The sequence below is a fragment of the Mus caroli genome, unplaced genomic scaffold (assembly GCF_978045245.1).
Source record: "Mus caroli unplaced genomic scaffold, Mus_caroli_1 scaffold_4, whole genome shotgun sequence".
Taxonomy (NCBI): Eukaryota; Metazoa; Chordata; class Mammalia; order Rodentia; family Muridae; genus Mus; species Mus caroli.
In genome coordinates, this window is record NW_028227259.1 from 92277706 (window position 1) to 92421884 (window position 144179).

Here is a 144179-nt window from a genome sequence, read left to right on the forward strand (position 1 = left end):
CCAAAGATATGATGGAAACTCTCATTCCATGCTTTTATTTGATTTAAAAAAAAAAATGTTACATGTTAGATAGGCTTGACCCGCCTCTGTGACTGGAGCAGTCTCAGGTAGGCAGGTCTCTGTGAGTTTAAGTTCAGCCTGATCTCGGTGAACACCAGGTCAGCAGCCTGGCCTGCATGGTGAGACCTGTCTCAAAACAAACATCGTTTTGTCAAAACGATGACAAGTAGATAGTAACTAGTCAAGCTTGTTAGACCATGCTGTAGAGGATTTACTTAGGTTTCTAATTTTAACCTTTACAAAATCTCTATGAATAATTTTACACAAGAGGACAAATAACTTAGGCAGGTCTAATAAGATCAACGGGTCAAGGAAATACCAGAAACTGAAAGCTACTAGTTAATTTTCTAAGGGTGTTTAAAGTTAGCTTCCTTTTCAAATATTCCTTGTTTTAAAAACCTGAAGACTGGCATTAAAGAACTCCCGTGATGATTTCTAGTAGCAATTCAGCGATTTACAGAGAATAAGAAATATATTTTCTTTCTGAAAAGTTTCACTTTCTTTACGGAGTTAAGACTTAGAGAAGATGGAAGCAAGTGTCCAAAACGTCCTGACAGTAATTTCTATTTGAACCCATAGGAGTTTGCAATTCAAAACTATCCTATCTCAAAGTGCAATCCACCCCAGAGGAGTCAGCAGTGCATCTAGCCTGTAAATACCACCTCTTGGAATCCAAGGCAGGAATTTCAAAGCCAGCTTAGCCTGGGTTTCAAGTGAGCCCACCTACCCCCTCCATTAAAACAAAAAACTGGGAATTTTCTTTTTTGGGGGGTTGGGGAGGAATTACTTTGGGCACGTACCAGATTCAAATATTTGAAATAAAATACGGGTGGCCAATTTACTAACAAAAGACAAACACTACGAAAGGGAAAACTATCAACCTGTAATCCGCAAGTGTCCTATAAAGTTTCAATTAGCTGGTTTAACCCACCCACACACACCTGCCGTTCTGGAAATCTGGGGAACAAAGTAAGAGCAAACACAACGGTTTCTAAATCGACCTCATGAACGTGGAACAAAAACCGGTGGGAAGACTATTGTCTCCTCTAGTTTATCCTATTTAAAGTTCTTGAATCAAAACCGTGAGCCAACCCGTTGAAGGTCTAGTGTGTAAACAGCAAACCGTAGTTTTATACTTAGGGGATGGGGGTGGGGGGTCCTTTAAAAAAAAAAAAAAAAAAAAAACGAGCATTGGCCTTTTCCGCCCAGATCTTTGCGCCTTTCTCTCCGGTGACCCGCGAAGTTGGCGGTTACACACAGACAACGCCGCTCGGTTCAAGCACCTGACCGGCAGGGTCCAGCAGGGTAGCGGAGGACCAGGCCGGGCTCACTCTGGGCCCTGTGATCCGGAGGGATCGGCGCGCCGGAGCCCAGCGGAAGGTGCGGGGAGGACGAGCAGGACGCTGCCCCCTAGGGGCGCCGAGCCGCGGCGGGGGGCGGCGAGCGGGGCGGGGCGGAGGCCGGAGGCGGTGCTGGGCAGGCCGCGCCGTCGGGGCGGGGCGGTCCTCAGCTGGCCGGGCCCCGGCGGGGCGGGCGGAACGCGGAGCCCAGGCGGCGGCGAACGGCGGACGGCGGCGGCGCGGGCACAGCGGGGCATCCGATCCTCGCCGTGAGCCTCGGGCCTGGCGAGGCGGCTGCACCGCGAAGCCGCGAGCGAGATGGCAGAGTCGCCGGAGCCCGGCGCGGCTGCTGAAAGTTGCGGCGAAGAGCAGGAGAGGGGCGGGGAGCGGCGCCCCTCGGAGCCGCTGGAGCCGCGTGGTGCTGCTGCCCGCGGCGCGGACCGGGAGGACGAGGCGGGGCCCTCGGAGCCGGACTCACCGGTGGCCGCCCCCTTCTTCCTCCTCTACCCGGGCGATGGAGGCGCGGGCTTCACAGCGCGCCCGCCACCGCAACGCGCCTGGAGGACCCCGCCGTCGCCCGGCTCCCCGCTGCCCTTCCTGCTGCTGAGCTACCCGAGCGGCGGCAGCGGCGGCGGAGGCAAGCACCGTGAGTGTTGGGCACGGGGACGGGGACGGGGACGGGGACGGGGACGGGGTGGCCGGCCGAGCAAGACGGACTCAGTGGAGCTCCGCCTCTCGCCGGGTTTCGGAGCCGCGCGGGCCGGGGGTGGGGTCCGCGCGCGGGGGCGGAGGCGGCAGCGTGCCCCTCGGTGGTGTCCGCCCCTCGGTCGCCCCAGGCCGCAGCCCCGCCAGCTCGCTCCCCCTCGGCTTCCACGTGCTGGGGCCGCGGCGTCCCCTGGCGCCGGTCGGCGGCGCGGCGCACTGGCGCCCTTCCCGGAGGAACCGCGGAGCTGGCGTCCCGGACCGGCTGACGCGCCCCCACCGGATCCCAGCCGCGGTGGCCAAGTAGGTGTGGCTGCCGCGCCGCCGCCCTGCGGCCTCGACCGAGCCAGGGGGATTTCTATGAGCGTTCCCCCAAACCCATAAGGGAAAGCGGTGACCCTCACCCCCCCACCCCACCCAAGTAAGAAAAGAAATGGTCCCGAGGTACACGAGAGGAAGGAAAGGGAAAGTGTGGCTTGGGAAGGGCACCTCCCAGTGTTGTGTCTTTTGTCAGAAAGACGCTTCCACGCCTTAAAGCCTTAGCCACACTCTACCCCCCCCCAAAAAAAAAATCAGCGAACCCCCATTGGTGCTGTTTTAGGCAACAAATGTTTATTGCTGTTGGCCTTGAGTGGGTCTGTGAGTGTATGTAATGACAGGACTTTAAAAAGACAAGACCTTAGTTAAAATTATGAAAAGACCTCTGACAACTCAAAGGATGCTGTAAATGCCAAATACCGTGCTTTAGGTAGGAATTCTGAAAAGGGAGGGAAAGTTGCCCGGGGGGGGGGTAAGTGAGGCTCCCCTCCCTCCTTATTTTTAAAGCTCCCTGATGCAGATCTTGGTTTGACAGCTCTCTGCTGCCAAGAAACTGACTTGGCTTTTTCTGCCTCCCTATCCAACCCTGTGGAAAAGATAAACATTTGTTGAATGTCTCCTGTGTGCGTGCACCACGATTACCAACGCTATCAAGTCTCTGTGAGCAAAACAGACAACCTCCTTTTCAGCTGAGGAAGCCGAAGATTAGACTAATTACATGATTTGTTTTCAGTAACAGTTTTATGAAGCAAGCATGACCCAGATTCCTTGTCTTCCATGACTGAGCTCTTTAATCAAACATCCGAGGTCCAAACTGATCAGATGGTGTGTGTCAGGTTAGAAGGAAGGAAGTTCGGGATTCAGCTAGGGAAAGGCCAGTGTTAGCTCTCTTCTTACCTAAAACGTGGTCTTAGACAGACCTGTTTGCGTCTTGTAAAAATAACATTTTCTCTGAGTTGTGTGCTCTAATCTCCAGATAGGAGAGTTCTGATAGGCGTTCTTTTGTGCAGCAGAGGTAAAGATAAGCAAATTCTCCACGCTGAATACTTTTCATTTCAAAGGAATCGCCTCTTTTGTTCCTTTTCTATTTCTATGAATTCTTATTATAACCACATCACTACAGAAGGAAGAAAGTGCTTTTTAAACAACAGTTCTCCGTTCAATAACTGTACATGATTGACATAGATTTTTTTTTTCATCTGTTGGCTAGTATCAAGTGTAGGGACTACTTGAATCCCACTTAATTTGTTTGATTTTTTTTTTCTGCTCAGTAAAGATTGGCTTTATTTACATTTAAGTATTATTAGAAATTTGTAGCTAAGTGTGATCACAATAGAGAGGAAAGATTCAAATCCCTGGGGCTGAACCTTGCCCGTGCCACGCACTCAGTCACCACAATCCTGAGTGTGCTTTTATACTGTGGCCGTACAGTACTAGCAAGTCTGTGGAATGACTTGTTAGCACAGAAACATCTTAGGATCAACTTACTTTGTAATAGTCCAAGGTACAAAACATGATTCTTTCCTCCGCTGCTTTTACAGACTAGTTATTGACAGTGCAGTCTAGCAAAAATATACTGGCTACATCCTTTTGTGGGGAATGGGGAGAGGTGGGAGACAGTGCCTCACTATGTAGATCTGTAGCAGTAGCTGTCCTGGAACTCTCTGACCTGGAGCTCACAGAGATCCATCCACCTGCCTCTGCCTGGAACACACTGGGATTAAAATCGTGCACCATTCTTTTTAAAAGATTTAGTTGTATTTTCATTGCAGGGGTGGGGGGTGGGGGATGAGTGCCAGCACCTTCAGAAGCCAGAGAGGCATTGGATCCCTCTGGAGCTACAGACAGCTTCGAGCTGCTTAATGTGGGTGCTGGGAACTAAACTCTGGTCTTCTGGAACATCACTACACTCTTAGCCAGTCAGCCAGATCTCCAGCCCATCACTGAATACATTATTCAGACTTCAAATTAAGTTAAAGTATTTCTTTTGAGTTTTATTTTTACATGATTTTGTTGTTACCTTAGAACCCATGTAAATGTCAAAAAATATGCATAAAAATACTCCCTTGTTGCCCTGCACAGTCAGTATTAACTCTGCTTACTGTAATGTGTAAAGTTCTGGATCACTGGAGCTCTCCTGACTGCAGGGTTTTAAAAGTCTCCTTATTCTTTTTGTAATATATTATTTATTTATTTATTTCTGTTTTGTGTGCATTGGTGTTCTGTCTGCATATATATCTGTGTGAGGGTGTCAGATCTCTGGAACTCCCACTGCAGACAGTTGTGAGCTGCCACGTGGGTGCTGGGAATTGAACCCAGGTCCTTTGGAAGAACCACCATTATTCTTATCTGCTGAGCCATCTCTCCAGCCCCTGCTTTTCATTTTCATTTCTATTACCAGGACAGCACATGAAGTCAGACTCAACCCTGAGTGACTGTGTGGTAGCTGAGCTCAGCTTAGAACCCTTTCTCCTTTTTTTTTTTTTTTTTTTTAGACTCGGTCTTGCCAGACAGTCCAGATTAGCCTTGAACTTGAAGTTGTCATCTGACCTTAGCCTCTAGGATGCTGGGATTTGTAAGTGTGTGTAACCATGCCCTCAGAACCCAATTTTAACTTCCCGATGCATGTACCAAACATGTGTAACATGTACTAACCTTAACACTGTGTTGGGATAGTATGGCTTTGTTTTTACAATTGTGACTGTTCTTCCATGCCTGCTTTCTTGAGGCAGGCTCTCATTTAGCTAGCGGTGGTCTCAGCTTTTCTGTGTGACCAAGAATGATGTAGCTCTCCTGATCTCTTGTTTGTCTCTCCTCAGTGGGATTACAGGCATGCCCCACTACCTTTGTCTTGTGGCTGTTTTTTGTTTTTGTTTTTTAACATAGCTTGAATTGGGAAACTTTGATGTTAAACGACAGTGTAAGTACAAAAAAAAAAAAAAAAAAAAAAAATCCAAACAGGAGGTAACCTAGCCTAAAGTTTTGTAGGGTTTGTAGTAACATATGGCATAAGAATGCTTATAAAGAGTTGAGAGAAGGCTTCTGATAGGCCATAATGGATTCTCGTATCTTTCCAAATATTTCCTGCTAGTCTGTTTGGTTTTTATACCCCAATTCTTTGTTTCCTCTTGAGACAGGATGTCACTGTGCAGCTCTGGCTAGCCTAGAGCTCACAAAGATCTGCCTGCCTCTGCCTCCTGAGTGCTGGGATTAAAGGCGTGCGCAACCATGTCTGGTTATGCTCTTGATCTTACAGTTTTATTTTCTCGACTGTACTTTTGAAAGTTGATTGTATAAAAATTACAGCTAGCACACAGATCTGCTGCCATTGCTCCCATGTTTTATGATGAAAGCATTCAACATGCAAAGCACCTTTCTGTTCTGTGGGCCCCACTACCCACACCCCACCATGGCCAATGTCACATGACACCACACTTTTGAAGTGGGTGAACTTTCAGGACTTTTTCAAACAGTCATATGCATCTAAATTCATATTTCTGGTATCTTTTCTCTCTCTTGGAAAATGAGCTTCTGTGACTTCTGATCAGCTGTTTTGCAGTTGACTTTGAGTGCCTTCCTCCTTCTGTTAAAACATTACAGATCCTGTGAGTCGTCAGCACAAGGGTGTAAACTAACTTTGGAGGAGGCATGGTGAGTTTTAATTATCAACTTCTCACGGTCTAGAGTCACCTGGGAAAGGAGTCTCGGTGAAGGACTATGTCAAGTTGGCACGTGGGCATGCCTGGGAGGTGTTACCTTTATTACACTTTAGAGGCAGGAGGGCCTTCTCATTGTTCAGGGCCAGGATCTTGCACTTTGAAAGTCTTGAGAACATTCAGAACACAGAAGGCCTGTGTTAACTGTGTGTGTGACTAATTGCTTCAGATTTCTCCCTTGACCCACAGTGATAGACTCTCACCCTTTCTCCCCGGATGTCGCTTTTGTCATGGTATTTTACCCTAGCAAAAGGGAACAAGTAGTCCAGCGTGTGTATCTGTGTGTAAGTGGCTGTGCATGTAGAGGCTAGGGGACAGCTTTACCGTGTTCTTTCCTTCCATTGTGAGTTGCAAGGGTTGAACTCAGGTCATCAGGCTTGTTTTTACCTGCTGGACCATCTTGCAGGCCTAGTTGTTTTATTGTTGTTGTTTGGTTAGTTGATTGGTTGATCTATTAACTTGATTACATAGTTCTTCAGCAACAACTTTGTAAATGGCAAGGTTGTGTAACAAAGTCAGAAGGCTGAACATTGTTTCTGTTTGTAATAATTCTTTTTTTCTGTAGACTAGGCTGGCCTCGAACTCAGGGATCTGCCTTCCTCTGCCTCCAGAGTGCTGGGACTAAAGGTGAGCGCCACACCTTTAAGATGAAGCCAAACAAAGAACCCATATCTCATTTGTTATTCTCTTCCAGTAAGATCAGTACACAAAGTGCCTCTCACTCCAAGAGAAAGCGCTCTCACCCTGTATTTGTGTGTGCTTATTTGAGACTGAAAAGGAGCTGGAAGAGGGATGGGGTGGGGGAAGAATCTCAAAAGATACACTATGAGTACCCTTTTCAAAGAACACCCAATCAGGACCATGGTTGGCTCCTGGATTCCTGGATGGTGCTTGTCTTAGGTTTTACTGCTGTGAACAGACACCAGGACCAAGGTAACTCTTATAAAGGACAACATTGAATTGGGGCTGACTTACAGGTTCATGGGTTCAGTCCATTATTATCGAGGTAGAAACATGGCAGCATCCAGACAGCCATGGTGCAGGAAAATATTCTACATCTTCGTTTAAAGAGTTCTACATCTTCATCTAAAGGCTGCTAGCAGAAGTCTGACTTCCCGGTAGGACAAGGGTATTAAAGCCCATGCCCACAAGGCCATACCTCTCAGCTGTGCCACTCCCTGGATCAACCATATACAAACCATCACTGTGCTGATGATAGACATGGGGAGTAACTTGATTCTCTTGAATGCACTTGCAAATCCAAAGTGTGTGCAGGGAACCTTTAGACTTACAAATATGTCCCAGAATGGGTGTTGAGGCACAGCAAACCAGTTTTATGTTTAGGGTTTTGTGTATGTGTGTGTGTGTGTGTGTGTGTGTGTGTGTGTGTGTGTGTTTGTGTGTGTACAGATTTTATACATAGAGTAGTTTATCTTCCATGAATATGTTATTGCTCCTTCTCTTTTTAAAAAGATTTTTTCATTTTTATATTATATATATGGGTATCCTACCTGCATTTATGTCTAAACCATGTGCATGAGTAGAACCCAAAGAGTCCAGAAAAGAACATCGGATCCTCTGCAACTGGAGTTCCAGACACTTGTGAGCTGCCATGTGGGTGCTGAGAATCGAGCCTGGGTCCTCTGCAGGAGCAGCCAGCACCATCTCTCTAGCCCCATTTCTTGTTTTTTAATCGTTCATAGTCATTTAAAAATATACCTTACTAGGAGCTGAGTATAAATTGTCTGAAATTCAAACCGCCTATATCCTTTTCTACATTTTGAAAGGTAGAAATACTTTATCTTGTAGATACAGAACTGTCTGCCTAAACTAGGGTTTTTAGAGGAACAGTCAGATCATCAGAACATGCCCATTTTTTGGAAACAGGTTGATTTGTTTAATTTTTTTAGTAAGGGTCTCCTCTAGCCCAGGCTGGCTTGAAATTGACCCATTCCTGCCTATACCTCTTAAACGCTGAGGTTGGCTATAGGCATATACTACCACGCCTGGCTGAGACTTTTTAAAAGAATGGCTTCTTCATAATACATTGTAGATTAATGTCCTGGTAGCAATACTGGGATTCATTGTTCCGTTCGTTTTCAACTGTGTTAACAAAGCAAAACCATTTTCTTAGTACATTATATACCATCTAGTCACATGGCATATAACATATAAATGCACCCATACCAAAGAGGGAAAATGTGTCCACTAGAGAACTGGGGTCCACCCCTAGGAAAGCCAGCGTGCAGGTGGCCCTTTCCACACACAGCTGAGATGACTCGGGATATCCTGAGCTTTGGAGGTGTGGGTGGCTAAATCAAGTCCCTGTTTCTTTCCTTCCACTGTTTCCTTTATTTTCACTTTCCACTTCCTACTCACCCTCTGGATACAGCAAAGTCTCCACAGTTATCCAAGCTATAGCACTCTGTCCTCCCAGACAGTCCCTCCCCCTCTCTCCTGCCTCCCTCCCCTTTCCTTCCCCTACTCTTTCCTTAGCACCTACCAGTGTGGGACAGTTAATTGGGACATGTGATTGACAGCAACAGTTTCAGGGTTTTGTTGATGTTGTTTCTTTTGTTTTGTTTTTTCAAGAAAGGGTTTCTCTGTGTAGTCCTGGCTGTCCTGGAACTCACTCTGTAAACCAGGCTGACCTCAAACTCAGAAATCCGCCTGCCTCTGCCTCCCAAGTACTGGGATTAAAGGCATGTGCCACCACAACCCAGCTAACACATAGGGAAAAGTAAGGAAAATTTCTCAAATTAGGAGAGATTACAAGACAGGAATACCCATGTGCATTTTTTTACTCGTTGCATTTATTTGTTTGTGTGTTTGTTGTGTATGAGGATGTGTGTGTGTATGTATATATGTATGGGTCAGGGGTATCTCACAATATAGCTCTGAGCTCCTAAACTCACAGAGATCCTCCTGCCTCTGCTGGGATTAAAGGCATAAGTCACCACAACCAGGCCTAAAATCTCATTTTAATGAATTTTACATTCAGTGTAACAATACCATGTTACAAATAGTATACTGTTACCCAAACACTATTAATATTAAAATTTCTCCCAATAATGCTAAGTAGGTTGTGTGCAGACCTTCAAATTTGTTTTGGGAAGTCAGTACATTGTAACTGTAAACATCCAATAATTGGTTTGAATTGCAATGGGCCCAGGGTAGAGCTCAGGGCTGGAGCTTATACTGAGCATGCACGGGGTCCTGGATTCAGTCACTGCACAGAAAGAAACAAAAGCAATGTTTGAGAGGAAATACTTTGAGAGTTACAAAGCAGTCCAGAAACGGTAGCCATATGGTTGTGGCGTGCTTGTAAGACGGGGGCTTGCTGTGCTTCCGAGTCCCCCTGCCTCGCATCCCTCGCAGCCGTTACAGGTGTGCACCACACTATTTTTGAATAGTTGTGAAAAGGCGCATAGTCTTTCTCAACTTCCCAGGGCTGCTGGCCAGAGGGGATTTCTGGCTCGAATCTTGTTTGGTACCAGGTGGACCGGACACTCAGCATCTGTTGGAACGATTGGGGATGGGGCAGAGGTGGGATAGTTTAGCGGGGATTCTTTCACGTGCACAAGAAGAGAGAGACAGGTGGGGCGAGCAGCGTGGGAAAGCAGAAGTCGTTCATCAGCATGTGATTCTTTAACTGTAGAATCTGTTTAGGGACTCTCCGCAGACGCCTCTCCTTCTGCTGTCATTTATAGTGTGATACTTGGTAAATTCTGACCCGCCACTCTTCTCTCCTCACAACTTGAAAAGCATCACAGTACACACACAACTCTCTCCACATCTCCTCTTAGCTTTCTTCTGAGTCACTGTCACTCTTGTAAACATCCATCCTTACAAGTCTGACGTCATGAGAAGAGAGTCGTGTTTGTGTTCTGGGCATTCTCAGAAACAGAATCACTTACTGTAACAGTCAGAGCTGACCCTGTCTCCGCTTGCTCTGTGCCAAGGGCTGCACCGGCACTTTATAGGTCATTTTAGCTAATGCTGAAGTAGCTAAGGGTGTTTCCCATTTGTTAGTGAAGAATGGACAAAAGGCGGAGGTAGGTGGATCTCTGAGTTCAAGGCCACCCTGTTCTACATAGTTCCAGGCCAGCCAAGGCTGAAAAGTGAGACCATCTTAAAAGAGAGGGAAGGGGAGGAGTGAACAACAGACAACAGTTAAATGGGTAAGGCTGCTGTACTGGCTATTTTTGTGTCAACTTGACACAGCTGGAGTTATCACAGAGAAAGGAGCTTCAGTTGAGGAAATGCCTCCATGAGATCCAACTGTAAGGCATTTTCTCAATTAGTGATCAAGGGGGAAAGGCCCCTTGTGGGTGGGACCATCCCTGGGCTGGTAGTCTTGGGTTCTATAAGAGAGTAGGCTGAGCAAGCCAGAGGAGGCAAGCCAGTAAAGAACATCCCTCCATGGCCTCTGCATCAGCTCCTGCTCCCTGACCTGTTTGAGTTCCAGTCCTGACTTCCTTTGGTGATGAACAGCAGCATGGAAGTGTAAGCCGAATAAACCCTTTCCTCCCCAACTTGCTTCTTGGTCATGATGTTTGTGCAGGAATAGAAACCCTGACTAAGACAGCTGCTCAGTTTCTGTGTTAGCCACAGGACTCCCTGGGAACCTTCTGCTTCCAGAGATGGCTTGCTCCACCAAGAACCTTCTTCCCTCCTGCATCTGGAGTCTCGGCCTAGACTGGGCCTGTCTTTTCAGGCAACAGCCCTTTAGAGTTCCTTCTCAGCTCATTAAAATCATATTCTGCTAAGAATGAATGAATGAGTGAATGAATGAAACCTGTAAGTCATAAATTTAATAGTATATATAGCTTATCAGATACATATACATACATACATATACATACACACAATACTGACTAGTCCATATGTGACTGGGTCCTTGGAACTTTTTGAACACCTATGGTTGTTTCTTGTGTTGTCCTTGTTTTTCTTCAACATTTCCAGTAGTTAACACACTGTACTTACCCTGGACGTGTTAATGCCGAACTCATATCTATGGAAAAAGTACTATGGGAAGCTGTGATAGAAAGGGTCATAAGAGAAGACCATCTAGCTGGGCGTGGTGGCGCACGCCTTTAATCCCAGCACTTGGGAGGCAGAGGCAGGCGGATTTCTGAGTTCGAGGCCAGCCTGGTCTACAAAGTGAGTTCCAGGACAGCCAGGGCTACACAGAGAAACCCTGTCTCGAAAAATCAAAAAAAAAAAAAAGAGAGAAGACCATCTTAGGACACATAGCAAGACCCCTTCAAAAAGGAAGGGTGGGAGGGAAAAGCCAGATAGAATCAAGGCAGACTTTCTCCATGTATCCTTGATGCCCTAGAACTGGCTGTATAGACCAGGCAGGCCTCAAATTCAGAGAGCCACCTCCCTCTGCCCCCTGAGTGCTGGAATCAAAGGCGTGTGCCACCACTGCCCAGCTACAATTTTTTTATTTTTTATTTTTTGGGGGGTGGGGGTTTCGAGACAGGGTTTCTTTGTGTAGCTCTGTCTGCCCTGGAACTCACTTTATAGATCAGGCTGGCCTCGAACTCAGAAATCCACCTGCCTCTGCCTCCCAAGTGCTGGGATTAAAGGCATGTGCTACCATGCCCAGCTTACAATTTTGTTTCTTAAGACATACCTTTAGTTTGGTTCTGTAGAACTGAAAAAATTTGAAGGTTGAAGATTTAAACAGTGGAAAATCTCTTTTTGTGTATTGAGAGTGCTTTAGCGTTACATTTCTATACCAATAAGCATCTATTGAGACTGGTACATGGTAGGTACTATTTTGAGCAACATCTATAAATGCAAAACACATGAATTTCTTCTCATGGGGCTGTGTTCTCTGCGAAGCTGGTAATTTAGTTTCATTTTACAGCTGAGCAAATCAAGGTGAAGGGAGGATAAATTTCCCACAGACACTTAGTAGCTAGTTGCTGATAGCACTGTGTGTGTAAGCCCTTGCTTGCTGCCACTGAGCCGTGAAGCCAGTTCTACATCCCAAGATAGAAGCCATTTCTGGTCTTAAGCTGGTTAATTTTAATAAGTAACAATGAGACATTGCAGTCCTCTGGTGGTATTCGCTTCTGACAAAATAATGATAACTCAGCTTCCTGGGCCTAATCATTTTATAATTGCTTATTGTCATCTTTGGTTAATATCTGCAAACTGACAATGAGCTTAACAAGCATATTGTAAACCTCAGATTGAAGAAATCTGACAACTGCAGAGAAACCTAGTAGATTTTGGTTATGGGAAGAAAGATATTGGGAGGGGGGCTGTGACATAATCATAGTTTTGTACAGTAGTAAAGTGATGACAACTAGTTCAAGATACCCTTTCGTGCCAGCAGTCGATAGTGAAATAGGAAAATATTTTTCTTAATTTGTGAAACTGTAAGCCCAGAAAGAAGCACTAGGAAAGAGAATTTTATGAGCATCTGCAAATTGATTTAATTGCACAAGTTGATGATTTTTAAGACACCCTTATGTGCAGATTAGGAATGAACTAAAAACAGGAGACAACTTTGTTAAGTAAAGGAGGGATGAGAGGTGGAGCTCTCTGTACACGACTCACAGGCACAGAGCCCCACGTTCATCCCCAGCAGAGCATAAAGCAGCTGTGGTATTGCAGACCTGGAATCTTAGAACTTGTCAGGAGCCTCCAGAGGATAACTTCTGAACATTCTCAGTTACATAGTGTGTTCATGCCACCTTGAAATACAGGAAACCCTGCCTCCAGAACAAGATGAGAGGGGAAGCCTGGGATGTAGTTTAAAGGTGAAGTGCTTGCTACTCAAGCAGCAGGAGCCAGGTTTGGTCCCCAGAATCAGTGTGGAAAAGCTGGGTGTTGTAACACATGCTGTAAGCACTGCAGAGAGATGGGTGGATCCCTGGGGCTCTGTCTAGCCAGCCTAGCCTGTTTGGTGAGCTTCAAGCCAAAGGAGAGACCCTGTTTCAAACAAGGTGAATGGCACCTTGGGAACAACATTTGAGATTGACCTTGGGCCCCTGTACAGACCTCATGTTGTTGAGCTGTGGAGCTGAGTCTGCAGAGAACTTGCCTTACAAATCAAAGGACCTGTATTCAATCATCAGGGCCCTATGTAAACCAGCTGGACCTGGCAGGGAGGCCTGAGACTTGTTGGCCAGCCAGCCTAGCTTAATTGGTAAACTCCAGGCCAATGAGAGACCCTCCACATGAAGGAGTGTGTAACACACACACACAGAGTAAAAGTGCTTGCTCAGCCTGCTCTCTTATAGAACCCAAGACTACCAGCCCAGAGATGGTCCCACCCACAAGGGGCCTTTCCCCCTTGATCACTAATTGAGAAAGTGCCTTACAGCTGGATCTCATGGAGGCACTTCCCCAACTGAAGCTCCTTTCCCTGTGATAACTCCAGCTTGTGTCAAGTTGACACATAAAACCAGCCAGTACAATTGACCCCTTGTCAACTTGACACACCAACACATCACTATTAAGCCTTAACCCTTACTTTCTTATTCATCCCCAAGATCTCAATAACTTTAAAAGTCCCACAGTCTTTACATATTAAAAGTTCAATCCCTTTAAAATACCCAATATCTTTTAAAAGTCAAAGTCTTTATACAATTAAAAGTCTCTTAACTGTGGGCTCCACTAAAATACTCTCTTCCTTCAAGAGGGAAAAATATCAGGGCACAGTCACAATCAAAAGCAAAAATCAAACTCCAACTGTCCAATGTCTGGGATCCAACTCACGATCTTCTGGGCTTTTCCAAGGGCTTGGGTCACTTCTCCAGCCATGTGCTTTGTAGCACACACATTGTCTTCTAGGCTCCAGCTGCCTCTTCTCCACTGCTGCTGCTGTTTTTGGTGATCATCTCATGGTACTGGCATCTCCAAAACACTGCTGTCTTCCGCTGTAACTAACAGCCTCTCATAGGCTCTCTTCATGGTGCCAAGCCTTCCTTTGCATGACCCCTTCTGTCCTGGGCAGGCAATTGCAACTAAGGCTGTACCTTCACCAATGGCCTTCCATGGCCTCTCACAGTGCTAAGCCTCAGTTGCTCTGCATGACCTCTGCATCCCTTTAAAACCAGTACCAACTGGGTGACTCTTACACATTACTAAGTCCTGCTGCAGCACTAAGTAAAACCTTGGTTATCTCTGAAACACAGCCTCTGTGCTCTCAGAAAACACTTCCCAGAACATGTCACCTCAATGATGCTGGTCTCTTCTTAATCACCACTAGTTTCTTAGCTCCAGCTAACCAGCATCAATAGTCCCAGTAATGCAAAGTTTTCACTTTAGTAGTTCTAGTATCTTGTTAATCACAGCTGATTCTTCAGCCCCAGCTAACCAGAACCACAGAATCTTCCCAATCAAAATAGCAATGGCCCTGAAAAGTCTTTAATCTTCCCTCTGAAATTTCACAAGCCAGGCCTCCATCTTCTGCACTGTTCTCAACTGTTGCGGCCCGCCCGCGGTCCACAACACGAACGGTTCACTGAGAATGGCAGTTCCCTGCAAAGAGAGGTAACTAGATAGGGCGGAAGAGACAATGGAGTCAAGACAAAACTCTGATCAAGACTCAATTTAATATTTCCAGACACTCAGTTTATAAAGGAGGGGGGAGGGAACCCAATTTCCCGCCAAGTAACTCAGGGTCCAGTAGCAGGACGAACACGTGTGTGCCTCCAGGCAGCAGAGTCAGGTTCCAGCAGTGGGCGTGGCAGGACGAATGAGCCGGTAGCTCCACCCTAGAGCAGGCAGGTTCCGGGCTGGGGGAAGGGAGACCACATTTCCCCCCATTAGATAACAAAAATAAAAATAAAAAAGGGGTGGCCTGTGGCAGAAAGATTATCTATGTTCAATAGTTCTGCCTAAGTTCCTAGGGCTAAAGAAAAAACCTATTTCCGTGGGATTTCTTAACTATTCTAATGGTAAACTGTATCTGGCTGAGACTGTAGGCTCTGACTTTATAATGCTAATTAGTGCTGAATAGGTAGCTACCTGTTTGCCTTTTAAGTAGGGCATTGGAACCCTGGCTGAGTTTAGCTAAACAATTTTAGAATAACACTGAACTGATAATTAACCACAATTTTGGGTGACAGGCAGGGGAAACAGTGAGAAGCGATTAAGACTGGCTGGCTCCTAGTACAAGGCCAATTGGCTTTTTTATTTTTTGGGTGGGAGGCAGTGAAGGGCCTGCTCTTACGACAGCAAGGTCTCCAATCTCTCTCCCCCCTGTTAATTAAGTTTAAATAGGCAATGCTTAACAGAGGTGATCAAAAGATTTTCTCATCCGTAGATGAGTGGGCCTTAACCTTGACTTGGGTGGACATTAACCTGATCCTCCCGTGAGTATTGTAACAACTCACATCTGTGGCTCTTGGTATCTTTTGGGGAGGGGAGGCAGAGCCGTAAGTATTTTGGTTTTTATCTGGAGTCAGATACCAACCTCTTTTTAAATCAGGTGTGTCACACAGGGAACTCAGAAACGGTCAAATTGGACCTTCCCTCCGCAGTGATCTCCTGCGCCAAGCGGTACCCATACCGTATTCATATGATTATGAATCAGTATCGCAATTCTGAGTTATTGCGAGGCCTCTATGTGAGACTTGTCAACCTCAGATTTAGCAAGGCCTAGACAAGAATTATGTCACTATTAACACCATTAATTTTGGTTAAAATAGGAGCTAAAAGTCTTTTCTCTTCATCTCTGTTATTCCCAGTAGCCTGAGGAACTAAGGACACCTTGCAGTAACAGCAAGGGTGAAAAGCCAGAGGCCAGCTAAGGGACTAAACCTATATCTATCAAAATAAGAACTAATCTTTGTAAATATATATGAAATTTCTACTTCCCTAGCTCTCCTGGTAAATCTAAATCCTATCTTAGACTGAAAGGCCACATGCTGAGATTAGCAGAACCACCTGTTTGCTCTTAGGGGCTGGGCGGAGAACCGGAGAATGTAGATTGACCTGCTTGAGAGAAGGAAGAATACTAAACAGTTAGAGTGTAGTAATGTAAATTTTCTGTTTGGAGAAGTCAAGGTACTTTATTTAGATGCAAATTGTAAAGCTAAAGTTTATCTCCGGCCTTTTGTAGGGGAATTGGCTCAGAGGAAACAGTGTTTTTTGAGAGCTTCCACTCCCAGCTCAAGAGGAAGTTTTAGTCCTCAAGGTGAATACTTACGAGGAGAGACAGAATCTGTGTTTACCTGACGAATTAATCTCTCTGGTAGCCACCGTGCTTCATCTTCATCTCGTGAAAAAACACAAACCGACCCTCTTCCCCAAATTAGGACTGGATCTGGACCCTTCCATTTATTAGTCAAGGGGTCCTTCCATTTTGCCAATGCATAAGAATTAGAAGTAACTGGGTGCCAGTGGCGTTCCGCTGCAGACTGACCTTTAATGTCAGTTTGCAAAAAGTTTAGGACAAATAAGGTAAAGGCAAGATGAGCCTTTGGTGACTTTGGAGAATATGCTCTGAATTAACTTTGCTAGGTAATTTAGAATATAGGAATCTCTAATAATTGAACTGAATATTAGACCAGTCTAAGATTGAGTTAGAATGGCTGGTCACACTGAAGAAGAGTGAAAAATCATTATGACTCTATTAAATGACTAATTTTACTAAGTCTGAATATACAGTCTCTGATGTACTATTGCCATAAAGTTAAAAGGCTAGAAGCTAGTCTAAACTGGAAAAATGAAAAGCAAGGATGGATCTAAAACATGAATTTAATCTTTTAGTCCTTTTAATCAGGACACTGAGTTAACTTACCTGTCAGCTCAGCACACGAATTACCAATATGCTTCTGTAGAGTTCTGTGGAGAGAACCTGTCTTTCCCTTTTCTAATAAGGTAGCTGTTTTAGGATCAATTTATAAGCCAATAAGTAGATCCTTTTAAGATACTAAAAAGCATTTATTAAATTTGACATTTTAATCTCAAATTTTGAAAATAAAGGTATGTTTTAAATAGTGTGCATGGAAATGCACTAAATAGTATATATGGGGATACAATTTTTCTCTTTTGTCTTTTAAGAGGTTAAAGTTTAAAATTTTACAATATCTAACCTTTTGAATTAATAACTTTTTGGACAAAACATTTTAAATATTTGGCTGTAAAGGGGCAGTGACTAATTGCACTTTCAATCATTTTTCTTAAGGAACAGTTGTAACTAGAAAGCTTGAAAAGTTATTAAGAGTCACACGTGCATAATTTATTTATTTATTAACTAAAAATATGTATAAGCAATTGTAAATTTGAGAATTAATAGTATCTGAGGGACGAACAATTTTAAGTAATTATGAGCTCAGAGATATAGCATTGACTATCAATATAAATTAAGGTTTGATTGTTCAGCATTTTAAAACACCATCTACAGCACACAACCAGATTATTTGTGCTGGAATAGGGGTAACTGTGTGTCTTAAGACTCTGCTCCACAGCAGCTAGTTGGGCCCACGTGGGCCAAACGATTGGCTGGGAGGATGAGAAAAATGACTTTACAATAATGTTTTTTCTGGCCAAAGAATTGTCTTGGGCACAACCAATTTTCAATTACCAATTAACAACAATTATAAAAGCTTTCTTTATTTCCTGCAAAACCCCTTGCAGCAAACCAAAACACCAAATAACAAAAGGATACTGTCTCTGAATCTTTTGGGTGAGAGCAAGGATTTAAGGTAAACTTCCCTTGAGAAGCATTAGTTAATAAAATATTTTCCACTTAGGAAACAATATATACTGAAAGATTAAAACTTTTGGCTTCTTGTAAAGAAGCAGAAACAATAAACATTTTTCTTACATAATGTAAAGCTATATTAGCCATACATAGAGGCAAAATTTTCTAGTGATTACCAGTTTACTAGAAGCAAAAATCTTTGAATTTAAGCATTATTTTAAACATCTGAATAGATCTGTAACACTGTTAAAAAGAAATTTTCTTGAACACAGGGAAAAACTTTTTTAGGCTTTGTTTGCAAAACAAAAGAAAAGGCCACAAGCCGCTCTGGGACTGCCCAGAGCCCTGTATTGACTCAAAGGTAAAATACTTTTTAATCTGAGCATTAATCTTAAATTTGCAATCAAACTGCAAGCTGCAGTCAATGGAACAATGGCAGTTTTAACCATAATTTTTAAGTTTTTGTGCAAGGTTAGGATAATATCTACAACTTTGGGAAAGCAAAACCTATGTTTAAAACAATTTATCACTGTTAAAATCAATATTAGAAGCATTACTATCATATTACGAAGTTTGGATACCAATTAATACCTATGAATACCTATTAAAGCAAGCTTTAACGCTTTAATAAAGAGGCATTGCTTTATATCTTATCTTAAATTTTACTATTTAGGATAGGAACCACATTAATCATTATCTAAACTAGAAATATCTTAAGAGACTCAGCCTCTAGGGCTGCCTTAGGCCACGTGTCGGAAGGACTCTAAACTTGAGTTATCAAATTTAACATTAACCATCTGTAGCAATGTAACAATTATTAATTTTAACCAACAACTTATGAGCTGAATGCGAAAACATGCAGAACACATTTTTAATAAAGAACCAAATGAAGCAGTTAATTTTAGACCAATCAGAGAATATTAATCTTTGTAGCTACAATCATAGAATAAAAAAGCACTTTACCATTGTCAAACACATTAATTATGAACCATTTATCAGATTTGAAACTAAGAGGCTGTGTACTCGCTGCTTTTTCTTAAAACGAACATTTTTTCCATCAGGGGCCTTCCTGCCACGTGTCTGGTTTTTGGCTGAAACACGTGGCAGCTCTCGGCCTTGCAGATAAAGATTTTTTATACCATTTTTATTATCCAACATAAAACATAGAACATTCATTCATACAGACTGGACACGAACATACATGAATTGAACACGAGAACAGATTGGTGCACCAGACATAAACAAGACACAAAATGGGGCAGAGTACTCCTGCTATTTGGGACAATTTCCTCCCTCATGATGCAGTTTTTATAACTGGGGCAATCCGCCTGTATTAATTTCCTTTTAATAAACCCTTTCCTTTCTCACACCTAACAATGTAGCTTTTTTCTAGCCACGGCCTACCGCCTGTGCCTAGCTCCTCTTAAGCTTCACTGCTGAACCTAAGTGAACCAGCGCTCGGGCTTAACGCTGTCTCAGCTTAGCCCATACCTTCTCCGGTATGAATTTCCTTTATCCTTAAGCAACTCCTGAAAACTAAACACAACGGCCTAATCATGATTTTGAACCCTTCTTTCCTCCACCTAAGCAGTTTTTTCTAAAAAAAACTGCGGCACACCGCCTGTCTCCGTATCTAGTTCCGATTTACGAACTGCTGACCCAAGTAGAACCAGTGTTGGGTTAGCACTGCTTCAAACTTGCTTCGTATCCTACTGCATCCCCGCAACACTTTCAAAACTGAAATTTTTTTTTTTGGGCTAGCGCTAGCATGTGTACCTGTCCGTTGCTCCGATGCTCCTCCTCCGATACGAAGATTCTTTCCTTTCTTGTGGAGCTCCACACAGCAATCGTTTCTCTTAGCATCTCTCTGCCATTCTTCAGGTCCCAGTTCTGGCGCCAACTGTTGCGGCCCGCCCGCGGTCCACAACACGAACGGTTCACTGAGAATGGCAGTTCCCTGCAAAGAGAGGTAACTAGATAGGGCGGAAGAGACAATGGAGTCAAGACAAAACTCTGATCAAGACTCAATTTAATATTTCCAGACACTCAGTTTATAAAGGAGGGGGGAGGGAACCCAATTTCCCGCCAAGTAACTCAGGGTCCAGTAGCAGGACGAACACGTGTGTGCCTCCAGGCAGCAGAGTCAGGTTCCAGCAGTGGGCGTGGCAGGACGAATGAGCCGGTAGCTCCACCCTAGAGCAGGCAGGTTCCGGGCTGGGGGAAGGGAGACCACACTCAACATTATCTTCCAAGCTCCTATACAACATCCCACAGAGCTCTGAACACCGAATGGATCTTCTGGCCTAAAGTTCCAAAGTCCTTCGACAGTCCTCCCCAAAACATGGTCAGGTTGTCACAGGAATACCCCACTATGCTGGTACCAATTTGTCTTAGTCAGGGTTTCTATTCCTGCATAAACATCATGACCAAGAAGCAAGTTGGGGAGGAAAGGGTTTATTCAGCTTACACTTTCCATATTGCTGTTGATCACCAAAGGAGGTCAGGACTGGAACTCAAGCAGGTCAGGAAGCAGGAGCTGATACTGAGGCCATGGAGGGATGTTACTTACTGGCTTGCTTCCCCTGGCTTGCTCAGCTTGCTTGCTTGCATTTTTTTTGGGGGGGGGGGAATTTTCGAGACAGGGTTTCTGTGTAACCAACCCTGGCTATCCTGGAACTCACTCTGTAAACCAGGCTGGCCGGAACTCAGAAAACCATCTGCCTCTGCCTCCCAAGTGCTGGGATTAAAGGCGTGCGCCACCACTGCCTGGTCAGCTTGCTTTCTTATAGAACCCAAGACTACCAACCCAGGGATGGTCCCACCCACAAGGGCCTCTCTCCCTTGATCACAAATTGAGAAAGATGCCTTACAGCTGGATCTCATGGAGGCACTTCCCCAACTGAAGCTCCTTTCCCTGTGATAACTCCAGCTTGTATTGGAATTGAAACACAAAACCAGCCAGTACACACACAGAAAACAAAGACAAACATTTGAAAGAAAAGGCTGAGAACTGTTACTATTGCAGTTAAATTAGAAACCAAAGACAGTCCAGGAGAGATAGAAAGTGGGTAGCCCCTTGTAAGTCTTGGTCTTCCCTTTCTCCAGCTGAGCAATAGTTTTACAGATACTAGTTAATTCTTTGCAGAATTAAAATTGTGCAGTGAAATAGTTCTTTCTGTTTGTTCTGCTTTTTGGGTGTTTTGTTGTTGTAGTAGTTTTATTTTGTTGTCGTTGTTTGAGAACTGGCTTCTCTGTGCATCCCTGGCTGTCCCCAGATACACTCTGTATACCAAACTGGCCTCACACTCACAGGGAGCCACCTACCTCTGCCTCCCAGTGCTGGGATTAAAGGTGTGCGCCATGGCCACCACCACTTGGCCCATGAAGTACTTATTTAAAATATGTCACAATGTATCATTTTACAAGATGACTCCCCCTTCTTTTACCTGTCTCCTGCTTCTGCATGTATCATTTGTTCTTAATTTAGACATCCCCCTGAGTAAAGGGGAAGGAATGAGGTGGGTTCCAGCTCTCCCCAGTTGAGGCTTCAGGTCATGGTGCCTGAGGGATTTGCATTAGCCCTTGCCACTACACAACAGGAAAACTGTACCCTGGGTTCTCTCTTTCTCAGAAAAATGCCGTTCGTGAAAAACCTGGGCTCAGTGTGTAAGTTGAGAGACTGAAGTGGCCAGTGGAAAGAAATGGTTTGGGAGACTTTAGGGTGTGAACTGAAAAAAATTATTTTTAAAAAGTCTCTTCAGATAAGGGAATTGAAGCTCCTGTTGAGGATCTTTCCAAGAGCCTTGTCTGAGTACCTGAAGATGAAGAATGTCAAAGAAAATACAGCTTCGGGTGGGGTGGGATAGGGTGGGGTGGGAGCACCTAGACAGAGCTGTGTGGAGGAGCAAACCAGCCCCCTGGCCTTTATGTGTTCCTGGGCCAGCTCCTTGTGTGTATGAGGAGATACCAGTGTCTGCTTTGCAGGATGCTCAGAAGAGCTCCCTGTGGCATTTGTTAAGTCCCTAACAGAAAACAGAAATTCAGTGAGTGACATCATTCTGTTGAGTAATTTTCCATCCTGCACAACAGGGGCATTAGCCCCTAACAAGTCAGTATCTGTCTTGTAATAGCCACATCTGAGTGTGAACCACAATCCACTGTAAGAGAAATGTAACTTCCAACTGAGATGTGCATCATGCTTGCTCAGAGTCACTCTGTAGAAAGGCCAAGAAGTGTGAGCAGGCTGTGGTGTCCGGCGATCCACCCCTCCGTCCGCCCTGATCATGGACAGATAGTCCAAATGAGAAAAAAATAGTTCAACAGAGCTTGTAATTACTGTATACATGAGAATAAGGTAATTTTTTCTTTATATTTTGCAGTGATGGGGACTGAACTTAGTACCTTGTACACACTAGAGGCAATCACTATGTTCTAAATACATTCAAAAGTCAAGATTTGTACGTTTTATGGATGGCTTAATGTTTTCTTTTTATGTAAAGCTAATATATTTGTAAATATTAAGTAGTACTTTGTAATGTTTAGAGGTTTTTTATTAGCTTAATTGCATTGCTTCTGAACAATGCGCAATTGTGATGACTCAGTGCTGCTTATCTGATCATCTGATCCGTGTGTTTATCTGATGGGTGTGTGCCACTCATGCTGAGGTAAGGGTGCTCTTACCCAACTGCCCTGCCACAGACTGATGGATGAGGCAGGGCTCCCTCTCTCTTGTGTCCTCTAGGTGAACAGAACAGGCTTCGGAGGGACCAGAAGGGATCTTAGTCAAGCCTCTTGCTCAGTCGTCTAAGCATTCCTATTGTTCAGGCATGATGCTATACCAGTCGGATCTCCTCTTGGGCTTAGTAAAGGCTGCTTGGTGAAAAGATAGCATGCCATGGTTTGTGAACAGTCTGTATTTGTCCCTTAGCCATGATTTCTCATTAGGGGTTCACTCATCTGAGATCAAATGTAGTCTGAAAACATTAAGTTAAAAATTGCAGAAATAACCAATTTATTACTTTTAAACCTCACGCCATCCGAAACAGTGTTGTGAAACTTTGTGCGCCTGAGCTCAGGGCCTGGATCTCTGTTTAACGGACCCACACTGTAGGTGCTAACCTCCCATCATTATCATTGGGAAGCTCTCATTATGCTGTCATCTGACACTATGTCATAATCCCTCCATAACCCACCTCCGCAGGAACTGCCATCATTATCTCCTATCATTGCAAGAAGAGATGTGAGCTCAGAGACATAAGGTGTGTAAGTGTGCACACACACACATGAGCATGTGGAGGCCACAGGAGATGTTGTTCCATGGAGTGGCCCACCTTGGTATTTGAGACAGTTAATCACTGGCCTGGGGTTCACCAGTTAAGCTAAACTGACTGCCCAGCCAGCCCCAGGAATTGGCTTGTCTCGGTCTCCTTACAGCTGGGCCTGCGCGCAGCTGTTTTACTTGGGCCCTGAGGACTAAATCCAGCTCCCGGTGCTCCCAAGACAAGAACTTTATTGGCTGACTCATCCCTGCAGCACAAGATGTCTGAGGGGCTGGGAGTGTGGTTCCGTTTGTAGAGTGCTTTCCTGGCATTTGCACAAAGCCTGGTCTCCATCACCTGCACAAGGTAAACCAGGTGTAGTGGCAAAACCCATCATTTTAGCACTTGGGAGGTATGGGCAAGACCGAAATCCGAAATTTAAGGTCATCCTCAGCTCTGTAGGAAGTTCAAGGCCAGCCTGTGCTGTATAATACATAAAGCCCTGTCTCGAAGAAAACGGGCAAAGAAAGTTATTTTACAAGCCACATCTAACCCTTATTATGATGTAATGATTCTATTTTATAATTAGTTATTGATCTCCTTGGTGTTTGTTTTTGAGACTGGATTTCTCTGTGTAGCCCTGGATGTCATGGAACTTACTCTGTAGATCAGGCTGGCCTCAAGTCCACCTGTCTGCCTGGAATTAAAGGCTTGCCCAACAGATATTGATCTCTTACTGTGCCTAATGTATACATTAAACTCTGTACAGTATAAAACAACTATCCTTAGTTTCAGAGATCTACTGAAAAACATGGAATGTATTCCCTGCAAATAGTGGGAGACTCTGTGTTGGATCCTGGATCTAGAACATTCAAATTTATTTATGTTTGTGCTGTGTGATTTCAACAATCATTGACCTGGAACCTTCTCTTCTCCTCCTCCCTCTCCCACTACCTATCACCCTTTTTGAGGCAGAGTCTCATGTAGCCTAGGATGGGTTGGTGCTCTCAAACATGCTGTGTAGCTGAGTCCCTGATATAGGCAAGTGCCACTCACCATACCTGGGTGTGTGTCTGTCTGTCTGTCTGTCTGTCTCTCTCTGTCAGGGTTAAATTTCATGAGGTATATTTCTCCTTTAAACTGAAACCCTTAAATAGGAACAAAACAAAAAACAATTTCTTTTGGTCACTAAAACATTTTAAAATTACTGTTCTTCTTGCCACAGAAGAGAGCTACTTCTGGCATTGTGTGATGAGGACATAAATATTATCACACGATGGACTGCACACTCGTGCGTACATACTAGTTAAGAGAATTTAATGGTGTATCTTCAGGACATTCCAGTATAAAGTTTTTTTAAAATACAACATGGTTTTAACTTCTCTTTAGAAATACATTTTAGCTGGGTGTGGTGGTGCACGCCTTTAATCCCAGCACTTGGGAGGCAGAGGCAGGTGGATTTCTGAGTTTGAGGACAGCCAGGGCTACACAGAGAAACCCTGCTCGAAAAAAAAAAAAAAAAAAAAAAAACAAGCAAACAAAAATACATTCTGTGTTATGGCAGAGACTTGGTTAATACATCTCTATGAGAAGGGAAGGCGTTGCCATTGATCAGGAAGGAACTCACTTCTTTAGTTTAAGGTGGTGGCTGTGTGGCTGTGTGGTTGTGTGGTTGTTTTTCCAGTCCTGTCCTAAAAGGTTTGTCCTTTGTATTTTGAAAACTCAAATTATAAATGCTTTAATAGACTGCTCCAGCTCTTTTTCCATCTTTTCTTAAAATGTCATCCTCTGCATAGCAAATTTCAATAGCTGAGTTTATAACTATACAAGTGAATTGTGTGCTTAGCAAATGATTCTAGCTGCTTTTTGTGCCACAGTCTTGTTCAGCTAGTCCATCCCAGAGTGTAGAGAATTGATGAGGATCTGTGCATTGTGTTAGGTCTGCTCATAGTTTGACTAGCACAGTCTGAAAGTGGGTTGTGCAGGATAAGAGAGAGCAGCCTAATTGCTCCTCCTGCATCAGCAGCATCTATAAAGCATCCTGGGAATTGCTTGCCCGATGCTCCGAGCAGCTGGTCACATGAGCCTGGATTTTCAGTTCAGTTCATTAGTCAGCCATTTTGGTCAACACCCTGCTTACTGCACACAACCAATCCTGTTAGAGCTCAGCATCCCGGCTCATCCGAGCAGATCCTCTAGTGATTTCTGCTGGTCAAAAATTTTTAAGATAAATTGAAAATATAGCTTGATTTTTTTTCACTTATATTTTTTGTTTTGTATTTTTTTCTGCACAAAGAAGGAGGATTTTTTTTTTCACTTATTCATGCTGAGACCAATTTTTGAAAGCCAGCTAAGGCAGCATTGGGCGTATAGGATTTAAGCCTATAGATAGCCCGGCTAGAATAAAGGAAAAGGAAGATAAAAGGAGAGCACGCTGGTAGAGGACTGCACCGTCTAGTCTTGCTAACCTTTAGGAATTGCTGCTAAGAAAAGAGAGTATAGAATTGTTTGTTTTGAGCAGTTTGTTCTACAAGGTATTTTTTGTTGTTTTTCTTTGTTGTTTTTTTTCCTTTTTCTTTTTTAATCTCTCCCATCCCTAAAAGCTTTATTTAAAAGCTTGGGATTCGGGGATTTTTTTGGTGCAAAGGTCTTATTTATTTGTGTGTGTGTGTGTGTGTGTGTGTGTGTGTTGTGGTCGCAGCTGACTCATCATGTCTGCCCTGACGCCTCCGACTGATATGCCAACCCCCACCACTGACAAGATCACACAGGCTGCCATGGAGACCATCTACCTTTGCAAATTCCGAGTGTCTATGGATGGAGAATGGCTCTGCCTTCGAGAGCTGGATGACATCTCCCTTACACCCGACCCAGAGCCTACCCATGAAGGTATGGTCAGATGCCAGCGGCCAGTGCCTAGTCTCAGCAGCGTCGTCCTCATTGTTACAGGGACTGGGAGGGTCAGAGGTGGGAAGACCTCTTGGTTTTTATTGTTGTCTCTTGCCTCAGCTTCCCCGGCCCCCCACCCCGTGTCTCTGCTTACTGGGAAAAGATTCTTCCCTACCCCTGAGGTCTCAAGACGCTTATGTTCTGTTAGTTCTTTGTCTCAAAGCCCTTCAAAGGGAACATCTGAGGTCATTTAAACATCAGTTCCTAACAGATAGGGAAAGAGCGGGCAATTGGGTTCCTCCTTTTAAATGCTGTAGAAATCACAGTGATTCCTAATAGTAAATTAGGAAAACACAACTGTAGTTATGGGATATAACAAACACAGTGGAAAAGATAGAGGAGGGTCCTGTCAACTGGGCATTGTTAAACAGGCTACGACACCCAGAAAATATTTGAAAAAGTTACTTTTTAAATAGTATTAAGTGGAAAAGCAATTTTAAATTCAGTGCTTCAGGAATATGGACTGTTAAGAACGCGTGTCTTATAGAGGTTAAGCATAAGTATGGTTACTCCTGTGCATGAAATCTATGAGCCACTGTTTTTGTAAATGTACACTACGTATATGTGTATATACTTAGGTACTGTGTTTACAGTTGCAAGTAATCTCTGTGACCGCTTGACTTTTTCTAAAAACACATCCCAAGCTGTAAGGTGGTTTTAGCTTACACTCCTCACATTCCCTTTGCCAAGCTGCAGATGTGATGGCTTTGCAGAGCATGTTTATTCTCCTTCAAGAAACACAGATAAAAACACAAGCATTCAAGGAGCAGTTCTTTATGAACATCTTCAGGACAAGTGGATTGTACAGAGCAGGTGGAAGTTAGGAGAAGTGACTCCATGCTGTGACCTTGTGTGCAATCCTGTCCTGACTCCGATTAACTCAACGTTCTCCTTCCGAGTCAGAGTTAGCCCTGAGAAGGTTTTAGAGAGCATTACAGTTGCCTAACAAAAGCAGGCATTTTGTATGTTTCTTACAAGCGCTTTACTAGTTTTAAGGATGTTTGGCATCTGTCACCGATTTCTGTCTGTTGAACAGCAGCTTCCTTTAGCTCGGTTCAGGATGTACACAAGGGTTGGAGGCCATCAGCTGAAAATCTGTACAATGCCAGTACTGTTTACACAGCCTCCAAAGTGCTAGCAATCTTTGGAGAAGAAAATTACAGTTTGAAGAGCCTACCAAGAAGCCTTTTAGCTAGTGCCCTTGGCATAATTTGTTTAAAAGAGAATCCCCATTCATTTTGGAAGGTATACAGTGAAATATGACCTTAGTTTTAAAATCTAGTTTTTCAGTTTCCTAAAGATAATCTTTAATACTTTTAGTACTTTGCACATAAGCTTGCCTCCTGCATAACAGTTCTGTGGTGAGCACAGGTTTGCTGTTGGTGCATGAAAACATTTGTAATAATACTGTTTGAGTTCTTCATTGAGAAGTATGCTACTGCAGACTGTTAATGGCACACCCCTTGACCTAGGGAGTCCTAACGGTATGGTGGGTATTTGCTTTAATTTAGGTGAGAGAAAGTTATTTCACATGAAAAAAAAATTTTTTTTTTAAGTACAAGGCCAGTGAAACGGAGTATAATGTTGTAGAAAACCAGGAGGTAGTCCATGGGAGGTTTGTCTCCTTGTTCCATGGACTGTGTCTAAACAGCCATTTGGACCCAAGAAATGTCTGCTTTAATTCTAAAACCCTTGACACCTATGAGATTTAACTCTGTGGTCAGTGATTATATGAGTAACTAAGAAACTGGAGCTCCTGAGGCCTAGACTGTGACCTAGCTGAGTTATACAGAAAAGGTCTGACCATTCAAATCCTAGAGACCCTTCAGTTTCACAAAGAAAAATGAGCACAGTTGTTCTCTTGAGATGCTGTGCTCTCCAAGTCTTATTTTCTGAACCAGTTCTATACTTCACCATGAGGCTGCCATAAAGAAAGGCCTTTCCAGCCACTGCAGTGCTTAGAGAATAAACGCTCGGATTCCCTGTCTCTGTGCTTGTGGGCGTTCAGTATGATCCCCCCATTCTTATATGTTGCTCGCCTTAAAAACCAGCAGCTAATCTAGTGGTCAGAGCAGAGGACTAGGTCTACTGGAGAGGAGAGGGAAGGGCCAGGGGATGAATGCTTCTGCTGCACAGTATAAGGCTTGAGCTCGGGACATTACTAGATGGTCACCGCATGGATGTGGAGCAGAGCTTTGGGAATGGTGCATTCTGAGCTGTCCCTTGCCAGGGAAGAGCAGGTGGTAAGAAGGCTGCAGGACTGTGTGTGGCCCAGCAGGGTGGGGTCCTGGAAGGGATAACACTTGGTGTGAGGCACCTGGGCTTCACTCATGGGAAGCCGCTGAGCCCCTAAACCTAGGCACAGATGAACTTAATGCAGAGTAGCAACCTTGTGGGTGGATCAGGAAAACCCCAGCCATGACTATGAAAATGGTAACAATTCCAGTCTAAAGTAACAAGGATGAGCACAGGGAAGGAAGAGCCACCTGAGACTGGAGGTTCCCTGATGACAGAGCCGCCTCTGGGGCTGGGGGATGAAGAGGACACAGTACCTTGGGTGACTGCCAAGTGTTTATCTTCAGGGCCCAAGTTCCTTCCACCAGTAAAGAATGCAAAAGTAATACAGTGTAAAACAAGGTTTGCTCTCCATGCTCATGGACTGTGGCTAACAAAGGAAGCATTATCATGTCATCTGGTTAACCTTCCAGCCAGCCCCACAGAACCAGGGCTCAAGGTGACTCTGCCAGTTCTTAGTCTGTCATGTAATAATCCTCCTGCCTCTGCCTCTCAAGAGTCTTGACTGTAGATGTGTGCTGATTTAGAAACCTACCACACTGCCATTGACCTGAACTGTCAAGAATGGTCTTGTTTGTTTGTTTGTTTGTTTGTTTGTTTACTTTTTTACATTTCTAGAAGCATAGTAGAAGTTTAAAATTAGGACTGGAGAAGATGGCTCAGCAGTTAACAGTGCTGGGTATTCTTCCAGAGGACCCAGTTCAATTCCCAGTACCCAGATAGCTCTCATGCCTGTTTCTTTTTTTCTTCTTCTTTTTTTTTTTTTTTTTTGGTTTTTCATCATGCCTGTTTCTAACTTCAGTTCCAGTGCTTCTGTATATCACACAGACATACATGCAGGCCAAACACATAAAAATAAATTATATTTTAAAAAGTTGAAAGTAAAGGACTTTTAAAACTACCCCACTTTACATGCCATGGGTTTGGAAACTTGACCAGGGCAGCGAGGGAAAAAAAGAAGGACAGACACAGACACATGTACACAGAGGGTGTGTGCTTTGACCGAGCGGCAGCAACTACTGCAGCAGCCTGGAACCTTAGCTTGTAACTGTGTACAGCACAGAAGAGAGGTTGCAGCCTCCATGGGAGGTGTCTGCAGATGAGCAGCCAGGCTGTAAACAGCCAGGGGGAGGAACTGCAGTTGCCAGTCAATCATTTATAAACACAGTACTCACAGACAAAGGCCTTCCCAGTCCTGAGCTGTGCCCACATCAGCACCCGCTGGCTCAGGACGTCCTAGGCCCCTCCATGAAGCGTGGGTATTCAGACCGTGCCTTGGGCTTCTCTGGAATGGAAGCAAAACACTTTGATGTAGTAATTTAGAAATTGTGAGGTGAAGTGATGCGCTTTACAGTTACTGTGCCCCTTTGCATCTGGGTATCTTGGAGCAGCATTCTTGAAACAAGTTTGTGTATTTGCTCCAGAGTCAGGAAAACAAGAAACAAAGCTGTTTTCAGAAACTCCAGTAAGTGGCACACATGGAGGACAGGCTAAGTTATTGCCATTATATGTCTAAGTGTTAACAACTTGGCTGTGGTTGGGACTCCATTTATTTTCAGGTTACCCCTGATTATTATTGGTTACCTAACTAGAAACGTATGTTTAAAAATCTTTTGGTGTCTAAAAAGAGAATCTTTAAACAGTGAAGTCCTGAGCTTTTGTGCTTTAATCTGTTATTGGATTAAATTAATTTTAAGTTAGAAGCCTGAAGTAGTGTTCTATTTTAAGAGAGAAAATAATATACTTAGGTTTTCTAAAATAAATAAGATATTTATTGCCTTTACTCTGTAAAATGTTGATTTTCTTTTTAGATAGATATGTGATCTGAATGAAATCTCTAAATTGTCCTTAAACTAAATATCTAGCTCTTTAAGCTCATGTTCCTTTTCTTCCACATTCATACCCTCCTTTATTATATTGGGGATGTTTGTACGGTTTGAGGAACTTTTTAAATTTCTCTGCTTAGAGCTGCAGAGATGCCCCAGTGGGTTAATGCTCTCTGCACAAGCATGAGGGCTGGGCTCAGATGCCAGCACCCACATAAGAAGGGTGTGGACACAAAGTCCCAGCAGGGAGACCAACAGCAGAGAAGGCTCCTACTGGGATTGCAGGGTTATTGATTAAAGCACCCTCTCAAACACAGATAGAAGAAACTTGCCATGATGGAATTGTTTACTCACTCATTTACGTAAACGTTTTGAGGCAGGGTCTCACTGTGCAGCCCTGGATGGCTCAGGAGGACTTACGTCTTCAGGACATGTTGAGAAATGAGCCTCTGCTCCTTTGACTTAGGGTTTGTGTACAGAGCCGTGTGCGATGTCAGCACATGCAGAGGCTGACTGACCCTGCAGAACCAGGGGTCCCTCTAGCAGGTACCTTGGCCTTGCTGGCCAGATGTGCAACATCTGTACTGGCGAGTGGAGAGAGGCTGTAGGACTCTATGACTGCAGACCAGCAGTGTATGTTTTTGTCTGTTAGTTTGTCATTAGTCCTGGGAATCCCTCGAGGCAAAGCTTAGTCCTTGGGACTAAATGTCTCCTTGCTCTCCCAGACCTCATACTCAGAGTGAAGGTGGAGATGCATTGAAGCTATCTGTGGCTCCTGGGAAGCAAGTGTGAGCTGCTGGGTTGTCAAAGGACAGTCTGTTTTCTTAGACACTGTTATGTGGGATTCAAAACCAGACAGTACTCACCACTGATGACATTTCCCAGAAGATAGGATAGATGCAGGCTTGGAATAGGTGCTTCTGCCAGTGGGAATATATTACTGAGCTGATCGTCTCAAGGTGACAGAGAAGGGTTTGTCATCCAGGGACTGTTAGACAGGTGCCAAGATCTCCCTTTTGGCATTAAGTACTTCTGTTTTGTTTTGTTTAAGATAGGGTTTCTCTGTATAGCCTTGGCTATCCTGAAACTCACTCTTATAAACCAGGCTGGCCTCAAACTGAGAGAGACCTGCCTGCCTCTCCCAACGCCCTCCCCACCGCCCCCCCCCCCCCCCCCCCAGTGCTGGGCAACAACATGGTGACATTAGGAACTTCTGCTCCTAATGCTCCCGCTATGTAAGCATAGCCCCAACTTACATGTTTCTAATGAAAACAGTACATATCCCAGTGCATATTTTACAGGAGGAGCACCAGGAGGTCAGAAGAAGGCATCAGATCCTCTAGAACTGTATGTATTTATAAGTTGTTGTGAGCCACCATATAGGTTCTGGGAACTGAACCTGGGTCCTCTGCAAGAATAGCCAGCGTAAATCGAAGGTCTAAGAAAATAGTTCCAGCAACCATACCAGACATGTACCTTAAGAAATAATCATCAATATAGGCAAAGAGTATTTCAAAGATTCATTTATGTGTTTATGTGTTTGAATCCCACATAACAGTATCTAAGAAAACAGACTGTCCTGAGTAACTTTATGTGCACTCTGTGTGTACAGGAAGCCATGGAGGGCAAAAGAGAGTGTCACATCTCTTGGAGCTACGTTTCAGGTAGCTGTGAGAGGCCATGTGGCTGCTAGGAACCAGACCTGGGTCTTTTGCAAGAGCAGCAAGTGCTCTGAACTACTTAGCCATCTTTACAGCCCCCAGGCAAAACATTTACATCATTCATATATATGTATATGTATATATGTATGTATATATATATATACATACACACACATATATATATGTAATTTTTTTCTGCCTTGTGCTAGTATATATGTATATATATATATACATACACACACACACACATATATATATGTAATTTTTTTCTGCCTTGTGCTAGCAGAATCTCAAAAGAGACACTTAATATAGTGTAGAGAAAAACAGTGTAAATGTATAAGAGCATCTATATAACAAGCAATAAATACTGTTCTAAAAGAATATTTAGTAGCATAATGCTCAGAGTATAATTTGTAGCTTCACACTTTTTTATAGTATAGAATATATTCTAGTACATTAGTATAATTCTGTTCTTACTATGTTAGTTTATAAATTAGCCTTTATTGTCATTGTGTATATATAGGAAAGTGCAGGGTATTTAGAGAGGAAAACATGTTCCGAGTGTGTTGATTACACATTTCAGCATCCACTGAGGTATCAGACCAGCTCTGCTGTAGAAAGGAGGGACCACTGCTTGTAAATTAAATCATTCTCCCTACCAAGCAGCTTTAAGGAACCTTCTGGGGAGTAGACCCCATTCTAGTCTTAAAAGAAGGCCTAGAGTATTCTAATCAACTGCCACAGAGCTGGTACCCTAAAGCAACAGAAGTTTATTCTGAAAGCTGACACTTAAGATTGCTCCTTTCAAGAGGCTTGGGAGAGTCCTTCCTTGCTGCAGCAGTACCTGCTCTGGCTGACAGCATCCCTGGACTCTGAGGTTCATCACCTGAATGCCTGCTTCCCTGTTGACACTGCTTCTTTTCCCTCTTAGTACCTTCTGTTACAAGGATATAAATGGTAGCATTTTCCGAGGAAATCACAGAGTCCCTCATTTAATCCCAGCTCTAGAAACTACTTCCAGATAAAATAGCATTTATAAGTTCTAGAGAATACAACATGAATATCTTTTGGGAGCCTTTTGTTTTAACTTATCACAAAGTATCAGTGAACAGTAAAATCTTAAAATAATATGAATATGTTCAATTTCTTGATAAAATGATTAAATTTATAATCACCAGATAAATATGAAAAATTACACATTTGGAAACTGAAATTACAGACTTCTAAGGATTCCTTAATCAAAGAAGTCACAAGCAGAATATCTCAAGCTGAATGAACATGAAGGCACCTTTCAGAATTAGAAATGTATAGGCTTAAATTCTTATATTTGCAAAGATGCAAGTCCCCAAAAAATGTTTTTACCTAAGCATTCTCAAAAAGTAGCAAGAAAATTTGGTGTAGTTGCCCACCTGTGACTTCCACGCTGACTTTGAAAGAGCTTGCGTATGTGCCATAGACACCTATGCGTCATCACCACAGATTTTAATACAATGATACACACGAATGTGCAAGAGAAAATTGTGGAATTGATTGTCTCTGGCCAGTGAAGCTGCAAGTGGCTCCCATGCTTTTCCTACCTCTTTACACTGCACTTAGGCAGCAAGTTGGCCTCCAAGCCAGAATCACTTTTCCCACCTTTTCACAAGGGTACTTTTTATTATTTAAATTATTTAACATCCTGATCACAGACAGCTTCCCCTCCCTCTTCTCCTCCTCCCCTCCCCTCCCACCTCTCTCCTCCCCTCTCCCACCCACTTCTCTTCCCATGAAAAGGGGAGGCCTCCCATAGCTATTAGCTACCAGCCTTGGCATATCAAGTTGCAGAAAGACTAGGTGCATGTTTGGAAAAGGGATCCAAAGGCAGGCACTATAGTCAGAGACAGCCCCTGTCCTTAGTCCCATATGAAGACCCAGCTGTACAACTGCTACATATGTGCAGAGGGCCCAGGTCTGCCCCATGCGTGCTCTCTGATTGCCAGTTCAGTCTCTGAGCCCCTGTAGGCCCAGGTTAATTGATTCTGTAGGTTTTCTTATGCATCTTTGACTCCTTTGGCTCACAAATCACTCTTTTAAAAGGTCTTTTTTATTATTTTTAAATATATTTTAAATAAATATATTCATGGGTGTGTGTGCATGTGAGTGCAGTTGCTCACAAAGTTCAGAAGACGGTGTCAAATCTATAGCTGGAGATATGGCAGCTTCGAGCCTCCTTACATGAGGCCTGGGGCCAGAACTCAATTCCTCCGCAAGAGCAATACCTGCTCTTCACCTCCAAGCCACCTGTCTAACCTCCAGAAAGTGATTCTTCCTCCCACAAAATATTCTGAAAACTTGGACACTCGTGCATCCATTCATCTCACTTGTACCCCAGTACTTCCTGTGGGAGGAGACTTGTGTGAACACAAGCAGGGACTGTAGCCCCAAAGCACAAGCTTGGCTCTTGATCCATTTTCAGATACCTTTTTTTGGGGGGTGGGGGTGGTTTTCAAGACCGGGTTTCTCTGGATTACCCTGGCTGTCCTGGAACTCACTCTGTAGACCAGGCTGGCCTCGAACTCAGAAATCTGCCTGCCTCTGCCTCCCAAGTGCTGGGATTAAAGGCGTGCGCCACCACCACCCGGCCCCAGATACCTTTTTAATTCTTGTTTTATGCATGTGAGTGTCTTGCCTATATGTATGTCTGTACATCTACCTTATGGCTGTAGTGCACACAGAGACCAGAAGAGGACATAAGATCTCCTAGAACTAGGATTATAGACACTTGTAGGCCACCATGTGGGCGCTGGGGTTAAGCCCAGAACCATAAAGTCATTTCTCCATCCTCACAGTTCCAGGATTTTTGTCCACGTTCTGTTAAAAGTCACAATGACATGCTTATTGGTTGCTGTGCCTGTGAGCATATATCAGTGCCGTTCTGTGTGGGAAGCACCCAGTGGCCAGGGTGTGTACACCAAGATGGACTCAGCACAGCCTTAACTTTGGGAGGAGGAAAAGGGGTGGTAGCATCTTTCATGTAGCTCAAGTGCCTCAAAGTTGCTCCTCCTTTCTTTCCATGCCAAGTGCTAGGATTATAGAAGGAGCCAGTCTGCATCCTGAGTCTACTGCCTTCCTGGGTGATCTGAAAATAACCCCCGGGGGCTGGAAGATGGCTCCGTGGATGAGGTGCTTGCATTGGGAACCTAGGACCAGTTTGTGTCTCCAGATTTTGTGTTCAGTCTGGGTGCGATGGTAGGCATCTGATGCCAGCACTGGCAGAGGAGAGATGGGAGGATGGATGGATAGATGGAGCTCTCTGGCAGTCATTCTAATGTAAACAGGGGGCTCTGGGTTCGGGCGAGTCAGTGTCTCAGAAAAGAAGGAGAAGAGAAAATAATAGAGGACATCGCCCTCTGTCCTTCACACACACACACACACACACACACACACACACACACACACGCGCGCGCACACACACGCACGCGCGTACGAACACACACCTTTGGCAGTCAGCCCCGGTATCGGCTGGTCTTGGATTTATATTGTCAGGTTCTCAGAGTAGTGATCAGTGTACACAAGGCAGCTGTGTGAACTCCATGCCAGAAAGCCGGGGCAAAGTGCTCTGGACAAAGTTCATCTTTTCTTGTTCTGCCAGGAGAGCAGTGTGGCAGGTCACCCTCCTAGGTAAGTTTTTTATTATCCTAGCCTCTGGGGTTCTATAAAATCCTAAGTCTGGATGAGAAATGTCAGTGGCTTTTACTTGTATCCCAGTCCCAAAGCTCTGAGGATTGCTGGAGGAGAGCTGGCCCCTGTAGCCCCGCTGCAGGTGGGAAGATTGGTTCTGGGTCTCTCTGAAAGGCTTCTTGTCCTTCCGGCGGGTGCTCCTGCATTGCTGTCTACTCTGGTGGCTCTTTGCAGAGTCTAAGCGGTTTGCTCTCTGCTGACAGACCTTCTGTGTTAATCTTTAATGTGGGCTTTAAAAATGGACTGGTTTTGTTTAGTTGGTTGTTCTGTTTTGTGACAGTGCCTGGCCATGTTCTCCTGCCTCCACCTACCAAGTGCTAGGGATTATAGGTGTGTTTGTGTACCATGGTGCCTGCTTCCCTTGTGTGTTTGAAAACATTAATTTCATATGTGTGTGCGTATCTGTCTGTCTTTTTGTGTGTCTGTGTGAATGTATGTAATGTGTCAGGGGTATGCACAAGAGACAGAGAGATCAGCGCTGTCCGAGCAGGAGGTAGAGACATTGAGGCGGGGGTGGGGTGGGGTGTGGCAGCAGGCTTGTTACTCGGATGTTAGGACCTGAACTCTAGCCTTTATGATTGCTCTTAAGGACACATCCATCTCACTTCCCCCCAGCCCTCACCCGGTGAAATGGAGTGCAAGAGTTCACATGAGCCCTCCTTGGATTGTCAGCTTCAGTATCACAGATAACTAAAGTCATCTGTTCTCATCTCTGAAATACGAATCATTTTCAGATTTTTGTATCAGTGCTGATGCTTAGATGAAATTGCCAGAGTCCCAAGTGCTGGCTGGGGAGAACAGTGCTGGGGGCATCCACCTGCACTCTGCGCCAGGTTCATCTCCTTTCTTTTTGACAGGGGTGTCATTACCATTACTAGGAAAAGTTGCACATTAAAAGTTATTTTATTTATATGTATGTGCATATATGCATACCACACATGACATAGCTTACACATGAAATTCAGGATAGCTTTGGGGGTTCGTTTTGTCTTCTGGGGCTTGGTCTTCACGTCAAGGCCAAAGTTCTATATCCACCCATGTGCTGCTGCTGCTGTGTTACTGTGTGGCTTAGGGACAAGCCGCTTACCAGCTATGGTTAAATATCCACCGGGCTACATAAGTACCCGCTATATTCCTTATCCATGAAGAGAAATAGGCAGGGAAAGATTTAGTCTGCTCTGCTCCCTAATTTGGGGTCCTTATACAGTTTTATCATTAACCTCTTGACTTAAAACAGTCTGTGTTCATATGCCCCTTAAAATGTTATCACAGGCCATTAAGATGGCTCCACAATAAAGCCCCTCGTCTCCAAGCCTGACAGCTTATAAGCTAAGACCCACATAGCAGATGGAGAGAACTAAGTCCAGCAGGATGTCCTCTGACTTCTGCCTGTATGCCATGACACATGCACTCACATATGAGCATACACACGCACACGCATGCACACACGCACACACACAGAAATAAATTAATAAGAATATTATGGGGTTGTCATGATAGCTTAGTAGGCAAAAGTGGACAGATAGGTCTGGAGACCCGAGTTCAATTCTCAGAAGATGAGAACTCACCCCACAGAGTGGTCCCTGACTTCAGGATTCATCCCTATACATACATCATACATATACACACTGTGGTAAATAATTTTTAAAATGAGATTACTGCTGGGCGTGGTGACGCATGCCTTTAATCCTAACACTTGGGAGGCAGAGGCAGGTGGATTTCTGATTTTGAGGCCAGCCTGGTCTACAAAGTGAGTTCCAGGACAGCCAGAGCTATACAGAGAAACGCTGTGTCGAAAAACCAAAAAAAAAAAATTACTAAGTTCTGTTAAGTGCTAACCATGCACTCTAAGTGTTTGCTCTCAGTCACATGACCCTATGCAGGCCCTGAGAATGCTGGATTTCCTTCTGGGTCAGCCTTAGAAATGGGAACTGAAGCTGTTCAGTTCCAAGGAGTTCCCCTTGGCAGGCTTTGCCATTTTCACTGTACCTCTGGCACTGTTAAGCATTTATAGAGCACATTCTCTCCCCCTCCGCCCGCCCCCCCCCCCAGGGTTTCTCTGTGTAATTCTGGCTGTCCTGGAACTCACTGTGTAGACCAGGCCAACCCTGAACAGAGATCCAAAGACCTCTGTGCTGGGATTAAAGGCATGTACCACCACACCCAGCCTACAGCAAATTTTTAAACCAGACCTGTTTACAATATTAGAAGGTCATGCCATTGTCCTTTCTATTGCTGTAAAAAAAAATATTAACCAGGAGCAGTTGAAGTAGGAAAACGTCTATAACATCATACAAGAGGGAGGGGCGTCAGAACCTAGAGAAAGGAGCTGAAACATGGGCCCTGGAGGAGTGCTGCTCCTAGGCTGGTTCCCCTTCGCCTGCTCAGCCTGCTTTCACTAACTCAGGGCCATCTACCCAGGAGTGGCACCTCCCACAGCAGCCTAGATCCTCCCACATCAGTCTTTAATCAAGGTAATGTCCTAAGGCAGTGCCTAAAGGCTAGAGCCTTACAGAGACCATTCCTCAGCAGAGGCTGGCTCTTTCTAGGCTACTCTAGTTTGTGTCATGTTGACACAAAGTAACCAGCACAGGGGTAGGTTGTTACCCTCCCTTGTGTGCAAATGTGCATTTCCTTGCTACATATTGTCAATACAGCTGTTTACAGGGGGTAAGACATGCTTGAGGCAAAATGTAATAGCTTTAGGAAGATCAGGTACATGAGTTGTAGGCGAGGGAACGCATTAAATACTGTTATGTTGTTTTAGTAATGTGAACATGTTGTACAACTGAAATATTTTGTAAGGCTGGACATGGTGGCACACACCCCATCTACTCCCCATAACTGGGGAGACAGAAGCAGGTGGATCTCTATAGTCTACACAGTGAGACCCTGTCCCCAAAACAAAACTGTGTTATAAAGCTTTTAGAATTGGGGTTATAAAAGAATAGCATACCTGTTCTTTTGGGGGTGGGTAGAATGCTTGCTAACCACACCCCTGCCCACTGTCTATTCGGCAGTAGAGTAGATTTCTGAGGCTGAATAAGGAGAATTTAAAGTGAGTCACGGGACAGCTCCTGCCCTTCCTGCCCAGCATCTTAGCAGAACAAAACAGAACTGAGCATGATGGTGTTTTCTGAAATCCCACCCCATAATCCCAGCAATCAAAAAACTGATGCAGAAGGATTGCCCTGAGTTCAAAGACAGTCTGAACTACAGAGGGTGTTCCAGGCCAGCCTGGGATGGGCTACAGAATGAGTCCTGTAGAGATGGGAGGTGGGGCTGGCAGAAACTGCTCTACAAAGGACACACTGAAAGAGACATCAGACAGATGCTTGGTGAACACTGTACATTTCTACCTAGAAATTTGCTTTCCAGATCTCCTGCACGAGCCTGGAGGAGCTTTATGGCTTTGCCTTATGAAGGGGAGATTTCATTTTACTAAGTGACAGGTATACTTTTAGTGAATGAAAGGTAAGACTGGATGTTCATCCTGTTGACCAGCAGGATACCATAGTGAATCTGTACGGCAGTGGCAGCACATAATGTACTTGATGGGTTATAAGTAGAATAGCAGATAAAATACATCCACACATAAAGTGTAGTGGTTTACTGTGTACATTTTGTCTGGGTGACACACTGTCTAAGGGATCTTTGCATGTACAAGACTACAGTTTTTAAAGTCTCTGGTGACCGGAGAGATAGCTCAGGGGTTAAGAGTACTTGCTGCTCTTCCAGTGTCTTGGCTCCCAGCATGCACATCTAGCCACTTGAGGCACAGCCACCTGTTTCCAGCTCCAGGACTCTGACACCCTCTTCAGGCTTCTGTGGGCGCTTGCACATATGACATAAACACACAGACCCACACATACTCATGAATAAAGAAGAAATCCTTTAAAAAGAAGAAAGGAAGGCAGGGGCAGGGGAAGAACACACTCCTGAAAGCAGTTTTCATAAATTTCCCTGGCCTCGTGTGGTAATAAGTCATGCTTTGCATTTGCTTTAGACTCCGTTACTTAACCTGTAACTCATGTCCTGCAGAAACATTAATATGTGTGCTGTGGGTGCTGCCCAACACCTTCCTAACTGTTCTTCATGACAGTCACCCGACTGTGTGTATCTTTACAGTAGCATCATTTGTCTTTGTTCTATGGTCAAGAGTTAGAAATTGTATTTAGATTTATTATTATTATTATTATTATTTTAAGAAAAATCAGTCATTTTCATCATGAGATTTGTCCTGACTACAACAACAACAACAAATCCCTGTTTTCAGCTTTAGTGAAGTGATCAAAATAACTTCTGAAGGTGTTAACATGGCATATGTTTAGACTGCACAGTCAGATTTGGCTTCCAGTAGAAGAAAATCTATGTCGCTTGTTTATGACGTAAGCGTGCTTGTTTTTTTCCATTGGAAACCTTGAAGTAAAACATTGGGTGATCACAGTAATGCCCCTGCCTCTTGGTGGTGTCCCCAGCCCCTTTTCACTGTTAATGTCTGCGTTAAATGAAAGAATCCCAGGCTTATTTTTAGTAGCGCTTTCCTTTCTTGGCTTGCATGACATTTTATCTTTCTTTTCCTTTCTTTTTACCGTTTGCAAAGACTCTTGGGAGGATTTGACAGATTTGGTGGAGCAAGTGCGTGCTGACCCAGAAGGTGCGTGCCACACCAGCATCTCTCGGCTCGTTCTTTTTTGTTTCCTTTTCCTTTCCTCTTTTTCTTTTTAATTTTCTAACCACCTCTCCATTGTTTTTCATAAGAAGGCGTGTCCGATTTGGGTTTTGTGTACCATGGCAGTCACTTAAGCAGTCCCTGTGCGTGGCTGTGAGTGGTGCAGCGTTCCTGTGTGCCGTGCTCCTTAGGTGATTGTTGAGACATTTAAAGGAGACATTATTTATTTAAAAGATAAAAAGGGCAATGTTGTAAGATTACATGAAGGTTTTCTATGACTTTTTTAAAATGCACTTACATATTTGTGAGTTTCACAGCAGTCAAAATTAACAGCAGTTTCTGAAAAGTATAGAGTCCAGCCTGTTTTTTTCAGAGTGTTGGATCTGTAGTGTCTGTTTCGGTGGTCTGCATCAAGATGGTACAAATTGCATATCACTGCCTCGTGAATCTCTATAGCTTTTTCTAATGATAGTTTTATTAGATATACTTCCGACACGAGGTGAAGACTACCATTTTACAGTGTACAGCATGACTGTTAGTGCATTCACAAAGCTGTGTGCTTCTGTCACCACTGTCTAACCCTGTGTTTTCATCTCCCTCAGAAGGACTCTTCACCCATCCATCACCAACCACTCCCTGTCCCTGCCAAGCCGCAGACTCTTTCTGTCTTTGTTAGATTTGCCTATTCTGGACATTCCATGTAAACACTGTCATGAGCTGTCTGTCTGTCTGTCTGTCTGTTCATGACCTCTCTCGGCACATTATGTTGGTGGGTATTTGACATGTTACCATTTGGGGGCTAATTGTAAGGAATGTTTCTGTGAAAATACAGAATGTGTCCATATTGTTTCATATTGGGGAAATACTTTGAAGAAGAACTCTAGATAGAATGGTAATTCAGCAGCTTTTAATTGAGTGTGTGTGTGTGTGTATGTGTATGGGTGTTTTACCGAAAGTCTGTCTTTGCACCACAGGTGTACCTGTTGCCCAGAGTCCAGAAGAGGACATCATGAGGCAGTAATGAGCCACAGTGTGGGTGCTGAGACTCTAACTCAATTCCTGGAAGAGCCGAGTGGGCTCTTAAACAATGAGTCATGTTTCCAGCCCAGATCTTAGCATTTTTGAGAAATGTCAGACTTGTCTAAAGCACCTGCAGCATTTAACATTTCTACCAGCAGTGCACAAGGTTGTAATATCTTTAAATCCTTAATTAGTGCTAGCTACTTTCCTTTTTTTCTTTCTTTAAAAACTTATTGTTGGTTTATATGTATGTTTTGTCTGCATGCATATATGTGCGCTGTGTGTGTGGTAGTGCCCACAGAAGCTAGAAGAGAGCATAAGATCCCCTGGAATTGGAGTTACAGATGATTATGACATGCCCTGTGGGTGCTAATGTCTGAGCCATCTCTCCAACGTTCTTCCTTCCTTCCTTTCCTTCCTTCTTTCTTCTCTTCCTTCCCTCTCTCCTTCCTTCCCTCCGTCATTCTTCCCTTCTTTTTTGTTTTGTTTTTTTAGGGTTTTTTTTTTTTTAAGATTTATTTATTTATTATTTGTAAGTACACTGTAGCTGTCCTCAGATACTCCAGAAGAGGGCATCAGATTTCGTTACGGATGGTTGTGAGCCACCATGTGGTTGCTGGAATTTGAACTCTGGACCTTCGGAAGAGCAGTCGGTGCTCTTAACCACTGAGCCATCTTGCCAGCCTGTTTTTTAGTTTTTAAACAGCATCTCTTATTGTGTATTTTTGGCTGGCCTGGAACTCTCTATATAAGCCATGCTGTTCTTGAATTCAACAGAGATCTGGCTGCCCTGCCTCCTGAAAGCTAGAATCAAGATATCTATCTTTATTTTCTCAATTGAATTCTTTGAAACACAAAGAATAGATTTCAAATAAGTTAGAATATAGCTCTTCTGTTATTTCTTTTGTTGCGTGTACTTTAGGTCTCATATCTAAGAAAACATTGCCTAGCTCAAGGTTACAACAATTTGAAAATTTTGGATCTATATTTTCTATGATGAGTTTTATAAGTTTAGCTTTTAAACTTTGTTCTCTGGTTCTTTTTAGTTAAAACTGTAAAGAATTTTTTTAAATTGTGCATGCATACATGTGCATGCGTGCGTGGGTATGGGTGTGTGGGGGTGAGTGTGTGTGGGGGTGTGCACCTGTGTGCGCACGCGCATGCTCCCATGGACACCCCTGCAGAGGCCAGGGGCATCAGGTTTCCTAGACCTGCATTTGTATCCGGTTGTAGGTGGTTCTGCCAGAGCACCATACACTCTTAACCCCTGAGATATCTCTCCGGCCCCAGAGGTTTGTTTTTTGTGTTTGTTTTTGTTTTAATTCTCCTGCATGTAGGTATGTCTTGTCACCATTTGATCACAGACATCTCACCATTTCTGGACTCTGGGATCCATTTCACAAGTCTACACATCTGTGTTGAAGGACAGCTTCTCTCAGTCTTGATATCCAGGACTCTATAATTAGTTTTGAACTAACAGTGTGCATTCTCCAACACTGTTTTTCTTTTTCTGGATTATTTTTGAATCCCCGGGGTCCCTTGTATTCCTGTAGATATTTTGGATAAGCTTTCCAATTTCTATAAATAAGACAGCTGGGATTGATAGGGCTCGCTCTTGCTCTGCACTAAGTCAAGTATTGCCGTCTTAGGATTAGTGAGTCTCTAATCCACTGACATGGGATGCCTGTTTATTTTGATGCTTCAGGTTCTCAATTCCACATTCTGTTTTCAGTGCACAGAGTCTGCACCTCATTTGTCAATATATTTGTGTTTTCTTTTTGGCACCATGTAAGTGAAGTCATCTTTAAGTGTCATTTTAAGCTGTTGGTTTTCAGTTTGGTCATCTATAAGGAATATATCCCAGACCCACAATTGATTCTTGAAACTGTAGCAATACTAAAAGCTCTATGCAGTATGATTTACTTTTTTCTATTACTTCTGAAGGAAAACATTCACTTACTAGGCAGAGTGAGCGATTAACAATAATAACAAATAACAATTGTAACAACATAGTTTAGTAAGGACTATAGCCATATGACCTCATACTTTAAAGTGCACCCACAGCGTAGTGTTCCTTCCTGTAAAGGTAAGAACACTTACACTTTCACTTGGCAAAAGCACTTTACTGTAGAGTGTCTCTTCAATCTGAACTTCCAGCAGCAGCACCGTTGCTAATGGCCATTAATAAGTACTAGACACACTACATCTAAGGCAGCTTCTGAGTGACTGACAGACAAGTAGCTAATGTGGTATGGCGATGCCCCTGCAAAGGGGTGATTCAGTTTCCATTGTGGGCAAGAAAGGGAGTACGCTTCCATTACACTGCATAGAAAGGCATGCAACTTAAATTATGGTCACTTATTTCTGGAATTTTCCATTTAATATTTTTAGATCACTGTGACTTGCAAAAAGCAATACCACAGAAAAAAGGAGACTACCATACAATTAAGTCCTGTATTGATCTTGTAACCCGTAGTCTTGCCAAATATTCTTGCTAGCTAATACTTTTTGGTATGGATTTTTGGGATACTTTAAACCTTTAATACCATATTCTCTGAAGATATTTTACCTCTTCTTTCTAATCTAGATGTCTTTTGGTTTGGTTTGGTTTGGTTTGCTGTTGGTAATTGCCCTGGCTAAACTCCTGTAGTGTTATTTAGAAATGGCCATGTGTGCCTTGTTCCTGGTCTCTAGAGAAGCCGTCAGCCTTTCCCCCGTTGGTGGTGTATTAGATAGGAGTTGTCCCTAGTTGCCTTTTACCAGGCTAAAGAGATCCCCTTCTCTTCCCAGTTTGTTACGTATAAAAGTAAAGGTTGCTGGCTCTCGGCTGCTCTGTCAGTGTTTATTAATTTGCTGTGTTGCATTGGCAACCTGTGTAGGCTGAAGAAGCCTCACATTCTGGCATAAATCCTACTTGGTTGTTACGATTTTTGGTGTTTTGTTGAGGCTTTTTGCATCTGCATTCATAGGGAATATCTTAGTGCAGGTCTGCCTTTTCTTTCTTGTCTCAGCAAATACTGGTATGGTAAGCTGGAAGTTCCATCTTCTGTTTGTGGGATAGTTTGTGAGAGATGGATGTTAATTCTTTAAATGATTGACGAACTTCAACAGTGAGGTGATTCGTCTCTGTGGGATTTTATTTATTCAGTGTCTTTGCTTGTTACATGTGTACTCAGGTTTTCTCTTTGGTAGTTTTAATAGTTTGTATTGTTCTAGCAAATCGCCTGTCTCACCTGTAATCTAATACATCAGCATACATTTTTTTCTTTTACAATTTTGCTTATTTGTATAAGGTCAGTGGGGTCCAGTGTCTAATCTTTCCTTCTTTTGGTTTCAGTCATTTGAGTCTTGTGTTGGTCAATGGGTAAATGTCAATGTTTCCTCTTATTGCAGTTTTAGGGGAATAAGGACTATTTGGGCTTATAGTGTAATAAGGGACAGAGCTCGTCAGACAGGGAAAGTATGGCAACTGAGTGTGAGGCAGTTGGTCACACTACATTTGAGTTAGGGTATTTATTGCCAGGTCACCCAGGCTGGCTTCATATTTATGATCTTCTTACTTCAGTGTCCTGGGTACTAGCATTACAGGCATGGGTCAGTATTTCTGGCTTTAATATTGGTGATCTTTACCAAAGATTCAGCTTTGAATTTCGTTGGTTTTTGGTTTTGTTTTGTTTTGTTTTGTTTTTTAAGATCTGGGTTTTGTTTTCCCCCCCACTTTTTAGTTATTTATTCTTCACTTAATCACATTCATTCTGCTTTTTTGGTGGTATACATAATACATATTATATTATGTTTATTATATCTTTATTGTATATTTATTATAACATTTTATATTATATTCCTGTTACTTGCCTTTCTGGAATCATAGAGTTTTAACATACTAGAGACAGAAGAATCATAAACTGTGTCTCTGAAGCGTTGAGGCTGTTCACTTTAGGTGAAAGTTCAGAACCTGATTTACCAGTACCACCAAGCCTAAGCTGTAAGCTCCTAACAGCCTTTCTGTGATATGACGTTGATGCTCCAGGACCAGAGTCCATGGTAGTTGATGTCAGAGTAATTTCCGGGGTTTCCTGGATGGGGGGACATGACCATTTCTCTATATTCTGTGGATCTTTCTGGCACTGTCCCTAAAGAACCAGTGTCACAGTGTGTCACGAAGATGCTTGATATGAATGTGTGTTTCCCACAGGATAAAAGAGTTACAGAACTAATCCAACCCGCTCACTGTTACTACACTGTAAGGTAATTTAAGCCTCAGAGAGACAAGATTCCTTGCATAAAATCAGGTGTTAATTTATACAAGTAAACAGTTGACACCAATAAGAATGGATATAAACTTTCTTTTTTTAAAAAAAATATTTATTTATTTATTATATGTAAGCACATTGTAGCTGTTTTCAGACACTCCAGAAGAGGGCATCAGATTTTTTTGTTATGGATGGTTGTGAGCCACCATGTGGTTGCTGGGATTTGAACTCAGGACCTTTGGAAGAGCAGTCGGTGCTCTTAACCGCTGAGCCATCTCTCCAGCCCGGATATAAACTTTCTAAAAGAACTAAATTTCAGCAAAGTCCATCTTTGATTTTACTGTTAACAAGAAAAGACAGCAATAAAGATGAATGAATTTATGAAGAAATGTTTTTAAGCAGCTATTTTAACAGAGTGCACCTCAGAAGAGTGGGACTGAAGTAAGTTCCTCTTCAGTCCTGCCAAGTCGAGATAGATGTGATGTCACACATAGCATTGTGCAGTGGAGATAGATGTGATGTCACACATAGCAGTGTGCAGTAGAGATAGATGTGATGTCACACATAGCAGTGTGCAGTAGAGATAGATGTGATGTCACACATAGCAGTGTGCAGTGGAGATAGATGTGATGTCACACATAGCAGTGTGCAGTAGAGATAGATGTGATGTCACACATAGCAGTGTGCAGTAGAGATAGATGTGATGTCACACATAGCAGTGTGCAGTGGAGATAGATGTGATGTCACACATAGCATTGTGCAGTAGAGATAGATGTGATGTCACACATAGCAGTGTGCAGTAGAGATAGATGTGATGTCACACATAGCAGTGTGCAGTAGAGATAGATGTGATGTCACACATAGCAGTGTGCAGTAGAGATAGATGATGTCACACATAGCAGTGTGCAGTGGAGATAGATGTGATGTCACACATAGCATTGTGCAGTAGAGATAGATGTGATGTCACACATAGCAGTGTGCAGTAGAGATAGATGTGATGTCACACATAGCAGTGTGCAGTAGAGATAGATGTGATGTCACACATAGCAATGTGCAGTAGAGATAGATGTGATGTCACACATAGCATTGTGCAGTAGAGATAGATGTGATGTCACGCATAGCATTGTGCAGTAGAGATAGATGTGATGTCACACATAGCATTGTGCAGTGGAGATAGATGTGATGTCACACATAGCAGTGTGCAGTGGAGATAGATGTGATGTCACACATAGCAGTGTGCAGTAGAGATAGATGTGATGTCACACATAGCAATGTGCAGTAGAGATAGATGTGATGTCACACATAGCATTGTGCAGTAGAGATAGATGTGATGTCACACATAGCAGTGTGCAGTAGAGATAGATGTGATGTCACACATAGCAGTGTGCAGTGGAGATAGATGTGATGTCAAACATAGCATTGTGCAGTAGAGATAGATGTGATGTCACACATAGCAGTGTGCAGTAGAGATAGATGTGATGTCACACATAGCAGTGTGCAGTAGAGATAGATGTGATGTCAAACATAGCATTGTGCAGTAGAGATAGATGTGATGTCACACATAGCAGTGTGCAGTAGAGATAGATGTGATGTCACACATAGCAGTGTGCAGTAGAGATAGATGTGATGTCACACATAGCATTGTGCAGTAGAGATAGATGTGATGTCACACATAGCATTGTGCAGTGGAGATAGATGTGATGTCACACATAGCAGTGTGCAGTAGAGATAGATGTGATGTCACACATAGCATTGTGCAGTGGAGATAGATGTAATGTCACACATAGCGTTGTGCAGAGCATACAGCTAGGACTATAATAGACTATCTATGGGGCATGAAATGTGACTTTAAGTGATGAAGACAGATACATAGTAGGTGTGGTGGCACATACCTTTATTCCCAGCACTTGGGAGGCAGAGGCAAGTGGATCTGTGTCATAGCTACATAGTAAGCCCTGTTTGGGGGTAAATTTTCTAATAATGCTTTTTTTTCTCAGTACTAGGAATTAAGTCCAGATTCCCACAAATGCTAGGCAAGTGCTCTAGAACTGAGCTACGCCCCAACCCTTTCTAATTTCAAAAAACGTTTCTTTTTATTTTGATATAAGTTACCCAGGCTGGCCTTGAATCCACTCTGTAGCCCAGAGAGACCTTGAATTTATTATGACTTATCATTTTAGCCTCCTGAAAATCTGGGCTTACAGGCCTGCACTGCCAGCTCACCAAGATAAAGCTTTGATCTTCCAAATAATTAGAAAATCTTGAAGAGTAACTATTGTCAAACACAAATTAGTTTAGCTTTCCTGGAATTAGGCTTAAGTTAACATACTACATAGTAATATATAACATTAAATATCTCTTGTATTCCTTATAGTTATGCATAACCATTTCAAGGTTTTGTTGTGTAGATATAAGTTGCTACTCTCTAAGAGTCACATAAGTTCCTGGTCAAGAGTTTAGTCTTTCAGAAAGGGTTGAACTCTCAAGTCTGGTCTTCCAAGAGCTTATAGACACACACCTTCTCTGTTGTAGCCCTGGCTGTCATGGAACTAGTTCTATAGACCAGGCTGGCCTTGAACTCAGAGGTCTGCCTGCCGCTGCTTCCAGAGTGCTGGGATTAAAGGTATATATCACCATACCCAGACAGGGTCTCACTATGTAGCCTTTCTTTACTAGCGTAAAATGTATTATGTATGGCCTCAGACACACAGAGATTTGCCTGTTTGTGCCTCCTAAGTACTAAAATTAAAGGCACGTTCCACACCATACCTAGTCTGTTTTTGTTACTGATTTTTATAACCCACTAAGAACAATTAGTGGCACCCATAAATGTAGGATGTGTGAGCATCCATTGAAACATAGGAATGCTACTAGCGGCCACATCTTCAAAAAAGAAAGATACCCTCTATCCCCAACACAATCATCAACTGCCAGTAGCACCTCAGTAAGGGGTGGGGGCCACCTACTCCTTCAACAACAGCATTTCATCTGGTTTGATCTTGTCAGGGCTTGTCCAGGTGATCTGAGCTGTTGTAAGTTCATGTGGACAGCCTGGTCATGCTCACAAAGTCCATCTGTCCTTTATACCTCCTCTTCCCAGGTGTCCCCTGAGCCTTGGGTGCTGCTAATTTATTTTTTATTAGTGTATCAAGTATCAGGTTCCCTTGTGACTTTGAGTTACCTCCTCCCACTCTTTCCTGTCTCTCAGCTCCCTGCCCCCTTCCCCTCCACCCTTAAACCTTTCTCCCTCCAATTTCCCCCTCCCTTTCATATCACAAGCATTCCACTGCCCTGCCCAGCTCAAATAATTTCCCCTTTAATAGACCTCTTTCTAGTTTCCTGATCTCTATGTGTACTCATTCCCACATACATAAAAATTAACATACATACATAGAACATGTTTGCCTTTTCAGAGCCCAGTTACTTCTCTTAATATAATATTTTCTGGTTTCACCCATTTTCCTATACATTTAATAACCTCATTTTTCTTTATGGCTGAATGAAATTCCATTGTGTGTATGTACAGAATTTTCATTATCCGTTTGAGTTGACAGACATCTAAGCCGTCCATTTTCTTGCCCTTGTGAATAGAGCATGAACATAGATGTACTGGTGTCTCTGTCCTTGACAAGCTGATCTACAGTGAATAAGGAGATTCATCTGGGGCTGGAGAGATGATGGCTGAGCACTGACTGCTTTCCCAGGGGACTCAGGTTCAATTCCCAGAACCTACATGGCAGCTCAGGGCCATCTGTAACTCCAATTCCAGGGGATCTCATGCCCTCTTCTGGCCTCTTTGGACACCAGGGACACACATAGACCCATATGGTACACAGACACTCATGCGTGCACAACATCCCTGTACATAAAAAAGAGAAAAAAAGCCTCAAAACATTTGTCAGTGTGCAAGGACAGGAGTATAGTTCATCTTCAACTTTCACAGATTGTTTTTCTCTAAAATATTACCTAAGCCAAGTAATGCACAGGCGGGCATCTGTTATCTTGGCTACTCAGGAAACAGGGGCATAAATATAGTGAATTCAAGACTAGCCTGGGCTACATAATGAGATGCTATCTCTAAAAATTACTTGATCAGGCAATTACAATGTTAGCTAAGAGAGCACTACAGTAAATCAAGATTTTCATGGTTAGGGTCATAAATCTCTTAATCTCTAAAGTTAATATATGTTAGTTTAGGATTTGGTCATTTTTGCTTTATTGACTTAAATATAAAGGTAGATATAAATGAAAATATTGTATGACTAAGTAGCCTGTTTTGTGTTGTCTATTTTCAGTGTAGTTTGAGCAGATCTTTGCTCTTCCTGATCTCTGGGCAGCTTTTACTTTATTTTCACAAATGTGCTATGTGCTGATGCTTGGGAGTGCAGTGCACACACCCAGCACTGCACACACACAGCTTTCCTGGTAAATCCAGGCCACATCTTTCCTTTCTGGATTATAGAACTTGGGACCACAGCACAGTTATGTCCCTGCTCTGTCACCTAAAGAGAAGAGGAAACAGACTGGCACCAGTTAAGAGCACTTGCTGCTCTCGGGGGGACCTGCACTCTCTCCCCAGCATACTCATGGCGGTTCCCAGTAACTACAGTTCCAGGTGGTCTGACACTCCCTGGCCTCCATAGGCACAGCATGCATGTGAAGTATTCATATACAAACGAAGCACTTCCTCACATAGAAACAAATCAACTAAAGAGAAGGGGAAATACCTTGGCAACAGTAGTGAGATAGTGGGGGCCTTGAGAACCTTGTTAGGCCTGGAGGGTCAGCAGCATCCGTACCATCAGTTCATGTGTACGCTGACTGTGGTGAGTCAAGAACAAAGGTATTCTGGACTCTAGTTCAGTCCTTGGTCACTGGGCTGCAGACCAGACACATAGCTCATTAGAAGTTAAGACCACAAGTGGATATAGTTGCTGGTCCATGACTATACTCCCAGCACTCTGGAGGCTGAGGCTAAGGATTGCTATTACTTCTAGTGAAACCTTGTCCCAGGAGAGAAGAAAAAAGAAAGGATTGCATGTAAGAGGTACCTGTGCAGTACCTGGATCTTTTGTGTTTTGTCACAGAGAATATGGTCCTGAGCCCCTCTTCTCAAACAGTACTGAGAGCCAGACTTTGTGTGCTGAGTGTTAAAAACGTGGGAGTTAAATTTCTTATGCCACTTTATACCAGTGACTTATTATGAACTAATAGTGATTGCCTTAGTTAGGGTTACTATTGCTGCTCTGAAACACACTGACCAAAAACAGCTTGACGGGGAAAGGGATTATTTACATGTGCTTAATCAGAGTCCATTGAGGGAGCCAAGGCAAGAATTCAAACCAGCCAGGCAGGAGCAGATGCAGGGGCCTTGCAGAGATGTTGCCTGCTTGCTTGCTCCTCACAGTTGCTCGGCCTGCTTTCTTACAGCTCCCAGTATCACACTAGTCCTGTTGGTGCCACCCACAGTGGGCGGGGGGCGGGGGGCGGGGCCCTCCCCAGTGAGTCGCTAAGATAATGTTCTCCTGGGTTGCCATACAGCCCAGTCTTATGGAGGCAGTTTCTCAGTAGAGAGTCCCTCCTCTGAGTTGCCTCCAGACTTATCAAACAGACATAAAAACTAACAAGCACAGAATTGGTTGGTATTGGTACCAATAAAGTAAGCCGTACACTTGCAGTGTATAAGCACTTCATCCTTGCCCCCGCCCTGGCTCTCCACACACTGTCAAACAGAGGGGAGTGGGAATGGCTGCTGAGCCTGGCTGAGGCTCAGATCGGTAGATCATCTCAGATACATTGAAAGCTTATGATAGGTTGATAAAGTAATTCAATTTTGCTCTCAAGAGGATTAATAATGGAAGCTAACATCTTTTTCTACAGCAAGTACATGGCCAGGAACAATACACCAAAAATACTTTGCCACGTCGTTGGTTCATGGCAGTCACCAGCAGTCTTGCTCCCCTGCTTGTATGCCATCCGTGCAGACAGTACGTAAACTTACACTGTTTGACTGTGTGCTCTCCCGCTAAGGAAGTTCATTCTCCTCCCTGCAGATCCTAATTATCTCATGGCTAACGAACGCATGAACCTGATGAACATGGCAAAGCTGAGCATCAAGGGCTTGATTGAATCGGCTCTGAACCTGGGACGGACCCTGGACTCTGACTACGCACCTCTCCAGCAGTTTTTCGTGGTGATGGAACACTGCCTGAAACATGGCTTGAAAGGTGGGCTGTGGGCTCGCTGCAGTGTGCAGCCAGTCCTTAGAAGTGCTGTGCAGGAAAGAAGCCGTTTCCATGGAGGCAAAGAGTAAAAATTTTGGATGAATAGTGTTAATGGGCTTGGCATGGTAGCCCACACCTTTAATCCCAGCACTCAGGAGGCAGGGGCAGGCAGGTTTCTGTGGGGTCAGACTAGCCTGTCTATAGAGCAGGTTTCATGCTAGACAGGGCTACATAGTAAGAGACCCTGTCTTAAAAAAAAAAAAAATAGTGGAATGTAACCCATATAGGCACAGAATTTTAACTGACTTACAGGACTTGTAGCACATAAAAGTACAGTTGTCTTTTGATGCTAGTGTTAGAAGGACGTCATTAAGCAAACCATCCGTTTGACAAGGAAATAGGCCTGCCTAGAATGAAGTAGTTACTGCCCAGGGCACAGGTTGGAGCAGAACAGGTGCCGTCCCCAGTTCCAGGGCAGGCCTCCATCTCAGTCGCCTGGTTCTTCCCTTCCCTTTGCAGTACTCAGCTTTCATTGGGTTATTTTCTAAACTAATACTACATGGTTTTTAAGTACTAACTCATTAAATATTACTTTAGGGCTAGATCAAAAATTCTTTTCTAACTTAATTTTATTTTTATGTGCATGGATGTTCTGCCTACATGTGGACCCATGCACTATGTTTGTGCCTGGTGGCCATGAGGGCCAGAAAAGGATACCAAATCTCCTCAAACTATAGTTAATAGGCTGCCATGTGGGTGCTGGGATTTGAACCTGAGTCTTCTGGAAGAGCAGCCAAAACTTTTAACTGCTAAACCATCTTTAGCCCTAATCACAAATTCTTCTTTAAAAAGGGAGAACTGAGTTTTGGAAAAACAGATTTTTTTTTTTTTGTAAAAATTTTATGTATTAAGAAACCATAATTTTTACATGTGTTTGTATTATGTGCTATCTGCATAAAATACAAACTATCTGTATATTTGGATACATACATGTATGGGAGAGTGTGAAGGCCAAAGACTGATGTTGAATATCATTTTCTTTCTCCATATAAGGGGTTTTGGCTGAACCTGTAGCTCACAGACTCGGCTAGCTTGCCCAAGGATTCCCTGTCTTAGTCCTCCTACTGGGATCATGGGGCAGCCACCACACCCATCTGGCTTTTATGTAGTTTAAGGGTTCCAAACTCTGGCCCCGCTTGTGTGGCAAACACTATTCACTGAGCCATCTCCAGCCTGCAAGAACAATATACAAGCACTTTTATGTATATGTAGCAGAGGAGTAGTTAGGTTGTAATGAAAATTAAAATACTGTTTCGTTTTGTTGCCTTAGCCAAGAAAACTTTTCTTGGACAAAATAAATCCTTCTGGGGGCCTCTAGAGCTGGTGGAGAAGCTTGTTCCAGAAGCTGCAGAGATAACAGCGAGTGTAAAAGACCTCCCAGGACTCAAGTACGTCTTGGTTAACTTCTCATTCTCTCCTTGAAGAATGGTGCTCACGATACTGGGCACATTTCTATAACAGTCCAGATTTGTAATGCTGTTGTGTGTAAACACCAAGGGACCAGCCTGCATTCTTTTAGGAAATGTGTGCTCCTGAAGGAGACTTACAGAGAGTTTATCTTTGTGTTAAAAATACCAGACATCTCCTTTTTATTACAAATTCAAGTGAGAATCAGCAAGCCTTAAGAAGTCTGACCTCAGGAGATGTGATGCCTGGCTCAATTTGGGGAAAACAGCTGCATTCCATGGAATTTTCGAGCCAAGATTAAGTGAGCCTCAGAAACATAAGGCCTGCCTTCAAATTTGAAGGAAAAAAAGTAGGGATTAGCCTCCACAGGAAGTTGGTTTAATGTTAACTGAATGGAAGCTTGCACTGCCTGTGTCCTTAAGAATATCTTACATATTCCACTCTAAACTTTGACTTCAGCAAATACTAAACTGGCGGCACATTTCCAGGCGGGCTAAAGAGTGTTCTGGTCTTTAGACATGGCACACTTACTTACTAGTGCAAACACTAGAGTATTTGTCCCAGATACCCAAGTCTAACGACTGTCCCACAGTCACTTGGGCAAGAACAGGTGGGGATCTCGAGTAGGGCCTTTGTTTACACTGTAAAACCATTGGCAGGATCATGAGTCTGTCCCGTGCTGCCCCCAGCCCTGCCACTTTTACCCGTGCCCTGGGCCATTTGGTTTCTGTGTCTTGCAGGACACCAGTTGGCAGAGGAAGAGCCTGGCTTCGGCTGGCGTTGATGCAGAAGAAGCTTTCTGAGTACATGAAAGCCTTGATCAATAAGAAGGAACTGCTCAGGTATGAACTGAGGTGAACTCTCTTCGTGATGTGTCCTGCTGATGTCATACAAAGTCAGACCAAAGAAACATGAACTTTTGTAGGTCAGAAACACTCAGTGCGTGACAGTTTCATCAGTTCTCTGTACCACATCTCACACTCACTCCTAGGTCCAAAAGGGTGTTTTATACAATTATGTTATCTATGACTGTGACCACATATGGTCCTGTGTAGGTCAGGCCAACACTTAGCACCACCAGAAAAAAAGGAAGGCTAACAACACCACAGCCTGTGTACAGACCCAACACAAGAAGTTGACATTCATATGTACCATTAAAAAAAGTCATGTAGATCATAAGTTACCTAGGGTACATAGCAAAGCTTTGTTCATACATTACAGTACAACCATACATTATATAACACGCATACATACATATGTATGTAACATACATACAACCATAATATTAAGAATTAAATGCAACCCATAGAGTGAAGATGTTTGGTTTTGGTTTTTGGTTTTTGAAACAGAATTTTTCTGTGTAGCTCTAGCTGTCCTAGACCCTACTCTGTATACCAGGCTGGCCTCAAACTTCTAGAGCCATCTGCCTCTACCTCTCATAGTGGCAGGCATAGTGGTGCTGGTATTAAAAGCAAGCACCACGATGCCTGCCAGTAGAACTCTTTGATGAACAGGTATATAAGGTATTTGTATAATAATGATTATTACAAACATCTCTTTTGCCAGGCAGTGGTGGCACACACCTTTAATCCTAGTACTTCAGAGGTAGAGAAAAGAGGATGTCTGAGTTCAAGGCCAGCCTGATCCATATAGCAAGCTCCAACACAATGTTTGTCTGTGTATGTGTGTCTATTTACAATAGACTAGATAAGTAAATTGTAGTATGTATGTATGATGTAACAGCTATATATAGCAACATGGATTAATCCTATTGAGTATAATGTTAGACAAACTAATCAGTCATAAAAATACTTGTTTTGTTGCATTTACATAAAGCTCAGAGACACGCACAGAACTTTTCCTTCCTGCCTGTTAGAGAAGAGTCGGTTCTAGTAAGTAGAGGAGTAAGAACTAAGTAGAAAGGCCTGAGGTAGTTTAATGAGTGTGTTCTCTTGGTGAAAGTACATTTGGTGGCTGAATATGGTGGGGGCATGCCCGTGATTGCAGAACATAAGCTAGACTTCTGCAAGGGAAGGAAGAATTCAAAGTCACCTTCAGCTGCCTAACTAGTTCAAGGCCAACCTGGACAGCATAAGAATTTGTCTCAAAACAAATTGTGTGTGTGTGTGTGTGTGTGTGTGTGTGTGTGTGTGTGTGTGTCTGTCTGTCTGTCTGTCTGTCTGTCTGTCTGTCTGTGTCTGTCTGTGTCTGTCTGTGTGTGTCTTGATGTCTCTGTGTCTGTGTGTGTTCAGTCTAACCTAGAACTCACCATGTAGACTGATTGTACAATGTAGTCTTCCTGTTGGTGCCTCCCAAGTCCTAAGATTAGGATTGTGAGATGCCATGACCAAACTAGGAAACCCTTTTTGGTTTTGGGTTTTTTGTTTTGTTTGTTTGTATCTTGAGACAAGATCTTACTGTGTAGCCCTCCCTGTTAGCCTGGAGCTTAGTATTTTAGGCCAGGCTGACTGTAGAAGCATTTCAGTAGACTGTTTAGAGAAGTTATAGATAAATAGTAACAGAGTACAGGGTACCAAGAACGAGTTCTTTTTTTTTTTTTTTTTTTTTTTTTTTGGTTTTTCGAGACAGGGTTTCTCTGTTTAGCCCTGGCTGTCCTGGAACTCACTTTGTAGACCAGGCTGGCCTTGAACTCAGAAATCCGCCTGCCTCTGCCTCCCGAGTGCTTGGATTAAAGGCGTGCGCCACCACTTATATCCTCTACTCCGCATCATTCACACACACACACACACACACACACACTTTTGTGCTATACATTCTGTGAATTATGAAACTGTGTCCCTGCTCTGATGTTCTTGAGTCCACATATTTATGCCTCTCTCATTCAACTCTAGGTAACTAGCAATCATTTTCCTGTCTCCTTGGCTTTGCCTTTTCCAGAATATCAGGTAGTTAGAACCCTAAGTAAATGTACAGCCTTTTCACTTAGTCATATACACTTAAGGTTCTTCCAGGGTTTTTTTTTCCTTTTTTTTTTTAAATTTATCTATTTTTTATATGTACACTGTAGCTGTCTTCAGATGCCCCAGAAGAGGGCATAAGGTCTCATTACGGGTGGTTTGTGAGCCACCATGTGGTTACTGGGATTTGAACTCCAGACCTTCAGAAAGGCAGTCAGTGCTCTTACCCGCTGAGCCATCTCACCAGCCCCCCTTCCAGGGTTTTTCATGGCTTACTAATTCATTTTAGTGCCACATAATATTCTATTCTTTATAAGTTGCTTCCAGTTTGTTTGTTTTTTAAATAAAGCTGCTGTCAGCATCCTGTGTAGGTTTTCCGTGTGGATGAAGCTTCTTTGACCGAATGCTAAGAAGTGTAATTATTAGACTATACAGTGACACTTTGGATAGTATAGGTGAATTTGACTACTGTGGTGGTCTTCTGAAGACTTTCTACCCATTCAGAATCTTCTAGATACTTAGTGGATTTGCTTTGCTCTTTTGTTCTGGGATCTGTGGTGGTAAAAGCCCCAGTCACCCTGTTCCAGAGAGGGACTGGTGAAGGGAAGAGAGTTTTTGCTAACTAAATATATAGTACAATGGGATACTATAAAACCAATGTAAATGAAATTATAGGAAATTATATGTTGAAACAGATATTTTTAAGCCAGAAACTGTTTTCAAGTTAATTATAATGGCATAAATGCTCTTTTGTTAGTTATAATGACATCATTGTATATATGATATGACATATATTACAAAGGCATATATGTTTCATAAGTTATCAAACACTTTAAGTCACTGGTAGATGGAATTGAAAAGTTTCATATGAGCCGGGCGTGGTGGCGCACGCCTTTAATCCCAGCACTCGGGAGGCAGAGGCAGGCGGATTTCTGAGTTCGAGGCCAGCCTGGTCTACAAAGTGAGCTCCAGGACAGCCAGGGCTATACAGAGAAACCCTGTCTCGTAAAACCAAAAAAAAAAAAAGAAAAGTTTCATATGTATTTCTTTTATTTTCTGTTTTACAATGATAACCAATTTTACCTAAATACTAAAGGAAATGATTCTTAAAATTCTGAGATCGTCTTCAGGCTATTTATTGTACATGTTATTTGGTAGGCAGATGTAGGGCTGGGTGTGGCTTGGGGATAGAGGACTTGCTTAGCATTCATAAAACATTCATAAATATCTGGGCTTAATCTCGAGCAGAGCCTCGTTCATTCTCTCTCTCTCCTCTTCTCTCCCTCTCTCTCCTCCCCTCCCCTCCTCTCCTCTCCTCTCCTCTCCTCTCCTCTCCTCTCCTCTCCTCTCCTCTGCTCTCCCTCTATTGGTGAGTGTGTATGTATCTATGTATATATAAAACACATATATAACAATTTGTATTTAAGGTATTCATTAAAGAAATGTGCTTTAAAATATATTTAAGCCGGGTGTGGTGGCGCACGCCTTTAATCCCAGCACTGGGGAGGCAGAGGCAGGCGGATTTCTGATTTCGAGGCCAGCCTGGTCTACAAAGTGAGTTCCAGGACAGCCAGGGCTACACAGAGAAACCCTGTCTTGGGAAAAAAAAAAAAAAAAAAAAATATATATATATATATATATATTTAAAGAAAAATGGGGAGAGGGGCTGGAGAGATGGGTCAGAGGTTAAGAGCACTGATGGCTCTTTCAGAGGTCCTGAGTTCAATTCCCAGGAACCACATGGTGACTCACAACCATCTGTAATGGGATCTGATGCCCTCTTCTGGTACTGTCTGAAGACAGCTACAGTGTACTCACATACATAAAAAAATTCTTTAAAAGAAAGAAAAGAAATTAATTTTTTTTTTTTTTTTTTTTTTTTTTTGGTTTTTCGAGACAGGGTTTCTCTGTATAGCTCAGGCTGTCCTGGAACTCACTCTGTACACCAGGCTGGCCTCAAAAGGACACATGGAAGCTTGCCACGTTGTCCCATTGTGCAGCATGAGCACAGACGAGTCAGCAGAGTCTGTATACTCCCCTCAACAATAGTAGCTCCCAGTAAAGGATTTACTCATGTGCCCGTTGCCGAAAATATCTACTTATATAAAAGTATTCTCAGACACGCCCATACTTGACGATGTGATGGGAGGTTTGTCTTTGCCTCGGGTCCCATTCGAGTGTTGAGGTCTCACTATAACAGTGCTCTGTGCCTTTCTATTGCAGTGAGTTCTATGAAGCCAATGCCCTCATGATGGAAGAAGAAGGAGCTATTATCGCTGGTCTCCTGGTGGGTCTGAATGTCATCGATGCCAATTTCTGCATGAAAGGAGAAGACCTGGACTCTCAGGTATGGGAAACTCTCACAGAACCACGGGGGTCTCTCGAGGCCCTATTCTTTGCCTGGAATGCTTAGCTCACACTAACCGAGTTAGAAGGCATTGTGTGAGCATCATAAACGGGTTTCCCTTCATTTTGATGTTATAGAATTAATATGCCTTCCCACTTTACACACCTAAGATTAATAAAGGAAAAGGTTTAGTACTGTATAACTGGTTCTGGCTAAACACAAAAGGGAACCAACCAACCTTGAAGAGAAAATGTTACCAGTTTATATATATATATATATATATATATATATATAGTGTGTGTGTGTGTGTGTGCCCTAGGCTTGTACAATTTACATATGCTGCCATCCTTAAATTTCCTTCAGATCTTGGTCCCAGGTGACACTTTGAACAATTTAAATAGAGCTCAGAGGCTGTAAGTCTGGCCACTTGGGCAGATGTGAGATTTACATAGCATAGCCATTGCCTGAATTATTTGATTAACTACACCAGTGTTGCTATTTTCAAAATAACATCTTGCCCACCTGTCAGAATTATGCTTTACCTGATAAGTACACAGGGGACTTGACCCTCTGATGTTCCCTGGAACCCCTTAGAGGCTATCCTTCAATGTGGAATGGGCAGGCAACAGAGTCCAGGTAAGCCCCTGCTCCAATTGTTGGGGGACCCACATGAAGACCAAGCTGCACATCTGCTACAGATGTGTATTCTCTTTAATTGGTGGTTCATCTCTGAGAGCCTCCAAGAGTTAGTTGACTTTGCTGGTCTTCTTGTGGAGTCCCTGTCCCCTCTGGGTTCCTCAGTCTGTCCCCTAACTCCTCCACATGGCTTCACATAATTTCAGTTATAGAACTGAGTTTCCTTTCTCTCTGTTTCTAGCAGGCCTGATTATTACTCTCTTCCAGTTGTAATGGAGGCAGCGCCTCTTTAGATAATAAGTTCTGTTACTTAATATTCCCTAAGCAAGTTTATTAATAAATCCTTCATAGGATCAGTTTTAATTTTTCAAGTTTCTCCTGCAGCTCAGTGTGAATATAAAAAAGTTATATTTTTGTTTTTTCCAAATCCTTGTCTTGGCTATACTTTAATATAAGGCTCTAGATTAATAGCCAGGGTAGCCGAGTAGTTCATGATAGTTCCCTGAAACCCAGGTACTTAGTTTCAAAGTCTGTCTTTCTTATTTTCTACCTGGATATATCTTGTAGTTAGGTAGGGGATTTTGTTTATTTTTTTGTGTTTTGGTGGTTTGGGGGTGTGGTATTTGTTTGGTTGGTTGGTTTGTTTTGGTTTTTTGGTACTTTCCATTTCTTGATATGTACAGATAAAAAGAGTAGCTAACAGGGCTATTGTGAGCAATAAAGGAGTTTATAAATTCAGTTTACTCTGATCAGAGCCGCACTTGAGTTAATTGCCCAGTAATAAAGAATTCCCTGAGACTGCTTCTCACCGCTTGTGTAGGAAGTCGTGATGGGCTCCTTCCATTTATTTACTCGGGGAAAAGGAGAAAGGAGATGGTGTTCAATTTGGATTTTTTGTTTGTTTGTTTGTTTGTTTTTTTGGTTTCTAGAGACAGGGTTTCTCTGTATAGCCCTGGCTGTCCTGGAACTCACTCTGTAGACCAGGCTGGCCTTGAACTCAGAAATCCACCTGCCTCTGCCTCCTGAGTGCTGGGATTAAAGGCGTGTGCCACCACACCTGGCAGATTTTTTTTTTTAAGAAATAAAAATATCCAATTTTTTTTTTTTTATCTGGAGGGCATCATCTTGAGTGAGGTAACCCAAACACAAAAGAACACACATGATATGCACTCACTGATAAGCGGCTATTAGCCCAGAAACTTAGACTACCCAAGATACAATTTGCAAAACACATGAAACTCAAGAATAAGGAAGACCAAAGTGTGGATACTTTATTCCTTCTTAGAATAGGGAACAAAATACCCATGGAAGGAGTTACAGAGACAAAGTTTGGAGCTGAGATGGAAGGAAGGACCATCCAGAGACTGCCCCACCCGCGGATCCATCCCATATACAACCACCAAACCCAGACACTTTGCATATGCCAGCAAGATTTTGCTCACAGGACCCTGACATAGTTCTCTCTTGTGAGGCTATGCCAGTGCCTGACAAATACAGAAGTGGATGCTCACAGCCATCTATTGGATAGAACACAGGGCCCCCAATGGAGGAGCTAGAGAAAGTAACCAAGGAACTGAAGAGGTCTACAACCCTATAGGAGGAACAACAATATGAACTAACCAGTACCCCCAGAGCTGTGTCTCTAGCTGCATATATAGCAGAGAATGGCCTAGTCGGCCATCAGTGGGAGGAGAGACTCTTGGTCCTGTGAAGGCTCTATGCCCCAGTGCAGGGGAATACCAGGGCCAGGAAGTGGGAGTGAGTGGGTTGGGGAGCAGAGTGGGGGGAGGGTATAGGGGACTTTGGGATAGCATTTGAAATGTAAATGAAGAAAATATCTAATAAAAAAAAGAAATAAGATGTGTAATAAAGTGGCCTATTTGAAAAACTGAAGATGTCCTTTAGCTGAAACAGACACCAGAATGTCAGCAGTGGTCGTTTGTGGGATTATGCTAAGAATGTGGGTAGCTTAAATTGCTTTTGTTTCTCTGATTCGGTAAAACACACAAAGGAATAGGTGTTGTTTTGGATTGTAATATAACTTTGTATTATGTTTTTGAGATTAAAGTATAATTACATCATTTCCCCTTCCCTTCCCTTCCCTCCCCTGAACCTTCCAACAATCCTGTCCTTGATCTCTTTCAAATTTCATACCTCCCCTTTTTAAATTGTTGTTACATTTATTTATGTATATGTGTTCATGGGTATAAATGCCCCTAAATATAACCTGCTCAGTCTGTTCAGTGTTATCAGTACGTGTAGTTTTCAGGGCTGAGGTTTAGGTCCGGATGATGAGCAGTGTGCTCTTCTCTGGACATTTATGTCGCCTTCTCAGGAACCTTTAGATGCCCGTAGTTGTCGGTGTGCGGCCGGCTGGGCCTGCTGGGCTTTCTCCTCCACTTTGACTTGTCTTTGTGGCTGTCCTTACTCAGCTCGGGTTTAGGCCATTGTGTAGGTGAGACTTTATGGGTGTAGCTTCTGACTAAACATTGCTTAACTATAAAACTAAATAAGAGACCACAAATGGGGACCAGACATGCTGATAGAGATGGAGGAGGGCAGAGATGACATGTGACAGGAAAGTGCAGAGAAGCTTAAGGGAGAAAAGCAAGAACAAGGGTAGAACAAGGACACTCGCTGAAGAGAAGGTAGTGACACCCATTGCTTTGCAAGCTGGGAGAACTTATTATTTTTTGTTTGCTTGTTTTTCGAGACAGGGTTTCTCTGTGTAGCCCTGGCTGTCCTGGAATTCACATTGTAGACCAGGCTGGCCTCAAACTCAGAAATCCGCCTGCCTCTTCCTCCCAAGTGCTGGGATTAAAGGTGTGTGCCACCATCGTCCGGTGAGAAATTATTTAAAAAAAAAAAAACAAAACTTCTGTAACTAAATTTTAAAAGTTTTTATAGAAGAAAATAAAAAGTTTGTAGCAGAATTGCTGATAAAGAAAATTTAAACTTTTTTCTTTATGCAAAGGATTCTGTTAATTGTCTTCGCTTTCTTTTCCTTTTGTTACTTTTGATAGCGGTGGTGTGTGTGTGTGTGTGTGTGTGTGTGTGTGTGTGTGTGTGTGTGTCAAGCATGGTAGTGACAGCTTAGCTCCTATCTGCTAGTGAATGCTCTGCTGGTGAGCAACACCCTCAACCACTTACTTGACTCTTCTCATTTCTCCCTTACCATTATAGTCATAGTAAAGTTTTAAATGTTCATTATAAACTTCAGGTGATTATCATGGTTGATTCTTTTTGTGCCTAGAAGGCAGCAGAACCAAATTTTGTATTAACTTCTGAAAATTCTCTCTGTAGGTTGGAGTTATAGATTTTTCAATGTATCTCAAAGATGGAAACAGCAGTAAAGGTAGTGAAGGGTATGTATAAAATATTGTTTCTTTTGTCTCTGATGTAACATGCGTCCATGGGTAGCTTTCAACAATATTGCCTTAGCATATTTGGCAGAAGAATATTTGATTATATAGCTTTAATGAAGTCGTGACAAAATACCTGCTTTGGGCCTACAGTTAGAAGGATTTCCAGGTGAATGCTTTTCTTGCTAGGTATTTTAGGGGCAGAGATGATAAAGATATAAAATCAGTCCAATTCTCGATATTGTTTTGCTCTTCTGAGATATAGACTCATATCATAGTCCAGATTGTCCTAGGGCTCACTGTGTAGATGAAGCTGGTCTTGAACCTGAGGCTTTCCTGCAGCCTCTACTCCTCAGCAGTAGAATCCAAAGGTATGAAATCACCATGTCCAGCCAGTTCTCCATAGCTTGAAGTAGGTCTTGAAACTATAGACAGACTGGGTGTTGCTGTGCCACACCCATGTCCTACCCTGGCAGGCTGAACCTGGGAGATAAGGTACTCTCCAAAAAAAACAAGCCAGGGGTGATTGTTCATGCCTATAATCCTACCATTCAAGAGGCAGACACAGGCAGGTCTCTGAGTTCCCGTCCAACCAGGGCTGTGTAGCAAGAGTCTGTCATAAGAACAGGGATGCTGTCTTGGTATTCCTATTTCCTGCTTTATGGATGCTGGGGTGAGGGATGGGGTCTCGGACTTTGATCTTACCTGTTTCCTCCATCGTTGTTTCCTCCAGGGATGGACAGATTACTGCGATTCTAGACCAGAAGAACTATGTAGAAGAACTCAACAGACATCTGAAGTAAAGAACAAATAAAGTTCTTTTATTGGGGGTTTATTGACAGAGAAAGGAAACATAAAACATAAAAAGTACTAAGGCCCGGTGGAGTCAGTATTCACCAAATACATGGAGCATTCCTGTTTACTAGTCCAAGCTAATTCGTGGGAGGCAATAAGGGGTCATCAGGAGATTGTAACCAGAGATTAAATCAGATATTCAGTTAAGGATTACAGAACATGTGATATGTATGCTTCATCGTAGCCATGGATTAAGCCACCTTCTGCATTCCTGGTGGTGGGTAAAGCATCCACTATTTTAATACCTTAACCATGTTTGTGCCCTTGCGTCTCTCACTTCCACACTGATTGATATATTACCTTTCACTCCCACGGGTATTTCAAAGTTGCCAGGATTAGTTTGATATTCTTGTGTTAAAATCGGCTTAATAATTTTAGAAGAATTATTAACATAGCGATTAATTATTATCTTGTTTGTAGCTTATAGAACTTTCATAAGTTCTGTTATGAAAGCCATTCCCCCCACCACTACCACCCTTCTCTCTCTTGAGACAGGGTTTTACCATGTGGCCCTTGACTGGCCTGGAACTTTCAGCTGGCTTTGATCTCATGGGGATCTACTTGCCTCTACCTCTAAGTCCAGGGATTAAGGGTGTGTGCCACCACACTCAGCATAAATCTATTCTTAATTGACTTATAATCAGTTACAAGTTCCTGTATGCACAGAGGCAGGGTACAATATGCTTTGTAGGTCTTTGGTCACATTGATAAAGTAATATTCAGATGGCCTGGGGACTGGAGAGATGGCTCAGCAGTTTTGAGCTCTGACTGCCCTTCCAGAGGACTCAGGTTCAATTCCCCATACCCAAATGAGGACGCACAACCATCTGTAGCTCAAGTCCCAGAGGCTCTGATGCCGTCTTCTTGCTTTTGTGGGCACAAGCACACACATGGTACACAGACATACATACAACAGAATACCCATGCACGTTACAAAAAAATAAAACCTCAGAAGGAAACTCAGGCACAGTTTATTAGAACGTAAGGGAAAACACCAGGCAGGCCAGCCACAGATGATGACAGCTGCCAAGGAGCTGAGGAGGGGAAAGGTCCATCTGCATCAGGACACAAGGAAAAAGATGCATCCCAGTGGGAAAGGAAAAGGCCCACTAACCTGAGCCTGAGTGCAAAAGCCGTCAATACTCTGCCCAGGCGGGCAGGGGGCAGGGAAGACTTATTTACTTCAGTTGCCGGAGTTCTCCTCATGGTCTACTAATTGTGCTCTAGGTAGCCTGGCTGTGAGGGTGTGTCTAAGATGGAAAGGCAGTAACCAGCTGTATGTGTTTATGATCAGTTTGCCGCCTTCTACCCGAATCGCAGGGCCGGGAAGGAATGCCTGCATCAGCTGTTACAGTCAGTTTGCCTTTGACTTGTGACTTGGGGCTAGTTTAAAGCCAAACCCATGCCCTAGGTGTCTCTGTAACCTCACAGTCGCAGTTTGTTACTTCTAGATCTGTCTCAGCTGCCTGGATGGCCGGGAAGGCAAACACTTGAGAATGAGTTGTGAGCAGCTTGGGGATTCTCCACAATAGTGCTTGAGAGTGGCATCCTTTCTATTTTTTTAATTTATGTATTTATTTTTTATTTTCTACCATGCTATAATGACTGATGTCTTTCATCTCAGAGGAAGCAAGCATATTGACATTCATACTTCAGATGGTACCTACAGAAAGGATGGTGACAAAGGATGCTCTTGTTTCCTTTCTTCATTCCTAGCAACCTCTCACAGTATCAATATAAATTTTGAGTAGTCTTAGTTCCAGCTAGCAAATTCAAGAACAATTTCAGTCCATTTTCTCTGGGGAATCAAGAAGTAAACATGGCCGTAAAGCTCTGTGACGACATCAGCCAAGCAAAGTTGTGGTGATATTTGACACTCCAATATGAGCTCTACTCTTCTTACCCTTTCTGTGTCTCATTCTCCATGTGAGTTACAGACACCTGACTAATGCTGTTGAGACAGGTTAACGACAGAGTGCAGTGAGACACCGCAGGAGTAACTGCTGTATGCATAGGCTGTGATGTCTCAGGTCGCTAGGGAGAGCTTAGAACGCATCATATCACACGCACTCGGTGATTTCACAAAACAAGTACTGAGTACAGCCTCCCATGCCGAGGACACAGCATCGAAGGGCACACAGTTCTTTGTATGCTGTCTGAGAATAAACAAGTCTGGCAGAAATTGGGTGCATTAAAGAGAGTGTTAGAATACAGAGATGATCAAAATATGTTGTATGTATGCATATATGAATTATCATAAACCCACTCTATAATTAATAAGTACTACTTAAACTATTAGATAGTTGATACAGACTGCTACGTGTGGTGGGGTTAGGAAGGCAAGTGCAGGCTGTTGTCCTGTTTTTCAAAAGAAACTTAACATTTTGTTTTCTTCTCTCAATAGCGCAACTGTAAACAACCTTCAGACAAAAGTAGATCTGTTAGAAAAATCCAACACTAAACTGACAGAAGAAGTAAGTGTTTTGGAAATTATTTGACCTGTAACTTAATATTTTACACTTAAGAGACTGATCACTCCTATTACCTTGGACACCGAAGGGTTTGACTTTTCAGATGAGAACTGCTATAGAAAAGAGCTGCTTGTCCCCGCTGGGTGTGCAGGACCTGATTTTCCCACTGGGGTTATATAGCTGTGCTGCCAGGCAATTGTGTGAGCAGGCTGGAGTATTTAACATACAGCATGGTACTCAGGATTCAGTAAGCATTTAGGCCACTGTTGATGTGGTACAACTAGACAAAGACACCTTACCACCACCTCTTTAGACAGAGATTTCTCTGGAACACAGCTCTGACCCCTGCCTGACCAGTCTTTGCTCTAGAATATGGCTGACACAGCAGCACTGGCCAGGACCCAGTGGCCCTATGTAGTGGCCCTGCTTCTGAGATGAGCCACTTACTGTCATGTGCGCCTGACTCACTTGCTCACTTGACCTCTGAGAAAGCCCAGGTCCCCCACTGGCTGCAGAGGAGGGCGCTCAGACTTCCTCTTTCAGCCCTACAATGACTCTGGAGATTAGGAAAGAATACAAATGTGAAAACTCTCAGGAAAGTCCATAGAACAAGAAGAGAAACCCACATTAGAAATCTGCTTAGGAGGTGAAATCTGTAGCTTAGCCTATGTTTAATAGAATGTTTCCATCAAGATCTAAGTACAGGGATCCAGATTGCAAAGCTCTGGAGAAATATCTCTCAATTTGCTGTTTCTAATTGCCCATTTATGTACAGTGAGATAAACTTGGTTTAAATAAATTCAGTGCACTAATTGGGAACATGCTAATTAGTTTTTCTTGAGAACATAGATAGATGGATAGATAGATAATATATTAATTTTGCATCTTTTTGAAATAGAGTCTTGTTTAGCCCACTCTGCCCTTAAACTTAAACTCCTGCCTTAGCTTCCTAAGTGCTGGAATTACCTGTAAAAAAGATCTTTTGGAGAGTTTATAACACAACTCCCATGACAGGAAGTAATACCTTATAAACCCCTGTTTAGGCAGTGTGTCACTGACTTCTGGTCATTTGTTTTTGAGACAGGACCTCACTCTGAACATTTTAGAAGCATTCTTCCTAGATGTGTTTAGAAGGTAGCCATGGAAATGCCCTTGAAGTAAACACTCGTAGTGTTGAGGCGTAGGAAGAAGGTCACCTGAGTGCAGGCAAGGTCCCCGAGTGCATGGTGTGCTTGCTGTGTGGGCAAGAGGACCTGAATTTGGATGCTCAGAACCTGGTAAAAGGTGGGCATGGTGGCCTGTGTTTGTGGCCTGAGCCCTCGGGGCTGGACACTGCCAAATCCTAGGGCCTCACTGCTAGCCATTCTAAGCCAAAATGTTAGCTTCAGGTTCAGTGAGAGACCTTGCCTTAAAAAGTAAGGGAGAGAGACTTAAAGGAAGACTCGCAATATGAACCTTTGACCTGTGCACCCGTGTACACAAGACACACACACAACACAGGCACACACTCAGATACGTGCAGCCAGGCACATACATAAAATAATGTATTCACATTTAAAGAAGCAATATTGGGTGGTTTTTATTTTTATTTTACCTACTTGAGAGATATTTCTCCTATGTTCTTCATTAAGACAATTATTTTTCTGAGACAGAATCCCATTTTGTAGCTGAAGCTAAAGAGAGCTTAGTAGCCCCGGCCTTCATAATGCTGGGGTTACAGGTGTGCACCATATATCTGGATGATAGGGAAAATTTTAGTGGGCGATGGATAGCTTCCCTTAGCTATAGAGTCCTAAGGATAGTCAAGCCTAGAAATTATGTCTTAGCAGATCATAAATTATTCTATTTAATCAAAGAATAAAAGTTGGGTTTTTTTTATTTTGGTCAACAGCTTGCCGTTGCCAACAACAGAATTATTACCTTACAAGAAGAAATGGAACGAGTTAAAGAAGAAAGCTCCTATCTACTGGAATCCAATCGGAAGGTAAATCCTTAGGAGGCACTAAGGCGTTTGTGGAGAGGAAGGACTCTGTAAGCCACGGGGCGGAGTCTGCGGTGGGCTCCTGTGCACTGTTGAGTAGCAAGCTTACTCGTTATTGTGTGTAACCAACAACAGGGTACAGCTCAGAGGTTCTTGCCCTTTCGCCCTTTGTTCTTCGACAGCTCCTTGGCATCACCGCTGCATATGTTTGTTTAGAGACTTGGAAAGTGGCTGTGCCAGGAAAGACTAATTCAAGCTCTTGTTTGTGTGCGCTAATGGTTTGTACTGTGATCAGTGGTTAAAATCTTAGCAATGGAACTGGAGAGATGGCTCAGTGATGAAGAAAGTTGTTGCTCTTCCAGAGGACCTCGGTTCAATTCTCATCTCCCACATGGCAGCTCATAGCCGTCTGTAACTACACTTCTGTTCTAGGGCATCCAGTTTCCTCTTCTGCCCTGTGAGGGCACAAGGTGCACAAGTGTGCACAGACATACATGCAGGCAAAACATGCATGTTTTTAACTGTGATAATAAATACACCACTATTTTTACACAACTACTCCTTAAAAGTGAGTAACCTCATTATCTGTTGTCAGTGGGAAAGATTTAGCATGTAAATGAATTTTCTAAATACCTTCAAAGACCAGGCTGGCTGGCTGGTTGGTTGGTTGGTTGGTTTTTGTTTCACTTTTTTCAAGGGTTTTTCTGTGTAGCCCTTCCTGTCCCGGAACTCCCTATGTAGACCAGGCGGGCTTTGAACTCAGAGTTCTGCCTTCCTCTGCCTCCCCAGTGCTGGGATTAATGGTGCACAGCACCACTGCCTAGCCAAGGACCACGCTTTTATACAGTGTAGTTTTGCAAACCTATTTTATATTTATCAGTTCCATCTTACTTTATTTTTGATGTTTATTCTTGGAGATAGAGGCTCACTGTGTGACCTCAAACTCTTGCCCCTGCCTCCTAAGTACTGGGCTTTTAAGAGGCTTATACTCATGTTCAGCCTTATGGAGCATAAAGTAATGCCCTTAGACCTTTCAATGGATTGGTTCTATAATTGTTCTAAATTATGACAGCACTACTTTAGGGGGATATTCTAATTGTGAGATCTTCTGTCAGGCATGACTGTAGGATTGCTTGTTTGTCCTGTGGTTTCACTGGCATCTTTGCTTGCTACTGCTAGTGTTCTTAAAGAGTTATAGACGGGATAAAAGCAGTTTCCTACGTATTGCAGGAAATATTAAAAACCAAACCTGCACTTTCCCATGCTTGTGCTGGCCACTCTCTGCCCCATGCACTCCCAGGCAATGGCCGACCCATTTTTATGGAGACTCTCTGACTCAAAACTCCACAGTCTTTCCACCCAGCTCGCTAGGTTCCCACTGACCAGTTGCTACCATGTTTAGGCACCATGTTTCAAATCCCCCATGGCCTTTGTGGGGCACCTCAGACTTTGCTGCCATACCTTTCTCTCTTGAACCCAGACAAGCTGCCCCTTAAAGGAAAACACAACACAAACTTAGTTCAGAACTCAGTCACTGGGTGCAGCAACTAAAATCCTAATCTTGTAACTTTAATCCTTATTAAATTCAAATCCTCCAGTGGCAAATCCTGAAATCCATTGAAACCAGGAGACATGTAGCTACATCTTGTTCTCACACTACGCCTGCCCAAAAAGGGCCTAACTCCCTCCTGCTTCCTCTCTTCCTCTGTCCAACCCGGAAGTCCCACCTACTCGCCCTGTGGTTGGCTCCTTTATTTATTAGGGGATTAGTTCACAAGAAGCCACCTGAGTACATGACTCATTCCTCATTCCCAACAACCCGTCCCAGGAGGATGGAATTAACATAATAATACAAGCAGCACAGAGCCATCCATAAGACCTATGAATAATAGTAGTATTTGACTTTAATCGTGAACATCACAAAACAGCTAAATACTCAGATAATTTTCTTTGGCTTATTTCCACCAAATCTCTGGACAGAGATAGTGCATGTGAAATCTCTGGACAGAGATGATAATGCATGTGAAATCTCTGGACAGAGATGATAGTGCATGTGAAATCTCTGGACAGAGATAGTGCATGTGAAATCTCTGAACAGAGATGATAGTGCATGTGAAATCTCTGGACAGAGATAGTGCATGTGAAATCTCTGGACAGAGATGATAGTGCATGTGAAATCTCTGGACAGAGATGATAGTGCATGTGAAATCTCTGGACAGAGATAGTGCATGTGAAATCTCTGGACAGAGATGATAGTGCATGTGAAATCTCTGGACAGAGATAGTGCCTGTGAAATCTCTGGACAGAGATGATAGTGCATGTGAAATCTCTGGACAGAGATGATAGTGCATGTGAAATCTCTGGACAGAGATAATAGTGCATGTGAAATCTCTGGACAGAGATGATAGTGCATGTGAAATCTCTGGACAGAGATAGTGCCTGTGAAATCTCTGGACAGAGATGATAGTGCATGTGAAATCTCTGGACAGAGATAGTGCATGTGAAATCTTTGGACAGAGATAGTGCATGTGAAATCTCTGGACAGAGATGATAGTGCATGTGAAATCTTTGGACAAAGAATATACTACCAGTCAAACCTCTGAACCAACTCATATTTTGCAGTGAATATCTTATCAGAGTTTATGTTTTGTTTGTTTGAGCCATGGTCTTATGCAACCCAGACTGGCCTTGAACTTGGTATGCAATCCTCCTACTTCTACTTCCCAAGTGCCAGGATTAAAGATATGAGCCACTGTTTCTAGGTTTATGAGGTGCTAGAGATTGAATGCAGGACTTCATGAAGGTTGAGCCATACTCTACCACCTACACTGAACTCATTCCCTTGTTTCCTCTGTGTGTGTGTGTGTGTGTGTGTGTGTGTGTGTGTGTGTGTGTGCCTGTGCGTGTGTGTCCATACGTGTGTGCATGTGTGTCCATACATGTGTGCATATGTTTAGGCAGTGTGCTAATCTGTAACCCAGGCTGGCTTCAGACTTACAGCAGTCTTTTGCCTCAGCCTCAAGTGCTAAGACTACAGCATGAGCCACCACACAGAGCCAGGAGAGTATTTTCCAGGGCTGATTCGGAGAACTCCATCACCTATTTTGGTAACTCATTGTAGGGTCTTAACTAAGGATACAGCAACACCCCCCTCCCCCATTCAACATAACCTTTAAATACACTCAACTTGAGTTTCTTTGTTGTATCTGCAAATATGATATGGAGTTTTAAATCCTTAAATGTGTACTCTTATTTATCTTTTCAAGGGTCCTAAACAAGACCGAACTGCAGAAGGGCAAGCGCTGAGCGAAGCCAGAAAGCATCTAAAGGAGGAGACACAATTACGATTGGTAAATTCCCAAGTTCTAGTAGCTAGGCCTCATGAGAAGGTTGGGCTCTGGGAGGCTTCATCTGAGAGAGTAAGGCCCAGACTCTCAGTCGTGCTCCCCTGTTTTACAAATCCCGTAAAATGATTTCTTGCCCCTGCCCACACTCATGCTTTTTTGTTTGTTTGTTTTGTTTTGTTTTGAGACACGGTCTTGTTGTTGGTGTGTGGCCTTCCTCTGCTTCTGTGGTGCTAGGATTAAGGAGCATCACTGTGCCCAGCTGTTTTTAAATTGTTCTGAGTTTGCATCCTGGGTATTCTCAACAGCAATTCTGTCAATCTGTATCCTTTCACTTTCAGTGTGGAATATAGGAACACTGGGTGTATGGAGTGGTGTTTGTGTGTGACGGGGTCTTGCTGTGAAGCCCAGGCTGGCCTCAGACTTGCAATCCTCCTATCTGTACTCCTCGGGGATCACAGGAGTATGCCATGGTATGGGGTATGCCATGGTATTCTTGTCAAACTTGACTTTTAATTAATTTATTTTTTTATGTACATTGGAGTTTGAGGGTATCAGACTCCCTGGAACTAGAGTTGCAGATGGTTATGAGCTGCCATGTGGTTGCTGGGACTTGAACTCAGAATCTCTGGAAGAATAGCCAGTGCTCTCAACCACTGAGCCATCTCTTTAGTCCTGAGAATGATACTTTCAGTTTTAGCTTTATATCTGAATTTCTTCTTCATCTTAAACATAAATGGAAAAATTATCCAGTACTGGACTTAAGATTATTTAAGAAATTAAAAAATATATATGCATGTGTAGATATGTGTGTGTGTAGCTCATAATTATTTCTAAGAAGGAATACTATTCTATAAGAGATTACTAATATTAGTATGTTAGTAATCTTAATATGTATCTATTAGCTTCTGAAAATCAGATAATATGCAAAACCACAGAACCCCACTAAAAGTTCTTATGTATCTCTAAGAATGGAAAGTTGAAAATGAGGGGTGGCGTAATTTGTACTAAGAAGTTACCGCAAGTTAAAGAGTACATGACAGAAAATTCAGATTTAAGCCGGGCGTGGTGGCGCACGCCTTTAATCCCAGCACTCGGGAGGCAGAGGCAGGCGGATTTCTGAGTTCGAGGCCAGCCTGGTCTACAGAGTGAGTTCCAGGACAGCCAAGGCTACACAGAGAAACCCTGTCTCGAAAAACCAAAAAAAAAAAAAAAAAAGAAAATTCAGATTTTCTGAAAATTGAACCTTCTTAATGTGCTTAAAATAAACATTTTCTGTCTGTGTGTTTGTAATTAGGTATTAAAATGTTTTCTATAAGAAGTATACTAGGAATAAGGTCAGCATGAGATAGCATGATTGATTTTTATCATAACTATTTAGAGGGAACACATGATACAAAACTTGAAAGTTGTCAAATGTAGTGTCACAGTTTAAGAGACAGGAAACTGGGGCTGGAGAGATGGCTCAGTGGTTAAGGGCACTGACTACTCTTCCAGAGGTCCTGAGTTCAACAGTGTACTCACTCACATAAAACAAATAAATCGTGTGTGTGTGTGTGTGTGTGTGTGTGTGTGTGTGTGTGAGTGTGTGTGAGAGAGAGAGAGAGAGAGAGAGAGAGAGAGCGAGCACAGTCTGGATGCAGAAGTACTCCAGACTATGTGTCTGTTAAATAATGCTGCTGTGATTATGGTAGAAACCAACGAGTTTCATACTCTTGTGATACAACTCCACTCTGCCATATTAACCATTCCCAGTAACTGAACTCCAGGGACCAGAGTGCATCTACTCTATCAAAAACACCCAGCAAATGTTCCTCTTCTTAATCCTAGTTGTTATTATTAATGTCTCTTAAATACCCTTTGAGTCTTGTGCCAAATAGTCTGCACAAGGGTTCTCACCTACCCTTTCTTGTCAGATGTATGGTGTTTACTTCATTGAGGAAGGAGTACAGGCAGTTTGTTTGTCTTTGGGGCAGGATGTCGAAAAGGAGCTGGAGCTGCAGATCAGCATGAGGCAGGAGATGGAACTGGCTATGAAGATGCTGGAGAAGGATGTCTGTGAGAAGCAGGATGCCCTGGTGTCTCTGCGGCAGCAGCTGGACGATCTCCGGGCTCTTAAGCATGAGCTTGCCTTTAAACTGCAGGTAAATGAAAGACAAGGAAAAAGACCCCTGGCTCTGGGAACTCCTGGTGTTGCCCACAGCACGCCTCTTCTGTAGACTCACTTCACAGACCAGGAGAGAGTCATGCCATCTTAGGAAGCCAGCTGCCCACTAACGAATACTCTGACTGTTATACACTTTTCTGCTGCTGTTCATGAAAATCATGGCCACCTTTCATAGTAAAGGGGAATCAAATAGTTTTTCTTTTTTCATTTTTTAAGCACCCCCTGCTGGCTAGTTTTATGTCAACTTGACACAAGCTAGCATTATTCTAGAAAAGGGAACCTCAATTGAGAAAACAACCCCACTAGATTGGCCTGTGGGCAAACCTGTGGTACATTTCTTGATGGATGCCACCTGAGCTGTAAGAAAGCAGTCTGAGCAAGCCAGGAGGGACAGCCTTCCTCCATGGCCTCTGCTCAATCCCTGCTTCCAGGTTCCTGCTCTGACTACTCTCAGTGATGGACTGAGAAGGTAAAATAAACCCCTTCTCCCCAAGTTACTCTGGGCCATGATGTCTCATCACAGCAATAGAGACTCTAACTAAGACATCCTCGAGATGCGGGTTTCTCTCTCTCTTTTTTTAAAAAAAAAATATTTTATTTTATGTCTGTGTGCAGGTCTGAGTCCAGGTGTCCACAGAGGTCAAAGGTGTTAGAGCCCCCAGAACTGGAAGTATAGGGGTTCGTGAGCTAACTGTGTGCTGGAAATCAAATTCAGGTCCCCTGCAAAAGTAGTATGTGCCCTTGTCCACTGAGTCGTATCTCCAGCTCAAAATAAGGGTTTTTTTTTTTTTTCTTTTTAAAAATATTTACTTTTAGCCTTTAATCCCAGCACTTGGGAGGCCGAGGCAGGCGGATTTCTGAGTTCGAGGCCAGCCTGGTCTACAGAGTGAGTTCCAGGACAGCCAGGATACACAGAGAAACCCTGTCTTGAAAAACCAAAAAAAAAAAAAAAAAAAAAAAATTACTTTCTGAATTAATATGTATTATTTTGTAGATAAATAATACATATTTAAATCTAGGTTCTACATAAGAGGACCTATGATACTTGGTTTTCTTCTTCCTTCCCATTATCCTCTTTCCTCTCGTCCCCATGTCCCCACCTTCCTCTCCACACCTAGTTCTCTTTCTACTTTTATATTGTATTTTTCTTTCATATAATATTTAAATAATTTAATATAAATGTTTGTATCCTATAACTTATACTCTAGTTTAGTGTGTCAGCTGAATCATAAATTGCAGTAGATCATGATAAATTCATAAGCTTTCTGATAATGTCACAAGCTTCACATAACAAGATTTATCTTACCAAAAATGCTTCTTTAAGACAGGGTTTCTCTGTGTAGCCCTGGCTGTCCTGGAACTCACTCTGTAGACCAGGCTGGCCTCGAACTCAGAGATCTGTTTGCCTCTGCCTCCCGAGTGCTGGGATTAAAGGCGTGTGTCACCACACCCAGCACCAAAAATGCTTCTTGGCTTTTCTTTTTTCAACTGGAAATTAACTGACACAGAAATGTAGAGAGCACTTTTCATTTATTTCCTGTTTGCCATTATGATTTTAAAAACAAAACAAAACAAAAGCCGGGCGTGGTGGCGCACGTCTTTAATCCCAGCACTCGGGAGGCAGAGGCAGGCAGATTTCTGAGTTCGAGGCCAGCCTGGTCTACAGAGTGAGTTCCAGGACAGCCAGGGCTATACAGAGAAACCCTGTCTCGGAAAAAAACAAAACAAACAAAAAAAACAAAACAAAACAAAAAAAAAAACCCATAGTATAAATCTTAATTCTTTTCTAACAGAGTTCAGACCTAGGAGTGAAACAGAAAAGTGAATTAAACAGTCGCTTGGAAGAAAAGACCAATCAGATGGCTGCCACCATTAAACAGCTGGAGCAAAGGTAAAAATGCTGTTTCTGTAATGACTCTTCAGTACTGGCAGTGTTGAGAACCCGTTCAGCAAATGAACACAGAAAATTTACCCAACCTGAGTCGGATATGTGGGTTAAGTATTATCTGTGAGAGAGGGAGAGGGAGTGTGTGTGTGTGTGTGTGTGTGTGTGTGTGTGTGTAACAATAAGAAAAAGGCCCTGAGTTTGAGAGTGTATAAAGGGGAACACAGGAGAGGCTGGAGGGAAGAGAAAGAAGGTAAGAAACTATGTAGCTATATTTTAGTTTTTTAAGTTAAAAAATGGTCTTTATATAGTGAGTTAAGCTAGACTTGGTTAAAGAGTGAGACCCTCTGTAAATACAGTTTGTGATTGTATAGTTTTGGTTTTTTTTTTTAAAGATTTATTTATTTATTATATGTAAGTACACTGTAGCTGTCTTCAGACACTCCAGAAGAGGGCGCCAGATCTCGTTACGGATGGTTGTGAGCCACCATGTGGTTGCTGGGATTTGAACTCTGGACCTTCGGAAGAGCAGTCGGGTGCTCTTACCCACTGAGCCATCTCACCAGCCCCGTGATTGTATAGTTTTGTTTTATCACTGAAGTTTCTAAATATTTTTATACTAGGTGAGGTGGGGATTCCAGAAGGCCTTGACCATGGCTTTGTCTCTCACCTGTAACTGTTTCTCTCTTCTCTCACCTCCCTTCTGTCTCTCTCCTGAGTACTTGTATGACTTTGACTAACACCTCCAGTGTGTCTCTCCTCTGACTTCCCTGCATGGAGTCTAGAGGTTTCATCTTCTGCTAGATACTGCTCAACTGTACTTGTAATTCTCCCCAAAATATGTCTTCTTCTTGAGACCTCTGATGTCAACGTGATGTAGCAGCCAAGGTCATGTGACATTTCTACCTCTAACAGCTGCTCAGCACCCTTAGTACACCTTGACCACACCCTCCACTCTTTCCTTCCCTCGCTCTTCTGATTATTTCAGTTATGAACATTTCCTCCCGACTCCCTTCTTGGAATACATTTTCACACGATGGCTCAGATGTCACCACCTGAGTTTGGCTTTCTCTGGTGCCTCTTTCCAGCTAGAAACGATGCTTTATATCCACCTCTGCCCATCCTGCCCTGGTGTTTCTCACTGTTCACCTTGCCTTGAAGTCTTTAGAAATGTCTCCTGAGAGTGAGCTCCTTCTAGTTAGTTAGCTAACCTTTCCATTCTGTCACAGTTGTGGAATGTACATGGCATAAGTTGACAGAATGAATGAATGAATGAATGAATGAATGAATGAATGAAATGTGTGGCTTGCTTCAGATGGTTCTTCAGGGAATCAGGGAGGGAGTATCTTAAACAGCAGAACATATTAATGTTAATACTAAAGTTAATTACAAACCTGTAAATGAAGTTGAAACCTTTGAAATGGTTGATACTGCTATGGCCGATAGATAAAAAAAGAATCCGTTTATATGGCAGAGTATTCAATTGTTTGTTCATAAGCACTGATATGTTTATGATTTAATAAGCTGATGTCCATGTTCATAAATTGTGCTTGTTGAAGTGTTTGAAACTGATCCCCAGTGAGTTTTAACTTGGCATTAAGGTCAACAGAACTAAATAATGACTTGTCTGACTTATCTTCTTACTATCTTTGTTTCCTGTTTATCCATTTTCTCATTACCCTTCCAACTCATTTTTATTTTTATTTTTATTTTATTAAGTGAAAAAGATTTGGTGAAACAGGCAAAGACCTTAAATAGTGCAGCAAATAAACTGATCCCAAAGCACCATTAAACGTTTTGCAGTTGGTCACCTCACGAATCTGATGTTACAGATTGACTATGAAAGGAAGAAATCTGAAATTCCTACATTTAAGCTCTGATTCTATATAAAATATCACCAAAAGTTGACCTTGAATTTGTTGGACTTAAAAAAACCCTAGGTGGATACATAGGTCGGCTGTTGTTGTTGTGGTTGCTGCTGTTTTTCCCCCCCGCACCCCCAGAGTTAGAAATTTTGGTATGGATTCCTCGTTAAATACCAAATAAACTTTGAGAAATATTTCTGAGTTGAACAGTAAATCAAAAGACCATTTCTAGGAAGTCTGGGGAACGGAAGCACTGTCTGTGTGCTTGCGAGTAATAATTCTCTGTAGGAGGGCCTCCGTCCACACCAGGGAGCCTGCTCTCTGCAGTGTAATGGTGTACAGGGGTCACCTGGTGACCCGGACTCTTCTACAGTAGCTCTGTCTCTTAGGCCATGACCCCTCTTCTCTTGACTTCTGTAGGTTTAATCAACCCCCAGCCCAAGATAAGGATTTAGTATTTCATTACAGTTCTGTTTTCAGTAACCAAGATTGCTTGCAGTTTATTTCTGCCTTAGTGATGTTGGACAAGAAGAAAAACAGCATCCTTACATTTCTTTAGAACGTAGAAACAAAGTAGTGATTAGGTAGCTCCTAACATCACAGAGTGGAAGCTCGAGAAACCCCTCTTAACACCGCCATCTTCTACCTCTGCCCTTCTCTGACATCCCACTTACTACTTAGGTAGCTCAGAGAGAACGTCAATACAAATATGACGTTCACATCTGCCCTGCAGTCCTGCTGGAATCCATGAGGCCACAGTGGAGTCCTGCCTGTTGTCTTCACCTGCAGCACTTGCCCAAGAGCTTTGATCACTTTTTCTGTAATGAGAATTTGCTAAATGTTCTGCGAAACTAATCTAGTTAATAAAATTTAAAAAGAAATTCCAAATGAGAAATAAATAATACACTGGCATTATTGTTTAATATCAAAATAAAGATCCTCAATAGCCACGAGCAATACTAGCAGGGCCTTTTCTAAGTGACCACAGATCTAACCCTTTCTAGGCTCTACATTGTAAATAATTCTATAAATACTTTGATTTTTAAAAAGAACTATTTTTGATTTGGGGAGGCAGGCTTTTATATACATGAGCCTTTACTCCATCCAACGCTATTCGCACAATGCCCATGTAGCATAGCCTGTGCTAAGAGAGAGGCAAAGGTAACCCCTTTGCTTCCAGCTCTTCAAAATCTTTACCTTCTTGGCAAACCAGAATTAAGAGAGCACCAGAGTTCGTGCATTTCTATAGGTCCTCACCAGGCCCGAGTTAGAGCCAACTTCATGGAGGGGCCCGTGGCCCTGAACTCATTTGAATTCTTACAATTTTGCACCTGCATAAATAAAGCGCCTACTGCGTTCTGCCGTTCATCAGCCTTTAACGGTGATGAGTCGCTTTTCACCTGAGCCTCTAAAAAGAAGAATGAAATCAAAGTTAGACTAAACATAGCATGCCTCTAAATTCTACTATAGAGAGCCTCAAATATTTCACCTTCTAACACATGATTCTTTATAGGTGCAGAGTTATAAGACATTTAGAAGAAAGCTTCCATGAGAATCTTCCAGAGAACGCAGTCAGGAGTCTTAGGAACCCCAATGCTGAGTTGTTTGCTTGGTCACATACCACCTGGTAGGAATGGAAAGGAAGGAGACAGCCAGATGTTCACAGTGTCCTTGTGGAGGTGAAGCCTGGGTGAGGTTGCTACAGAGTGTGTCCTCCGGCTTCCTGCTGCACAGGGAGACTCAGGAAATGGTGGTAATCCCACGAGAGAGGGAGCTGCTTCTGCGTGCTCCTGCTGTATGTAGAAGACAGAGTGTTAGGAAGGAAAGCCAGTGGCTTCAGCGTCAATTACTCTGTACCTGAGGGTGGCTCTGGGTATGGATTTCCAAAAGTGATGTCTTGTTGTTGATCATCTAATGGCTGTAAACTGTAGTACTAGAATAAAAACAAAACAAAAAAATAGAAAATCAGCTTCTCTTCTGCCTGCTTCACCTTCATCTTGTTTTTCTTGAGAATTTGTTTCTTCTCCATCTTTTTCCCCTTCATCATTTATTTCTTCCTGTGTCCTGCATTGTCTGCCTCTGTCTCACCATACCTTCCTCCTTGGGTTATTTTACTTTGTGTTTGTGAATTTGGTCTTCCTCCCCACCGTGGCTTTTGTTTTTTATCACAAGTTCATGTGGCTCACATCCAGATTGCGCCAGGCTGAGCGAGGCCGCCAGTCTGCTGAGCTGGACAACCGGCTCTTCAAACAGGACTTTGGAGACAAGATCAACAGTCTGCAGCTGGAAGTGGAGGCGCTCACCAGGCAGCGGTGAGTAGGGGCAGCTTGGCCATCAGGGTGCTGTGGTGGGTACAGCAAGGAGGGAGTCAGGTCTGGAGCTGTCTTGGCTTGGTTTTGCCAATGTCCTTTAGGAACAGTAGGAACTCAGAAAGCTTCACAGGTCTGAACAGTTCCGAAATCCACTCAGCAATCCCTGTGATTAAATAATTAGGGACTGGCTGCAACCTGGTGATGCAGGCTTAACATGTCACTGAGACAGGAGGAGCCCCATGCCTCTTGTCTTCAAAAACTGAATTAAAAAGAGAATTAGAGAGCAAGTTCCCAAATACTAACTGATGTCTAATACGATGTTAATGATAATGGTTAATGTTGTCTACATTCCTATAGTGGGTTGTGCACTTTTCAGAACACTTCACACGTTAATGTCCTAACGTCGGTCCTTTAATAGGTTATGTTATTGCTCCTACTTTCACATAGAATGACAGCTTAGTGGGGTACAGTGTATCGTGGTTCACATTTTAAGCTATTATATGACTACACTGCTCCTTTTAAACCCTGTTTCTCTGACTGACCCTAAGTACTCTCATGGGCCATCTCTCAAGTCATGACTGACTGCTAGTGAAGAAGTACGGCTGTGAATCTCGAAGCTACCAAGGACAGTGAGGACTACGAAGGCTTGGGCATGGGCTGTGTGGAACTGAGCCCATGCCTGGAGACCAGCCAGATAATGTGATGTCTTACTAAAACTCAAAATGCTCTTCCACGCTTGTAGTCAGCTTGTTTTCACCTAGGAAACTGCAACTCCTTGTTAGGAGTTAATGTAAAAGTTGACCTACTGACCCGGGTGCTCCTACCATGCGTTCTGAACTGCCACAAAAGGAGTAAGCTGCCTTTACATGTTAGGGCATCAGTAGTCCTACTGTGCTCCACTGTCTTCCAGCTCAGTTGTCCAATATGTTTCTGGGAATTCCTCAGGCATTAAAACTCAATTGCTGCCAGGCGTGGTGGCACACGCCTTTAATCCCAGCACTCGGGAGGCAGAGGCAGGCGGATTTCTGAGTTCGAGGCCAGCCTGGTCTACAAAGTGAGTTCCAGGACAGCCAAAGCTATACAGAGAAACCCTGTCTCGAAAAACCAAAAAAAAAAGAAAAGAAAACTCAATTGCTGAACTTTAAAGGGCAAGGTTTGGCATTCTTTAGAATATATGACTACAGAAATCAGAATTTTCATTCTCTCCTCTCCCACCTCACCAGGACTCAGCTGGAGTTAGAACTGAAACAAGAAAAGGAGAGGAAGTCACAAAACAGGGGCACCCCAGGGAAGGGGGCCCAGAAGCCAGAGCTGCGCATGGTAATGTGTGTTCCCCGCTCACTTGCTTTATTCCACTTACATTCTGTGAGCTGCTTGATGGGTCCACCAGGTCTCTCGAGGCCCACTGCAGACAGCAGAGCAGGCTGGGATGGGCGGAGATCCTGCGCTCACCTCTAAGATGATCTTGCTCAGTTTCCTCTGCTGTTTAGTAAAACTATTATGGCACTGTAATAAGCATGTATTTCCTGGGGTCCTAATACATGTATGAACATGCAAGGAGGTCCTTTGAAGAAGAGAAGAAACTAGAGTTACAGAAGGGAAGGCATGTAGAATGGTTAAAGAGAATAAAACTTTATACTTAGTCTTGAAAGGTCTCTAGCACCTGCAGGGGTGAGCAGTCACAGTTCTACAAGATCGTCTATGGGACCGGCCTCTGGAAATGATGCAGGATAAAAAGCATGAGACACTTCAGTTCGGAGAGCAAGCACCTTTGTGTGTATTAATATGTATAACGACGTGGGGATTCTTTTATATTTTCTAGAGAACACGATGCTAACTTGCTGCAGGACAGTGGAGGAATGAGCAGAAAGTAGTTGCACTGTACACGTTACTGGTGGAAATGTGCAGACCAGTCATGCCATGTGCTCCTCACTACTTAGTTGAGCGCATGGAAATCTGAAGGGTGTAAGGAGGTCTGCCTGGCTGGCTGTACTTTCCCAAGCAGGCTGCAAGGTTCTCAGTCGTGATTTGCCCTAAGTAGAACTTCTCTTCCCTGATATTTGACTGCTCTAAGAACTTGGTAGACCTTTGAGAATAGGTGGGAAGCAGTTCAGAGCAGGCAGTGGTATGTGTGTATATATTTTCTCACAGAAGTTGACCTAAAAACTACCCAAGCCTGCCTTGCCAGCCTGGGGCCATTGCCCTTCTACCAGGAAACTCACTTGAGTACAGGCTGGAGTCCTTGGCAGTGGGGCAGCTATGTGAATGTTCAGAGGATCATACAGCTAGTCAGAGAAAAGTCGAGATAGATACTTTTCCCAAGAGCCGACTTCTCTTGAGCCCACTGAAGAGGACATTCCTTTGGATTTTGTTTAAATTCAGAAAATAAAAAATGCTCCAGAAATATCTACTTCTAAACTGTATCAAAGTTATTTAATAACTACTTGGTGTAGAATATGAGAAAACTGCTTTGAAAGGTAAGTCCTTTCTCTAAAACAGAAAGGGAGGGAGGGAGGGAAGGGAAGGGAAGGGGGAGGAGTAAGGAGGAGGCAAGGAAAGCACTGTCTCCTCAAGCTGTGGAGGAGACCTGTGAGGTTATCACCGTTTAGTGTCCTGAAGACTTAACGATTGAGCTATTTTCTTTTGGCAGGATGGGAAGCACAGAATCCAAGAGGAAAATGTTAAACTAAAGAAGCCCCTGGAAGAAAGCCACAGGTGTTTGTAATGCGAGTTTCTGGAGTGGTGGGAAGGGAGCTCCTGATGAACGGCCACTGAGCTGTAAAGTAGAAGGCAGTTAAGGGAAACCACACAGCATACCAGCTGGATCACAGGGGCAGTCAGCCTGTCCTGGGATTCTTCCATGATTAACCCCTTAAATTACCACTTAAAGACATTATATCAGTTGACTGTAATACCTACACCTGCCAGCCATTAGATAGGTGAAGCAGGAGGAGGTGAATTCAGCGCCAACTGGTATATGGGCTATACTGGTAACCTGTCAAGAAATGAAGTGTGTGTGTGTGTGTGTGTGTGTGTGTGTATTACATTGGAATCTGAAGAACATGAAGCTCTATAATTCTTATGTTTGTAAAGGAACATTAGTGTGACTGTTTCCACTCACCTGCTAAGTTTGGGGTAAATACCCTCATTCCCTCATTCCTTACTTTTTTCTTTCCCGTAAGGATCTCAGCTTGCCTTCATTCCTGTTTCTTAACTTTCATCTGGTCTGCTCACTCTGAAAAGCATAGGCGCTGGATAAGGTGGCGCACACCTTTGATCACAGCACTCAGGAGGCAGAGGCAGGTGGAGCTCTGTGAGTTTGAGGCCATCCAGGGCTACACAGAAAAATTCTGCCTTGGGGGTAAAAAAAAAAAAAAAAAAAAGCATAGGTTTGTTGGGTGGTAGTGGATACACAAAGAAATCCTGTCTCAGAAGAAAAACAGAGAAAAGCATAGGCCCTGACTTTTTAACAGTAACTTACAAAGGCGATCCAACTATAGAGCATTCTAGAAAAATAACAGCAGGTACACATCTGAAACAATCTTGGTTCTCTTCCCTACCCTCTGGGACACTCCCTCTCGCTGCAACTCTTAGTTCCGTCCCCTTTTCCCTCTCCAATCACAGACCTCCTCTGCACTAATGTAATTGGTCAGGGAAAATCCAGACAAAATGTTAAGGGAATATTTAGGGCCTTGGTCTAGTCCCCTGCCTCTCAGTTGAAGATTCCATGACCCCTTGTAACTGGGCTGCATTTTTACTGAATAGGAATTGGCTCTTAGCTACTCTTGTGAAGAAAGAGTTCAACCTGTTTGAAAAGGATTTTTATATATGTCTCATGACCAATCTGACTCATTTATTTCCTGAATTAGTATCCTAAATCTTCCATTTAAGAGTATTTGGGGAAAGAAGAATATAATATATTTATATTACATACGATAATGGGTAGATTCCCATAGTGTCAGATATAACAAAGCTTTAAAAATATATGGTTAATGAGCCATCCATGTTTCACATGTTACAAGACAAATGTCATTTTCTAGATTGGAACAAGGAAAGGTAAAATATAACTACATATATATTTGTGAATCAGAATTGTAATGTATATCAAGGATCAGATAGTGTCTAGTAAAAGATTTAAATAAAATGTCTAGAATCTTGGAGACCAATTAATACTTATGCTGTTCCCAGCAGTGTACAAGGATGGGGGCATTGCTTATCGAATGAGCGTCTTGTGCGTTTCTTGAGATGTATCAAGGACTTACAGTAATGTGATACTGCGACTCTTTTTTTTCTCTGTTGTAGGCTTCTGACTCACCCTGCAGAGGAACAGGTAAGAAAAACTCCTCTTTTAACATGTCTTGTACTCAATTACAAAGTTATCGTGCCATAGCTAGCCAGTTAACAAGGTGTCATGGGAAGAAGACAAAGGGACACCCTCTGTGTAGCATCTACTGAATAATCTAACATGCACTCTCCAGTGTTGGGAAGCATGTGTTTGATATGCTGAAAGACAAAAATACTATTATTTGGGTGGTAAAAATAAAAGAGAGAAATGCAAATTGTAACGGATTTGTAAATGGGAATCCTAATATGATTGGGGGCTCATGGCAGAGCTCAGAGCACTGGGCTTAGGAGACTGACTGAGGCCACAATGAGTCTCGTTTCCCACGTGAGGTCACCTCTGATGAACTGACACTAAAACTACTCACTTACTGTCCCTCTCACTTTCCCTTACCTAAAACAGAGGAAAAGGTTTTTTTGTTGTTGTTGGCTTTTTTTTTTTTTTGTCACCTTAAAAAGTTTTTTGTTGTCGTCTTTTGCTTTTATTTTATGTGTATAGGGGTTCTGCCTGTGTGTTTGGGTACCATATGCATGCTTGGTGCCCAGAGACCAGAAGAAGGCACCAGAATCCCTGGAACAGTTCTGTTGTAAACTGCCACGTGGGTGCCGGGAATCAAACCTTGGTCCTCTGTAAGGGCACCCAGTTCTCCTAACAACTGCACACTCTCTCCAGCCCCCTTTGATCACTTTTAAGCCTTTTAAAAACTTTTAACCAGGCCGGGCGTGGTGGTGCACGCCTTTAATCCCAGCACTCGGGAGGCAGAGGCAGGCGGATTTCTGAGTTCGAGGCCAGCCTGGTCAACAGAGTGAGTTCCAGGACAGCCAGGGCTATACAGAGAAACCCTGTCTCGAAAAACCAAACAAACAAAAAAAAACTTTTAACCTAGAGAAACGGTCGTAAAACCCCTTGACATACAATATGGAAAGGCCTGTCTGGACCTCCTCTTCGCCTTGTAAGACTTAAAGGAAGCCAGGGTTTTCATGCTCACTGAGCTGACAGAGCAAGGGGTAGGCCAGGGATGCTGGAGTTTTCTTGTTTTAAATAAAGTTCAGAGTTAAGGAAGCAGGATATGTAATTTGTTTCTTCCCTTTCAATGTGTAGTCTGATTTTAGAAGCTAGAAGGGTTGACGTGTTCCTGTCCCATGTGCCCGGGGAGGTAACTGACTTACTGTGTGTCTTAGGGTCAGCCTTTGCTCTCTGAAAAGCCACGGGTGTGTCAGTTGTGCCAGGAAGACGACTGCCTGACAAAGGTGAGTGCTCCCTTCACAGAGACAGGCCTGCACCAGCAGCTCCTTGCCAAGCATAAGCAGGACTCAGCTGTTTCTTTTGGTGCCGGGAATGGGCTAGAAAGCCAAGGGTGAGCCTTTGCCAGAGGCTCACTCTTTAAAAGCAAAGCAAAGAAGGACATACTGACATAGAAAGTACAGTACTGGCTGAGCACATACTTTTGTCATTTTGTTTTTACTTTTTATTATAACTGTGAGGGGCGGGGAAGGGAAGGATATTACCCCCATGCCATGGTGGTCATTTGGAGGTCAGAGGACAGCTATGAAAGTCTCCTCTCTTCGGCCATGGGATCCCGGCTCTCAGTTTTTCACATTAAGCACTTTTTTACCTGAAGAGCCATTTTGGTGGACCCTTGTTTTGGTCCCCCACATGGTTCAGATGGCCTGGCACTGGCTGTATAGCCTGGATCATCACCAAACTTGTGTTCTTTCCGTCTGTGCCTCAAATACTAACGTTACACCGTCCACCACAGCCCTGGCCTAAGTCTGTGTTTTGTTTTGTTTTGTTTTATGTTGATGGAATCCAGCCCCTGGCATATACTAGGCAAATGCTTTACACTGAGCCACATCCCAGCCCAGTGCTGCAGCACATTATCCTGAAGAGTGCTAACAAAGCCAACTGCTGCACTCAAGTCCTACTCTTTGGCTCACCCCTTCAAGGCTGCTGTGTGCCAGGAGAGGAGAGGGAAAGGAGCGGAGCTCTCCCACTAGGCCCCTGCCTGTGTCAGAGTAGGTAAAGTAACAGACTAGATCAGAAAGAACAGATGTGTTCTTTGAACAAGAGGTGTTATGTTCAAAGGACTATCACAACCAGGTACTTGAAGAATGATAAGAAATGTGCCCAAATTCTGAATTACATCATGCTGAATCTTAACAAAATTACTGTATGCTCTAGCAGTTTAGCTGAACCATGTAGCAAGTAAACATGGTTGGAAATTCATAAATGTTCCAAACCAAGAAAGTTGCCAGCGTCACTCTCTAAAGCCTTTTCTACAGAGCTGCTGTGGGATCCTGTTGCGGGTGCCCTGATGGCACTACTGTAGCAACACAGTGCTTGGTTGCTGAGCAACACAGGAGTGCTCGTGGAGCACCAAAGAGAAGCATTAAGCTTATCAGTGCTCTGGGAACTGACTTGATATTGAACACATTGTAAGGCTCAGCTCCGGCAAACATTGCTAGCCCGCGACCTTACTTAGAGTTTCATTAAGCTGGTATTTGCTAGAATTTAAAATGACCCTATCCAGAAGCAGGGATCAAAAGTGTGATGTGTACTCCAGAGACTGAGCACTCTGCACTCTGTTGTCTTGATTCTGGGACACCCATGCGACTTCATTTAGCTCTAATAGCTGACCTTGTGCTCCCTTGTCACCTGTCTGGTCAGAGCCATCTGGCACATAGCAGCCATTCCATACTTGATTATGCATTGAGCAGTTCCTTATCTGACCCTTTGTCCTTAGCTGGTTCTTATGATCCTCTCCTAATCTTCTCCTCTTGCAGAACACGTGTAGAAACTGCAGAGGAACCTTCTGTAATGCCTGCACAACAAATGAACTGCCTCTTCCTTCAAGCATCAAGCCTGAGCGAGTGTGCAATCTTTGTCACGAGCAGCTGATAAAGCAGTACTCCACCAGCCCACCCTAAAACTGGAGGCAAGACCAGGCCAGAGTGTTGATGCCGGGCGGGCCTTGCTCGCACGTGGTAGACGCAAGGTGCCCTGGAACCGAGTCTTTAGAACCAACCCTAGCCGGTAGGAAAGACAGAAGTAAACCAGGTCGGTGTCCCGGGGAAGGCAGAGCTCGGAGGTGCTCTGACCTTTGCTCATCTTCTCTAATGAGTGCGTAAATAAAAGTTGCTGAGCCTTTCCCTTCAACACCTAAACAAGCCCATCTTGGAGAACTTATCAGCGTTATCTTTGGGCTTTGTTTTGTTTTGTTTTGTTTTTTGAGACAGGGTTTCTCTGTATAGCCCTGGCTGTCCTGGAACTCACTTCGTAGACCAGGCTGGCCTCGAATTCAGAAATCTGCCTGCCTCTGCCTCCCAAGTGCTGGGTTTAAAGGCGTGCACCACCACGCCCAGCATCTTTGAGCATTTTTATTTCGATAAAGTGATAAAGCTGGGCTGTAGCTGAGTGGAGAAGCACTGCCCAGCCAGTGTGAGGTCCCGCTTTCTACTGCAGCACCACTGCCTAGAAAGCAGCATTGCATATGCGTTCTGAGGGGCGACCTGAATGTTAAGGGGGGGAAAAAAAATAACAAGTGCTGCCCCGGCACTGCTAGACAGTTTCCTCTCAGCTCTCAGGACCTACCTCTTTACCAAACTGTGAACCCATCTCAGGGAAAGGAATCAAGAGTAATATAAATTTTGAATGTATTGATAATGCATTATAACTTCAGGACCAGGTGATTTTTTTTTTTTTTTTGGTTGTACCTACAAGAGTTTTCTTTATGTGAGCATTGGTTGCTTCCCAGCAGACGGCTCCAGAAGTTACGTATGTGCACTTTCAGAATCCCTCCCACAGAGCAAGCCAAGGGCCCTGCCCAGCTCTCCCTCTTGAGCCATAAAGGACAGTAAGACTTTTCAAAGACGGGGTTCATCTTGCAAGTGGAAGATTACAGTAAAGCTAAGCCAGGTACACAAAACATCAGCTCTGACTTATTAATGGCTGAGGATAGTCAGCACAGCACTCATTGAACTGTCGATTGGATGAGAAGTCCATATTCTGAACTACAGATCAGAAGCCACAGGCAGGGACATTAGTCAAACATCTCTTTGTGACAAACCTTTGCGGAAAAGTGGGGGTACACTGAATAAAAGTTGGAAAGAAATGGTTTAGTTATAGTGGTTATGTTGTTGTATATCTGGATTGTCTGATTCCAACTAAGAGTTGGGAAAACATGAGTCTATGCAGGGTTAGAATTCTGGGGTAAATTCTGGAGGAAAAATGGCAAAAAAATCATGTCTCCTGAAAAGGGTTAAAACCTGGGAAAGGCATTATTATTTCAGAAGTCTGACCTGCTGGTGAAGATGAAGTTTAAGAGTTTAAGTTAGGGGAAATAAAATTAGTACTACTAACCTATTGTGTTGGTTGTCTTCTCTTTGGAAAAAAAAAACCTAAGAATGTTTTTATGTGAATGTGTTCTGCCTCTGTGCACCATGTCCATGCAGTGCCCGTGCAGACCCCAGGAGGGCGTGAGCTCCCCTGGAACCAGAGTTAGAGACAGCAGGGAGCTGCCCTTGGATGCTGGGAACCAAACTCCAGTCCCTTCAAGAGCAGCCAGTGAGCCGGGCGTGGTGGCGCACGCCTTTAATCCCACCATCGGGAGGCAGAGGCAGGCGGATTTCTGAGTTCGAGGCCAGCCTGGTCTACAAAGTGAGTGCCAGGACAGCCAGGACTACACAGAGAAACCCTGTCTCGAAAAACCAAAAAAATAAATAAATAAATAAATAAATAAAGAGCAGCCAGTGTTCTTAACCACTGAGCCTCCATCCTTTTTTCTTTTTTTGCTAAACATTTTTTAAATCCTTTGTTCATATTGGTTTTGGTCACCTATAGGAACTAGCAGTTTTAGGCACTATGTAAGAGGGGCAACATACTTCTAATCGGCTTGAAGTAAGGTGGCGGCTGCATAGCACAGAGGCACGAGGCAGAGGAAACACTCAGTGTGGTCGCTTTGCCTTTGTATGCAGCCCCAAAGATTTGTGGGTGTTTTTTATATCCCCATCCCAAAAGCAAATATGTAATTATCCCTAGGGAATCTTCCTTAAAAACTGCTTCCTAGCACTTAACAACAGCATCAACCAAATGAATGTGAGATCAACTAGAGGCAAGAGCTTCCACAGTACAAGCTACAGGATCTTCCACATGGAATTAAAAGACACCATGTGTTCATAAGCTGAAACATCACCACCAAAACACTGCAGGAGCCAGGCCCAGTATTTAAAGCATAAGGAGGAGGAATCACAAATTCAGGGTCTGACATGCATAGGAAGATCCTTTTTTAAAAATCCGTAAGATCCAATTGGGGAGGGGCACTTCATTAAAATTTTTATTTCAAGGAACTCCCTACTCAATACTACTCCCTACTCTATAAAAGTATATATTCAGAGGTCACATAATTGATTTCAGTGCTTAAAACTACACTAACCAAGTCAAAATGATAGTGCCATAAAGCCTAGAAATAAACCTTTAAATACAAGGCCACACATCTCTGAGAAGGGCCCAGGGCATTCATTACAAGTGTTGGGGAAACTGGACCCTCATATCAATAGAGGAGTGGCAGCTGACCAGAGCCTAAGTGGAAGATCTAGAGGAAGAGCTTCATGATGCTCTTAGTAAAGTATGACAGAGAAACACAGGCAAACAAAAGAAAATGAAGCCAGCAGAAATTCATGTTGAGTTGAGCATAGGGTTGTATGCCTATAATCCCAGCAGTTCAATCGCTGAAGGCGATCAAGTGCAAGTCCAGCAAGTAAAGCAGAGAAAATCTGAGTGTGCAGGCTAGTTTTTATGTCAGTTTGACACATGCCGTAGTCATGTGAGAGGAGGGATTGAGAAAATGCCCCCATTAGTCTGTGGGGCGTTTTCTCAGTGACTGATGCAGGAGGCTCTGCCCACTGTGCATGATGTCACCCCTGGGCTTATGGTCCTGAGTGCTAAGAAAGGTTGAGCAAGCCAACGAGCAGCAATTCTCCATGGCGTCTGCATCAGCTCCTGCCTCAGGGTTCCTGTCCTGCCCCAGTCTGTCTCCCTGCCCTAACTGCTTTCAATAATGAACTGAACATGGAAGTGTGAGTGAAAGAAACCCCATTCCTCCTCAAGTTGCTTTTGGTGATGGTGCACAGAAATAGTAACCCTCACCAAGACATTTGGTAAAGGATTGATATCCAGAACACGTATTTAAATGAGAAAGCTGAAGCAACCTACTTGAAAGGACATTTATCACAATGATACACAAATGTCCAATACTCATGTGAAGCCCATTATCAGCAACAGCTACAAATCAAAACCCCAATAAAATACCACATACCCAAGATCTTGCTGCTGCTGCCCCTCCTTTCTTCTTTGTCCTCCTCTTTTTCTTCTTCCTCCTCTTCCTCCACCCCCCCCAGGGGTTTCCCATGTATCCCTGCCTGTCTAAAGGCGTGCACCACCACCACACCAGTGACCACAAGCCTTCTGAAGTTTGCCTGAAGGCTCCAAATAATGATTCCTATCCCCATCTACTTGCTGTGTTGGAAATGACCTAATTAATACCTTCTAGGCAAAATTTCTCTCCAGTAACAGACCCTGACTAACCATGTCAGCCTCACCATCAAGTGTCTTAGTGAAGTGGAATCACTTCACTAAGTGATACCCTGATGAAGATGATACAAAATACAGAAATAATAAAGGGCAATAGAAGAATTCAGTCATTGCCCCTGAAGCTAAAGGCAGGATAACAATCTGAAGCCAGCTCAGTAGACCTTTCTCAAAAACACCATTCACTACAAAGATGTATTCTGCTGACTATCAGAGAACAAAATAGAGCATAGGTGTTATTAAAGACCAAACTCAGCTGGGCGGTAGTGGTGTACACCTTTAATCCCAGCACTCGAGAAGCAGAAGCAGGTGGATCTCTGTGTTCAAGGGCTACACATAAAAACCCTGTCTTGAAGAGAAAGGAGGGCCTGGAGAGATGGCTTAGAGATTAAAAGCACTGACTGACTTCTCTGGCAGAGGTCCTGAGTTCAATTCCCAGCAACCACATGGTAGCTCACAACCATCCGTTATGGGACCTGATGCCCTCTTCTGATGTTTCTGAAGACAGCTACAATGTACACACATATACAAAATAAGTAAATAAAATCTTTTAAAAAGAGAGAAAGGGAAGGAAGAAGGAAAGAAAAGAAAAAGAAAAAATCAAATTCCAATGAACATCAAAAATAACTAGGTAACCAGAAAACTCAGTACAGTCAGTATATAGATATTAGCTTGTCTCCAAAGAAAAATCAGCAGGTAGAAAAAACCTATCAAGAACTCAGGGAGACCATGGCAGCATGCATGTGGCCTGCACAAGTCTAAGCCAGATGGAGTCCTACTGTTTTGAGGGGAAGTAGACACAAGGCCCCATCCCTAACCCACAAACTCTCCAATTGATAGCTACTTGCAAGAGAAACATTTTCTCCCAACAGTCTCAGTCTGTTGCCACACTTTAGGGAGACCCCCAACCCCACTCCCGCCATGCTCAGCAGTGGATGGCTAACATCAAACAAACTCTATAGTGTTCTTGAAGTTTTGTTTGGGTTTTTTTTTTTTTTTTTTGCTTTTTAATCTCACCTTTTCTTCCCTTACAGATCTTTTGCTTATAAATTTGTTTCCAATTTTGTTTTTATAGGATTTCTATGTTCGTGAATGTGAGTCTCAGTGTATGTTTGTTGTGCATTTTCTTTAGGTCTTTTGTGTTTGTTTTCTGTTCTGGTTTATAATTTTTATTATTTTGTAGATATGTGTTTGTATTCTAATAAAAGACAAAAGGGGTGTGACTTGGGTAGGTGAAGAGAGGAGAGAATCTGGGAGTTGAAAGAGGAGAAACTAATCAGGATGTACTGTATGAAAGGGTTTATCAATAAAAATAAAAATAGTAAGTCAACAGGTTTGGGAAATGCCCACTCAGTGAAGTGCATGTCCCCCCAAACAAGGGGACCAGAGTTTGGAACCTCAGCAGCCACTTAATCAGGTATTGAGCCGGGTGTGGTGGCGCACACCTTTAATCCCAGCACTTGGGAGGCAGAGGCAGGCAGATTTCTGAGTTCGAGGCCAGCCTGGTCTACAGAGTGAGTTCTAGAACAGCCAGGGCTATACAGAGAAACCCTGCCTTGAAAAACAAAAAAAAAAAAAAAAAACCAGGTATGGATCAGGTGTGGCAGTACACAGCTCTAATTCTAGCACTGGGTAAGAAGCCAGGAGCATCCCTGTCAGCCAGCCAGTAGTGGCACACCTTTCATCCCAGCTCTCGGCAGGCAGACAAAGGAGGGCCAGCCTGGTCTACAGAGTGAGTTCCAGGACAGCCAGGGCTATACAGAGAAACCCTGTCTCAAAAAAAAAAAAAAAGCTCTCGAACACACACAAGACAAGAAAAACAGGATTGACACTTTGGAAAAAGATATGCCGACCATTTAAGGTCGTCAGTCTTATTCCTCAAGATACTCTAATCACAAAGATACTAAACTGAAGGTTGTAGCAACTTTATTCCACCAGCTGCCCACCTAACAAGTAAAAGGAACTCTCCGCACAATCACCATGGGACGCTCAGCCCAGCCCATCACACTATGGACACCGCGGCAGGGGACACACTGACTGGGCTGCATTAAGTTCTAGAATAAGCAAAAGCGATGTCCAAACATCCCTGCTGCACCTGACTGCTTGACTAGCAGGCACACATGCAACAGCTGACTAGGAAAAAGAAACGTGCTGCAGCAGCTCCAAACACTGACGGTACCATAACCACCCTCCAAAGGCTGCACTGACACGTTCCATCTACCTGTAACTTCTTCAAGAAAGCTAGTTAACATAAACGCTGAGGAGGTAAAGTACTATGTACAGTTGCTTGGAGAAAGACTGGTGGATGGGCCAACATGACAGGGTACCACAGTGTTGCCTATAGCAGCCCAGTGTATACAGAGCATACTGGCAATTCAAATGCCAAGACTGCTTTAAATTTTCATTTGGAAAAAAAAAAATAATAAAATTGGGGGCAAAGCAGGCACAATGCCTGCCACAGTGAGGACTATTTAGTCTGGGCTCAAAGCTTTAACTTTACATTTCAGATGACTGCAGTTTTAGGAACTAATCTTTAAAAGGAATGCTTACTGACACTCATGTGAATGAATTGTTACGTAGGGTTTTCAAATGGGGAGGAAAAAGATGCTGAGAGCCGGTACAGACCTATAGTTCCAGCTCCTCAGCTCAGTTCCTGACACAGGAGAATCACTTCAGCTCAGGGACTTGGCGGCAGCCTGGGCAACAGATTCTATTTTTGGCTTTGTTGTTTATAGCAAGACAGGGTCTCACTGTGAAGCTCAGGGTGGCCATGGACTCACGATCTTGCCTCAGCCTCTTGAGTGCTGTGATCAGAGGCATATGCCAAACCTGGCAGAGACACTAGCTCTTAAATAAGAATTAGTGGACAGGACTGTATATGACAGTGTTAACTGGTAACATGGCTGTATAGTGAAGGTTTATTTTAAGAGAAAGAAGAATGGGGAAAGCTACTAAGACACTTCACAGAAAAAGAAATGAAAGTGTTTAACTATGGAGGGACACTGCAATGTAACGCACCAGGCCTGCAGAGATTGCAGCCTGCTGACAAGGCTGGGGGAAAGCCGTGCAGCCACTGCGGTCCATGACAACTTTGAGATGTGCACTACACGTGCACATTACCCAGCCACTTACCCCAGAGAAATTTAGGTCTATAACAAATGACACATCTGGAGAAGAAAATTCACTTCAGCATTTTCACAGCAAAACACCAGGAGCAATTTAAACATGATCATCAATACAGGGCGTATTACATTACACACCTCTACATTATACAGAAAACAAGATTTCCTTTTTAATATAGCTATAAAATAATCAGGCTGTTGAGGTGGCTGTGTAGCAGAATTTTAGCAGAACTCTTGTATCTGACCTGAACTGGAGTGATGACATCTGAGCTTTGAAGTAGCCCTTTGTCAGTGATTGGTAGCTGCAGTTTTATGGGATTATTCTTTTGAAGCAAACCAAGTTATGTATGGCTGAGAATATTTAGGTAATGAATCTTTCAAGACAACCTCTAGACCAGCTAAACAGCTTTGGTGCTCTGGAAGACTTGCTAAAGGCGCCTTTGTGCAGTAATTAAAAGAGCTTGAGGCTGGAGCTGAGACAGGCAGAGCTGGGAGGAGACAGCGAGCTGAGTGCAGGTCAAAACTACTACAGGGACTCTTGGGGAGTCTAGAAGGCTTTCTGAGGAGACTGCCCCTAGCAAAAAGGCTAACAGATATCTCCCTGTCTTTAAACCTCTTTATTAAACCTCAAGCAGGAACCCCCCATCTCCCCCCAAAAAAACCAACTCCTGCAACAAGGAAAGAATGCTTGCTGCACAAACCTCACAACTGGAGTTCACGGTCTGGATTCCACTACAGGACGAGCCAACTTCTCAAGAGTTGCCTTCTGACCTATACACACCATTGTACATGGAGTACACACACCCACATGCACGCATACATGCAAATAAAAAAAAAACAGTACTGGGTAACTATCATGTATAATTTTAAATGAAATCATATCTAGTGTTTGCTTAAAGACACAATAAATAAACATCAGCTTCCCAGAGAAGCTGACAATGGGATAGCCTGAGAACTAGGTAGCTAGTGTATTACTGCTCTTCTCTAAAAATAAGCAATTACCCTCCATTCTTTTCATATCAAGAGTTTAGATTGAAATCTTCCTATCACCTAACCCTCAGCAAAAATCAATTTTAAACTTGGGCAAAAAACTGGACAAACTGCCACCATGATAATACACAGAGGCAGAAAGTATATAGACATGCAATGCCATGACTAAGCTGGAATTCAGACAAAATCACTAAACATCCTATTAGAAGAGTTAAAACCCCAAAACCCACTGCCAGCCACCAAGAACACAGAGCTACCAGACACTCATCCACCAAGCTTGGAACACAACACTGCATCCAGGTTTCTTTAAAAAGAACCTTGTAGCTTTCTACCAAGCTAGCACACTCCACAGCACTCACACCCAATTGAAAACATGCCCACACAGACCACAGTACAGTTTATAGTCACTTTATTCCCTACCTAGCTTATAAAAATACTTTCTCAAGTAAAATCAGTATTTATACATCAGAGAAGTCCAATTACCAAAGCCTGTGGAACCTGAACTTCACACTACCATCACTAAGTTGAATTCTTTCCCATTCCCAGAGTCTCACAAATTTAAATTAAATAGTGTATTAAACTATAGGATATAATGCCAAGTAGAATAAAAATCTCCAGATGAATCCTGCTGACCCTGCTGAGGGTAGAGGATGCTAACAGGAATAAGTGCTGCGCTGACCAGTAAGGAGGGTCATGGTGTGTCACCCACATGGTAGCTTACACTTCTTCCCTCTCCCCACAGTGCAGCTCAGGACTATGTCCCTACCCACATGGCAGAAGCTTGAGCATCTCAGCCACAGAGGGACAGACACTGGGCTTCAGTCTCTTCAATCACTTGCTTCCATTTTCCTCCCTTGCAGCTCCTTTGTCAGGCAGAGTAGAAGACCACAGGCACCTGCCATATACCCTAATCCTGTTTCATGAGTTTGCTTTCTTTAAAGTTAGGAGTTTAGGGAACAAAATTTCTCTTTTGTAGCTCACACTGAATTCTAATGTGTGATCCTCCTGCCTTCTGAGTGCTACAATTATAAATGAACTTTTATTCAATTATGTGATTCTTTTCCATTAACTACACCTATCAGCAACCACTAATTCAGTGGCCTAAGTTAAGAAAACTCCTGGAGAGACAGTATTAGTTCATAATTTCCCAGTTTTACAACTTGCTTTGTACAGAGAACTCAGCCCCCAGAGAGGCATGATACATCCCTTCAAGCTTACCCAAAGCAGAGCACTTAATGCCAACACACCTACAGATCATCCCCACAGCAAATCAGAGACCAGCTGTGGAAGAGAGAAAGCTCACACCCTAAGATACGTAACTCTAGACACCAACTCTCATGGTCTGCTCAACTACTTATGAAACATCTCCATCTAAGTAAACTGTTAAGCTAGTTAAGCCAGGGGTTGTTTGGTTTTTGTTTTTGAGATACAGTCTCACTACATAGCCCTGGTTGGCTCAAAACTCAACATGTAGATCATTCTGGCCTCATAGTTACAGGGATTTGCCCAATTCTGCCTCTGTTGTGTGGGGATTAAAAGCTTACCTGCTACCACATCCAACTCTAAGACACTTTTTACTGATTTTTTTTTTAACACACCTGGAAACCATCTCTTCTCATATTAATATATCAGGACTTGATAAATAAAAAATAAGATGACTCCTACATTCTAGTAACAAATACTCTTAGGTAATCTCCAACTTAAAACAAACTTTCATTTATTGTCTACAGGACAGTAATTTTGCCCCTTAGCTGGTAATCACATGTGGCTATGTGCTAAGCAATGCGCGTCTCTTCCAGGTCACCACCTCTGAAAGCTCAGAAAATTCAATCTGAAGAGTGAGATTTACTGTCTCCTGGTGGTAGCTGTCACCCTGAGAATAGGAACAAGGTAAAGAAAATATACAGAACTTTGATTCTTCTACACAGGTATACATAAAGTTAAGTTTATTAATGACTATTTTTGAAGCCAGCCATTTTGTCCAATATTTAAATAACAAGCTATTTAGTATTAAAGCAAAGGTGCTGCCACAATGTGACAGAAATACAGCTTTATCCACAGATCCTTCACACAATTATACATTAAATGCTAGTTTGATTTAAGCAAGGCACCCCTACTTGTTCTAAATATGGGATGGCTACCCCACTGGAAAAGCAAACAAGGGGACTTAGATTGTTTTCCCTATCTAGAGCTGGTTCAAGTGAAGCTATTAATGTCCTTACCAGTCTGGACTGCTTTGATATGTCACATTACGATTTCAAACCTAATAGCCTTAAGAATTGTCTGTCCAAGAAAAAAAAAGTGAAGGACGCCTAGATTTCCATGACACTGACAGACAGGCACCAATGCCAAATGCCTTCAGGTCAAGGCTTAGGGAGGCAAAGTGTTTCTAAAGACGTAACTGCCGAGTGGCCACTTACATTCACTAACCTGTGGTTTGCTATTTTTTTAAAACTTCTATCCCTAAATAATCAAATACAGATAAAATGAAAAGCTATTTGACCAAATCAGACTGGCTTATTAAAGTTCTGAAACCTTCTGTTGCTTTGGTGAGTGTTTGGTAAAAATACACCATGAATGTATTCCATGAGTTTGTATCAGAGCTCTCAATCACAGGCAACAACAAGCGGGAGTAAGGATCTAAGGAGCGGCACTGGGTGGAAACACCTTACATCTGTAATATAGCCTCAGGACAGAAAACTAAGTCACACAGAGCAGAGTTTCTCAATCTCAACCTGGACTGTTTAAACAGAATTTTAAATTTGTAGCTTATTTCATAATCCCAAACCGAATCTTTCTCTGTCTAAACACAGCACTAAGATGCACAGATCCTTTCTCCAGCAGTTGCTGCCAATCAACTGATCTTTTTATCCCATGTCTCAGAGAGATGTGCAAATGAGATGCTTCCTGCTTCATCCTGAAAATAAGAAACAAAAAAATGTTATGTGTTTACTCACAATGAAAGACATTTGCATGTACTTCCCACATCACTTAAAATGAAAATTCACCTTCTCCCCAGTTTAGAGCAAATTATCCCATAAATCCCAAAAATTACCATTAATTTAGGTAAGAAAAATTAGTTAGGCATTAGTGTATGTACACAGCCTGGAATAAGTCCAGAAATGAGAACAAAAAATGTATTTTGCAAAAACTGAGCTAATATTCCATGTTTAACAGCTACAATGTATCAGAACTTTATGTCCAAAATTGTATTACCTGTGTTTTCAAAACCGCTAAGTTCCTTAAAGAATCCATCACCACTTTTAGAAAAATGACTACAATATAATATATTGAAATACAACATGAAAGAAAGAAGGTACTTTATATAAGAGAACAAATACCAAGAAATTTAGCAAAATGCTGAGGGCAAGTTAACCTAAATATCACATTGTGTACTTAAGATGGAAAACTTATTTTACAGGCAGGTACAGTGTACATGCCTGGAACCCCAGCATTTAAGACATTGAGTTGAGAGGATTAAAAGTTCAAGGACAGCTTAGGCTATATAACAAACACTTTTTCAAAAAGCCAAAACAAACACCAAAAATAAATAAATAAATAAAAGAACATGGGAAAAATCAAACTGTGCCAGATTAACTCTGACTCCGTGTCAGCCCGTGTTAGTACAGTGGTACCCCTCATCAGAGAGGCTTCCTACAGGACACAGACATTACAGTGACCACAGCAGGCAAAAGGCAAATGATCTACATGTGGGTGACCGGCCCAACTGATGTAGGTACAACACAAGCCCACCTCCGGCTCAGGGAGCCTCTCTTAAGAGGGGGTGACAAAAGGACAAGAGCCAGAGGCTCAGCAAGCTGCTGCGAAGAGGGTGAGATGGCTGCTTGGCTGCATGAATGAAGTCTCAGCACATTAGTTGCCTACACAAGGCCTGCATAATGGCAACAGCAGATGACATGTCAAGGTAGACAGGAAAATTTTACAAGGGTCCATCCTAGATCAAGAGCTACAGGCAATCAACTGCTGCTAAAAGGGAGAACCAGTTTTCTCTAGGGATGAGACATCAGATAGGATATCCAATCCCAAATGCTCAGCTCTAACAAACATAGGCAATATGAGAAGGACTTGGGGTGGACAGAGGGGGAGAGGGGAGAGAGACTCTGTGTGTGTCTGTGTGTGTGTGTGTGGTGTGTGTGTGTGGTGTCTGTGTGTGTCTGTGTCTGTGTGTGTGTGAGAAACAGTTATCAATGAAGCAGGGGCTATGGGAAGAAGGGTAGAAGGTGTAAGTGTAGCACTCTAGGATGGGTGTGTATAGCCTTCCAACTGAGGAAATGTACGCAAATTTAAAGGAATGAAAAGCTAATGTAAAATACATTTTCTGTGTTATGATTACAGCTATTAAACGTAGCTATTCAATTAGTTTAGCCATATAGCATGTGAGGATGATGTTTAAATCCACTATATAATCACACTTCTAAGAAATATTTTATATTAATGATTCACAACCATTATTTTGGTCTTTGCTGAAAAGAGAACTGCAGTGACAAATCTGGCATTTTGGTTTCTTTAAAAATACAGAAATAGGCCGGGCGTGGTGGCGCACGCCTTTAGTCCCAGCACTCGGGAGGCAGAGGCAGGCGGATTTCTGAGTTCGAGGCCAGCCTGGTCTACAAAGTGAGTGCCAGGACAGCCAGGGCTACACAGAGAAACCCTGTCTTGAAAAAAACAAAAAAAAAAAAAAAATACAGAAATATTATTAAGAACATGTCTTTGTTTTAACCTCAGGTATGAGCTATGAGGCTGCTTCAGACTGTCCACAGCAGCTGGCTATGGTTTGCCTCGTGCTCTAGCAGGGGTGTGATTTGCCAGCTGCAGATAGTTCCTGCGATTGTGTGACATTTGGAATTCTGGGAACATTTCAGAGGATATAGACATGCTAGAACCACACAGATGGGCTGTTGGTTGAAGGTGGTTGGTCACTGGTTGTTTGAGAGGGTTGGTTGCATCTTACATTAGTTGTAGTTGAACAAGAAACAAGAAGAAAGATTCAGGGATCTCTCTCTTCAACCTAGTGAGTGTTAAGGGGGTTGAGAGGCTGGAGAAGAGTGGAAGAAAGAAGAACACACAAAGCAGCCAAAAGTCCAGCTACAGAGAATGCTTTCTACCATATTAGCAATTAGTGAGCTGATTATTAATTACTCTAAGTTTTTTCAATGTTATAGCTTAATTACCTTATTTTCTGGGGTCTGTTGAAGTCTTATTTTCCTTTAGGACATGAATTTAGGAACAGCTCAATATACCTATGTTCTGAATATTAAAAAAAAAAAAAGTTAGTTTTGCAAAGTCTGAAAAACATTAAAGCCCCTTTTAATTATACTTCTGACAGCAGCACAGATCCTTTAACCTTTCTCTAACTAAATGAAAACAAAGCTAAGTGTGGTGGCTCACAGCTATAGCCCCAGCTAGTTGGAGCTGAAGTAGAAGGTCGCTTGTGCCCCTTCAGTTTGAGATCAGCCCGGACAACAGTATCTATCTCAAAATGACAGTAATAACCGGGTTTGCTGGCCTACACCTCAAACACTGGTCTAGGCTACAGAGTGAGACATCCTCAGGCTAGCCAAATACATAAAATTAAAAACCAGAAAAACAAGCCGGGCGTGGTGGCGCACGCCTTTAATCCCAGCACTTGGGAGGCAGAGGCAGGCGGATTTCTGAGTTCAAGGCCAGCCTAGTCTACAAAGTGAGTTCCAGGACAGCCAGAGCTATACAGAGAAACCCTGTCTCGAAAAACCAAAAAAAAAAAGAAAAAAAAAAAAAAACAGAAAAACTAGACAAAAATATAAATATGCAAAATAATCAGAAGACAAATTTTGATCTTTTTACATTCAAGTTGGTAGTACTAAAAAGAATGCAATTTGCCAAAGGAAAAAATTCTAAGCAAATTCCCAAATACACACATAAACAAAGCAACAGGGCAGGAAACAGTGGGCCAGACTTACGGACATGGGACCGATCCTTGAGCATGGCTGCAACAGCATCCTCATGGGTATCAAAGTGCACGTCAGCTTCTCCAGTGGCCTTCCCGCTGGAGCTGTATTCCATGGTGATTCTCACAGGCTTCAGTGGAGCAAAGAACTAAAGGGGGCCAAACAACTCAATTAGGAACTGTAGCTTTTCCCCTCTTTTCCCCAGCTCGTAATACACAGTGGCATACTGGGTCATGATGCTGGAAAAATGCTTATGAGATGACTCAGCAAGTAAAGGCACGTACCCACCCCACACCCAAAACCTGAGTTTAATGCCCAGGAGAATTCTGATCCCTGTAGGGTGACCTCTGACCTCCATACACAGGCCATGTACACCCTCCCTCTTCCAACATCTCCCCCAAAACTCCACACAATAGTTTTTAAAAAATGTTGCCAAGCAGCGGCAAAACAAAATTCCCAGCCAGCCTTGAGAACCGCCATTACTCCAGCATGTGTCTGAGCTAGGTGCAGAAGGTCAATTTCAACTTGTGACAGGAGTATCAGGACGCTATGTCACGGCGCATGCAATTGCTCTGTATGGGCAGCCCAAGTCTCACTGCCTGAACTAAAAGTAAATGGATCAAACTGCCTTACCCTGATTACTAAACCTACACCTTACACTGGCTCCATATAATCCTCATTTTTTTACTTCAATTATAATTATACAAAGGCACACTTTTTGAAGTGAGAGGGTCTAACTACTCTGCCCAAGCTGCCCTCAAACTCCTGGGCTCCCTACCAGTCCTGTGTAAACCATGCACTACAGCGACAGAGAATGGAGTAGGCTTCAGCAAGGAGGGAGATGCTGGCTAAAAGGAAATTGCAGAAACCGTTTCCCAACACCCCTCAGATTCATCCACGTCCCACGTTAGATTGCTCAACCCCATGGAAATGAAGCTTACTGCCACACACATTTATAATGTCTTGGGCATTGGCTTGGAAAGGCAATCCTCTCATGTGGACAAAATGCAGGGAAGGCAGAGTTCCAAAATCGACAGCCTCTGGAAGTTTTTCTGACATCTCCTTAGGCAATTCTGAGGAAGAACAAAAAACACTGTCAAGGACACAAAAGCTTCCAGAGCCATTAGCAGATTATAATTAGATATGACCTTTAAGTCACAGCCCTCAATTTTTCTTGAACCAGAGCACATGGGCTTTAAAGGCCAAAACCTGAAATTTCTGCTACTTAACAGCTGTCACCTGAACAACCATTAAAAGCACTTAGGACCTCAAACCATTCCCAAATGAAGAATTTATCTCAATGTGACTAGACAATAAAATGGCCATTAATTAAATTGCAAAATACGAGGAACTGTCTCCATTGTAGGTACTAAAAAACAACAACAACAATAGCGAATTCGGTGTCAGGATAGCCCACAGCATTGGGTTTGTAAGCATTTCCAAATCCCAAAGAAAGAATTAAATCCAGAAGCAAACAAAATTCCCTACTTCATAGACCTGCTCTCTAGCGGAGTCATTTCCCACTTCAGCTTAAGCACTAAAGTTTTACTTTGGTTTGTTATGTTTGTACTACCTAGCCTTTGAGACAGTCTACAAAATGACAAAGAGAAACAAGGGGTGCCTGCTGGAGTGATCGCTCACTCAGTGGTAAGAGCTCCAGTGGCCGTGGCTGTTCCAGTCCCACCTATATGGTGGCTTTCAACCATTTGTAACTCCCTACCCGATGGCCTCTTCCGGCCTCTAAAGGTACCACACAATACACAGATACACACACCACAAATAATAGTAACAAAAACTGATAAAAAGGACTGGGGAGACGGCTCAGTGGTTAGCATGTACTACTCTAGTCAGCATGAGCTATTAGCTCTAGCATGTACTTCTCAGAGGACAGGCGTTCAGTTCCCAGCACTCATTTCTGGCGGCTCACAACTGCTTCTAACTCCAGCTCTACTGAAGCCATTTGCCTCCACAGAAGTAGCACACTGTATAGATACGCATATACCAATTAAAAATTTAAACACAGTCATTTAAAAATGAACAGGGGTCATTCAAGACTGTTGAGTTAGTAAAGGCAGCCACTGACAACACTGATGACCTAAGTCCTGTTCCTGGGTCACCTGGGAGAGAACCAACCCTGCATATTACCCTCTGATATCCACACATGCACATGGCCAAGTGGATTCCTACAGATAATGCACACAACACACACACAATTTTATTTAGAAACGTAATAATTAAACCTTTGTGGATATATAATACATTCTCCACTCATATTCAATAGTTAACTCAATCCCCCTGTTGTGAACCTCACAATTCATACAAGCTAGCCATGAAAGTCTTAACAAAACCTAAAGGTACAAGGCAATCGTCAGAAGAAACGGGACATTACCTATCTCTTTATCACTTTCAAAAGCCGTCATAGGCCGAATATCTTCATTTACTTCATGTTCCTCAAATACCACTTCTGGTTCAGTTATATACTTAGTAGGAGGAGACGATGTCATTTTCTTTCCTTTATGAGATCCAACATGTGTTCGAACTTCATTCCTTCTGCTTGGAAATATCTCTATGTATCTTAAAAAAAAAACAAAATGAAAAGGCATGAACAATATAAAGTAACTTAAATACAGACAGTGTATGGCAAACTTAAAATGCTAATTAGGTCTGTGTGAGTAGAGAGATGGCTCTCCAGAGGTCCCACTGCTCAGTTCCAGCACCCACATGGAGCAGCTCACAACCACCTACAGCTCCAGCACAAGGGAGTACAGCTAAAATAATCAGGTATATTGTATTTCCATAGCTTATAAAACATGAATATTCAAAGACGAGGGCAAGAATAAAAAGTCCATCTACACATTACTTTATAAGAATGTTCTTTCAGGGGCTGGAGAAGTGGCTCAGAGGTTTAGAGCACTGACTGCTTGCTCTTCCAGAGGTCCTGAGTTCAATTCCCAGCAACCACATGGTGGCTCACAACCATCTGTAATGGGATCCGATGCCCTCTTCCGGTGTGTCTGAACAGAGACAGTGTACGCATATAAATGAAATAAATAAATCATTAAAAAAAATGTTCTTTCAGCAGAATAGGTCAACATGTTAATTTGCCCCAAAATATCACTTATGTATACATGATTTATGAATATGGTATTTTTCATTTACGCAGTTTTTAAATTTGTTTTTGAAAGAGCTTATTAAAGTCTAATTCTCACAGTACTTACATATCATGACTGTGAGCTCCCTGTTGCAAGGGAATAACTTATAAACTAATATCATATCCCAGCTACTTAGAACATATGTGAACAAGCATATATATTTTGTAATAGTATTCTTTTGCTTCATGAGAACAACTAAAGTGTACATACACATACACACACACACACACACACACACACACACACACAGAGTAATCTGGAAGAGGACATGGTAGCCAGGCAGGGAAGCTGAGCATGGCAGCACACATTGTAAGGCAAGCACCAGAAGGGTGCTCACTCAAAAGTTCAAGGCAGAGGAGGCTACACAGTGAATTCTATGCCAGCCTTAGCTACAGTTAAGAGCCTGTCTCAGAACAGAAATAAAATCTCCCAAATCAGCCGGGCATGGTGGCCCATGCCTTTAATCCCAGCACTTGGGAGGCAGAGGCAGGTGAGTTCAAGGCCAGCCTGGTCTACAGAGTGAGTTCCAGGACAGCCAGGGCTACACAGAGAAACCCTGTCTCGGGGAAAAAAAAAAATCTCCCAAGTCTTTTTGCTATTTGTTCTCAGAGGCTACTTGGTTGAGAAATTGAATCCCATGATAAGAGTAATGGGGGACACCGTGGAGCTATGAACAGAAGAGGCCAGTGGGAGCTTTTGGTCATTTGGGGCCTGGACCATGGAAAGGAACACATGGGTCTTCCAGAATCAGTTCTCAGGACACCAGAAGCTTTAAGTCTGAACATAACCTCTGAGTCACTCATTCTATAGCTTCCTTTCCCAGGATGTATTTTTTTAACTTTATTATTATTGTGTGAATGTATACAAGAATTAATGTATGTGTACAGGTTAGGAAATAACTTGGTGGAATCTGTTTTCTCTTCCTATCTTGACATGGGGATAAACTCAGGTCTGCAGGTAGTCAGGTTATTGAGTAAACACTTTAACTTGCCAAGCCGTCTCTCCCAACATATGTGATTTTTTTATCCCCACACTCAATTGCTCTTGGCCAGCATTCCCAGGGAAGATTGTGAGAGGGCTGGATTCCAAAACCTCACCACACTGGACTTTTAGGCATCTAAAACTTGGAACTAAATAACCCTATTCTTTTATAAAGTGAGCATACTCTATTTCTTATAGTAATGAAAGCGGACTAATACAGTTTTTGTATTTCCACAACTAACAATCTCAAGGGCTTACAGCTCAATTTTGCATAATCAAATCTATACAAAACACTAAAAGCTATGAAGAACTTCTCTAAAACTTAACTAAGTGGCTAATAAGAAATTTAAAAATTATCATAAATACTATCAGGCACATTGACATGTAACTATAATCTCAGGAGTTGGGGGTGGAAACAAAAAGATCAGAGGTTCAGACCAGCCTAGGCTACAGATCAAGTTCAGGGGCCAAGCCTGCTAGTGTGATTCTGATCTCCAGCACACACATGGTAAACAGCACACACGGTGAACAGGAGAGCCAGCTCTTCCATGCTGTCCCAGCTGTGCTCTGACTTACAGACAAGCTCTGCACATGTGTGTACACAAGTGAACACACAGACACAAACGTAAGAAAATTTCCTTTAGGTTAATGAGAATTCAAGGCCAGCTGGGTTACAGAGTAAGTGAAGCTTGACCTCAGCTCACTGATGAAGTAAGTGCCTCCCCTGCACGCTCAAAGCCCTAGGTTCCATCTATAAAGCCCCAGGACACCACTGCTGTGAGTGACAGAATATTCAGGAGGCAAAGGCAGGAGGATGGCATGTTTGAGGCTAGCCTTGTCCATTTAGCCAGGTCCAGGCCAGTCTAAGCTACCCAGAAAACCCTTGTGCCACACTTGCTCTTGTAGAGGAGCCAGGTTCAATTCCCAGCACCTACATAGTGACTGACAACCATTTATAACCCCAATTCATCCAGATCTAACAAGAAGCACACATGTGGTGCACACACATGCATGCAGGCAAACCATTCATACATATAAATCAATCTTTAAAAAAAATAAAATAAAAAACCTGTCTGTGCCCCAAAAGAACCCAAGGAACTTTGAAATCAACTCTTTAGGGGGATCCTGAGGGCTGGAGAGATGGCTCAGTGGTTAAGAGTACATGACTGCTCTTCCAAAGGTCCTGAGTTCAAGAGCCACTAACTACATAGCAATGGCCTCTGATGCTCTCTTCTGATGTGCATCAAGACAGAGCACCCATACACATAAAATACATGAATAAATGAATCTTTAAAAAAACAAAAAACCCAGAGGATCCTTAAATACACTAGCTTTGAAAAGGCTTCTTTTACTTTTAATTTTAAGAGGCAACAAAACAGGCCGGAGACAGCTCAGCAGTTAGAATGGAGAAGGCTCAGCAGCTAAGAGCACTTGTTTGGCCGGGCAGTGGTGGCACACGCGTTTAATCCTAGCACTTGGGAGGCAGAGGCAGGTGGATCTCTGAGTTTGAGGCCAGCCTGGTTTACAGAGTGAACTCCAGGACAGTCATGGCTGCACAGAGAAACTCTGTCTTGAAAAAACCAATAAAGCACTTGTTCTTGCAGAGGGCCATTGTTCATTTCCCAGCACCCAGCCACCCAGGTGGCTTTCAACCACCCCAACGCCAGTTCTGGAGCATGTGATATCCTTTTTTAACCTAAATATTAGGCACACATAATGCATGCGAGCAAAATTTAGGCACATCTAAAAGGAATTCTAAGGAAGGTAGCAGACCAGTGATTTAAAAGTATGCATTTTTACTAAATCTGCAAAAATCAAACTAAAACACACACCTACTTCATTATACATACTGATATAAACATGGTCTCCTACCTCATTACATACACTCTAATATGAACAGACAGGATCTCCTACCTCATTATAGACACTCTAACATGATATGACCATGTCAATGTATAAGATAACTGACCTGATTTCTTCAAAAGCCAATCACAATTTTAAAAAGAGAAGGCTGGAGCTAGGAAGAAAGTTCAGATGGCTAAGTGCTGGCTACACACACATAAGGCTATGAGTCTGGATCCCCAGATCCACATAAAAACCAGATGTGGTGACAGATCCTTAACCCCAGCATAAAAGCCAGATGTGGTGACAGATCCTTAACTTCAGAGCTGGAAGGGAGACGGGAGGAAGCAGGTAGATTCCAAGAGCTTGCTGGCCACCACTGGTTCAGTGAGCTCTGGTTCAGTGAGACCCACCTCAAATAAATAGATGGAGAGAGATGGAGGAAAGCCTCCACATATGCAGATAGGTGGACAAGCACACCTATAACACGCACACATAGAAATACACTGCAAACACATATAAAACAGAGAGGGACTTTAAAAAAAGTAGATGTGCTCTAGATTAATAAAATTAGTAACATATCAAAAGTATTGCTGTATGAACTTCTTGGATTCTGAGTCACACAAGTCAATTATAAAGATATTTTATCTTTAGATATTTTAAAATATTTTTCCACAGATGGAAAAATGTGATTATGGGTAGCTAATAGACAGTAAGATAGTGCTAATTCTGTTAGACATACATGAAAATACTGTGGTAATGAAAAGAAAATTTCTTTAAAAACCATGCTAAAAAACAGACATAGCGAGACTTGGATTGTATAGATTACCTTTCACATAGAACACAGCCTATCAGAGCAATTATCCTGAGTGATGAGCATGTGCGGCTCATTGTGGCATCCTTAGTTTAACAAGTTTGGATAACACGACCGGGATGGTACAATGCACTCATCAGAATGACCTGACACCTCTGCCAACAGCTGCTTCACTCACCGGTTACCAATTTCTTCCCTGTGCTTTAGAAGCGCTTGGTTGGCCATTTCTGGTTCTTCAAACTGTACATAGGCTTCCCCTGTTTTTCTTCTCCCTCTATAGTCCATCACAAAAGTAATGTCTACTATGTTCAGTCCTAGGATACAAAAAATTTACAAATCAGTGCTGCCAACAAGAGCTTTCTTCACTGGGCTTAAGCTTACTCATGCACTGTAATATTCAGATACTATTTGCCAGCGTCAGAGCTGTACATGTTCAGGCAAACAATCATCACAGAACTAAAATCTCAGTGCTTGCCAGGGGCCTGGAGAACGTTACAGAAATGTAATGTACCTCTCAAAGTTTTCCTTAGTCTTTTTGGGGGAACCAAGGAGGAGACTGATTATATTTAGGAGACAGTTGTTAAACAAGCAAAGTTTGCTGACAGGCATATTTTGTAGCCAGAAGTTAGATAATGTGTTTTCTTCTGAGTTCAGATCTCCAGTATCCACATAAAAGCCGTATGTGTTGAAAAATCTTTAACCTCATATCCCCCACCCCACCCCACCGTGCTGGGATTATACGTGTGAACTGCCATATGGGATCTAATACAGAGCTTTGTGAATGATAAACAAGCATTCCACCAACTGAGCTACACCCCCAGCCCAGACGGTTGACATTCCGAAGGATCTGCCTCAAAGACTGAAACACTTGAAAGGTACAAAAGGAAGAATAATGATAGGAAGAAACTTTAAGTCCAAACACGACGTCACTGTCACCTACCTGCAAAGAAGTCCACAATGTCCTTTTCATTGCAGCTGTAAGGAAGTCCTCTCAGGCGGACCACACCATCACTGAGCACAGGTGAAGGCTTGACCTGCAGGCTCTTCATTAAGGCATCCACATCTTCATTGTTTATTTCATACACTACAAAGGAAAACACACACACACAAAGATAAATACACTGCTACTTGAATTCAAACATTATAGTTTTAATCTTTTGTTGTTGTTTTGTTTTTCAAGACAGGGTTTCTCTGTATAGTCCTGGCTGTCCTGGAACTCACTTTGTAGACCAGGCTGGCCTCGAACTCAGAAATCCGCCTGCCTCTGCCTCCCGAGTGCTGGGATTAAAGGCGTGCGCCACCATGCCCAGCTTCAATCTCAGTTTTTAAATCTATAGAATAAAAGTATTGCCTAAGTCTATCTTAAAGTTTTGAGGATTAAATCGTTTATGCCTGGAGCACATTATATATTCAATGAATGTTACTTGTTAAATTCTTGACAGAAATTCACAAAGATTAAAACTCTCATGGTGGCACATGCCTTTAATCCCAACACTCGGGAGGCAGAGGCAGGCGGATTTCTGAGTTCGAGGCCAGCCTGGTCTACAAAGTGAGTTCCAGGACAGCCAGGGCTATAAAGAGAAACCCTGTCTCGAAAAACCAAAAAAAAAACCCTGAGATTGAGCCAGGGAGATGGTTCAGCAGTTCCAAATGTGATAGAACCCACATCAGAAGGAAAAACTCAACTTCCTAGAGTTGTCTTCTGGTACCCCCATGTGGACCCTACCACACAAATCATATGTATACACACACACACACACACACACACACTTGAAAACCTATTTTTTAAAAAAGAAACACAGCGGAGCTGAAGCGATAGCTTTTCCAAGAGGATCCAAGTTTGGTTTCCAGCAAACAGATAAGGTAGCTCACAATCTGCTAGTTCCAGATACAAGGGATGTGACACCTGCTACTGTCAGGGTCCCAGCATTATATTTACACACACACACACACAATTTCACTTTCACAAGCTGTAAAATAATACCTAAATTTTGTTTGAAAAATGCTATAACAAAACCTAATTCTAACAGTAAACTAAGATCTTTAAGATGTGTAACATTTAACCACTGCACCATTGTTGATTTTATCACAACTGCCTTGAAAAGTTTAAAGTCTAAAGACCCCAAAGTCAGCCTGAGCTCACACACCTTCCACATACCGCTGCCCCATGTACATCCGGTGCTTTTCTAAGGCCTTCTGTACATCCTGCTCGGACTCCATCTCTATTAAGGCATCGCCCCTCCGTTTCCCATCTCTATTTAGGAGGAAATGTATTCCATTCTCACTGTTTCGGATTCTGCAGTCTAAAAATATATGGTTAAAGTCATTGAACACAGAAGGCAAAGCTTTGTCTCAACTTTACACATCACAACAATGCAGGAACCAAAAACTGCTTACCGAATTCTTCAGTTTTCAAATATACTTTTATTATTTCCCCTCCCCCAACGTCTCCCAGATTCTGTACATAAACTCAGGCACTGAAACCACCCAAATGCTAATGAAGCTGGCGGTCTTAAAAAACGGTCCATGTAGAGAAGATGGGGGCCATGCACCTTTAATCCAACACTCAGGAGGCAGAGGCAGGCAGATCTCTGAGTTTGAGGCCAGCCTGGTCTACAGAGTGGGGGGTGGGGGTGGGGCACATAAAAAGAGAACAGCACACCAAGCACAGAACGCATCATTCCCAATCATTAACCAGCAACGCTGTTCATTCTTAGTTGTCTTTCTTTAAAAACACGCCCATAAAGTACTTTTTGTAAAAATAATCATTACAACAATCTAACTTTACAACTTTATACTGCCCATTTCCTATGCAAACCCAAAAAATAATCGGTGAGTGGCTTACAAAATGTCTGATTCACATGACACCATCTTGTTTACATTAGTTGATACATTCAGTTTTAAGAGGAAGACTTAAAATCACAGTCAGATAGCAGCAATAAAAACTGACCGCACAGTGGGAAATCTCTCAAAGGTATTAGAGAACTCAGTTCAATGTACGAGTTATACGGCACGAAAAGCTCCTCTAGCTATGCACATAGTAAAACATGACTGTTAACTGACGCCACACTCTAACTTCAGCATTACTGACTTCTGTTACATTCAGTCTTAAATCTGCATGTTCTGCATATGGCATCAGCACATGGTATGGAAAGGTCTTTATCAGCCAGAACGGGACTATTCCTCACCCTCACAGCTGCCTCCAACAAAACTGCTTCTTTAAAATAGACATAAGGCATACCTGAGAAAAAGTTAAGGACATCTTCCACAGTGCAGGACCACGGCAGCCCCTGCGCGCGAATGAGATAAACATCATCCACTTCATCTCCTAGCTTGGAGGGGCTCAATTCGTACTCAGGCAGTGGCGGGAGGTCTTCCAGGTAGGTAGTTTTGGACTCCTTTCAAGAAGAAAACAATCGTAAAGACATTTCTTTGACAACCTACTTAGAAAAACAACGGCTTACCTCTACAAACAGATGCAGATGAGATTATTTCAGAGGTGAGAAGCACACCTCTCCACCCTCTGGTTTTGTTCCTCCATGTGGCCTAGGCTACCCCAAATGCACCACCATCCTGCCACAGTCTCCCAAGTGCTGCCTACCAGGCTAGCTATACCAGGATGGCTTTGGTTTACGTTTATATTTTATATCCTAAGGTGATATACAAGTACATTCCGGTGGTAGTACTACCACTAAGGGCAGGGCTACTTTCCAAACCCTGGAAGTAAGAGTACTTTCATTAAAAGCCATACAATGACAAATTATACCGCTTAATTGAAAATCGCCCCATACACAAAACACAACCTCAAACCATCATCTCAAAGCACTGATTATCTGGAACAAGGCAAGATACAGAACAAGATGCCTTAAGTGTTATAATAAAAATACAAAATCCTGTAAATTTAAACAAAGAAAACTACAGGGGGAAAAAAAGAATAAAGATGGGAGATATAAAAGATAGGACATTACAATTTGGGAGGGGACGGGAAGTAGCATCTGAAAAATAGCAAACACATTTGTCTAACCTGGACAGTAAAATGAAGAGCCAAAGGCAAAAGGCACAGCAGCTGGCTATTGTGTGTTGGGTTCTATGAAGGGATACTTCACTTTGTAGGCAAAGGAAGTTAATAAAAAGGCATTGGGACATGGGTAAATGCCTTGAAAAGATTAATGTAAGAGCAAGTGAATAAGGGAAAAAACAGAAGAGGCAACAGCAGAGACAGGCGCGGCAGGGGGCTCAGACACTGCTACTTTCTGTTTCCCCAGAATTCCATAAACATCTCATCTTTACAAAATAAATAAATAAATAAATAAATAAATAGTGCAGCAGAAAGTATTGGGCCGGGATTCAAATCAATTAGCTCAGCTACTGGCAGACATCAGCCATGCAGATGAACCACCCAGATATCACTAATTCAAGCAGACGCAAAACTGAATTAAGATAAACATGGCCTGTGGCATTACCAGGTTAGGTAGCCCAAAGCAGGCAGACACTTCCCAGATGCCACATAAACCGCAAAAGAGAAATGTCCCACATATACAGAGGACCAAATATTTGCAATATGAATTCTTACAATGTCTTTCTGAAAAGACGGGAAACAAGGGAAAAGATCGTGGAGTGACAACCGAAGCCCCCAAGTCCTCACCCACGGACGCCCCCGCCCCCCACACACGTTCTCTCCCAGTTTCCCACGGTCTCCCCACAGCTCTCTGCGTCCGCAGAGCCCCGCTGCACCAAAGGTCCTTCTGTCAAGGCGAGTGGACTTGCAGAGGTGACCTTCAGTCAGGTGGACCGCCCGCCTCTCCCCGCGGACACGGGAGAGGGACGCGCGGGGGCTGTCCCCAGGTTAGCCCACGCTCCTGTGCGCGCGGGGCTGCGCGTCGGGGGCCGGCCGAGGAGGCCCCAGCCGCCCGGCCGACCGCTCCCACCGCACGCACGGCCGGCCCCGACCCTCCGCGGGCTCCCGCCGCTCAGCTTCACCTCCAGCGGGCATAAGGCTAGGGGGGAGTGGGGGTGGGGGGCGTCGGCGGCGCCCCCAAAACCTACCATGGGCCCGGCGGGAAACAAGGCCTCTACATTCACCCCAGCCACACTTACACTGCCCAACCGCCCAGACTCGGAGGGAACAAAACAAGAAGAGCCGGGGCCGTGAGAGCGTCCCTTGTTCCCGTGCCCAATAGGAGGACGGAGCGGGAGGGAGGCGGGGGTGCGGTGCGTGCCGCGGATCCCCGGGCGCGCACGCGGGGCGCTCGCGGACAGACGGACGCGGGCGCGCGGCCGCCGAGGGTCCCGCGCGCGGCGCCACGTACCTGACTGTAACCCCGCGCCGGGCCCGCGGCGGCCGTCAGCGATCGCGGAAGCAGCGGGGCGCGCAGGGCCGAGTAGGACGCGGCGGCGGACGCGGCGGCGGAGGGACGGGCAGGGACGGGACCCGCCAGCCTCCCGGCGGCCGCAGGCCCAAGCTGCAGGCCCCGCGTCTGCGAAGCGGCGGCCGCGGCGGCCCCGAGGAGTAGCAGCAGGCGGCGGCGGCCAGAGACGCCCGACGGGAAGGTGCCGGCGGCGGAGTAGAAGGGCAGGCAGGCGGCGCCGGTCCGCCGGCAGCTGCTGCAGTTGCAGCCGCAACCCCGGAGCAACGCCCCTAGCACCCAGCGCGTCCCGGCCATCGGCTCCGGAGGCGACGCGGGGCCTGGAGGTGGCCGCTGTGGCGCGAGCGGAGGGGAAGTGGAATCCAGGGCGGGGGAGGGGGCACCGGGCACATGCGCCGCGCGCACCCGGGGTTGAGCCGAGGCTCGGAGGCGGAGGTGAGCGAGCGGCCCCGCCCAGGCTCCGCCCTCGGGGCGGGGCTTCCCAGCCGGTAAGGGTGTGGGTGGGGTGACCTGAGAGCCTCCAGAGTGGAAGCTGTCCCAGGCTCTCCTGCTCAGGTTAGAGCTGAGGTCTGCAGGTCACCGAGGCCTGGCGAAGTTTCCGGAAGGAATGGGATACCTAGCTCTAAAACGTTTGGGGACGACGCTGAGGGGGCGTTGATACCCCCAACCTCAAAATTCGTGCAGAAGGCCAACTTTGTTTTGAACGGAAGCACTGATTTTATAGTATATGCGAGAAATTTATATAATATTTATCATATATAAAATAAAGCCTTCGTTAGACAATATAGTCACAAGTGGAGGTGTAGAGATTTGCAAATAAATAAATGAGTGGTTGTGCAGTTTTCTCCTGTGTGGCAAGGACCTGTAAAAGGTAAAAAAATAAAAATAAAAAACTAAAGACAATTGGGAGTTCTTAGAATAAAAATATGAAGGAGAGGCTGATTGGTTGTGGCGGGGGTGGGGGTGGGGTTAGGAGGCATCTTTGTGACTGGGTAGTGTAGTTCCGTGGCAGGGTAATCGCTTAGGTCACCCCAACCTCCTCGTGGGGGTGAGGAGACCAATATAGGGCTCTCTCTATCGTGGAAAATCTTAACATATTTCAAAGTTTTTGAAATTCAATTCTTGTTCAACTTCCAGAAGTAAAGAAACCGCCTACATTTTCCAGTGTTTCACCTTTATCCCAGTGCCAGCTCTAAAACTTTTTTTTTAAGTTAACTATGTAATGGCAGTCATCCTATGGTATTCGTCTTAAAACAACACGGACTTTTTTATTATTATTTTAATGTATTAATATATGGGTGTGGCCACGGAGACCAGACAAGGGTGGCATCGGATCCCCTGGCCCTGGAGTTAGAGACAGCTGTGAACCATCATGCAGGTGGTGGGAATTGAACCTGGCTCCTCTGAAAGAGCAGCCAGCACTCTTGACCCATAAGCCATCTCTCCAGCCCCAGTACAGACTTTTGAAAGGTAACGTTCTGATAAGTTACCTTTGAAACATTTAAGATGGTTGAGCTTAAACTTTGGCTTGTTTATTCTGGACTCCTTTTAGATTTAAGAAAACCAGGTACTTCACAGACGAAAACATAATTCCGTCCAAGAAGGAAAGAATAGAAAACCTGACCGGCTTGTTCCTTTTATACCTGAGATGTGTACAAGAGGTTCTTCCTCTTTCTGCGGTGAGACACAAACCCTAAGCAGTGGCTCTCAGCCTTCCGAATGCTACATCTTTCCAACAGCTCATCTTGTGGTGACCCCCCCCCAACCATAAAAGTATTTTCACTGCTACTTCATAACTGCAATTTTGCTGCTGTTGTGAATTGTAAATATCTGTCTTTTTTCCATCGTCTTAGTTGACACCTGAGGAGCAGATCCCAACCCACGGGTTGAGAACCTCTGCCCTAGAGATTTTTCTTTTCCTGTCAGGCTGGGGACCAGCGATGCCTCCCGAACCCTCCTTAAGAAGTTTCCCACTGAGCTATACATTCCCAGCCTGGTTCTATTAAATGTTTCTCTTTTGTATTGCATCTGTGTGTTTACCGTGGGTCCCCAGGCCCACAGTGCTGTGGCAAGTGCTCTGACCCTTCCTTCCGTGTGGATCTCAGGCCTCGTTCGCAGTAAGTGCTTTACCCACTCAGTCATCTCAACAGACCCTACGCTTTTCTTTCAAGAGAGAAAATGGGCTGTCCCTTCGTTGCAGATTATCCCAGAACACAAACTTGTTGAGTTATTGCAGATTCTGCTCCTATTATATTCCCTTGCTGCTTGTGTGTGTGCTTGTGGAGGCCAGAGGTCCACATCAGATGTCTTCCTCCGTTACTTTCTACCTTGTTTTTGGACAGTCTCTCACTGAACCCGGAGCTCACTCTTTCCACAGACCCGCCTGTCCAGAGACACTCCCCAGAGTCCCTCTCCCTCCACAGCACTGAGTTTAGAGAGGCAGACTGATGCACCTGGCTTTAAAAAAATAAGGGGGGGGGGCTGGAGAGATGGCTCAGTGGTTAAGAGCACCGACTGCTCTTCCGAAGGACCTGAGTTCAAATCCCAGCAACCACATGGTGGCTGACAACCATCTGTAATGAGATCTGACGCCCTCTTCTGGTGCATCTGAAGACAGCTAGAATAATAAATCTTTAAAAAAAATAGTTGCAGCAACCATTCAAAATGTATACATCAAAATACTAAAACCCCAAATTACTAAAATACATAGACAGGTTTGTATACTGCTTGTAAGGGTTTTGTTTTTTGTTTTGTTTTGTACCCCTGGGTGTTTTGGAACTCATTATGTAGACTAGACTAGTATCCAACTCACAAGAAATCCCCTGCCTCTGCATCCTAATTGCTGGGATTAAGGCATGGGCCACCACACCCAGCCTACCTTTTAGCATTTAATCAGTAATAAAACCAAGGATCCAAATAGAAAACCTTTTTGCTTGGAGGAAGTTGGGAGGATTATAAAGGAGAAAGGAAGCTGGAGGTTTACTTCTTTGTCCAACAGCCAGCCAGGTGCAGTGCCATGTGTGCCTCATATGTTCAGAGCTTTCCCCAGGTGAACTACAGAGACATGGGCACAGCACTAGATTTCAGAGAAAATAACAAGTTTCGGAGCACCAGCCTTTAAAAATTGATTGTAGCACATGCTTTAAATCCCAGCACTCAGGAGGCAGAAGCAGGAGCTCTCTGAGTTGAAGGCCAGCCTGGACTACGTACCAGTTGGGGACTCTGAGCAAATACTGTTTCAAAAAACAAACAAAAATGCATACGTTCTAAAACTCCACTGTAACCGGCCCTGAGCACGCACTCACTGCAAACACTTTTTACCCCTGGCTCATCTCTCCAGTCTATGGAAATCTCTTTCATGGTATGCTGTCAGAGATCAGAACAAAGCTGAGATGAAGAAATAAAAATGAAAGCCCAGAAAAGGTGAGGCAATCCAGGAAGTACAGGCCACAACGTGGAGTTCTGATTGCATTAAATGCGATGCAGTTATGAGTGTCACTGGGAAGGGCTTGGTTGAGGAGGACTGAGTAACCCAGAACAGCCAGGCAGGCTTGGTGGACAGTGAGCAAGCTCTGTGCCAAGCAAGCTCTGGCACAGAGATAATCGTTAAACAGAGAGTGCACCCATCTTATCTATAAGCTACTCTTCAAGCACTGTCTTCTGGCTCTTCTGTAGCCGTCTCTCAAGTGTAGCAGGGACAGGTTTGTCACCCTGCTTCCTTGACTGCTCTGCAGGTAAAGCGAGAACAAATGGATGGAAACGCTAGTTGGGGGAGAATAGGGAGAAAACAGTTAAGCTTCCCCAGCTCTGCAGAACAAGTTATTATAAGGTGGGGGGAGGGGGCTAGGAGGGGATAATTGCCCTGGTTGCTAATAAAGGAAGAGTTCATTTTATTGTCTGTGCCCTTCCATTCCAGAGAAGTGAGCACACTTTTCCTGTGATGTGTAAACGAAGCTGAGTTCATCTCAAAGGACCCCCACCCGACCCCAATACACAACCCTCTTTGCATTTGAAAGAAACTAAAGGTCCGGAGCCACACCCAGCAACAAGCCTGGGTGGCAACAGGAAAAGGCTTGAAGTCGAGCGCTGTAAAGAAATGGTGCCCATCTGTGCAACCTTGGGTTGAGGTGCCAGTCAACGTCCAAGATTAAAGCAAGTTTATTACGTTGGATGGATTCAGGAGAGCTTTAAGAATTGAGGCTACTAGTTATTTCCAGGACAAGACAAAGAAATGCCTTTGTCACCAATGCCACCCTCTCCCCTTTTATCTGAGGGAAAACCTCCTCTCGACCTGTGGGTCTTGACCCCTTTAAGGGGGTCAAACAACCCTTTCCCAGACATGGCTTAAAAGCATTGGAAAACACAGTTACTTTACAATTCATAACAGTAGCCAAATTACAGTTAAGAAGTAGCAAGGAAAATAATTTCATGGTTAGCTATATTAAACATATAGCTATGTTAACATATTGAAGAGTCACAGTCCACATTAAGAAGATTGAGAACCGCTGCTCTAGAATTTGGCTTTGGGTTTTTTTGAGACAGGATTTTCCTCTCATCCTCTTCCGCTTCCCTGGTGATGTCATCACAGATCTGTGCCACCATTGTTAGCAGAATGGGGGTTGATTTGTAATATCTCTAGGCGAAACATGGAAATCTAGAGTTACAAACGCAGATCAATCTCTGCTGCTTAGTGTATGTCTAAACATCAGCTTTGTCAGTCGACTTATATTCATATGTGAGTGTATATATATATATATATGTATATATGAGAGAGAGAGAGAGTCTCTCACACAGAGGCCTCTGGGAAAGACAGCAGTTGAATCCTTGAATGTAATGTTCTGACAAGACAGAATAATTTTAATAAAAAGTAAATAGATATTTCATGTCTATTTTTTCAATTACATCTTTATTTTTGCAGGGTTAGGGGCAGCAGCTTGTGGAGGTCAGAGGACTACTTGCCAGAGCCAGTTCTCTTTCCCCACCATGTGGGTCTCAGGAATCAGGCTGTCTGACTTAGCAGCCAACACCCTTCCTTCCCACAGAGGCATCTCACCTGCGTGGTGTTTCTTCTTCTTGAGACTTGCTGTGTTACACAGTCACAAAAAAAGGGAGATGCCTGTGAATGCTGCTGAGTCAGCACTAATTTGAGAGGCGCAGTCTGGGACTACCTGAAAAACAGAATGAGGGGGTATGGCATCTTCTAGCCAAGTTCATGCAGTCAAGATGGGAGAGCTGTCTGCTATTCCACATCTGAGCAGTTACGTCTCCTGTTTCTCCTAAAATGGCTAACGGTAGTTTATAACCATCTATCCCCAGGTACAAAATATAGAGGACCTATGAACTCCTGCTCATTGGGCACTATTCTCAATAATCATCACTAATACATAGATAAGATGTAAACTGGGTTTAAAAAAAAAAGGCCCAGTAAAGCTATGCAAAGTCTATCTGCACACATGCAAGTGTGTATGCACACTGCTCGCCTCTCTCCTCAGTTCCTCTAGTGTCATCCAGTCACAGTAGATAGATGCTGTTCCACTTTCTTGTGTGTCCCTTTCAGGAAGGCCATGCAGTGTTTCTTCAGGTGTAGATTGGGTGATTCCTCTGTTCCTGGGATTCTGAGTGGTTTTGCACCCAACTATGAAAGGGCATTCTGAAGCTCCTGTGCTCCTAAAGCTGAAGAGAATGAAAGGGAAGCAATAGCAATACGGGAGAAAAAGAGAGATGGGGAGAGAGAGAGAGAGAGAGAGAGAGGTCTGGTGTTAGAAGGAACAGAGGCCATTGAGAGAAAAATACAAATGAAATCCATAAAAGGAAAAAAAAAAAAACCACCTCAGTAAATCTGTAAGGACATCTGGAAGAACACCCCCCCCTCTGCAGCAATACAGCCTAGAACTTAGCATCACAGGTTGGTGTTTTCTTTTTCCATATAATTTGCTTCCAAGGAAAATTTCTTTTCTTAGGGGAAGAAGCTGCCATAAATCCTTTTATGCCACCCTAAACTATAAACAAATATTACAGCAGACATAAAAACAAAGTACAAGACTTTTGGGGGGGGGGAGGTTTCGAGACAGTGTTTTTCTGTGTAGCCTTGGCTGTCCTGGCACTCACTCTGTAGACCAGGCTGGCCTCAAACTCAGAAATCCGCCTGCCTCTGCCTCCCAAGTGCTGGGATTAAAGGCGTGCGCCACCACTGCCCGGCAGTACAAGACTTTAAATCAGACATTTGCATATGGCTATATCACTTCTAGCTTTGTGACTTTGATGAAGTCATTTATCTCTCTCAACTTTGTTTTCCTAAATTCTAAACGCCTAGTGTCGAGGCCCCTCACCTGCTAACCAGTGGTAATTATCTTCTTAGCCCTGTCAAATGGTGATGGTTGCAGTTTTATGTTTCTTCCCTCCAATTCCATCTCAATATTTACTTGTTGATAATCTATCTTGACTCCAAAAGGGTATAAGGCAGCTGTCACCAAAGGAAAAGAAACTTTCTTTGAAACAAATTCTGTGGAAAAAGAACAGTCAAGCCTAAGTTATGTTTCAAAAGGCCTGTATGTATGTAGGTCAGGAATATGGATGCTACTACATAGGATGGGGTGCAGGGTTTTGGATTGAATTGGTTTAGTTTTGGTTTTTTGAGACAGGATTTCACTGTTGCTCACCTATATCAGCTTCCTGAGTGCTGTCATTACAGATCGGCATCACCATAGTTAGCAGAATGTTGCTTTATTTGTAATATTTCTACCCCCCCCCCAAAAAAATGCCAATAGTATATTAGGTTCTGGGTAGGATATTTTCCCAATGAATATAGAAACATAATACATTTTTTTTTTTTTTTTTTTGGTTTTTCGAGACAGGGTTTCTCTGTATAGCCCTGGCTGTCCTGGAACTCACTTTGTAGACCAGGCTGGCCTCGAACTCAGAAATCCGCCTGCCTCTGCCTCCCGAGTGCTGGGATTAAAGGTGTGTGCCACCATGCCCGGCCATAATACATTTTTTAATTCTCATGCATTTACATGGGTGTCTATGTGAGTATATATCACTGTTCTCAGAGATCAGAACACATGGCTCCCCCTGAAGCTGCAGTTACAGTTCGCTGCGAGCTGTCTCTGACATGGCTGCTAGAAACCAAACTTGGATCCCCATCAAGAGCAGCAAGCACTCTTAACCACTGAACCATCTCTTCAGCCCACACACCTATGCTACGGAATAATCTCCCAGGTTTAACCCTGTTTGTTTGTAGGTTCCTTTTATAACACACACTCAAAGCAGGAGGAAATGTGTTTACAGCAATGTATCCCGTCATATAAACAAAGGCCATACTTTTGCTTAGTAGGATACTATTCGCAAGGATGCAGCTAGCATCTGACTCCCCTATGCTTCCTTGTAGTCAATTTCTCGAGGCCAGTTTATTATTCTTACCTGCCTTATTAGGGAGAGGGGAGCTGCTGCCACTAATGCTACTGTGGAGTCTCAACTCAGGGCAGATGCAAGGCAAATGCTCCATCCACTACAAAGCTACATCCGCAATAACTGCAATTGAATCTCTAAGCATGGAATAGACTGGAATCTACAAGCCTAACTTCTAGGTTTTGTTTCTTTGTTTGTTTATTGTTTTTTTGTGAGGGTTTAGTTGGTTGGTACGAGACAGAGTCTAACTATATAGCCCTGGCTGGCCCGAAACTAGCTCTGTGTAGACCAGGCAGGTCTTGAAACTCTCTATGTAGATCAGGCTAGCCTTGATGCCACGGAGATCCGCCCACCCCTGCTTTCTGAGTGCTGGGATTCAAGGTGTGCACACCCCGATAGGTTGGGTTTTGTCTGTCTTGTTCTCCTGAACATAAGATAGTTGGGAGCCTCAGCCATCATAAGAACCTTAACTGTATTCCACATTGCTGTCACCATCCATGACACTCCTTAGACTCTGTGGACATCAACTGGTGTTGTAGGTCTCTGCATTAAACATGTATGCTGGGCGTGTTTCAGTAGTTCCCCGTCCCCGCCCCGACCCGGTGTGACCTGGCCCTTCCTAGGAATCCCACACAGAGTTTGGTCACTTTTGTCTCTCACTGAAATTCTCTTACAGATGGTGACTCTGACCTCGTCCTTTTAATGGCATGGAGACGGCGGTTATCTCTTCTGAGGTAATTCCTTCCAGAAAAGATAACGAACACACTGCTTGTGCTAGAGCAGCTCTTCTACGTGTCAGTCACCCCTTTGGGGGTCGAACAACCCTTTCTCAGGGGTCTTGTGAGACCATTGGAAAACACAGATATTGACATTGCTGTTCCTAACAGTAGCAACATTACAGTTCTGAAATAGCAGTAAAAGTAATTTTATGGTTGGAGGTCACGATAACATGCATTCAAGGACTGCAGCTTTTAGGAGAGTTGCTAACCACTGTACTAGAGACATTTGTGAATGAGAACAGTCTTTTCTTTCAAGGCCCTTACAGTCTAGTATGGAGAACAGATCAGAAGCCAGCTGCAGCAGAATGCAATTAGTGATTAGGTGCTGTAATAAACTTTCCTTAGGATGCCATTGGACTTCAAAGAAAGGGCATTTCACATGCTTATGGAATGGAAGATGACAAGAAGCTTACTTCAAAGTTGGATTGTAAAGAAATAAAGATTAACAAAATAAAGGAGAGGCCTGGGCTATTCAAAGCCCAGGAAAAAGTTTTCCCCCTGAGAGAGAAGCTGAAGAATTCAATGAATTTCAAATGGTTTATAGCAGGGATTTGGAATAGGGGAGTAGGTAGGGAAATTAAAGGGCCTCAGTCATAGCTGCGGTGTTTGTTTTCTTTGTCCTGTTGGTCACTGGGTAAGTGATCGGCCAGAGAAGGCCATCTTCAACGTCTAGGTTTAAAGCACTTGAACTTTATTTGGTAGAAGATGGGCTGCCTATTGAAGTAGAAGGTGAATTATATAATAAACATTTATATTTAAGTATGCAGTGGATTTGAGGAAGGTCTGTAAAAGATAAGAGACCAGAGGTTGTTAGGGAGTTGAAGCAATAACTCTCAGGGGAAAGCAGATCCAATGTCAAAAGCGGTATGGGCACTCCGAAAGTCAGCATCCAGAAAAGAGCTTTTCCCGAATGCGTGGGCATCCTGGGAGAGGCTTCCGGGTGGAGCCGCCAGCAGAGGCATTAGTGGGGGGGTTCTTTTGGCAATGACAGAGGGTAAGGAAGGAAAATGTATTAAAGACGATTGAGAGATTCTAACCCAGCTTAATCCCCTTTACAGTTTCCCTGCACAATGGTGATCCAGTCTACGTGGAACAAATCCAATAGGAGCAAATCTGTATTCCCTAGGAAGAACACTTGAGTTTTGGCTGTAATGAAGGAGAGGGAGGGGAGGGGAGGGAGGGAAGATGGAAGGGTTATTCAGTAATTCTCAAGTAAAGCTCCCAGGTGCTGTCTAGATTTCTCCATTGATGCCATTTTCAGCCTCACTGTCAAATTCATCCCTGCATAGCGATACATGATTGGATACGCCCTAAAGGAAGCTATTCCCTAAGGCATTTGTGGGTGGGGGCAAAGCCTTTCTTCCTTCAGCCCCTCCCTACCCTACCCTTCCCCTTCCGCTAGGTTTCAAATCCACCATTTGCATTTCTGAAGAAATGGCACATTAAGTCACATGAAGGTGTTAATGACTTGTCAGATAGCCTTCATCCTGGCGCAGGGGACCATGGGAAATACAGAACAACCAGCAAAAGGTCCCTGAGAGAGCGCCAGATTCCTAGTGATGGGCACAGCGAGCTTAGCTAAATGCATTAGGACCTAGAGTTTGTTCAATATACTATTTCCAGGATTTCTTTCCGTATTATTTTTACTCAGGAATCCAGAGTGGATTACAGGGAGATTTTTGACTTGTAGCTAAATTTAGGAACTGTTAACTGTGATGCCTCCCAAACACCACCAAGACTTCACACAAACATAGGAAGTCGGTATCTTCAGGCTACACACAGCTGTCTTTGTTCACGCTAAAGTCTCTGAGGGATATGTTATTTTTTTTTTTTTAGGCACATTAGGCACCTGATAAGATGTGTTGCTGACATTCAAAGTTTCTGAGTATACTTGTGTGTGTGTGTGTGTGGTGTATGTATCTGTGGGTGTGTATATGCAGGTGTAAAGGTTAGCTGTAGAGAAGCTGACATTTGTGAATATGCGTAAACAAGTCTGAGGGTTAGGAAGGGGCTTTGAACCTGCTGCCTGGGGCAACACAAGGTGAATTTGAGGAATGAAAGTAAAATTTAAGTGAATAAAGTAAAAGACCTTTAGAATTGGAGAGATGGTTCCATAGATAAGAGCAATGGCTGCTCATGCAGAGCCCCTAAGTTCAATTGACCTCCAAGGTCACCAGGCACACACATGGTATACAGGCATACAAGCAGGCAAAATACCCATTCATATAACCGTAATATATTTATTTATTTATTTATTTGTAGCTGTTTTGCTTGGAGACAGGGTTTCGCATGTACCTCTGGATGACCTGGAGTTCACTATACAGATTAAGCTGTCCCAAAACTCACAGAGCTATGCCTCCTGCATGCTGACATTAAAGGTGTGGGCCACTATGTCCATCAAATAATTTTTTAATTAAATATTAAATGCTTGTTAATAATTCAGTGGCTGCAGAATACGCTAATAGGTTGCTTATAAAAAATACTATCACCATCTGAATAGTTGGCATTATACACTTTATAAAACACTTCATGTAAGAGTTCAGATATGAATTCAAGAAAATAATCAAGTCATATTATTGTCATTAACTCCCAATATCCCAACTAGCCAGTGACTTGTATATGTCATGTAGTTTCTTTTAGTCACTGAGACTTATTTAGGTCTTCAAAGTCAGCTATGCAGCACTTCAGCACTTCCTACTATGAATAATCATTCTTTTTTTAAAAAAAGATTTATTTATTTATTTTTATGTAAGTACACTGTAGCTGTCCTCAGATACTCCAGAAGAGGGCATCAGATTTCGTTACAGATGGTTGTGAACCACCATTGTGGTTGCTGGGATTTGAACTCGGGACCTTCGGAAGAGCAGTTGGCACTCTTAACCACTGAGCCATCTCGCCAGCCCCCTGAATATTCATTCTTTTTCATACTTCATGTAAAAGCCTGATGCATGGCCAGGTGGTGGTGGCACACACCTTTAATTCCAGCACTCAGGAGACAGAGGCAGGTGGATTTTTGAGTTTGAAGCCAGCCTGGTCTACAGAGAGAGTTCTAGGACAGCAAGGGCTAACACAGAGAAACCTTGTCTCAAAACAACAACAAAGCTATGGTATATATTTATATGTTATGGTCAAGATTACAAAGTCCAGTCCCCAAGTGTGTCATCACTAATAGACCAAGATAATCTGCTTCCTACTTTACACAAGCTAGTTTACAGTATCAGTAGTATTCTGGGTAGGTTGTGTATCCCGAACCAGTGTAACCGTTTAATCATCTTTACATTTGTTTATTGTGTGTGACATTAAAAAACAATCTACAGGAGTTCCTTCTCTCCTTCCACTGTGTTTGTCCTGGAGATTGAACTCAGGTCACCAGGCTTGGGGGGCAAGTGCCTTTGTCTGCTGAGCCTTCTCCCTGGCCCCCCAGTCTATAAACCTTTATACTGAACTTCTGGTTTACAGGAACCACATGAAGGTAGAAAAGCAAGCTGACTGACTTAATGAAGACGCCACCGACAAATTCTGAGTCCGTATATCTTGTAGAATATTTGGTCTCTTTCATAACTCCATGTCAGGAAAGAATACTGGAAGTGGAAGGCAGGCAATCTAGATTTTTAAAAAAGATTTATTTACTTACATATATGAGTGCTCTATTTGCAGTATGCCTGCATGACAGAAGAGGGCACCAGGTCTCATTACAGATGGTTGTGAACCACCATGTGGTTGCTGGGAATTGAACTCAGGACCTCTGAAAGAGCAGCCAGTGCACTAACCACTGAGCCATCTCTCCAGCCCAGCAACCTAGCTTTAAAGAGTGTGAAAATACCACCCCTTCACTGCTTCGACGTGGTCTTTGCTCACTTGTTCTTACCCAGAACAGAACTCGGGAAAGCTCACAGAAAATAGTGAGCAGCCTACATAGTGAGTCAGCTCACAGAAAATAAGTGAGTCAGCGCCTACATCAGCACTGTCTCATGTGGGTCCCACCCTCCAGAGGTTCATTTTACGCATGCGCTTTGTAATGTGTCTCAAGTCCAGACCTTTCCTGGGACAATGAGATGGTGGGTGCCCATGTGTTTGAAACCTGGAAATACAGTATTGCTCATGGCAAAAATCTTTGGCCAATAGGAAACCACCATCAGATAAATCCTTTCTTGTTCCACCATGGGCGTCCCTAAAACCAAACATGTTCACCCGACCTCCCAGAAGATGGCCGGCCCCAGAGGAACAAGCAACCTGTCACCCTTGATAAAACGACTTTAAGGAGTTTAAAGCCTTAGCACAAATGGAAAGGGTAACCTGGAGGATGAGACCCCATGCACTGAAGGCTCTGAGTTGTAAAGGGACAAACTCATTTGAAAACAAAAACAAAAACTTTCTCTAAACAAAGAGCCCACAGGAGTGATATGCTTGTCATCTAAGAAAAAGATTATCTTGGTTCAACTATGTCAGCACTGGGAGACAGTTACAGAGCTACCAACTAAACCCCAGGTCTGCCCCAGAACCTGGCTTTATCCACTAGGTACTGGTTTTGAAAGAGACAGAATCTTTGACGCTTTCAATAAGATTTTTACGAAAAACCGAAGAGGCAAGTCTGTCTGTATCAGAGTCAAAGATTCCCTTGAAGGAATCTTTCCCTGGTCAGCTTCTGTGTAAAACTGCAAAGTGAGGCCTAACTTGTAAGAGAGTGCTGAAGAGAGCGTGAGCCAAGAAACGCTTCAGACACCAAGTAGGAGGGGATCTAAGTACTACAGGCAGCAGAGCCGCAGGCATGGGCGGGGCAAGTCCATTAAACGCACACGGGATGACGTCATGCACCAGGTCCAGTAAACACAAGGATGACGTCATGCACTTCTGCAGCAAGATATGGAACTTCGGAATTCAGTGTTTGCCCTGCTGGTGGCCTAGTCTTCTACTGCTTAGCTTCTGTTCCTGCCTTTGAACGTTCCCATGTTTACTCTGTGCCATTGTGGACTGGGGTAGGTAGCTTGTTTCCAGTTTTCACAGGGTATTGTGGGTACGATTTTGCCTAGGGTTTTAGAAGAGACTTTGAAAGTGGGGATTTTGAAGTTTGGTTACAGCTAAGACTCTATGTCATCAGCACCTGCCCCAGCTTTATTTTGTTTTTAATTATGGGTACATGTATGTGTCTGTGCCCGTGTGAGTGCAGGTTCCCAGGGAGTCTTAGAAGAGGGCATGGGATCTCCTGGACTGGAGTTGCAAGTGGTTGTGAGCCACTTGAGGAGGGTGCTGGGAACTGAACTCAAGTACTGAGCAAGGGTAATAATTTCTCCTGACAACTGAGCCAGCTCCCCAGCCCACAGGTTTTTGCTAACTAACCTAGGTAACTAACCTAGTTGAGTATAATCAGGATTTGCTACCTAAAAATAGATCTTTTTAAAAAGAGATTTTATTTATTTATTTATTTATTTATTTATTTATTTATTTATTATGCATACAGTGTTTTGCTTGCATGTATGCCTACGTACCAGAAGAGGGCACCAGATCTCCTTACAGATGGTAATGAGTCACACTGTGGTTGCTTGGAATTGAATTTAGGACCTCTGGAAGAGCTCTTAACCTCTGAGCCATCTCTCTAGGCTGTAAAACTGTATCTGTTTAGCTTTCCAAGACATCTTAGTAAGTCAATCCAAAGACGACTAGAAAGTTAGTGCGATGTGAGCCAACATCTAGTATGAGGTGTGAAATGAAATTTGTTTCTAATTAAATGCATGAAAGAAATAGTACTTTAGCTTTTCTCCTTTTTAAATGTTTTCATTTTATTTTTTTTTTATGTGGATTGGTGCTTTGCCTACATGTATGCCTGGGTGAGGATGTTGGATCCTGGAACTGGAATTATAGACAGTTTGAGTTGCCATATGGGAGCTGGGAATCACACCCCAGTCCATTGGAAGAGCACCTATCCTTGTTATTAACTACCAAGCCATCTTTCCAGCTCCTAACTTTTCTTCTTAAGAGAATGGCATAGGGCTGGAGAGATGGGTCAGCAGCTAGGAGCATTGGCTGCTCTTCCAGAGGTCCGGAGTTCAATTCCCAGCAACCACATGGTGGCTCACAACTATCTGTAAGGGGATCTGATGCCCTCTTCTGGTGTGTCTGAAGATAGCTACAGTGTACTCATATACATAAAATGAATAAAATCTAAAAAAGAAAGAGAGAAAGACAGAAAGAAATAAAAAAGGGAATAGTATAATTGGAAAAGTTGAGAGAGTTTGCACAAAGCATTCACTGTCCTGGTAAAACACACCAATGTTACTGCCACGCAGACACTAGCTTCCATTCAAGTCTAGACAAAACTAAATCTCTAGTAGAAAACATAACCTTTTTAAAAATAGCCACTCGGCAGCCACACAGCAAAGAAAGAGGGAATGGAAATAGGCACTGGGGACACAGTGGCAGGTACTCAGATCCCCTGTTATTTCTTCAAAGATAGTGACTTTCGATTTAATTTCCAGACACTGGCCTGCAGGAGGAAAGTGAAGGAATGAGTAACAGAGCAGACATTTTTCTTTGGGTGGTGCTCTCTCTCTTTGCCGGGGATCTTTAGAAGGCAGCTATGCTCACCACCAAACCACCAACGCACCAGGGATCTTTGGGAAACTGGAGTCTCCGTCTCTGACCCTCAAGATGACGTATGCATGAGGTCAGTCCAAGTTTCAAAACTAATGAAATGTTTTGAGCACTGTTCAGAAATTAGGCTGGATGCCCTTTTGACCCATGGCTGCTTCTGTGGGCGTCTGTGATGAGGTGTGAACTCTGACCTGGAAGATCTCAGATATCATAGATCTTCATATGTCAACAAGAACTCTTGGAAAAAGCAAGCAAGACAGGGAAAAATCACCTTATCCTTTGGATTCGCTCTTAACACTTTGTGTATGTGTTAATTATTTTACAGTGTAAATGTGTCGTAACAAGATCTCTTTAAAAACACAGTGACTTAAACAGGAGAGACATTTCACTGAATAGGCTAGAGACACACAGTTCTGGAATGGTAAGAAGGTTTCACCATATTTAACATACAGTTCTCGTCTCTGTGTCCAAGCTTGGTTTGCTTTTGCATCCCAGCCAGGGCACAGGAAAGAACAAGTCAATGGAGGGGGTGATGGTTTGTATAAGCTCAGCCCAGGGAATGGCACTTTTAGAGGGTGTGACTTCTGGAAGAGCAGCAAGTGCTCTTAAAAGCGGAGCCACCTCTCCAACAGCTTTTTTTTTTTTCTTTTTAAAACACAATCTGCTTCTTAACTCCTTGAGAAATTATAAAATACATTTATATCATATTCATCCTCCAGCATTCTTCCCAACTCCCCCAAGACCCACTAGTCACTTCCTCACTGCCTCCTAATTTTGTGACCTATTTTTTTCTTCTCTGATTTAATAATTCACTAGACTCAATTTTCACTGCCCATATACTCGTGGCTGTGGGGCCATCTGTGGAAGAATGGTTTACTTCCCAGGGGCCACAATCTAACTTTCCCTCCCCAAGTCTTGGTCAGGTTCACAGTACCACACAGTACCAGGTATGTGTGTCTTATGTTGTTGGCCATAAATCCAATCAGGAAGTAGTGGATACCCCTGTAATGTTGCTTATTATTTGCCTAAGTTTTCCCTGGATCATGCGTATCTCTCTTGAGGTCAAAGGCTGGTTGGTCCTCCTGGGAGAACCCTGGACAGGACTGAATGTAGCCCTTTGTTCCCTATGATATCCTCTGGTCAACTGTGGCTGTTTGCCCACAGTTGCTCAAAGAGAGTTTATATAATCACGGAAGCAGGTGCAAACATAGGCCAAGATTGGGAAAAGACTACAGGGTTTTCAGAAAATGAAAGAAAATAATATTTTTTATGATCTACATGGAATTTCTGCCAATACTCTAATTCTCGTTTATTCCCACCACAACACTGTAACTCAGATGATATTGTCTCGGCTTTATGATAAGAAAATCTAATCACATATGACGTTTAACCTAGTAAGTAGCAGATCCAGAGATTGTACCTAAGATTGTTTAGCTCACATAGAATCCATCTCATCCAGGGTATCTTAGTATTGAAGAATCTGGCTCTAAGTGGGGGAAAAATAGCATCATATAACATTAAACCACATACCAAGAATTTTTTTTAAATTTATCTTATTAGACAGGACACTGTTTATCAACCCCGCCCCTGAGGCTCAGGGACCATCATGGAACAGGGAGTAAGAAGAAAGTTAGAGGCAGTGGATAGGGAGGTTATCAGGTATTTTTCTGTTTCTGTGATAAAATACCATGACCAAGGCGACTTAAAGGAGAAAGGGTTTACTCAGGAGCATCTCTGTTGTCTATCCAACTGCCACATATGTCTCTCTTACTTCTCATCTCAGTTATAAAACAACAAAAATGTTCCTAGACATTGTCAGTGTCTCTAGGTGTTGGGGATTGGTGCTTTGTCTTAGTTTGGTTCCCAAAATCATACGGAAAGATGCATGTCCAGACAGTGAGGGTCCCTGTCCTCAACTGGCTTTTGATTAATCAATAAAGAGCCAGGGGCCAATGGCTGGGCAAAATGAAAGAGGCGGGACTTTTAGTGGAGAGATCAGATTTAAGAGCTGCAGGAGAGAAATCATGCAGCAATGTGGATGTATAGGGAAAGCGGCCCCATGGGAAGACTGCCCAGAAGGAAACAGGGCAGCAAAGATAAAACATAGATTTAGAAAGTGTTAATTCAAGAATACTTGAGTGCCCAGCCATTGAGCTACTAAGGCATATTCCAAATATCACTGCATAAGTAAGTCTTTCATTTGTGAAGAGGGTGGCTAGAAGCATGATCACTCCCCAGGAGGGAACTCAAATTGGATTAACAGTTCTCTGCTACATTTAGGAGGCAGAAAATCACCTCATTTGAAGAACTGCTGATTTAAAGGAAAATTTTAGATGAAAGTTCTACTCTAAGAAGATAAAAACCAGGGCTGGAGAGATGGCTCAGTGGTTAAAAGCACTGACTGATCTTCCAGAGGTCTTGAGTTCGAGTACCAGCAACCACAGGGCAACTCACAACCATCTGAGGGGATCTGATGCCCTCTTCTGGTGTGTCTGAAGACAGCTACATATATAATAAACATAGTAAATAAATAATAATAATAAAAAAAGATAAAAACCTAAAAGTATTATGGGAAAACCTGAAGCTGGAAAATTTGTTCTAAGTAAATGCTATTTGAAAAGTAACTCTAAAAATAAGAATTTACTATTTATATGTGGTTATTAATATACTCAAAGTTTCCTATCAAAACTAACGGCGTTCAAGCGTTAAAAGTGCAGGGCTGATAAATACATAAATAAAATTCATTTAAATTTTATTTCACCCTGTTTTCTTCTCTAATGCTGTTTTAAGAAAAAAAGTTGTAGGGGTCTCAAGAGATGGAGTAGCAGTTAAGAGCATTTACAGCTGTTCCAGTGGATCTAGGTTCAGTTGTCAGCACCCACAGGACAGCTCTGTTAAAACCATCTGTAACTCTAGTTCCAGGTGATCTGACATCCTCTTCAGGTCCCTTTGGGCACAGCACACCCATGGTGTACGTGCATTCAAGCAAATACTCATATACATAAAAAAGAAAACCTCCCCCAAATTTTTAAGGAAATAAGGATTTTTCATTTGTTATTTTTGTTTTATGTGTATTGTCTCCATGTGTGCCTGAAGTCATTGTCATTCAAGTTTAACAGAGAATGCTCAGCCCCAGTTTATTTAGCTGTCTCTGAAGTTTATTAGCTACTGTGGATAGATTAAATGAGATACTAAGCTTGAGATCACCTTGTCAACAAATACATAGTTACAATATATCTTTTCCTGTAAGGTCTCTTCTCAAGGAGTTCTATTCTATTCTATTTAACTGCATCATTCATCAGGGATTATTGTATCAACACTCATAGATCAACATTGTATCAACACTCATAGATCAAAGTGAGGGAAAATATCAAAGAAATGTTAAAAGTAATGCTTAGGTAGCACGGAAATTGTCTTGCAGAGATGTGGTGAAGCTTTTTAGCTAGACTCAAGGCTGCTTTGGAGAAGTTAATTGGAGTTACGAGTACAGCTGTGCTCTGCCCTCACCAGCCTTATTTAGCTCAGGTGCTTCTAGTGTCTTCTGTCCTGCTACCAGCTGCGAGGTTTTTAAGGCATTTGTCACTAAAACTGCCAGGATGGTAAAGATGAATGGCTTGATTGATAACTCATAACCTGAGAGGTAACTGACCAGCTTCCGGGGGGTGGAGGACTGTTCTTGGTCTCTGTGACAAATGTTTTCCAAAATCAATGTGAATCATTTCACACTACAGTATCCATGTTTTTAAAAAAACATCAGGGCTGGTGAGATGGCTCAGTGGGTAAGAGCACCCGACTGCTCTTCCGAAGGTCCAGAGTTCAACTCCCAGCAACCACATGGTGGCTCACAACCATCCGTAACGAGATCTGGCGCCCTCTTCTGGAGTGTCTGAAGACAGCTACAGTGTACTTACATATAATAAATAAATAAATCTTAAAAAAAAAAAAAACACACACATCAGCCGGGCAGTGGTGGCGCACACCTTTAATCCCAGCACTTGGGAGGCAGAGGCAGGTGAATTTCTGAGTTCGAGGCCAGCCTGGTCTACAGAGTGAGTTCCAGGATAGCCAGGGCTACACAGAGAAACCCTGTCTCAAAAAACCAAAAACAACAAAACAAAAACAAACCCCCCAAACCATCAATTTAAATAAATGAGGAAACACTGTGAAAATATTAGTGCTCTGTAATAGGGTATGGTACACACACCTGGGATCCCAGCATCTGTGATGCTGAGGCTCAGGGATCCAGAGTATCATCAAGTGCATCTCTTCAAATAAAGCAAATAAAGCAAATAAAGCAAAAATGATGCCATAATTAAAATATAAATTGGCCCTTGTGTTCCCTCTCCCATGAAGTTGCTTTCAACCTTGTCAACAATTCCTTCCTAGTCTGAACTGTCCCCTCATATGGAACAAAGTATTCCTGTTATTTTGCAAACAAAGCAAATGTAAATTAATGTAATCCTTTACCCAACCACGATAGCTTAGGCTAGGATTGTTTTGGTTTGGTTTTGGTTTTTTGTTTTTGTTTGTTTTGTTTTGTTTTTAAACAAAGAAAAGGAGAATGCTGGTAAGGGTATGTGAAAGAGGAACTCTTCTACACTGCTGGTGGGAAAGTAAACTGGTCCAGCCTCTGTGGGAATCAGTGTGAATGTCTATGAAAATGCTAAAAATAGAACTTCTTGATGACCCAACTGTACCAATCCTGTGTACAGTATACCAGACTTGTATACCCAGAACCCAAGTTAACACAGCACAGATTAATGTACACCTGGATGCTTACTGCTGCCCGGATTACAGTAGCTGGGAAATGGAGGTAACCTAGATGCCCAGTAATGGATGAGTCACTAAAGACCATGTGGGCCTGAGACACAATTGAATTTTATTGGGGGGATAAAGAAACATGAAAGGCTGACCTTTGCACAAACATGGATGACACTAGAGATCATTATACTAAGCAAATAAAGCCCAACTCAGGGCACTGAACACCACCTGTTTTCTCACATATGGACCCTACATTTTAATTTATGTATGCAACAGATAATATGTACATACACATCTGTGTGTGTGTGTGTGTAAAGTAGGAAGGGGCTGCAGGTGGTACTCTAGTTATTGCACAACCCACTGCCCCTTGCTTCATATTCAATGAAGCTTTTTTATTGAAGGAAGGAAGGAAGGAAGGGAGGGAGGAAGGAAGGAAGGGAGGAAGGAAGGAAGGGAGGAAGGAAGGAGAGAATGTGACCATGAATGAGAAAGGATGAACAGATCCTAAAGGATGAGCAAGGGAGAAAAAAGACACATGACATGTGACATGAAAACAGAAGGGAAATTATTTTAGGGAGAGGGAAGGGGCCAGCAATGAGGGCAAAAGGGCAGGCTTATGAGAGACAGCAGTGGGGGATGGGATGAATAAGAATTGGGGGGGGAGTGTGTGTGCCCCCCCAATGTGAAGTTAAATTTAATTTAAAATAATTTTAAAGATAGAATTATCAGGAAAGCTAAAATGTACAACCTCGGACAGGTTAATTCTAGAAGTAAGGAGCATAGAGAGAAAGGAGTCATATAAAGTTGCCATCTTTGACCACCTGAACGAGAAGTAGGACAATGGGAAGCATAGAAAGGGGAAAAATAGCAGGGCATGTAGTGAGTGAGTCGCATATGTAATGTGAGCAGTTTCTGGCCTGAGGTACGAGGGTTGCCATGAGTTCAAGGTCAGCCTGAGCAACTTAATGAGTTATAATTCAGCCTGGGTTATAAAGTGAAACCCTGTCTTGAAGAAACAAAACAACAATAAAATTAAAGTTGAATGTGTGTGTGTGTGTGTGTGTGTGTGTGTGTGTATTTCTATCTTCTATCTCTGGAGATGAAAGCTAGGGCCTCATGCATGCTAGATAAACAATCGTTGAGTCAGGTCCTCACCTTGAAGAGACTTTTCAATACTCCTAATCTCACTAGGAAAAAAGGTTTATCCCAATTTAACATAATCTAGAATCTCTAAAGATATTCATACCACTTAGCAATAATTTGATAAACAAAAAATATTGTTCATAATGTGAGTGGGTCCCTAAAGATTGCATACAGGGTGATGTAATTCCTGGTACACAAGGGAATTATATTGAAACACAACCCAGGATAGTGTCATTTCTTCCAAGAAAATGGGCTGTAGAGACAAGCTACCTGTACTAGCTAAGGCTCTCGGTCATACGGATAGTGCAGAGGTCATTTGGCTATTAGCCATCTGTGGTCTTGGCGGTGGGAGTTTGTGAGACCCTCTGACTATAAGGGTCACTTAGAAGTCTAGGTATCTCTGGTCTTACTTTTGGAGCTTGATACGGCCTGGCAGGACAGATAATACACACAGATCACCAGGCCATCCCTCACTTCCAACTGTAAACTTTCTAGATAGAAGAACAGGTTTTTCATCTTTCCCACTGGAAAGACAATCCTGCCTGCTTATCATTCCCTGGTTTCTTTGGAGATCTGTGGGGACAAGGACGATCATGCTATGCTCCCAACAACAATGAAAAATATTAATTATAGAATTTTGTGTGCATGTATAGTTGTTCACATGTGCCTATGCATGTGTATGGTACCCATAAGCATGTGTTGACATCGGCGTCTTCTTCCTCAGTTACTGTCTGCCTTATTTTAGGAGACAGGCTATTTCGCTGAAACTGGAGCTCAGCAACTGGACTGCTTTGTTGGGACACAAGTGGTACCCCGCCACCACCCTCAGCGATCCTCTTGTCTCTGCCTTCTTAGAGCTGGGATAACGGGCATGCAGTACCACTTTCCGCCTTTCATGTGGGTGTTCAGGATCCAAATTCATGGCTCTACGAGGTCAAGACTAGCCTGTGCTACTTAAGGAATTACAGGCCAGTCTGGGCTACAGAGTCCCCATGCTTGCCCTAGTTAAAGTCCTCTCCCATTGTCTTCAGTGGTGTAACCATTGGTAAGTATCCTATGCACCAGTGGATTGCTCTGTGCCCAGGCTCAGCTGTACTGCTCTGGTAAGTAAAGTGGGTCACAAAATAAAATAAAACCCCAAACAACAAGGCATGAAAGTGAGAGGAGGGAGGGGGCTATTGACGGAGAAGTAAGAGAGGGTAGGAAAATAAGTGTGCTCAGAATGCATTGATTAAGCCATTCCTTAGACCAATAATAGAATTTTTAAAATCTACAAATTGGAAGAAAAGTGCACTTACTTCTTTGATATATAAGGCACTCAAAAGCCAGTAAGTAGAAGACCACAATACAATTTTTAAAACATAGCCAAAGTGTACAAACAGGATAGTACCCAACTGCTAAATCATTAGGCAGAGCTGTAGAAACTGATTTCATTCGTTTGTTTGGTCATTCTGGTTGCTTTATGACAAGGTCTCACTATGTAGCTCTGGTTGAACTCAAAATCCTCCTGCCTCAGTTTCCCAGTTGATGAGACTATTATAGGCCTGAGGAACTCACACATAACCTATCAACTAATTTGAAATGACCTTTCAGATATGTTAATAATAAGAAAAGGCAAGAGTTGAGAAGGAGTCTAGCCAGCTGGTACAAGGAGAGGTGTGGAAACACTGTCTTCTCGACATGACATGACTGCTGTGATTATGAACTTGTTATGGGTGGGGGAGGGCTCATGGGACGCTACCGCTCGATGGGGAGCTATTGGCTGTTGTTGCCTGCTGGGGGAGAGGGAATTGCTGTCTGCACTGGTAAGTCCCGATGCTCCAGGAGATAGCTCTACACACAGGCTCATATACACTATCCTGGTCACACTCAGTGGGCCATAAAACTTAATAAAGAATAGAACAAGACATGAGAGAGAGAGAAGGGTTGGTAGGGAGGTGAGCATATTGATGTGGGTGGGAAGGGGTTGAGAAATGATAGTGAATAAATGTGACCAGAACACATTACATGCATGTATGAAATTGTCAAATCATATGTTTCACTTTTTTTTTTTTTTTTTTTTTTTTGGTTTTTCGAGACAGGGTTTCTCTGTGTAGCCCTGGCTGTCCTGGAACTCACTTTGTAGACCAGGCTGGCCTCGAACTCAGAAATCCGCCTGCCTCTGCCTCCCAAGTGCTGGGATTAAAGGCGCGCGCCACCACGCCCGGCTTATGTTTCACTTTTTTAAAATAAAGATTTATTTTATGTATATGAGTACACTGTCACTGCCTTCAGACACACCAGCAGAGGGCATTGGATCCCATTATAGATGGTTGTGAGACATCATGTGGTTGCTGGGAATTGAACTCAGGACCTCTGAAAGAGCATTCAGCCCTCTTAACTGCTGAGCCATCTCTCCAGCAAAGAAAGTTTTTGTTTTTGTTTTTAAATAAAGACATATGTTTCATTTTAAAAATTGAAAAAAAAATCATTGTTATAAGCAATGAAATAATCCACTAAAGTTATGTATAAAAGGAATATATAAGAAGCAACATACCATTCATTTAGCACCACATGCTAAGTCCTGAAAAATATATTTTCCATTATACAAGAAAATAGGAGGAATATGTTTTCAGGGAGGAAAAACAGAAGAATGAAGGATAATTCATTTTTAATAAATTCCAACCTATAGAACTTTCACAATTTCATATCTATCTTCTGTGCATCAAGACATCTTGCCATGTCTACCATGATCCCTCTACCGTGCGCTACGTACTGTTCTTCATGTCTTTTTGTAGATGGGAGAAACAGTATCACGAGTTTCACCTGTTCAACATTTCAATATGTTTTCTCATTACCTGTTTAAAATTTTGCATTGGTTGCCTTGTTTTAGGCCTGCATATCATCCAATACCCCTTTGCTATTTGGGGAGAATCTATTGCTGTGTGTGGTGTTGGTGGGATTCAGTACGACTCATTTTCTGAAGAGGGAAGGAAGAAACAGGATCCTCCTGCCCAGGCATTGGCTATGCAGTCAGTGGAAACTGGAGCCCAGCAACAGTTAGATCTATTCACAGAAACCTGCAGAAACGTCCCTCGGGGGGTGGAGGCCAAGCTTCTCTGCTAAAAGATGCCTATTGTACTTTGTGGTTTTTAACTGGAGGGAGTCCCTTAGTTTCTATCTGAATGATAGCTATTGCCCTCAAATTCCTGCTGTTCTGGTGAGCCCCACAAAAACAATTCATGAATCTATATCAAGATATATCCCTGATTGAAGTCATATATGTACACGTGCACACACACACACACACACACACACACACCACTCCTATTTCCTTTTTTACTGTTTTTCTTTTTCTTTTTGTGAGGTAGTGTCTCACTACCTGCTCTACCTCCAGAGAGCTAGGATTAAAGATGTGCACTGTCATACCCACATGCCCAGCCCTGTATTCCCATTTCTTGAAACCCAAAGACTTTTAAGTATTGGCCAAATATTTTAAGCTATACAAAGCCCCATCTCATTTTCTTTTCTCTTTTTTTCTCTTTTCTTCTCTTTTGCTTCTCCTCCTCTTCTTCCTCTTCATCCTCTTCCTCCTCCTCCTCTTCTTCATCCTCTTCATCCTCCAACTAGGTTTCTCTGTGCCCTGGCACTCACTCTGTAGACCAGGCTGGCCCTGAACTTATGGAGATCTGCCTGCCTCTGAGAGCTGCAATTATAGGCATCTGCCATCACAGCCTGCCTCATCTGATTTTCTATCTTTTCCATATCATCCTCAGTTCCTCCCTGTGTTTACCATCATTTCCCAAGCCTGCTGATATGGTCTGGAAATCCCCTCTAAACCTAATATTGACATTCCATTCCACTGCAACAATATTAAGAGGTGGGACCCTTTAAGCGGTGATTGGGTAAGGAGACTCTGCCCTTGTGCAACGAGTAAGCCCGCTAGGGTAGGAGTGAGTCCCTGTTAAAAGGACAGGTCCAGCCACATTTCTTTTCTGTCTTGACTGTCCTCACTTGCCCTTCTGCTGCATTATGACTTGAATTTCCCAGACTCTGGGGAGGTGAGCTAAATAAGCTTCTTCTATTGTTTGTAAGTTATCAATGAAGCATTCTGTTAGAGCAGCAGAAAACAGACTCTCCATACTCAAGCAGAACGCTATCTGACTCATAGGAAGCGGCAAGTGCTTTCTGAACATTATTTATGTATTGTTTGTATGTACAAAGTGCATGTGCGTGTGAATGCATGTGTGTAGAGTCAGAGGACAGCAGGGTTAGTCAATTCTCTCCTTCCCCGATGTGGACTATGGCGACTGAATTTATTAGGCTTGATGACAAACATCTTTCCTGATGACACAACTCACTAGCCCATGAAAAAAATTATTATTATTATTAATGTGTGTTTATGCTTGTTTGCAGGTGCATGTATGCATTTAGGCTTGCATGTTCATGTGTGCATATGTGTGCACATGTGCATGCATTTGTGCCTGTTCATGTGTGCCTGTGTGTTCTTTACTTATTCCTTGACAATTTCATGCATATGTCTTGACCAGATCTGCCTCTACTCTCCTTTCTGAACTTGGATTGACCATAGAAATCAACTATAATTCCTGCACATCTTCCACTCTCTCTACTCTCGTCCTTCTCTAATAGATTATAGTACTTATAGGGTTGTAGTTAAGGTATTTTGTGTAATGAGAAGTCCCTTCAGGTATCAGGCCAGCAAGGCCTAGATTAGCAGAGAAAACCCTGAGGTTTCTTAGTAAATGTTTGTTTAGTGAAGAATAAGTTAGTTAAGCATGAAGCACGTTTTTGAGAATTTAATGTCATGTGATCATTTCCTTCAGCTTGTTTTCTATTTCATCTATGATATGTTCTTTTGAAAGGAGCTCAGTGTTGAAGAGCCCTGGCTACTCTTCCAGGGAACCCAGGTTTGATTTGCGGTTACGCACACGGTGTCTCACAACTGTCTATAACTCTAGTTCCTGGGGATCTGACGCTATGCACATAAAATACGATAAAATAATCTTTAAAAGTATTAATTTAAAATTATTTAAAATATACTGGATATATAACAGCTTGAAACAATTTTAAATTCTTACTGAGTTTTTCTGTCAAAATCACGTGCTATAAGTTAGAGTAATGGCTTCCAGAGGGATTAAACAACTTTCCGAGTTTGATTAATTCCTAGTTGCATTAGTAACAATTAACTTAATAAAGAATATGTCCCTATGTCCACGCACTGTTTTGTTTTGTTTTTATTTGATCTACCACTATGTTAGGAAAGTCATTATTATCTCTATTGTAGTTAGGAAAACTAAGATGGCCAGTGAGTAAGGAAGGTAAAGCCGATGCCCGAGTGAGCCCGTGGGATGTTCCAAATCAGTATGCTATCTTTATGCATTTGCTGTGGTATCTCAGCTACTTTAATCACTGCTGTGACAAAATGCTTGAAGAAATGACTCATGGGAACAATGGTGTATGGTGCGGAATGTCAGAGTTTCAGTCTATCACATGGGGAAGGCACCGGAGTTCAAGGTAGCAGGAGTACAGGGCAGAAAGCAGCAAGAACGAGCTCAGAACCAGAAACAAACCTAAGCTCTGTCTCAGTGGCCATTTCCAGCAGCCAGCCCCATGTAGTAAAGCCTCCAAACCAGTGCCATACAGTGGGGGCTGAGTGCTCAAATTGTGCTCCTATGTGGACCATTCAGATTGCCATCATAACCTCTTACGTTTGTTTCCTTGGTGTTTTGTTAGTTTGTACTGGGGATTGAACTCGGGGCTTCACGAATTCTAGCCAAGCATTCTACCACTGAACACACTGTCAGCTCTTTGTTCATCTGTAGACAGTGTCTCTCTGAGCTGTCCAGGCTGTCCTGGAACACGCGATCCTGCCTTAGGTGTCCCAAGTAGCTGGAATCCCAGGCTTGCACCCCCACCAGGTGCAGCTCTATCTCGGCTTCTCCGGCCCTTACTCTGTGGCGTCTTCATATGGTATGTTCTTGCTAGCATGTGGCTCTGTTACTGCTGCTATGTCTTGCATGTGGTAGAAACCAAGTTAGTAAACTGTTGGTATCATGTCTAAATTGAGAGAAAACAAATTAGTATCTGCGGGCTCAGTAATAACTCCAATAGGGTTTTCCCCCATTTACTTCTTCATTCTCTATCATATTCTGTTAAATAGAGGTCCTAATTCCACTCAAATGTCTCCTCTCAGGTAACTTCATCTGAGTCAACTTGAGTCAACCCAAGCAATTGACCAGAAAACAAGATTATCCTAGTAATGAGAAAATATTGGAATCCCCTGAGAAGTGGCAATAATTTATTGTCACGATCTTTTCAGCACTTGGTTTTATCCATCTGTGGCAAAAATACAGCAGTACTGACGGCAGTGGAGTGAGCCTGGGCTGCCAGGTGGGTCCAAGGTCCAGCTGTGAATGCTTCGTGAGAGAGAACTCTTCCCCAAGAGTGAGTGTTACAGCTCAAGTTTCTCAATTGAAACTTGTGTGCTTTATTCCATGTGGATAGGGGCTATATAAACATTGAGTAGTAGGGTGGGATTTAGGGGCAGGTGTTTCCTATTGGCTGACTTGGAGATGTTGGTAATGCTCTATTTGCATAGGAAGGACTCCAGGTGTTTTTCCCTACATGACTGATTGTGGTCCTTTCAGTGGGGTGTAGTGGTCCTGTATCCCAGAGCAGGTACAGAAATGGAGAGCGAGCTATTCTACCTCCTACTGATCTCAAGTCTGTGAGACTCCCGAGATCTGAGCTCACTCAACCTTACTAGTTCTTCTGTCTGGTGACGCGGTCCACTTGCCCCATAGTAAGTAGCAGAGATCCGTTTGAGGTTACTCGAACCCACCTGGGACAAAAAGTAGTACCAATTTTATAGCCTGGGTAATGTCCCAAGCTCGACTGACTCAAACAGTGAAGAGCCACAGCTTTCCATTTGTCTTTTTGTTGTTGTTGTTGTTTTTGTTTGTTTGTTTGTTTGTTTTTGATTTTTTTTTAAAGACAGGGTTTCTCTGTATAGCCCTGGCTGTCCTAGAACTCACTTTGTAGACCAGGCTGGCCTCGAACTCAGAAATCCTCCTGTCTCTGCCTCCTGAGTGCTGGGATGTCTTTTTTTTTTTTTTTTTTTTTTAATGCTGCAATCTGGGTATGGAGGCACATACTTGTAACCCCAGCACTCGGAAGGCTGAAGCAGGAGTGTGAGTTTGAGGCCAAAGCTAGGCTATGTAGGATGTTTCAGGCCAGCCTGAGCTACAACTCAGGGAACTTCAAACAACAACACAGAAACTGTAATGATAAATTATATTAAAAGATACTTTTAATCATTAAAAAAAATAAACGTATGTATTTGTTTCTTTTCTTGACTGAGACAGTATGTCATGTAGTTAGTCTAGGCTGGCCTGAAACTGTGGATAACTTAGAACTCCTGACCTTTGTGCTGCTCTAGCTCCTAAATACTGGGGTGACAGGTATGTGTCGCCATTGTATTTAATTCACCTTTCTACATTGTGAAGATGGAATCTTTACTTTATAGTCTCATAGCTGTATGCCTGGGTTGGTTGTCTGGTTTTTGCCCAGGACAGTAGCACAGATGACAAGGGATTTCTTTTTGTTGTTGTTGTTGTTTTGTTTTTGTTTGGTTTTCGAGACAGGGTTTCTCTGTATAGCCCTGGCTATCCTGGAACTCACTCTGTGGGCTAGGCTGGCCTCGAACTCAGAAATCCACCCGCCTCTGCCTTCCAAGTGCTGGGATTAAAGGCGTGCGCCACCACTGCCTGGCCGACAAGGGATTTCTGGTTGGTACTAAAACACTGCTATGTCAAGTGAGCCAAATGCTCTCAATGGACTATTGAAGTGGAGTGGGGAAAGTTCCTAGCAACTCTCATTGTTCATTACTCTGGATGCTCCACCACATGACACTTGAGTCTTCTTGAACTTCTGCCATCGGGAAACAGCAGTGCTGATTCACTGGGTGTAATTCAGATGTGGAGAACAGATAGATACTCAGACCTGGGATCCAGATCAGCAGACACTGTGGGAAAAGCACTCACAGAGTGGAATTCCTTTTCTGTCCCCGTTACAAGGCACAAAGACCACTGAAGGGAATTCTTCATTTGTCTGTTTTGCAATAGTTATTAGACTTTGTATGAGAAGGGGGACCAAAAGAGTCTTGGGATGCTACAGTAACTGTGCTGGATAATTTCACATCAACTTGACACAAGGTAGTCCATTGTGGGTGGGGCCATTCCTGGGCTGCTGACCCTGGGTGCTATAAGAATGTAGTGTGAGCAAGCCATGGGAAGCAAGCCAGTAAGCAGCCTCATTCCATGGCCTCTGCATTAGCTCCTGCCTCCAGGTTCCTGCCCTGTCTGTCCCTGTCCTGACTTCCTTCAATGATAAACAAAGATGTGGAAGTGTAAGCCAAATAAACCCTTTCTTCCCCAAGTTACTTTTGGTCATGGTATTTCAGACCAAAGTGCAGGCAAACAAAACAAAACAACAACAACAACTACCAAAAAACACATAAAATAAAATTTAAAAGAATAAAAATAAAAGAATATTTTACAGTTATTTACTTACATATACATGTGTATATGTTTGTATATGTGCATGTGCCTGACATTAGAAGCATTTCCAGGAGCTGGATGGTCTTAGCCATCTCTCTAGCTTCCCAGTAATAGTCTTCTTGAAAAGGGGGAAAATGCTAGCTGCTTTCCAAAACAAATTTTCAAAAAGAAAAAAAAAAAAGGAAGAAAAATAACATTTGAGGTTTATTACACAGTAGGATTCCAGATAGCTTTTCCACAGGCCTTTTTATCCCTCTTCTCTCTTTCTCTGCTTTAACCCTCTCTGCACCTATACCTATCGCTCCATTTTTTTCCTCTTGTAATAATTGAGTTCTTGTCCATCCAGCAAAGCACATAAGATTATGACAGAGTCTAACCTTCCCTTCTAAGTGACTGTTATTCTCAGCTAGAGAAGCAATGTAGTCACTATTTCATAACAAGCTAAGTAAAGACCCATAGTCAAATCCCGCCCTGCTCCCACACCAAGGTCACTGTCTTAGTTAGGGTTACACTATAACCAAAAGCAAGCTGGGGAGGAAAAGGCTTATTTGCCTTACACTTCCACAGCACCATTCAGCATCTAAGGAATTCAGGAGAAGTTAATCAGGTCTGGAGCTGAGTCGCTCCCCATCAATCACGAACTAAGACAAATCCCTACAGGCTTGCTGACAGCCACATCTTACGGAGGCATTTTTCTCAGCTGAAGCTCCCTCCTCTCAGATGACTCTAGCTTGTGTCAAGTTGACACAAAACTAGCCAGCACAGATCCGCTGGAGCAGGAACTAGAGCCTGTCCTGAGCTTCTATGTAGGAGCTGAAGATTGATCTTGTATCCTCTGGAAGAGCAATGAGTGCTCCTAAATGTTGAGCCATATCTCTGGCCACTACATTTTCATAGAAAAGAGCTTCATTGGAGTTACCCAACCCAAGCAATAATCCTCCTCCCAGAAACCACAGGCTGCCAAATGAACAGTTTAGTGCCAGGTGTGAGATACCTCTCCTTGAGTTGTTGGTTAAGAGGTTGTACTGGCTAATTTTGTGTCAACTTGACACAGCTGGAGTTATCACAGAGAAAGGAGCTTCAGTTGAGGAAATGCCTCCATGAGATCCAACTGTAAGGCATTTTCTCAATTAGTGATCAAGGGGGAAAGGCCCCTTGTGGGTGGGACCATCCCTGGGCTGGTAGTCTTGGGTTCTATAAGAGAGTAGGCTGAGCAAGCCAGGGGAGGCAAGCCAATAAAGAACATCCCTCCATGGCCTCTGTATCAGCTCCTGCTCCCTGACCTGTCTGAGTTCCAGTCCTGACTTCCTTTGGTGATGAACAGCAGCATGGAAGTGTAAGCCGAATAAACCCTTTCCTCCCCAACTTGCTTCTTGGTCATGATGTTTGTGCAGGAATAGAAACCCTGACTAAGACAGAGGTGATCCAAAAACACCCCCCAAAACAATACAGGGTGTTGTCATCGCTCTTAGTTGTCCATCAGAATCAGATGGTAAGACCCTGTTGCTAAAGACACCCTCCACTTTCGTCGTAGGGCATGCAAAACTCATACTGTGTACTGACCAAAAAGTTTCCTCTCTGTTCTCTTTGATAGCACTGGAAAGTGCTGTGCATGCTGCCTGGGTGTGGAGGGGTGGGGTGGGGGTGGGGGAGTCATCAACTGTCTTACCCAGCTGTGCACCATGTAGACAATAGTTACTAGTGTGGCCAGATGTGCCTTTGTGCAATAGTGGCATGAATAGTACCAGGGTAACCAACTACTTTCTGATTGGATTGTAGGGCTCCCTCAACAGGAGGAAACACATACCAGGCACTGTAAATCTGCCTAAGAATCCATGGTTGAGGACCTCACAAGCCCCAAGGGTGAACCTTATACCACTATCCTGCTAAACTGACAGAGTATCAAACTGCCTCCTAAAGTGGTAACTACCTAGCCATTAGCTCAGCTCTCAGACTTACTTCATCAGAGAAGTTTATTTTGTGCAGTAGGTAGGGGTTAGTGCAGAATCCCACAGCTAATCAACGTGCTGAGAATAAGTACCAACGTGCTCAGCTGCAAATGGGCCATCTCAGCTCAGGAGCACTGAGGAAGAGGGGGACAGAAAGATTGCAATAACTAGATGTTGGAGAGGATGGAACAATACAGTATCATCCGGGCATGACAGGACCACTGTGCAGACGCAAAGCAGGTGAGGAGGTCTGCACAAGGTCAAGCCAAACAACATTCCAGCATGGAGGAGGAATGCTTTCATGACTCCCCCCACGCCCTCCCCCCACATACACACACACAACTGAGACATTATTGACAGCTATGGCTTCTGGGGGAGGCAGGGTTTGTTCTCTTTAAGGGTGTGGCTCCTGATGGGTCAACCATGCTCCAGCGAATGACTGGCATTATTACCATGAGTATGTTGGAACACAAATTGCTTTTTTTTTTTTTTTTTTTAAAGATGGTGGCTGGAGAGAAGATTCAGTGGTTTAAGGCACTGGTTGCCTTTTC

The 144179-nt window shown here is 43.2% G+C and overlaps 2 protein-coding genes across 12 annotated transcripts; one reads left to right on the top strand and one right to left on the bottom strand.

Annotated features, from left to right (window-relative positions):
• Nucleotides 1-1569: 1569 nt before the first annotated feature.
• On the top strand, nucleotides 1570-87754 carry Rufy3 (RUN and FYVE domain containing 3). Of its 10 annotated transcripts, XM_085836828.1 has the most exons (20): nucleotides 25139-25605; nucleotides 25773-25960; nucleotides 40126-40179; nucleotides 51521-51694; nucleotides 53022-53139; nucleotides 53899-54000; nucleotides 58300-58423; nucleotides 62363-62424; nucleotides 63155-63220; nucleotides 65681-65750; nucleotides 67639-67731; nucleotides 70995-71078; nucleotides 73049-73216; nucleotides 75033-75130; nucleotides 79182-79301; nucleotides 80525-80621; nucleotides 81952-82016; nucleotides 83604-83631; nucleotides 84825-84893; nucleotides 86427-87754. In XM_085836828.1, the coding sequence occupies exons 2-20, from the start codon at nucleotides 25783-25785 to the stop codon at nucleotides 86568-86570; spliced, it is 1914 nt and encodes a 637-aa protein (XP_085692954.1). In that variant the 5' UTR covers nucleotides 25139-25605; nucleotides 25773-25782; the 3' UTR covers nucleotides 86571-87754. The 10 variants fall into 10 exon arrangements, with proteins under 10 accessions (XP_085692953.1, XP_085692962.1, XP_085692959.1 ...); XM_085836830.1 differs by lacking the exon at nucleotides 40126-40179 and having other exon boundaries at nucleotides 25141-25605; XM_085836827.1 differs by lacking the exons at nucleotides 25139-25605; nucleotides 25773-25960; nucleotides 40126-40179 and adding an exon at nucleotides 1570-2046.
• Nucleotides 87755-96271: 8517 nt separating this feature from the next.
• Nucleotides 96272-112832, bottom strand: Grsf1 (G-rich RNA sequence binding factor 1). Of its 2 annotated transcripts, XM_021163551.3 has the most exons (10): nucleotides 112387-112831; nucleotides 110319-110475; nucleotides 109225-109380; nucleotides 108018-108161; nucleotides 107256-107391; nucleotides 102678-102862; nucleotides 101240-101361; nucleotides 100301-100436; nucleotides 99533-99608; nucleotides 96272-97257 (listed from the first exon to the last, which is right to left on the bottom strand). In XM_021163551.3, the coding sequence occupies exons 1-9, from the start codon at nucleotides 112738-112740 to the stop codon at nucleotides 99559-99561; spliced, it is 1440 nt and encodes a 479-aa protein (XP_021019210.1). In that variant the 5' UTR covers nucleotides 112741-112831; the 3' UTR covers nucleotides 96272-97257; nucleotides 99533-99558. The 2 variants fall into 2 exon arrangements, with proteins under 2 accessions (XP_021019210.1, XP_085692963.1); XM_085836837.1 differs by lacking the exon at nucleotides 96272-97257 and having other exon boundaries at nucleotides 99532-99608; nucleotides 112387-112832.
• Between the last annotated feature and the right edge of the window lie 31347 nt (nucleotides 112833-144179).

What these genes read in the sequence shown, in the direction of transcription:
- Rufy3 (XM_085836827.1), top strand. Translation starts at nt 1,719, where the DNA reads ATGGCAGAGTCGCCGGAGCCCGGCGCGGCTGCTGAAAGTTGCGGCGAA. An exon ending in AATAAGAAGGAACTGCTCAG is followed by an intron (nt 54,001 to 58,299) that starts GTATGAACTGAG and finishes TTTCTATTGCAG; the next exon opens with TGAGTTCTATGAAGCCAATG. An exon ending in AGGAGACACAATTACGATTG is followed by an intron (nt 71,079 to 73,048) that starts GTAAATTCCCAA and finishes TCTTTGGGGCAG; the next exon opens with GATGTCGAAAAGGAGCTGGA.
- Grsf1 (XM_021163551.3), bottom strand. Translation starts at nt 112,740, where the DNA reads ATGGCCGGGACGCGCTGGGTGCTAGGGGCGTTGCTCCGGGGTTGCGGC. An exon ending in ATGCCCAAGACATTATAAAT is followed by an intron (nt 100,437 to 101,239) that starts GTGTGTGGCAGT and finishes GGCCCCCTTTAG; the next exon opens with TTCTTTGCTCCACTGAAGCC. An exon ending in CAAGGATCGGTCCCATGTCC is followed by an intron (nt 99,609 to 100,300) that starts GTAAGTCTGGCC and finishes TTTAATATTCAG; the next exon opens with AACATAGGTATATTGAGCTG.